Source organism: Oncorhynchus mykiss, chromosome 5, assembly GCF_057628025.1.
Source record: "Oncorhynchus mykiss isolate SJ-2025 chromosome 5, ASM5762802v1, whole genome shotgun sequence".
NCBI classification, from domain to species: Eukaryota; Metazoa; Chordata; class Actinopteri; order Salmoniformes; family Salmonidae; genus Oncorhynchus; species Oncorhynchus mykiss.
In genome coordinates this window covers 64,701,659-64,843,834 of record NC_143026.1, presented here as the reverse complement: position 1 = coordinate 64,843,834, position 142,176 = coordinate 64,701,659, and the positions used below count along the sequence as shown (strand labels likewise).

At 44.1% G+C, this 142,176-nt stretch overlaps 8 protein-coding genes and 1 non-coding gene across 18 annotated transcripts in view; 5 read left to right on the top strand and 4 right to left on the bottom strand.

The window, feature by feature from the left end:
- Positions 1-5,081, top strand: part of LOC149983548 (cytochrome b-c1 complex subunit 10-like) — an 8,996-nt gene extending 3,915 nt beyond the window's left edge. Inside the window, exon 3 of the mRNA XM_090235494.1 lies at positions 4,921-5,081. The gene's annotated coding sequence lies outside the window, so the exon portion shown is untranslated. The remainder of the gene's footprint in view (positions 1-4,920) is intronic.
- Positions 5,082-5,534: 453 nt separating this feature from the next.
- On the top strand, positions 5,535-12,558 carry LOC110524293 (methyl-CpG-binding domain protein 3). 3 transcript variants are annotated; one of them, XM_036978051.2, is made up of 7 exons: positions 5,535-5,826; positions 8,745-8,904; positions 9,154-9,291; positions 9,433-9,523; positions 9,781-9,958; positions 10,196-10,339; positions 10,876-12,558. In XM_036978051.2, the coding sequence occupies exons 1-6, from the start codon at positions 5,813-5,815 to the stop codon at positions 10,332-10,334; spliced, it is 720 nt and encodes a 239-aa protein (XP_036833946.1). In that variant the 5' UTR covers positions 5,535-5,812; the 3' UTR covers positions 10,335-10,339; positions 10,876-12,558. The 3 variants fall into 3 exon arrangements, with proteins under 3 accessions (XP_036833946.1, XP_021459489.1, XP_021459491.1); XM_021603814.3 differs by lacking the exon at positions 5,535-5,826 and adding an exon at positions 6,543-6,868; XM_021603816.3 differs by lacking the exon at positions 5,535-5,826 and adding an exon at positions 6,614-6,772.
- A 238-nt stretch (positions 12,559-12,796) lies between these two features.
- Positions 12,797-31,998, top strand: si:dkey-110c1.10 (unconventional myosin-Va). Its single transcript, XM_036978049.2, has 34 exons — positions 12,797-13,020; positions 13,788-13,898; positions 14,006-14,174; positions 15,229-15,373; positions 15,637-15,793; positions 15,988-16,213; positions 16,343-16,456; positions 16,556-16,668; positions 16,754-17,022; positions 17,152-17,233; positions 17,359-17,499; positions 17,853-17,984; positions 18,097-18,180; positions 18,487-18,636; positions 18,831-18,928; positions 19,201-19,287; positions 19,519-19,845; positions 19,980-20,136; positions 20,878-21,117; positions 23,040-23,264; positions 23,358-23,451; positions 23,537-23,685; positions 23,846-24,067; positions 24,201-24,301; positions 24,406-24,520; positions 24,635-24,743; positions 24,858-24,980; positions 25,052-25,203; positions 25,491-25,577; positions 27,734-27,857; positions 27,998-28,304; positions 28,676-28,850; positions 29,069-29,149; positions 30,579-31,998. Exons 1-34 carry the CDS (start codon positions 12,991-12,993, stop codon positions 30,738-30,740), a joined length of 5,058 nt encoding a protein of 1,685 aa, XP_036833944.2. The 5' UTR covers positions 12,797-12,990; the 3' UTR covers positions 30,741-31,998.
- A 3,066-nt stretch (positions 31,999-35,064) lies between these two features.
- unc13a (unc-13 homolog A (C. elegans)) lies at positions 35,065-87,917 on the bottom strand. Of its 3 annotated transcripts, XM_036978039.2 has the most exons (45): positions 87,860-87,917; positions 83,141-83,170; positions 82,952-83,051; positions 79,241-79,358; positions 78,721-78,844; positions 78,563-78,633; positions 78,277-78,331; positions 77,392-77,421; positions 76,995-77,202; positions 75,663-75,782; positions 71,911-72,732; positions 71,571-71,661; positions 69,930-69,976; positions 69,563-69,647; positions 67,906-67,911; positions 67,215-67,289; positions 66,858-67,077; positions 65,376-65,603; positions 64,674-64,815; positions 64,310-64,479; positions 63,719-63,834; positions 62,675-62,838; positions 62,321-62,474; positions 62,099-62,167; positions 58,832-58,921; positions 58,450-58,584; positions 57,708-57,841; positions 57,508-57,593; positions 57,080-57,206; positions 56,723-56,819; positions 55,853-55,996; positions 55,650-55,727; positions 55,443-55,520; positions 55,064-55,152; positions 54,310-54,459; positions 53,936-54,059; positions 52,369-52,374; positions 47,641-47,670; positions 45,801-45,857; positions 45,622-45,702; positions 43,364-43,511; positions 42,385-42,441; positions 36,852-36,944; positions 36,564-36,723; positions 35,065-36,234 (listed from the first exon to the last, which is right to left on the bottom strand). In XM_036978039.2, exons 1-45 carry the CDS (start codon positions 87,879-87,881, stop codon positions 35,946-35,948), a joined length of 5,520 nt encoding a protein of 1,839 aa, XP_036833934.2. In that variant the 5' UTR covers positions 87,882-87,917; the 3' UTR covers positions 35,065-35,945. The 3 variants fall into 3 exon arrangements, with proteins under 3 accessions (XP_036833934.2, XP_090091618.1, XP_090091619.1); XM_090235492.1 differs by lacking the exons at positions 47,641-47,670; positions 52,369-52,374; positions 69,930-69,976; ... (10 more) ...; positions 83,141-83,170; positions 87,860-87,917 and having other exon boundaries at positions 67,215-69,647; XM_090235493.1 differs by lacking the exons at positions 42,385-42,441; positions 47,641-47,670; positions 52,369-52,374; ... (11 more) ...; positions 83,141-83,170; positions 87,860-87,917 and having other exon boundaries at positions 67,215-69,647.
- A 1,192-nt stretch (positions 87,918-89,109) lies between these two features.
- Positions 89,110-96,364, bottom strand: LOC110524287 (SWI/SNF-related matrix-associated actin-dependent regulator of chromatin subfamily E member 1-related). 5 transcript variants are annotated; one of them, XM_021603795.3, is made up of 9 exons: positions 95,919-96,364; positions 95,302-95,385; positions 94,824-95,027; positions 93,904-94,024; positions 93,681-93,736; positions 92,991-93,060; positions 92,678-92,893; positions 92,143-92,275; positions 89,110-91,164 (listed from the first exon to the last, which is right to left on the bottom strand). In XM_021603795.3, exons 2-9 carry the CDS (start codon positions 95,377-95,379, stop codon positions 91,152-91,154), a joined length of 891 nt encoding a protein of 296 aa, XP_021459470.1. In that variant the 5' UTR covers positions 95,380-95,385; positions 95,919-96,364; the 3' UTR covers positions 89,110-91,151. The 5 variants fall into 5 exon arrangements, with proteins under 5 accessions (XP_021459470.1, XP_021459468.1, XP_021459466.3 ...); XM_021603793.3 differs by having other exon boundaries at positions 94,824-95,051; positions 95,919-96,327; XM_021603791.3 differs by having other exon boundaries at positions 94,824-95,051; positions 95,782-95,921.
- On the top strand, positions 96,356-107,198 carry btbd2a (BTB domain containing 2a). The gene is made up of 9 exons (XM_021603790.3): positions 96,356-97,912; positions 98,293-98,412; positions 98,681-98,837; positions 103,997-104,102; positions 104,238-104,435; positions 104,689-104,881; positions 105,165-105,252; positions 105,403-105,549; positions 105,710-107,198. The coding sequence occupies exons 1-9, from the start codon at positions 97,323-97,325 to the stop codon at positions 105,869-105,871; spliced, it is 1,761 nt and encodes a 586-aa protein (XP_021459465.3). The 5' UTR covers positions 96,356-97,322; the 3' UTR covers positions 105,872-107,198.
- A 271-nt stretch (positions 107,199-107,469) lies between these two features.
- LOC110524284 (elongation factor 2b) lies at positions 107,470-113,441 on the bottom strand. Of its 2 annotated transcripts, XM_090235490.1 has the most exons (14): positions 113,375-113,441; positions 111,919-112,133; positions 111,632-111,813; positions 111,468-111,517; positions 111,153-111,364; positions 110,755-110,933; positions 110,521-110,626; positions 110,008-110,260; positions 109,721-109,916; positions 109,180-109,546; positions 108,736-109,089; positions 108,360-108,542; positions 107,954-108,086; positions 107,470-107,810 (listed from the first exon to the last, which is right to left on the bottom strand). In XM_090235490.1, exons 5-14 carry the CDS (start codon positions 111,297-111,299, stop codon positions 107,617-107,619), a joined length of 2,112 nt encoding a protein of 703 aa, XP_090091616.1. In that variant the 5' UTR covers positions 111,300-111,364; positions 111,468-111,517; positions 111,632-111,813; positions 111,919-112,133; positions 113,375-113,441; the 3' UTR covers positions 107,470-107,616. The 2 variants fall into 2 exon arrangements, with proteins under 2 accessions (XP_090091616.1, XP_021459463.2); XM_021603788.3 differs by lacking the exon at positions 111,468-111,517.
- Positions 110,353-110,420, bottom strand: LOC118964772 (small nucleolar RNA SNORD37). Its single transcript, XR_005051965.1, has one exon. It is a non-coding gene; the product is annotated as a small nucleolar RNA SNORD37 (small nucleolar RNA).
- A 9,293-nt stretch (positions 113,442-122,734) lies between the features above and the next one.
- LOC110524283 (cyclic AMP-responsive element-binding protein 3-like protein 3-B) lies at positions 122,735-130,879 on the top strand. Its single transcript, XM_021603787.3, has 10 exons — positions 122,735-123,046; positions 123,481-123,594; positions 123,794-124,031; positions 124,310-124,443; positions 124,838-124,948; positions 125,061-125,167; positions 126,661-126,729; positions 126,826-126,910; positions 128,829-128,925; positions 130,132-130,879. The coding sequence occupies exons 1-10, from the start codon at positions 123,023-123,025 to the stop codon at positions 130,455-130,457; spliced, it is 1,305 nt and encodes a 434-aa protein (XP_021459462.2). The 5' UTR covers positions 122,735-123,022; the 3' UTR covers positions 130,458-130,879.
- The last annotated feature ends 11,297 nt before the right edge of the window (positions 130,880-142,176 follow it).

The following is a 142,176-nucleotide window of genomic DNA, read 5'->3' as shown; positions in this document are numbered from 1 at the left end:
TGTGTGGTTCCCACTGTAAAGCATGCAGGAGGAGATGGTGTGGGGGTGCTTTGCTGGTGACACGGTCTGATTTATTTATTTTGAATTCAAGGCATACTAAATTAACCAACATGGCTACCACAGCAATATGCCATCCCTTCTGGTTTGTGCTTAGTGGGACTATCATTTGTTTTTCAACAGGACAATGACCAAACACAACTACAGGCTGTGTAAGGGCTATTTTACCAAGCAGGAGAGTGATGGAGTGCTGCATCAGATGACCTGGCCACAATCATACTACCGCAACCCAATTGAGATGGTTTGGGATGAGTTGGACCGCAGAGTGGAGGAAAATCAGCCATTAAGTACTCGGCATATGTGGGAACTCCTTCAAGACTGTTGGAAAAGCATTCCAGGTGAAGCTGGTTGAGAGAAGGTCGAGTGTACAAAGCTGTCATTAAGGCAAAGGGTGGCTGCTTTGAATAATGTTAAATACATTTTGATTCAGTTTTTTTTGGTTACTAGATGATTCCATATGTGTTATCCAAATGCATTCAATATGTACAGTGACTTCAGAAAGTATTCACACCCCTTGACTTTTTCCACATTTTGTTATTACAGCCTGAATTTAAAATTTAGTTAACTTTTTTTTTTTTTACTGGCCTCCGCACAATACCCCATACTGTCAAAGTGGATTCATGTTTTTAGACATTTTGACAAAATTAAAAGCTGAAATGTCTTAAGTCAGTAAGTATTCAACCCCTTTGTTATGGCAAGCCGGTGCATCCTGTTACCATTGATCATCCTTGAGCTGTTTCTACAACTTGATTTGAGTCAACGTGTGGTACATTTTAAATTGATTGGACATCATTTGGAAAGACACACACCTGTCTACAGTGCATTCGGAAAGTATTTAGACCCCTTGACATTTTCCACATTACAGGTCCCACAGTTGACCAGTACAGGAATTGTCCGTAGAGCTCCGAAACAGGATTGTGTCAAGTGACAGATCTGGGGAAGGGTACCAAAACATTTCTGCAGCATTGAAAGTCCCAAAGAACATAGTGGCCTCCATCAATCAACTGTATTTATAAAGCCCTTTTTACATCAGCCGATGTCGCAGTGCTATACAGAAACCCAGCCTAAAACCCCAAACAGCAAGCAATGCAGATGCACAGTGGCTAGAAAACAATCCCTAGAAAGGCAGGAACCTAGAAATAAATATAGAGAGGAACCAGGCTCTGGGGGGTGGCCAGTCTTCTTCTGGCTGTATATGGCCATTAAGGCCAGATTGTTCTTCAAGACATTCAAACTTTTATAGGTGACCAGCAGGGTTGTAGAGGGTGCATCTGGTCAGTACCTCAAGAGTAAATGTCATTTGGCTTTTTATAGCCGAGCATTCAGAGGTCAAGACAGCAGGTGCGGTAGAGAGTCGAAAACAGCAGGTCCGGGACAAGGTAGCACGTCCGGTGAACATATAGGGGTTCCATAGGCAGAACAGTTGAAACTAGAGCAGCAGCACGACAAGGTGTCCTGGGGACAGCCAGGAGTCCTCAGGCCAGGTAGTTGTGAGGCATGGGGCTCAGAGGGTGAGAGGGAAGAAGTTTGGAACCACCAAGACTCTTCCTAGAGCTGGCCGCCTGGGCCAAACTGAGCAATCGGGGGAGAAGGGCCTTGGTCAGGGAGGTAACCAAGAACCCGATGGTCACTCTGACAGAGCTCCAGAGTTCCTCTGTGGCGATGGGAGAAGATTCAGGAAAGACAACCATCTCTGCAGCACTCCACCAATCAGGGCTTTATGGTAGAGGGGCCAGATGGAAGCCACTCCTCTTTAAAAGCCACATGACAGCCCACTTGGAGTTTGGAAAAAAGGCACCTAAAGACTCTCAGACCATGAGAAAAAAAGATTCTCTGGTCTCATGAAACCAAGATTGAACTCTTTGGCCTGAATGCCAAGTGTCACATCTGGAGGAAACCTTGCAGAATCCCTACGGTGAAGCATGGTGGTGGCAGCATCATGCTGTGGGGATGTTTACCAGCGACAGGGACTTGGAGACTAGTCAGGATCGAGGGAAAGATGAATGGAGCAAAGTACAGAGAGAGCCCTGATGAAAACCTGCTCCAGCCAAGACAACGCAGGAGTGGCTTCGGGACAAGTCTTTGAATGTCCTTGAGTGGCCCAACCAGAGCCCGGACTTGAACCCGATCGAACATCTCTGGAGAGACCTGAAAATGGCTGTGCAGCGATGTTCCCCATTCAACCTTACAGAGCTTAAGAGGATCTGCAGAGAAGAATGGAAGAAACTCCCCAAATACAACTGTGCCAAGCTTGTAGTGTCATACCCAAGAATGCTCAAGGCTGTAATCGCTGCCAAAGGTGCTTCAACAAAGTACTGAGTAAAGGGTCTGAATACTTGTGATATTTCAGGTATTTTTTAGTTTTTTTATACATTTAGCAAAAAATAAAATAGTTTTAGCTTTGTCATTATGGGGTATTGTGTGTAGATTGTTTGGGGGGTGGGGGTTATTTAATCAATTTTAGATTAAGGCTGTAATGTAATTTTTTTAAGTCAAAGGGTCAGAATACTTTCCGAATGCAAAGTAAATCTACTTGAAAATCTATGGCAAGACCCGAAAATGGTTTACCTGCAATTGTAAACAACCAATTTGACAGAGCTTGAAGAATTTTGGAAACAACACTGGGCAAATGTTGTACAGTCCTAGTGTGGAAAATTCTTAGAGACTTACCCTGAAAAGTCACAGTTGTAATCACTGCCAAATAATATTTCTACAAAGTATTGACTCACGGGTGTCGTTTTCTAAAAATATGTTTTCACTTTGTCATTATAGGGTATTGTGTGTAAATGGGTGAGGGGGGAAATATATCATTCATCCATAAAAATATTTAATCCATTTTGAATTCAGGTTGCAACACAACAAAATGTGGAATATACAGTGCCTTGCGAAAGTATTCGGCCCCCTTGAACTTTGCGACCTTTTGCCACATTTCAGGCTTCAAACATAAAGATATAAAACTGTATTTTTTGTGAAGAATCAACAACAAGTGGGGCACAATCATGAAGTGGAACGACATTTATTGGATATTTCAAACTTTTTTAACAAATCAAAAACTGAAAAATTGGGCGTGCAAAATTATTCAGCCCCCTTAAGTTAATACTTTGTAGCGCCACCTTTTGCTGCGATTACAGCTGTAAGTCGCTTGGGGTATGTCTCTATCAGTTTTGCACATTGAGAGACTGAAATTTTTTCCCATTCCTCCTTGCAAAACAGCTCGAGCTCAGTGAGGTTGGATGGAGAGCATTTGTGAGCAGTTTTCAGTTCTTTCCACAGATTCTCGATTGGATTCAAGTCTGGACTTTGACTTGGCCATTCTAACACCTGGATATGTTTATTTTTGAACCATTCCATTGTAGATTTTGCTTTATGTTTTGGATCATTGTCTTGTTGGAAGACAAATCTCCGTCCCAGTCTCAGGTCTTTTGCAGACTCCATCAGGTTTTCTTCCAGAATGGTCCTGTATTTGGCTCCATCCATCTTCCCATCAATTTTAACCATCATCCCTGTCCCTGCTGAAGAAAAGCAGGCCCAAACCATGATGCTGCCACCACCATGTTTGACAGTGGGGATGGTGTGTTCAGCTGTGTTGCTTTTACGCCAAACATAACGTTTTGCATTGTTGCCAAAAAGTTCAATTTTGGTTTCATCTGACCAGAGCACCTTCTTCCACATGTTTGGTGTGTCTCCCAGGTGGCTTGTGGCAAACTTTAAACGACACTTTTTATGGATATCTTTAAGAAATGGCTTTCTTCTTGCCACTCTTCCATAAAGGCCAGATTTGTGCAATACACGACTGATTGTTGTCCTATGGACAGAGTCTCCCACCTCAGCTGTAGATCTCTGCAGTTCATCCAGAGTGATCATGGGCCTCTTGGCTGCATCTCTGATCAGTCTTCTCCTTGTATGAGCTGAAAGTTTAGAGGGACGGCCAGGTCTTGGTAGATTTGCAGTGGTCTGATACTCCTTCCATTTCAATATTATCGCTTGCACAGTGCTCCTTGGGATGTTTAAAGCTTGGGAAATCTTTGTGTATCCAAATCCGGCTTTAAACTTCTTCACAACAGTATCTCGGACCTGCCTGGTGTGTTCCTTGTTCTTCATGATGCTCTCTGCGCTTTTAACGGACCTCTGACACTATCACAGTGCAGGTGCATTTATACGGAGACTTGATTACACACAGGTGGATTGTATTTATCGTCATTAGTCATTTAGGTCAACATTGGATCATTCAGAGATCCTCACTGAACTTCTGGAGAGAGTTTGCTGCACTGAAAGTAAAGGGGCTGAATAATTTTGCACGCCCAATTTTTCAGTTTTTGATTTGTTAAAAAAGTTTGAAATATCCAATAAATGTCGTTCCACTTCATGATTGTGTCCCACTTGTTGTTGATTCTTCACAAAAAAATACAATTTTATATCTTTATGTTTGAAGCCTGAAATGTGGCAAAAGGTCGCAAAGTTCAAGGGGGCCGAATACTTTCGCAAGGCACTGTAACAATGGGTAGGCTCACTTGCTGAATGCACTTTATATACACCGGATGGATTTACACAAGATGTACTAGGAATGGTATGTACAGCGGTATATAAATAAATATACGTTGTGTGTATATAAAGTGTAACTAAAGTACAGAAGTATAAATATTAGAATGAGCTGTTTGTAATAGTATTGAAATACACAGTATAAAACCCCAGTAACAAGGCCCATGTGGCAACAGTAGCGCAGTTTCTGCTGTGGATTCCAACTTTAAAAACAATTTACAATTTTCATTCGTCCCCTAAGGATATGCTAGCGAATGAATTAATAAAGAATTATATTTGTGTAATATTACTGCTAATGACTGGAGTGTTTGTGTCTATCTGCAGGACTATGACTTGGAGATGGGCATGGGTGGAGTGCTTGCTCTTTCTGCGTTGGCTAAAGTGGAATGACGCGACACAGAGCTTGTAGGGGTTTGCACAAAAGGATGTCATGTTAGCTTGAATGCTGTTTTGTTATTTAATGTCAATAAATGTCATTTAATTACTGTCTTTGTCATTATTCTACACAATGCAGCGTTTGGGTGGCAAACTCGTTGATACGATTGTGTGAAAGTTATTTTGAGAAGTTCCCAAAAATATTTATTAATGCGTGAAGTATTTTACCAATAAATTCAATTGGTTTAAAAATGCTTGTAAATATGTTTTATTTCGTTTAACATTCCTGGAGTGAAGTTAACGTTCACACCGCATCAAATAAGAGAAGGCAGCATATCCTCCAAGTAAGGACATGCTGCAACCATTTGAATGGAATTGCAAATAATTGGTTAGTCAGTCACTGAGAGAAACTGGTTATTTGTCAAATATTGTCTGTAAAAATGTATTTGACACTCGATACTTTGTCCAACTGAAATACAAAGTGGTATTAGCAACCACTGTTACAGTTTAATGACTCGTTTTACGCTTCCTTGCTAAATAGTACACATGTGGGCTGCTCTGAAGATTCAGAAAGATGGTTACATGTCACATTCCAGTTACTATCATAAAGGATACATTGTCTTGTGTTTCTTGTTGGATACATTGACTATTTGAAACACACAGGGCAACTTTGTTTCAAACCCCCATTGATATCCATTATTAACAATCAGGTTTAATCTGGGGGCGATTCTGTTTTTGCGCGGATGTCTTTCATTTCTCTCGTTGAAGGGGGAGGGGAGTGAAAGGAGGGGAGAAGGGATTTAACACAGACCGAAAGGGAGAAACCTTGATATTATGCGAGATGGACAAAAACGAGTAAGTACCCTACACAAAGTAATACCCATCTATATTTCTTATATTGCTATCTTTGACATTAAATGTGTTGTTTTAGGAATGCATTGTTGCAAAATACTATTTTGTCATCGATGAAAGGTTCTCGTGTGGGAGGCGTTTCGGTGGTCTCGAGTGTATCCGCAAACCATTGAACTGTAGGTAGTGTTCAGGGATTCCAAATTTAGTTACACACTTATTGGTGTTGCAGTTGTAACTTTTCTTAATAGCAATCCATTTTTTTTCTAAATATGACGAGTAATTCGTTTGGTAAGGAATTCGTGAGATGACTAATTACTACTCTAGCTCTAAATAGATAATTGTTTTATACCGAATATTTCAAAGTATTGTAATTCATGTAGCCATCTCAACCTATGAAGCTCCTGCCTACTTTGTCCATTCATTAAAAAAGCATTATGTAAACGACTGAATGACAAGTGAGTTTTGTCGTGGTCAAAATGACTCGAATTTTACCTATGTGAAACTTTGCCTGAATAATCTCCTTTGTTGATGTTGTGAAATCATATTGGAAATCTATCCATATTTTGGGGATAGGCTATATTATAATGCTCTATTATAATGCTCTACTTTTGGAGCGTTCGCGTAGGCTACCGCGCTCGTCAAATCAATGATTTATCGGTTCAGGATTCAATAATGCAATGTTGGCGACGGTCCAATGTATTGCGGATGTAGCCCTCATTGCCCTCTCGAGGCAGGCAGTGATATGGCTAAAGGTTACGGCGGAGTGATATGCTGTAGTCTTCTACAAAGAGCTGCGATAAATCGGGAGGGAGATCCCATGAATAGTGTTTGAGCCCTATGTCACTAATGGACGGAGTCATTGTATAAAACACGAAATGTAACCCCAAATATAAACACGCTAGCAAAGAGAATCACTGAACACTTCACAGGAGAACATGGAGAAGAAAAGGTGGGCATGCTTGGCTCTCCCCAAGGGCTGGCAGATCGAAGAAGTGACCAGAAAGTCGGGTTTGTCTGCGGGAAAAAGAGATGTCTATTATTTTAGGTAACGTTACTGAGAAAGAGGAGGGTGTTCTCATGCAAATGTAGTCTACGGGCGGTATTACAAGGGGGTTGGGGCTCTGGGTTTACTTGGAGGGGGGTGACCTGGAGACAGAAATTCGGGGAGGGGAGTAGCCGATATTACTGTTCTATTTGTGGCATCAGGGTAACTAGGCCACCTCTCATAGCGTAGTTCTACATAATTGTTGGATAAGGATCTCGGTAACTAATGTTTAGCCTATGTAGGCCTAAGAACCTGTCAACCTAGTGTTAGGTTATGTGAATGATTGCATCACAAATAGCCTAGCCTGATTTAAAGTCCTTACAATAGCTTTATCATTTTTATTTGACCAGAGGAACTAACTATTAAATAGTCGACTGGCCGATTGTTTAATAGCCACAGAGGAAAAAACATGAAACCACAAGTTATTTTTTAGGTTAGGTGAGGAGGAGCTGGGGAGGCGGGTCGATTGTATAGTTTGTGGTAGGCTACTTTATACCGCATTTTGATTCTGTGGTGTGATGCACGCACCTTATTTTCAAGTGAATTGTCTCAATTTATGATATGGAAAGCAAGTGCAAGATTTTTTGCATTAATTATCAGCAAGCACGGATGTTTCCATAGTTTGGTCAACAGTTTTAAATGTTTTAGAAAATCGTAATGCATCAAAAATAAACAGTGCGTCAATAGGCTACGTATTTGAGATATAAATTGTTATTATAGCAGAATATGCATTTCTATTGCTGATTTATCAACGCCTTTGTCCACGGATTAAGATCTAGATGAAATACCTGCTGACAACTAACTAACTAACTAACTAGGCAGTAGAAGGCGACCGGTCTACACAATTAATGTGAAACAATGTTTCCAATCAAACGTTCGAAATGTTGCAACATTTATCGCTCTCGATTGCCCAGTTACATTGTATCCCAATAGTTTATAGGTCATTTATCTGAAACTATTATACATTTAATAGCGAATTGGTCATACATTTGGGAATATACATTAACATGTATCCTATTGCTTAAATAGTTTATTATACAATTACACATAAAATTGGTCAATTGTTTTGTTAAATAAATGCTCATGCAGACTCACTGTTTCCATATGAATAATCTGTGAATAGTAAATCCTTGGCTGTCTTGGTTCTTGCATGATATCTTGTTTTACATCTACTCTTCATGTCTCCAGTTTGTTTTTGTTCAGCTTAAAACTTGTTTGTTGCAGAGTCTGTCTGTTTGCAGCTTTCCTGATCTACAGGTAACTGCCAAAATAAAGGAAACCGGAACATAAATTGTCTTCATAGGGCCACCATGATCCAGAACCACTTCAATGCACTATGGAATATATTCTATGTGCCTGGACCTCTATTGGAGCGACGCGATACCATTCTTCCACAATAAATAGCACATTTGGTGTTTTGTTGACGATCGTGGAAAATGCTGTCTCGGGCGTTGCTCTAGAATCTCCCATAAGTGTTCAATTGGGTTCAGTTCTGGTGACTGAGACTGCCATGGCATATGGCTTAAATCGTTTTTATGCTCATCAAACCATTGATTGACCACTCGTGCCCCGTGGATGGGCACTGTCATCCTATGGGGGCATATCCATGGTAGCCAAAATAATGGCCTGTCCAACCATTTTATACATGACCCTAAGCATTATGGGATGTTAATTGCTTAATTAACTCAGGAACCACACCTGTGTGGAAGCACTCGCTTTCAATATACTTTGTATCCCTCATTTACTCAAGTATTTCCATTATTTTGTCAGTTACCTGTATCCATCTCTCTACTTTTCCCCTCTTGCTATCCCCTGGTCAGTTGTCCATATCCTCACACTGTGTTCTGTTGTGTCCCCCCCACACACACACACCTAGTCCAACCGGGAAGAAGTTTCGGAGCAAGCCTCAGCTGGCTCGTTACCTTGGCAACCAGATGGACCTCAGCTCCTTCGACTTCCGCACAGGGAAGATGCTCATGAGTAAACTGAACAAGAACAGGCAGAGACTGCGCTATGACAACAACAATCAGACCAAGGTGAGAGGGTTGTCTTCTGAAGTAATATTTCTAGACACTTTGGACAAACTTCTCAATGACTGCACCCTTATTCGCTGTCACCCAGCCGTTAGAGGAAAAAAGAAGGCAGAATAACGTGTTTCAAGACTTTTCTCCCAGGTGCTAAGGATAACCCACATGTTTAATATTATCTAGTATTTCAGGAACAGCACTGTGGCAATATCGTGTTGGTTGTCACTGTTGGCTAATGTTTCTTTGTGTGTCTTCAAGGGCAAGCCAGACCTGAACACATCACTCCCCGTCAGACAGACTGCTTCCATCTTTAAGCAACCTGTCACCAAGGTTACCAACCACCCCAGCAACAAAGTCAAGACAGATCCACAGAAAGCCGTCGACCAGCCGAGACAGGTAAACAGCCATTAGCCTGTCTGCTGTTTAATGTAACCTACAGTTACATTGAGTTATATGCTTTTATTCCTGAAGATAATTTTGACTAATGAGACCAAATCTAAATCCATTTGTATTTTTATTTTATTTTTAAATTTACAGCTTTTCTGGGAGAAGAAGCTTGGTGGTCTCGATGCCTTTGACATCGCAGAGGAGCTAGTGAAGACAATGGACCTGCCTAAAGGTCTTCAAGGTAAGAGTCCTGAGTGGCTATGCTCTACCAACTGGAGACCTGTGTAGCTCAGTTGGTAGAGCAAAGCGCTTGCAATCCCAGGGTTGTGGGTTTGATTCCCACAGGGGACCAGTACGGGGAAAATGTATGCACTTAAGTCGGATAAGAGTGTCTGCTGAATGAAATGTAAGAGAGTGGGCCAAGTATGATCCCCATTTCCTGTTATTTTTTTAATGACTTCTCGCTACTGGGATTGTGAACACCTGTCTGTCCTACAGGAGTTGGACCTGGATGTACAGACAAGACTCTACTGTCAGCGATAGCCAGCGCCCTGCACACTAGTGCAGCCCCCATCACCGGTCAGCTGTCTGCAGCCGTGGAGAAGAACCCAGGGGTGTGGCTCAACACATCGCAGCCCCTGTGCAAGGCCTTCATTGTCACTGACGAGGACATCAGGTAGGCTACACACAGGACTGTACACTCTATCCATGGAGTCCTATCAGTGCCGAAAGTAATGGCATCTGTGAATTTATGAAGTCATTTAATAAATGTATAAATTGAATAACTGAATACATTAATGGAATTGTATTTGAACATTATGACACAATGCTGATTTTTCACTTGCTATTTTCATCTCAGTCCATATCTCTAAATGTTTTGGTGTGTTGTGTTATCTGCTCATGGTGAGTGCAGGAAGCAGGAGGAGCTGGTGTACAGTGTGAGGAAGAAGCTGGAGGAGGCTCTAATGGCGGACATGTTGGCTCATGTGGAGGAAGCAGCCAGCGAGGGCGACTCACTCGAGGAAGACAATGACGACATGGAGACTGTATAGCAGAGGTAGGCTACTGTTCAAAGGTGTCAGTATTGGTGGAAGAGATGGAGACCCGTACACTGTCAAAAGAGGAATAAATCCAAAACAGAGGCTTCAATATAGATGTTTGACACTGATGTCTTGATGCCGAAACGTTTTAAATTCCGCACTTTTCTGCACAATGAAAAATCATGATGCCCAATAAAACCTCTATTTGTGTATTTAAGCCTCAGTTTTGATTGTATTCCTCTTATTTTATTTTACTGTGTGTGTGTCTATCGCTTCCAGTATTCTCATTTTGATACCTACTCACCTGGAACAGACATTATTTGGTTTAAAGGACCTTTAAGGTTAGCTGACGGCCTCCTTTTGTTGAAAATACATTGTGAGGGTTGTTCAGGCTTGTACAAAATTGATGGTTTCCCACAGTTTCTCAATAGATGTCAGTATTTTAATTTAAGAGCTGCAAAGCATGCCACCCAAGGGATGACACGTTTCTAATATAATTTACTGTCTATTTGTTTTGCCGTTTCAACAAATCTCTTCCTCTCCTCTCTTACAGGGTGATGGGGAGAGTAGTTTGGATGGGTCTTTCAACACCTTATCACAGGACCATGAAACCTGTACCAATCCAACCAAAAGAACTGCCCATGTTCCACCTACTACCCCTCTGAAGCTTTACCTACCCACTGCCCACCTCGCCCGCTGGTTGGGCTCTTCTGGCTCCAGTGCTAAGAAAGGACTTGGACCAAGCCATTCTGAATCAAATAATTGAGCTAATAATCTTTCATTTGAAAAAGAGATCATCCAATAACTTTTTGACAGTGCAGAGTGAGAGGAGAGCGATTTACATACAGTATGACAAATTCAGTGTTCAATGATGTAGTTTTATTTTTTACAAGACATTGTATGGATTTTCTGAATGTGAGATGTATGTTGTGACAATCATATCAACCCCCCCCCCCCACACACACACACACACACACAAAACAAACAAAAAACTACTTTTTAAATGTATTTGGAGATTTTCAATTAGTAGCGAATGCTGTTTTTCTTTCTGGGTTTCTAATGCACTCCATGGGGCTCGATGGACCATAGTGTAGGGGTACTTTGGTTCAGTTTACAGGGCTATGGGAGAGAGGCTTTGATGAGAGGGAACAATATATTTGCCCAAATGATGCACTCTAAAGCATGAGTTATAGTCACAGGACAGAGAATTAGTGAAAAATGATTGAATGGTGTTCTCAAGGAAGTATTCTTGTCATTGTAATGTAGTCCATTCAAACCCCTTACCAAGTATTGACCAAAGATGGTTCCTGTGATTTTTTTTTTTGGAAAGTCTTGCAGTATTCTACTGTAGTTATTTTGTTATAGCATCATATCCAGCTTTTCAATAGCTAGTGGTGTTTCCACATGACACCGAGTTATGAGTGAAGTCATACTGTACATGGTTAAAATGGGTAGTAGAAGTGACTTGGACCCTTCTCTCCTGCATTGTGTGGATTTTATTCATTTTAACACTCATTGCTCACTGAAGTTGTTGGTTTAACGTTGCTGTTTCTAGCCAATGCATGTTTGTCCCCATGGCCATGCTTTTTAAAATGTTTCCAGTTATGGGTCAAAGCCATCACAACACTTGCTGCCTCCATTATCTTGTGCACTGGGTGCCAGACAGAGTAAACTAAGCCGATTTTGTTTGACTAAAGATTAAGGGCTGGACTCAATCTGTATCGTGGAAGATCGGCGTTAAATTTAAAGGCCATTTTTTGACATTCCGTTGACATATGCAGCGTTTGATGTGAATGCAGTCTTTGAAATGCCTTTTTGGGGTGGCAGGTAGCCTAGTGGTTAGAGCGTTGGGCCAGTAACAGAAAGGTTGCTGGATCGAATCCCCGAGCTGACATGGTAAAAATCTGTCGTTCTGCCCCTGGAGGGGGCCCACCTACCCCCAGTCGGCCTTCATTGTAAATTAAGAGTTTGTTATTAACTGACTTGCCTAGTTAAATAAAGATTCGATTTGTTTAAAATTTGTAAGAAAAAAAAATTGAGTTATAGTGTGGATTTTCCACGATGTAGATTAAATCCAGCCCAAAGATTCTGTGTTGAGAAAAATAATTGCGCTTTGTACATATACCCACATTTCTCAAAGTTTGTATGTTTCAATTGTCAAGCTCAATGAGATCCCTATCCAACATCAGCAGGCTGAACTGAATTTTTTGTTACTGAGTAAAATGTATCAACAGAATACAGAATACGGTTTCATTTTTCCATGGTCAGTTTTTGTCTCTATTTTGATGAGCCATACTTGGCACTGCCTTGTCTTGTATCTTCTGAATACTACATGTGTTTAACAGTGCTGAGAAGGCCACCACAGCTTGAGGCTAACTGCTGCTGTGAATGAGACCGTAGAAGAGAAGTGCTTGTAAATCCTTCCATCTCAATCACCTCCTTGAGATTAACAGTTAACCTGACTGCTGCCTCTCAGGGGTTTTCATGTCAGTGTCAAACAGAACAAAGTGCAAAGGGACAGAGCGGTGCTTGAACACACTCACAGGGGAGGAGGACACCCAACTATCTCGGAGAGGATACCCTTGTTGCCTTTTTGAGTGATTTAGGAGACCCCTTCTGAAATTGGTCAGGGTTTTTGCAGGTAGAGGGTTCATATCTGGAAAAGATTATGATTGGAACTATGGAGTTGTACGCCAAGGTAAGTGTTTACGCCTGTATGTCTGAATAGCGGAGTAGACTTCTTTTTTGACAGTTTATTTTCAACGAAGTCATAGTTTATCCAGAGGGTTAAGTACCTTGCCCAAAGGTAGGCACATTGACAGATGTTTCTAGTTGGACCTGGGATTTGTTTTCTTCTAGTTGGCTCTGGGATTCAAACAGCAACCTTTCAGTTAGTGGCCTAACGCTCTGAACCACTAGGCTACCTGCTGGCTACCTTATGTATGTATCACGACGGCATAATCTAGTAATAGAGATGTAATAACTGGAAATGCTTTAAATGCCCATGCTCAGGGAACTAGACTCTTCTAGCAATGACACACACAATATCATATTGCACAGGAAGTGTTGTGTGTTGGCATAGATCTGCGAGAACATAATGAGTAATCCAAGATGAGACAGAGAGGGATGATGGACGTTAATTCTTAACGACATTTAGGGTGTTTTATGCTGATGGACGACAAATGTCTTGCTTGGGTGGGACCTGGCAGTGTAACAGTAAAAGGCACACAGAGTAATGACAGACTGTAGAGCAGTAGAACAGATAGTGTCCCGTGTGATGTAATACTATCCTCTACAGCTGTGTTTTTGGGCAACTGGCAGTTGGGCCTGTCCACCTGGTGTGAAAGTGATACAGCCAAGGGTGTTGGTCATTAGTACAGGAAATCCCCCTCAATGCATGCTTACTTTTTCACTGGGTTTCTTCAAGGAGCTCAACGTTTGTGATAACGTTTATTTCTATAACAGGGTGCCAGTGTGTGGGTACCTGACCCAGAGGCAGTGTGGGTGTCAGCCAAGCTCCTCAAGGACTACAACCTTGGAGATGAGAATGTGGTGCTGCAGATCAGCGATGGCAGGGTGACACACTCACACACAGTCAACAGCTGGCATACTGTAGATGTATTGTTAGTCGTTCTTGGATAAGCATTTGATAATGACAAATATTTAATGTGCCACCCCTCTAGGAGGTGCAGTACCCAGTGGCGCCACCCTCTGGCCTCCCCCCTCTGGCAAACCCTGATATTCTGGAGGGGGAGAATGACCTCACTGCTCTCAGCTTCCTGCACGAGCCTGCTGTTCTACACAACCTGAGAGTCCGATTCCTGGACTACAGCAGCATCTACACCTACTGTGGTAAGGAACAGAGAGAGGGGGAGAGAGGAAATATGATGGAGAGACAGAGAGAGGAATAGGTTGAGAGAGATGAGAGAGAGATAGAAAGAGATCAAGGGTGGAGGTCTTTCTTCAGATGCTGTTTTGCCAGTGGACATATATGCCGCTCCTGTGTGCTCCTGCTTTTATGATTATGGCCTCATGGCCACATAATCTTTACTAGGTGTAAAGTTCACAGGGACATGGCCTCCTCTCTTTGGCTTCATACAAATTGGTTCTCCATAAGATGCTAAATAAACATTAACCTGAGAACATATGCATCTTATGTGATTGCTGTGATATGTTGCAGACATAAACAGTAATCAAAGTCGTTTTGATATATAAAAAGTCACAGGAAAAATAATAATATCTTGTATTCTTACAGATTCCTTTTATTCGATTAATAACACTGTCATTTACAGTGGTGGAAAAAGTACCCAATTGTCATACTTGAGTAAAAGTAAAGATACCTTAATAGAAAAGGACTCAAGTGAAAGTCACCCAGTAAAATACTACTTGAGTGAAAGTCTAAAAGTATTTGGTTATAAATATACTTAAGAATCAAAAGTAAATGTAATTGCAAAAATATGCTTAAATATCAAAAGTAAAAGTTTAAATAATTTCAAATTCCTAATATTAAGCAAACCAAACAGCCCGATCTTGGTTTTTTAATTTACGGACATCCAGGAGCACACTCCTACACTCAGACATAATTTACAAACAAAGCATGTGTGTTTAGTGAGTCCGCCAGATCAGAGGCAGTACGGGTGACCAGGGATGTTCTCTTGATACATGTCTGAATTGGACCATTTTCCAGTCCTTCTAAGCATTCAAAATGTAACTAGTACTTTTGGTTGTCATGGAAATGTCTGGAGTAAAAAGTACATTATACAATGTAGTGGACTAAATGTAAAAGTTGTCAAGAATATAGGTAGTAAAGTACAGATATCCCGAAAAACTACTTAAATAATACTTTAATGTATTTTTACTCAAGTACTTTAAACCATTGGTCATTCACACCAACTGCTCATTCCAGGGATTGTGTTGGTGGCCCTCAACCCATATGACCAGCTGCCCATCTATGGAGAGGAAGTGATCGATGCCTACAGTGGGCAGGACATGGCTGACATGGAGCCTCACATCTTCTCTGTGGCAGAAGAGGCCTACCGCACCATGACCAGGTCAGGGGTTAAAGGTCAAGGGCCAGGGGTCACCCTAGTCTTTGGTCTCCATTTTATATGCCCTTTGTTACCTCAAAACACTGTCATTTTGCCTGCTCTTTGGGGGGGTTGAGCCAGGGTTGCTGTTCTTTGTAAAGAGCTCTATACAGACAAAATAGCAGTGACACGAGAGAGCCTTTGATCGGATCTCTTTAGTTGCCCTGTGTGACAAATAGCTCTGTACATGACAAGATTATTAAGAGGGTAGTTGTCTATGTGTGCAGGGAGGAGAAGAACCAGTCCATTATAATCAGTGGGGAATCTGGAGCAGGGAAAACAGTCTCTGCTAAGTTCACCATGCGCTACTTTGCTGTGGTGGGGGGAGCAGCCCAGCAGACCAGTGTGGAGGAGAGAGTACTGGCCTCCAACCCCATCATGGAGGTACTGACATGTGGGTGAATGAGTTCTCTTAACCTGCAATGCGGTTCACTCACACATTTTTTTTGAAGAGTGTGATTTTGGAAAAAGCATGTATTCTGCATATAGAAAATGAGTACTGTATTATATCAGTATTCAGTTGTAAAGGTAAAACAGTGTAATGTATCGTATTTGTAATTCTTTCCTTTACTCTTTAGTCCATTGGGAATGCTAAGACTACACGCAATGACAACAGTAGCCGGTTTGGGAAGTACATTGAGATCGGCTTCGGACGGAAGGGGGACATCATTGGGGCCAACATGAGGACGTACCTGCTGGAGAAGTCTCGAGTCGTCTTCCAGGCGTCACAGGAGAGAAACTACCACATCTTCTACCAGCTGTGTGCTTCTAGAGACCTGCCAGAGATGAGAGTCCTCAAACTGGGTGAGACTGGACCACTATGTATTCAGGAACTTATTACAACGTCAACAGCAGGGAAGAAATGAACGTCAATGGGTCTAGCCATGTATTTCAGAATGTGTTCATTACGTGTTTTGATGTGTGTTTCTGTAGGTGGTGCGGAAACGTTCCGCTACACGAACCAAGGAGGGGAAGACTCCATGCAGATCCCAGGCACTGATGATGTAGTAGATCTGGAGCGCACTCGCAATGCTTTCACCATTCTAGGTATACAGCTTCTACATTAAACACGTCTATGCTAACATGTTTACTCTGACTGTAGTGGTATGCAGTTTGAACATGCCGGTGTTGTGTGTACTCCTCCAGGTGTGCCTCCGGACCAGCAGATGGAGCTCTTCAGGATCCTTGCAGCTGTTCTGCACCTGGGCAATGTCAACATCCAGGCCAGTGGGAGAGGTGGTGATCGAAGTTACATTGATGTAAGATTTTTAGTTTTTTCTTACATTTTTTGTTCATTATTTCCCTAAAACTCTCACATAATTCGTTAAAATATTCCATAACCAGGGGGAGGAGCGTTCCCTGTCGGTGTTCTCCAAGCTGCTGGGGGTGGAGAGGACCCAGATGGCCCACTGGCTGTGCCACCGCAGGCTGACAGTAGGGGGAGAGATGCTGGTCAAGCCCATGCCTGGTCAGCAGTCCCTAGAGGCCCGGGATGCCCTGGCCAAGCATGTGTACGGTCAGCTGTTCACCTGGACAGTGACCCGGCTCAACTCAGCCCTTCGAGCCCAGAGCGAGAAGCCCAAGTCATTTATTGGGGTGCTGGACATCTATGGGTGACTAGAAAGGGCAGGGGGTCACACCTTAGATGAAGTTGTTGTTATACCTGTAATTACTGTAATGACTGTAGTAACAACACATTATTAACATGTTGATTTCCCTTTTTGTCCATTTCTCTTTGGCAGGTTTGAGACGTTTGAAAGGAACAGTTTTGAACAGTTCTGTATAAATTACGCCAATGAGAAATTGCAGCAGCAATTCAACAGGGTGAGTCACCAAGTGTGTGTGGGGGATTGGACATCAATATGAATGTGAGTCTATGTCCATGAACTTGTTATCCTCATGTCCCCTCGGTAACCCTTGGTCTCCCTCTCCTCCCCTCACCCATGCAGCACGTGTTCCAGTTGGAGCAGGAGGAGTATGTCCGTGAGGAGCTGCCGTGGAACAGGATAGAGTTTAGTGATAACCAGCCGTGCATCGCTCTCATCGAGGGACAGCTGGGCCTGCTCGACCTGCTGGATGAGGAGTGCAGGGTCAGTCAGTCACAGTCCTGGTTTCTATCAAGACCACATTGTGTTGTGTCTGGTTTGTGTTCATGTGTCCAAATCGGTTTGAAATACAATAAGTACATGTACTCAGGATATGCTGTGCATCTAAATCATTACTGAGTGCACTGACAAGCCATGAACGCCTTGTGACGGATTTGATCCCCAACAATTAAAACAAATATATATGTATATAGAAAACAAAAGCAAGTCCTGCCAGAAATGTTTTTCTCCTGCTAAAAGTCAAACTTCAAAGTATTTATATAAAAAACAGAAGATTTATCAAATGTACATTGATCCAGAAAAACCTTACCTCCCATGGTGTCTGTTTCCTTGATCAGATGCCCAAAGGTTCAGAGGAGAGCTGGGCTAGGAAGCTGTATGATCAGCATCAGAGTAACAACCCCAGTCCACACTTCCGCAAACCTCGAATGTCCAACACTGCCTTCATCATCCTGCACTTTGCTGACATGGTGAGCTAGTTATATTAGCCAGAGTATATTAGATGCCTCAGTTTGACCTGTTTGCAGAATGTGCTGGTTGCTGTAAAGTATTTGACTTAAACTTTTTTATTTTGTTTGTTAGGTCCAATATGAATGTGATGGGTTTTTAGACAAGAACCGGGATACAGTTTTTGAGGAACCCATCAACATCCTAAGAGCCAGTCAGGTATCACCTGTCAATGTCTTAAATTACAACGCTGATGATCTGCATTCACACAGTGAGGATCTGCAGCTTCCCCTGTCAGAAGTCTTGGCTCACTTTTCTTACCTCCCTGTCAGTTTTGAGTGCATCTGAAGAGTAGAGGAATTTGAGGGAGGCTCTCTGAGGAACCAGATTTCAGCTGTCCACTTTTGTCGGACTGGGGTGAAATCTAGGCTGAGATCAAGATCCTAGGGTGAAATGGAGGACAGTAGAGGGAGAGATGAAGCCTTATTAACATACTGTAACCCTGTCTGTCTGTCTCTCCGTCAGTCTGAGCTGGTGTCTGAGCTGTTCCAGCAGAAGCCAGTAGGGGGCAGTCTGTCCCTCTCAGAGGGGAAGTCCTCTCTGCCCAATGGCAGTCTGCGCTCTGGCCCTGGGATGAGAGCTCAGCGGGAACACAAACTCACTGTGGGCTTCCAGGTACTGTATGCCTCACCCTGCTGTGGCCAAGCAACCCCATTCGTGTCCAGCTTTTAACAGTTGACAGAATGTATTGGTTTGAAGTAATAATGTCTCTATGACTGCATCCATGGCTCGTTGCATGTTGTTGTATGTTCTATGGACTGTAGGACAGGAGTGTGAGTTTGTGTGTTCCTCCATGTTTCTTCAAACAGTTCCGTCAGTCTCTGCAGCTGCTGATGGACACTCTGAACAGCACCACCCCCCACTACATCCGCTGTATTAAGCCCAATGACCTCAAAGAGCCTTTTATGTGAGTCAGACCCCTGTGCTCCTGCCATGTGTGTGTGTTTGTGGTGGGGGAGGCATGTGTGTGCGGTGTGTTAAACAGTGTGTATAATGTGTGTATTATGTGGAGAGAGGTGTGTGTGTAGTATGATAAACAGTATGTTATCTGTGTTTGTTGGGTGTGCAGTGTGTATTATGTGTTGCGTTGTGTGTATAATATCAATATTGTCAGTAGGGGGTTGTGTGTGTTTGTGTGTGTGTGTGTGTGCAGCGTGTTAAGCAGATTTCCCCTCTCAGGTTTGACCCTAAAAGGGCCGTCCAGCAGCTGCGAGCCTGTGGGGTGCTAGAGACCATACGCATCAGTGCTGCAGGCTACCCATCCAGGTACACAGCACATTTAACACCAGCTTCACCTCTGGAATATTCACAGATAAACCCATCACATGCACAGAAAACGAATACATAGTAGCATAGTTATTTCACCTATACAGTAACACTGTATCTGTCCTGTAGCCACCAACATTTATGAAAAACGCACAATTAAAGATCTCAAGAGTATTTGTACTCACTCTGTGAAAATGTGTCCCTCTCTTCCTTCCACCATCTTGGTTCCAGGTGGACCTATGCAGAGTTCTTCAGCCGGTACCGGGTTCTGCTGCGCGGGGGTGGGGTTCAGACTCAGGAACAGATCCAGGCGTCGTGCCAGAGGGCCCTGCCGGAGCTCATTCCAGACCCGGAGCAGTATTGCTTTGGGAAGACCAAGGTGTTCTTCCGTGCTGGGCAGGTGGCTCTGCTGGAGAGACTGAGGGCAGAGAGACTGAGGGCAGCCGGGGTGATCATCCAGAGCTGGGTCAGAGGCTGGCTGGGCCGCAGGCGATACATCAAGACACGCTGGGCAACACTCACCATCCAGAGATACACAAGAGGAGCCCTGGCTAGACGGTGAGAGCAGAATGACTGACTACACGTCAATCTGCTTTACACTTCATACTGTCATATAGTACAGTGTGTCTCAGCAGTAGGCTACCTACATTTGTCCAACTATTTAAGCGACTGTTCTGTTCTGTGTGATCTAGGCTGGCAGACCTTCTGCGCTACACCAAGGCAGCGCTGATCATCCAGAAGACATACCGTATGGTGGCGATAAGACAGATGTTTCTGATGATCCGTGAGGCCACCGTCACCATCCAGGCTTTCACCAGGGGCTCGCTGGCACGACGCCAATACAGACGGGTGAGGAAACACTGGCACGAAGGCCTCAGAATCTTTTTTATCAGAGCATCTAATGTTTTTATTTACAGCTTAAATATAAAATGCATTTCATACATGTGATAACTTGTACCTCCAGAGATAAGTCAAGGCAGGGCTCCAGCCCCAGGAACTATTCCTCAGTAATATCAGATCCAGATTCTAGACTATCCTGATACACTGAGTGTACAGGAACACCTTCCTAATATTGAGTTGCGTCCCCTTTTGCCCTCAGAGCAGCCTCAATACATTGTGGCATGGACTCTCTCTCATTCCACAGGGATGCTGACCCGTGTTGACTCCAGTGCGTCCAACAGTTGTGTTAAATTAACTGGATGTCCTTTGGGTGGTGGACCATTCTTGATACACACGGGAAACTGTTGAGCGTGAAATACCCATCAGCTTTGCAGTCCTTGACACTACCTACTACTTGACTGGCACCTACTACCGTACCCTCTGAATGGCACACACACACACAATCCTTGCCTCAAGGCTTAAAAATCCTTATTTAACCTGTCTCCTCCCCTTCATCTACACTGATTGAAGTGTATTTAACAGATGACATCAATAAGGGATCATACCTTTCACCTGGATTCATCTGTCAGTCTATGTCATGGAAAGAGGAGGTGTTCCTAATGTTTTGTACACTCAGTGTCCTTAATCATAACTGTAATCATAACTGTGTGCAATAATATAATGTGTCCCTTCTATCCTCTCCCTCCCCAGGTGGTGGCAGAGCGGGCTGCGGTGTTGCTCCAGTCTGCAGTGCGTGGCTGGCTGGCCCGCCTTGCTTACAGGAGGGTGAGGGCCGCCATAGTGTTGATGCAGTGTTGTGTGAGGCGGCGGGCTGCCAGGAGGGAGCTGCTGAAGCTGAAGGCAGAGGCTCGCTCGGTGGAGAAGTTCAGAGAACTCAACAAGGGCATGGAGGTCAAACTGATGCAGCTGCAGCTCAGGGCCGACCAGAAGGTGAGATGCGTGATGCTTTATGTGTGTGCTTATGTGGGTTTATGTGAATGTATATGTGTGTGTGGGTATGTGTGTGTTTGTGTGTGTTTTATGTGTGTATTTGTGTGTGTGTTTGTGTGTGTATGTGTGTGTGTGTGTGTGTGTGTGTGTGTGTGTGTGTGGGTTTATGTGTGTGTTTATGTGTGTGTTTATGTGTGTGTATGTGTGTGTGTGTGTGTTTATGTGTGTTTATGTATGTGTTTATGTGTGTGTGTGTATGTGTGTTTGTGTGGGTTTATGTGTGTGTTTATGTGTGTGTGTTTATGTGCGTGTATGTGTGTGTTCATGTGTGTGTTCATGTGTGTGTTTATGTGTGTGTTTGTGTGTGTTTATGTGTGTGTGTTTGTGTGTGTGTGAGTATGTGTATGTGTGGGTTTATGTGTGTGTTCATGTGTGTGTTTATGTGTGTATTTGTATGTGTGTGTGTTTGTGTGGGTTTATGTGTGTGTGTATGGGTGTGTATGTGTGTGTGTGTATGTGTGTGTTCATGTGTGGGTTTATGTGTGTATTTGTGTGTTTGTGTGTGTGTGTGTGTGTGTGTGTGTGTTTGTGTGGGTTTATGTGTGTGTGTATGTGGGTGTTTGTGTGGGTTTATGTGTGTGTTAATGTGTGTGTATGTGTGTGTGTTTATGTGTGTGTGTTTATGTGTGGGTTTATGTGTGGGTTTATGTGTGGGTGGATGTGTGTGTGTATGTGTGTGTGTGTGTTTATGTGTGTGTTTATGTGTGTGTGTTTATGTGTGTGTGTATGTGTGTATGTGTGTGTGTGTGTATGTGTGTGATTATGTGTGTGTGTATGTGTGTGTTTACTTGTGTGTATGTGTGTGTGTGTATGTGTGTGTGTTTATGTTTGTGTGTGTTTATGTTTGTGTGTGTTTATGTGTGTGTGTATGTGTGTGTACATGTGTGTTTACGTGTGTGTTTGTGTATGCGTGTATGTGTGTGTTTATGTGTGTGTGTATGTATGTGTGTGTTTATGTATGTGTGTGTGTGTTTACGTGTGTGTTTGTGTATGCGTGTATGTGTGTGTTTATGTGTGTGTGTATGTATGTGTGTGTTTATGTATGTATGTGTGTGTGTGTGTTTGTGTGTGTTTATTTGTTGGTTTGTCTGTGTGTGTATGTGTTTGTGTGTGTTTATGTGTGTGTGTTTGTGAGTGTATATGTGTGTGTTTATGTGTGTGTTTAGGTGTGTGTATGTGTGTGTGTGTGTGTGTGTGTGTATGTATGTGTGTGTTTATGTGTGTGTTTACGTGTGTTTGTGTGTATGTGTGTGTGTATGTGTGGGTTTATGTATGTGTTTATGTGCATGTGTTTGTGTGTGTGTGTTTATGTGTGTGTTTGTGTGTGTTTATGTGTGTGTGTATGTGTGTGTTTGTGTGTGTATGTGTGTGTTTGTGTTTGTATGTGTGTATTTGTGTGTGTGTTTATGTGTGTGTGTATGTGTGTGTTTATGTATGTGTGTGTGTGTGTGTGTGTGTGTGTGTGTGTGTGTGTGTGTGTGTGTGTGTGTGTGTGTGTGTGTGTGTGTGTATGTGTTTGTATGTATGTGTGTGTTTATGTGTGTGTATGTGTGTGTTTAGGTGTGTGTTTAGGTTTGTATGTATGTGTGTGTTTGTGTGTGTGTATGTGTGTTTATGTATGTGTGTGTTTATGTGTGTGTTTATGTATGTGTGTATGTGTGTGTTTATGTATGTGCGTGTTTATGTGTGTGTGTATGTATGTGTGTGTGTGTGTGTTTGTGTGTGTGTATGTGTGTTTATGTATGTGTGTGTTTATGTGTGTGGGTATGTGTGTGTTTATGTATGTGCGTGTTTATGTGTGTGTTTATGTATGTGCGTGTTTATGTGTGTGTTTATGTGTGTGTTTATGTGTGTGTGTCCAGGCCAGGGAGAGCGGTGCTCTGAGAGAGACCCTCCAGGCGGAGCGTAAGGCCCACAACACTGAGCTGGACACCCTGCGGGGGGCGCTAGTTAAGCTGGAGTACCAGTTAGAGACCCAGCTCCAGACTCAGCAGTCTCAGCCCAGCACCGCCATCACAGAGGAGGAGACTGAGGAGAGGAGGAGGGCAGAGGAGAAAGCAGCCCAGGAGATCCTACGACTCACACTGGTAGGTCTTGTTGGTCCTAATGGATCCGAAACAGCTCTTATGTTTTCTGCAGAATAGTGGTATTTAAGATCTCTCCTCTTTCTCTGTTTACAGGAGGTGCAGGCCCTGCGGGTTGAGAGGGACTGTTTGGGGAAAGAGAAGGAGGATCTGACCACTCGCTTACTGGAGCAGGAGACAGCTCAGGAGGGTAGGTCTATTCATAACAGGTATCTGTTTTCAGTGCGTCTCTCTTAATTTACTTTGAATCCTATGTTTTATGTCTGTGCACCCAGAGAGTGTAGTACAGGCTGTAGCCCAGGAAGGTAAAGCTCTGACAGCAGAGCTGGATGAGGAGAGGAGGAAGTACCAGGGTCTGCTCAGAGAGTTCACCAGGCTGGAGCAGAGATACGAAAACCTACGGGAAATGAGCATGCTCACTGAGGTACTCACACATTATATTCAACTCCATATTCCCCTAGCCTTGGTGCCGGCCTTTCTGTTTTGCCTATGTGACGTATCAATGTAGCATTGTTGAGAGATACCCAGGTTATAATATTCAACCTCGCTGAAAAATATGATATTTCTCTGTGTTACCGATGCAGCACTCTAAGGGCTACAGACGGACAGATTCAAACCAAAGCCTGATCATGGAGCCCCCATCTCCTTCCCCGATGTCGTCGCCCTTTTCTGGGCCCCCTACCTTCCCAGCCACACCTTCCTTCTTCGGCCTCCCTCCCTTCCCCTCTCCGGAGGAGGTGAGGAGGGTTAGTGTGACGTCCCCCACCGCAGAGAGGAAGGCCTGGCTTAGCTCTGACACACTCATGGTGAGATGCCCTCCCTCCCTCCATCTGGATGGCTCCCTAATGGGGAATCAGTAGGAGATGTGTGGTTCAGTTCTACTTGTCAATCAATCAATATGGCTCCTGTGGCTGAGACTGTGCTCTGTTCTTTACCCAGGACACTTTGATGGAGAATATGGGTGTGGCTAAAGACTCAGCCGGGAAGATGACTGGAGAAGACCTGTGGCACGCCTATGATGCTGTACGAGTGGCCAACAAGTCAGTCCCTATTCCCTGATCAATACGTTCACAGCAATATCGTTATATTTTATCATTTAAAGAATGCAGATATATTCTACCCCCTGTCTGTGTGTAACTGTCAGGTTCCTGGAGAACCAGCTGCGTAGCCAGCGCTCTCAGGAGGAGGCGGAGCTGGAGGCTCTGCGGCTGCAGGCTAAACGGACGTGCTCTGATCCCTCCCCCTCTGCAGACCAGCAGGTAGGGTCTCGTATGAGCGGTCTCGTCAGGTGGACTACAGTGCAGATTCTGTTACTTTGAGCATCACTGCTGTAAACGTGTCATAATGGCCCTGCATCTGTGCTCAATGTTCAGTACCTGGTGGAACTGGTGGAAGCCAGGGAGCAGGAGGTCTTCAGACTGAGGAGAGAACTGAAGGAGCTGAGACACACAGTCACACTCAGAAGACTACTGGCACAGACAGGTCTGGACAACACATTACTACATACTTGAAAAATGTCTTGACCGAAATGTCTACAAAATAAATGTGTGGAGGGACACATCGATATCGATCATACTTGTTTGCTCGTCCCCCTAGGCCCAGTGCTTTCCCAGTCCACAGAGGATTCCTCTGCCCCCCATGCCAAAGCTGGGACTGTCACAGGGCTGCTGGAGTGTAGGAAGAGGGATGAGGCCAAGCTCATGAAGACCCTCATCACAGGTAGGACCCCTAACCCTAGCTCCATCTGTATAATTAGTGAATGTGCCCTCAAACCTCTGTGTTTGTTCCAGACGTGAGGGTGGACAGTGCCCTCTCCCTGCCCCCTGGCCTGGCTGCTAGTGTGCTGTTCCTGTGTGTACGCCAGGCAGACTGTAGCGGAGACGAAATCCGCGCCCGCTCTCTCTGCACTGCTGCTGTCACTGCCATGAAGGGGGCTCTGAAAGTACGCACACACGCACGCACGCACACGCACGCACACCCGCACACACGCACGTGCACGCACGCACACACGCACGCACACGCACGTACACGCACGTGCACGCACGCACGCACACGCACGCACGCTGGCATGCACACACGCACACGCGCACGCGCACGCACGCACGCACACACACACACACACACACACACACACACATACACACACACACACACTGCTTTTCAATCATGGCTCTCTTACAGGTCTGTTTCTTATTAACTTGTTGTGTCTTTGTTTTCCCCTCCTATCAGAAACACTGTAATGATGTGGACATGACAGCACTGTGGCTGAAAAATGCCTGCCTTCTCAATGACCTACTGACCCAGCACTCCAAACAGGTAAGGCATCGACACCTCTCATCAAAATGTTACCAATGTCATGTTATGCTCACTAAATAATGTCAGGAGTTATTATCACTAAATAATGTCAGGAGTTATTACCACTAAATAACGTCAGGAGTTATTATCACTAAATAACGTCAGGAGTTATTATCACTAAATAACGTCAGGAGTTATTATCACTAAATAACGTCAGGAGTTATTATCACTAAATAATGTCAGGAGTTATTATCACTAAATAATGTTAGGAGTTATTCATGGCCATGTAAGCTGACCGGGGAAATACACCCCTAGTTATTGAGTTAATGGTTATTTACACCCCTAGTTATTGAGTTAATGGTTATTTACACCCCTAGTTATTGAGTTAATGGTTATTTACACCCCTAGTTATTGAGTTAATGGTTATTTACACCCCTAGTTATTGAGTTAATGGTTATTTACACCCCTAGTTATTGAGTTAATGGTTATTTACACCCCTAGTTATTGAGTTAATGGTTATTTACACCCCTAGTTATTGAGTTAATGGTTATTGAGTTAATGGTTATTTACACCCCTAGTTATTGAGTTAATGGTTATTTACACCCCTAGTTATTGAGTTAATGGTTATTTACACCCCTAGTTATTGAGTTAATGGTTATTTACACCCCTAGTTATTGAGTTAATGGTTATTTACACCCCTAGTTATTGAGTTAATGGTTATTTACACCCCTAGTTATTGAGTTAATGGTTATTGAGTTAATGGTTATTTACACCCCTAGTTATTGAGTTAATGGTTATTTACACCCCTAGTTATTGAGTTAATGGTTATTTACACCCCTAGTTATTGAGTTAATGGTTATTTACACCCCTAGTTATTGAGTTAATGGTTATTTACACCCCTAGTTATTGAGTTAATGGTTATTTACACCCCTAGTTATTGAGTTAATGGTTATTTACACCCCTAGTTATTGAGTTAATGGTTATTTACACCCCTAGTTATTGAGTTAATGGTTATTTACACCCCTAGTTATTGAGTTAATGGTTATTTACACCCCTAGTTATTGAGTTAATGGTTATTTACACCCCTAGTTATTGAGTTAATGGTTATTTACACCCCTAGTTATTGAGTTAATGGTTATTTACACCCCTAGTTATTGAGTTAATGGTTATTTACACCCCTAGTTATTGAGTTAATGGTTATTTACACCCCTAGTTATTGAGTTAATGGTTATTGAGTTAATGGTTATTTACACCCCTAGTTATTGAGTTAATGGTTATTTACACCCCTAGTTATTGAGTTAATGGTTATTGAGTTAATGGTTATTTACACCCCTAGTTATTGAGTTAATGGTTATTTACACCCCTAGTTATTGAGTTAATGGTTATTTACACCCCTAGTTATTGAGTTAATGGTTATTTACACCCCTAGTTATTGAGTTAATGGTTATTGAGTTAATGGTTATTTACACCCCTAGTTATTGAGTTAATGGTTATTTACACCCCTAGTTATTGAGTTAATGGTTATTTACACCCCTAGTTATTGAGTTAATGGTTATTTACACCCCTAGTTATTGAGTTAATGGTTATTTACACCCCTAGTTATTGAGTTAATGGTTATTTACACCCCTAGTTATTGAGTTAATGGTTATTTACACCCCTAGTTATTGAGTTAATGGTTATTTACACCCCTAGTTATTGAGTTAATGGTTATTTACACCCCTAGTTATTGAGTTAATGGTTATTTACACCCCTAGTTATTGAGTTAATGGTTATTTACACCCCTAGTTATTGAGTTAATGGTTATTTACACCCCTAGTTATTGAGTTAATGGTTATTTACACCCCTAGTTATTGAGTTAATGGTTATTTACACCCCTAGTTATTGAGTTAATGGTTATTTACACCCCTAGTTATTGAGTTAATGGTTATTTACACCCCTAGTTATTGAGTTAATGGTTATTTACACCCCTAGTCATTGAGTTAATGGTTATTTACACCCCTAGTTATTGAGTTAATGGTTATTTACACCCCTAGTTATTGAGTTAATGGTTATTTACACCCCTAGTTATTGAGTTAATGGTTATTTACACCCCTAGTTATTGAGTTAATGGCAACAACAGCCATTACATACATACTTCAACATGTGATTGACAGACAGTATTTGTGCTTGGTCTCTAGGATGAGGATTTGGTTCCATTGACCTCTGACCTGAGTGAGTTAAACCGTGCTCTGAGTGCCCTCTGTATCCAGGCCTATCAGCAGCTCCTGTCCATCTCAGAAACCCGCCTGCAGCCCATCATTGGTAGGACTGACCAACTCCAGAACAATATCAAAACCAACCCAACCAGTCGACTAAATGTTTTATCATAGTTTGCTTTCATTCCACTATGTAACCCTTCAACAGTAGCTCCTGTTTCCCTGACCCACTCAATCCCTCCACAGTTCCTGCCATGCTGGAGAGTGAGATGATCCCAGGACTGTCTGGGTCGGGGGTGAAGCTGGGGAACTTTAGGAAGCGTGCGGGGTCTGATCCCAGGGCCGTAGAGAGGAATGCAGGGGAGACCCCTAGTATGGCTGCAGTGCTGAGGGAGCTGAGTGCCCTCCACACGGCCATGTCCCGCCAGGCCCTACCCCCCACCCTGATGGAGCAGGCCTTCCGTCAGCTCACCCACCTCCTTTCTGCCTCTGCCCTCAACAGCCTGCTGCTACGCAAGGACATGTGTAGCTGGAGCCGCGGCTTGCAGATACGGTCAGAGGACAGAAACACATACACACACACAGGGCCTGAGCAGGAACAAGTTTCAGTAAAAGATATCCAGCCAGATGTCTAATATAAAGCTAGGGCTCTATTCAATCTGTATTGTGGAAGTTCGGCGCTTAAGCCCAATTGAAATTTAAAGGCAATGTTCTCGCCCTGCGTTGGCTTAGACTGCATTCACAGTAAACGCTGTATGTTATACCAAGCGTAAATTACCTTTATATTTCTATCGTGCAATCTGTAACGCTTCAGCATTGAATAGAGCCACTAGAGTTGGTTTCCTAAGGGGACAGTTTGCATGTAGAGTACCAGGTGACTGTTGGACCTGACTCCATTCTTTTTTTTCTGCTGGGTTCTGCCAGGTATAATGTGAGTCTGCTGGAGGAGTGGCTGCGGACCCGTGGGCTGCAGGCAGGGGGAGCTGTGGCCCTGTTGGAGCCTCTCATCCAGGCCGCTCAGCTCCTGCAAGTGGGCAAGAAGACAGAGGCTGACGCACAGGCCCTCGTTCACACCTGCACTGCCCTGTCTACCCAGCAGGTGGCGCCCTTATCACTATTACTATACTATTGCAATGGGTGGTTTTTAAACTGGTATTGGCAGGGTGAAATGTTCAAAGTGTTGTAGATATTATTTAAATAGAATAAAACCAATATGATTCTGTGAACATTATTCCCTTCACTAGAGAACCATGTTATTTTTATACAGTATATGTCTATGTACACATCCTTGCAGGGCTAACTGTTTCTCTGTTCCAGATTGTAAAGATTCTGACCCTGTACACCCCTCACAGTGACCTAGAGGAGAGGGTGACACTCAATTTTATCCGCACAGTGCAGGTACAGTACCGTAATACACACAACAGTAATGTAAACTTCTCATAACATGGCATATTGAATTTTCAACTGAATTAATGACATTTTATTTTTGTGAAATCACCAGTTGGCAACCCATCCCTTATGGGATTAATTGACACATAAACCAGTAGTGTGGTTGTGTTACTAGTAGTGTGGTCTGGTTACCAGTAGTGTGGTTGTGTTACTAGTAGTGTGGTCTGGTTACCAGTAGTGTGGTTGTGTTACCAGTAGTGTGGTCTGGTTACCAGTAGTGTGGTCTGGTTACCAGTAGTGTGGTCTGGTTACCAGTAGTGTGGTCTGGTTACCAGTAGTGTGGTCTGGTTACCAGTAGTGTGGTTGTGTTACCAGTAGTGTGGTTGTGTTACCAGTAGTGTGGTTGTGTTACCAGTAGTGTGGTCTGGTTACCAGTAGTGTGGTCTGGTTACCAGTAGTGTGGTTGTGTTACCAGTAGTGTGGTCTGGTTACCAGTAGTGTGGTCTGGTTACCAGTAGTGTGGTTGTGTTACCAGTAGTGTGGTCTGGTTACCAGTAGTGTGGTCTGGTTACCAGTAGTGTGGTCCGGTTACCAGTAGTGTGGTCTGGTTACCAGTAGTGTGGTCTGGTTACCAGTAGTGTGGTCTGGTTACCAGTAGTGTGGTTGTGTTACCAGTAGTGTGGTCTGGTTACCAGTAGTGCAGTTGTGTTACCAGTAGTGTGGTCTGGTTACCAGTAGTGCGGTTGTGTTACCAGTAGTGTGGTCTGGTTACCAGTAGTGTGGTCTGGTTACCAGTAGTGTGGTTGTGTTACCAGTAGTGTGGTCTGGTTACCAGTAGTGTGGTTGTGTTACCAGTAGTGTGGTTGTGTTACCAGTAGTGTGGTCTGGTTACCAGTATTGCGGTTGTATTACCAGTAGTGTGGTCTGGTTACCAGTAGTGGGGTCTGGTTACCAGTAGTGTGGTTGTGTTACCAGTAGTGCGGTCTGGTTACCAGTAGCATGGTCTGGTTACCAGTAGTGTGACCTGGTTACCAGTAGTGTGGTTGTGTTACCAGTAGTGTGGTCTGGTTACCAGTAGTGTGGTCTGCTTACCAGTAGTGCGGTTGTGTTACCAGTAGTGTGGTCTGGTTACCAGTAGTGTGGTTGTGTTACCAGTAGTGTGGTCTGGTTACCATTAGTGTGGTTGTGTTACCAGTAGTGTGGTTGTGTTACCAGTAGTGTGGTCTGGTTACCAGTAGTGTGGTTGTGTTACCAGTAGTGTGGTTGAGTTACCAGTAGTGTTGTCTGGTTACCAGTAGTGTCGTCTTGTTACCAGTATTGCGGTTGTGTTACCAGTAGTGTGGTTGTATTACCAGTAGTGTGGTCTGGTTACCAGTAGTGTGGTCTGGTTACCAGTAGTGTGGTTGTGTTACGGTCATCATTTCCTCTCATCCATCAGGGTCTGCTGAAGGAGCGTTCAGGCGGTCAGCCTCCACAGCTGCTGATGGATGTACGGCGTGTGTTCCCCGTCACCTTCCCCTACCTGCTGCCCCCGCCTGTCCGCGCTGACCAGCTGGATATCCCAGACTCCCTCAAAATCTCCTTCCTACGACGGCCTTAGAGGAAGCAGTAGTTATTCACTGTGGATTACACTCTTTTTTAAAGTTTTGGTATTGCTACCTCTGGTCTTTTTCCTGCAGGCTATACACTATATCAAAGTAATTCTAAGTGAATAATACATCAGTCATAAGTATTCTGTATCAGGCATTCTTTCAGTAGCACAAGTATAGGACTCTTACTGCTACTCTTCCTGAGAGGGTTATTGTGCTGTTAGAATGGCCATATGGATTCTTTCTCATCTGTTCCAGAGTTTGGATTTTGGACACATAGATTTCCTTATCTGTACTAAGATTACAGTATTGCCTGTCTGCTGATTGACATTTCCCTATTTGATGCATCCCACATACTTCAGTGCCTACCCATGTGTAGTTTTCCACTGGGGCATGTTGTATGTTGGAAGTGTGTGCTTAATATATTGTTTAATTGGTAATAAGTTCCAGATATCAGAATTTATAATTGTATAATGTAAACTTAACATGTTTTTCACTCTGATCAATCATTTGAACTTAATGTCTGACCCATAATGAAGACTATGAAAAAGAGTTCAGATTTTCTCTAACATTTTATTGGAATCAGAACCACAGCAACGCTGCAGTCCCCCACCTCAACCCTCAAGAAGAACAACCAGAATAAATAAAAAAATTAGAAACATCTTCAGTATAAAAAAATGATCTCATGCGAGTACTTTGTACCACTACACATCATCAGTAATACATATTTATATATTCACAAACCTCTGAAAAATAGAAAATAATACTAAAATATCAAAATAAATGAAGACAACAATTGGAAAATATAACGCCAAATAAACGCGTGCGGGCACAAGAAAGACGTTTTTTTCCCCCCATCATGCACTGCTTCCTATGTACAGGCTGGCATCACAGTGGGATCGTGTTCAAGATTGACTACATTGCAGTCGGTGACTGCAGACTGACTGATCTACAAATCGCCTCATCCTAATGAACTACTCATTATTACTTGTAGATCAATCGTTGCGCTTGAACACGGCCAATGTGTCTGCCTGTGTGGGCATGTCAGGGACAGTACATGCGTGCCTGTCTGGTTGTCATTGTGCTTCTTCTATATCTTTGTATCATGCCTCTGTGCCTGTCTGTACTACATACATGCCAACCTGAAAGGGTGAGATTTCCTTTTTGCCTCAAAGCACAGACACCGAACGTCTGTCTGAACGAAAATGGCCTCGGTGACCGAATGTACTCAGTATCATTGTCAACAGCAATAAATAAGATATTGTGCCATTTGCATTCCTTGCTACAGTTGCTATACCTGTACGTTAATGTAGTGACAACGCAATAGTCTGAGGCTGTGTATTCGTAGCCTATAGACTCCTATTCCATCTCCCATTGGAGTTCAAAGTTCAAATGGATGTCCATCCACTACCCAGCCACAGCAGGATTCAAGTTGACTAAGTAGCAGCAGCTTCACTTCATTCAGTGTATGTATTTCTATAGATATATAACCATATATGTTTGGTACAGAGGTACTATTTACAATGACAATATACAGAGTATGTTGTTGATCCTCTCTATGCTGAGTCTGTTGACACTGCTCTCCATGTTATTTAGCCACTACTAGCTGCCCCAGGCATCTGGCCCGTTTCAAAACAACATTTACACGACTCCACAAAAACACTTTGTGCTGATAACTCACAATGTAAACATTATAGGACTGCTCAAAACCGACTGATCTACTTAGAAACGGTACTGATTAGATGCATAGAGTCAAATTGTACACACGTTTAAATATGGGAGCCACATATAAAAATTGGTGATACTATATGCAGTGCTTTCTGGAGCTGTACCACCAGAGTAAGTTGTAATTGGCAAGTGCAACTACTTACACAGGTTCTGAGCAGAGTCACTGCCCTGTCTGATACCTGGGGCAGAACCCAGGGGAGGGGAGGCAGTGTAGTGGGCTGTAGAGGGGAGGCAGTGTAGTGGGCTGTAGAGGGGAGAGAGGAGAGGTAGTGTAGTGGGCTGTGGAGGGGAGAGAGGGGAGGCAGTGCAGTGGGCTGTGGAGGGGAGAGATGGGAGGCAGTGTAGTGGGCTGTGGATGGGAGAGAGGGAAGGCAGTGCAGTGGCCTCTGGAGGGGAGAGAGGGGAGGGAGTGGGGATGAGATGAGAGACCTGTCATTCCATTGACAGTCTTAATATAATCCAGTTTTGACATCACAGGAATACATACGATCCTATCCTGCAGGCTCAACCTCCAGGAACTTTAATCAATGATAAAAGGGTGAAAGTTGGGACCTTTGGTCCTGGAATGGCACTAGATACAGTATGGTTACAGTCTGGGTACCATGCATGCACTATGAGCTACAACACCACCAATACCTGTAGGTACCCTGTGCTTACTACCCTTCCCTGTGCTTACTACCCTTCCCTGTGCTTACTACCCTTCCCTGTGTTTACTACCCTTCCCTGTGCTTACTACCCTTCCCTGTGCTTACTACCCTTCCCTGTGCTTACTACCCTTCCCTGTGCTTACTACCCTTCCCTGTGCTTACTACCCTTCCCTGTGCTTACTACCCTTCCATGTGTTTACTACCCTTCCCTGTGCTTACTACCCTTCCCTGTGCTTACTACCCTTCCCTGTGCTTACTACCCTTCCCTGTGCTTACTACCCTTCCCTGTGCTTACTACCCTTCCCTGTGCTTACTACCCTTCCCTGTGCTTACTACCCTTCCCTGTGCTTACTACCCTTCCCTGTGCTTACTACCCTTCCCTGTGCTTACTACCCTTCCCTGTGCTTACTACCCTTCCCTGTGCTTACTACCCTTCCCTGTGCTTACTACCCTTCCCTGTGTTTACTACCCTTCCCTGTGCTTACTACCCTTCCCTGTGCTTACTACCCTTCCCTGTGCTTACTACCCTTCCATGTGCTTACTACCCTTCCCTGTGCTTACTACTCTTTGCATGCTTTCTATGTGCTTCTTCTAAATGTGAGAGCCATGGATGTTATGAGATTTCCCCCCACATAGCTATCTCAGTCACATATCTATGGCAAGTTTCACCATTGCAGAGGGCAGGCAGGAGCAGTTCTGTACTATAGCCCTTGTGGACAGACCCTGTGTGCTCAGAACCAGGACCAGACAGCCTGGCCATTCTAGGTAAAAGGTTATAGGTCATGTGTGCTTCCCCCAGCAGAGGGGAAGAAAGACAAAAAAAAGAGACCGTGGGGGTCACCCGTGGCCTGACATCTTCATTTGACAAGAGGTTGCTATGGCAACACAAGCGGTAAGAAATGTCTCAGTGTTTTGTCTCTAGCTGCTCTCTTCCACGCTGACACATGTTGATCAGAGAGGTTAAAGGAGAGGAGGTGGCTGTTTTCCAAGGCAAACTAATGGAGCTCTGTTTATACTCTGTACTGTACAGCCCACTAAATGTTTCTGATCAAACAAGCAATAAACCTTCAACCAAAAATGTTGACTTGCATTCCACCAAGTAAAAGACACTTAGGAAATTCTCAAAGAATCTAAATATACTATAGACTATGTGTTCTTCCACTATAATGTGTTCTATGTTCTTGATGGCTTTCTGTGATTTACACATTTACACAAACAGGCAACACTGGTGTCTACACAAGGTCAACATTGTAACAATATAACACACAAACAGTATACAGATGTAATATCTTAATTTGATCACTCTGTTGTCGCAGATTTTTTTTCCGGCGCTGCAGCAAATGCAAATTGTAATATATTCAAGGATTAAAAATGCTTCTAATGTTTGTCATTTCCACTTTAAAATGTCAGACTTGAATTATCCTAACTAAACATTTAGAAACCCCTACAAAAATGTCCATTAATTATAATCCACATAGTAATTCACATTTCCTGAGAAACTGTTCAAATTAAGATAGCACACCTGTATACACACTCATTCATCTCCTTCTCTTGAACATACACCCACACACGTGCTGATGAACCACAGAGCTCCGAGGCTTGTCTTCATCAGGTTGCTCTCACTATGTACTGAAGACAGACAACAGGTTTGACAGGACAAGGCATTAGAGGGTTTCAGGCAGCAGGCTCTGTAACAGGGTAGATAGATAGATAGATAGATAGATAGATAGATAGACAGACAGACAGACAGACAGACAGACAGACAGACAGACAGACAGACAGACAGACAGACAGACAGACAGACAGACAGACAGACAGACAGACAGACAGACAGACAGACAGACAGACAGACAGACAGACAGACAGACAGACAGACAGACAGACAGACAGACAGACAGACAGGACAGACAGGACAGACAGGACAGACAAGACAGACAAGACAGACAGACAGACACTCTTCCAAGTGCAACGTCTTCATATAGTCTTTAAATATACCATAAATTCACTGATAATATCTCAAATTAATACTTAGAAACATTTACATTTATAATTTGTCCAGCCTGCTCTCTATAGATACTCCATGTCGGAATGAGAGAAGATCCAGAATTCAGCCTATGGTGGACATCCCATGGAAATAGTATCATAAACCAGTAAACCAAACCTGACTCTTTGGAATGTGTGAGGCCTAAAAGCCTGATGGTCTGCTGTTCACAGTTGGTCCTGTTGACTTGTGCTTAGGGCTTGACTTGGCATAACATCATGGATTGATCCATTGGCATTAGTCTAGTCTAGACAAAGGAAGGGATCGTGGATTTAATGTAATAGAAGATACGTCAAGACTTTCAAGGCTACAAGAACTTCATCTCCCGGAGCTTTTAGATACCGCTGCATGAAACTAGTCGAGATTGGCAGATTCTAGTTCAAATGTGTGATTGGAGAGCACTAAGACATGGCCTATGCTATGGGAAATAGAGAGAGGGAGAGAACAAGGGTACTCTATATACTCTATGACTTAAACTCTCTGTGTGTGTGTGGATGTGTTGTAGAATGTTGGTCAGTGTTGTGGGGTTTGCTGTGTTTACGATTATATCTATGCATTTTTACAAGATAATTAATCATATTCATAATAAAGACATCGGTGCTTTCAAGACAATCAGGGCAGTGCCTGTAGATGGTATCACGTCTTCTTCAATGAGATGTATGTACAGTATTGTAGTAAAGAACTGTTTCTCTGTGCTTGTCCAACACTACAACATCAGGGCAGTGGTTTGGCTTGCAGTCAGTCTGCAGAAGGACTTCCTAGCCTGTAGGGGGTGCTGATCGAATAAAGACTTTGCCCTCTCAGCCTCGGCCTTCCTCGGGAGAACGCTGGTCTGACTTGAGCTTGACGAACTCCTTTGCCACGTCGTCGTTGTTGCGCTGGGACAGGATGCGGAGGACGGTGAGGCCCGTCTCGTCCATGTGGACCCTCTTCCCCAGGGGGAGCCAGCACGCCACGCTGCCCCTAGAGGACATGTCCTTCAACTGCATCACGGCCATGCCCACCGTACGGTCCTCCCGGGCGAAGCAGTAGTCCTTCACACACACCTGCAGCTCGTAACACTCTGTGCCCACCTCGTTACTGAGGGTGCTGCAGGGAGACGAGACAGAGACACACCATTCAAATCAATGCATCTACACTGATCCACCACTCGCATAAGGGAGGTGGTCCTCTTTAGTTCAGTTGGTAGAGCATCGCTCTGACAACGCCAGGAGAGTGGGTTTTATTTCCAGGACCACCCATACGCATAATAAAAGCATATAGGTGGTCTGCTAAATACAATATAATAATCATAATAACTGTAAATAGATGAAAAACTGACAAGATTCCCTATCCATATTCAACGTGACAACTTCCACTACGGCGCCACCACAATCGGCAGACGCTTTGTACCACTGAGGCCAGACTGTAGTACTCACTATGTGAACGTTTCGTTGTATTTGGGGGCGTAGCTGTTGTTCTTGGACTTGGTGGCGTACTTCCTCTTCTTGTCAGCCAGGTGAGGACCGATGATGTAGATCTCCACGAAGGGACGGAACACCCCCGTGGTCTGCCACCTCAGGTCATTGGCTGCCACCACTGAGACAGAGAGGGAAAAACAAAAGGGGGGGGGCATTTATTAACAATGTTTTAACACACCGTCCGTAGACATTTTCTGTGTCTGTGGACGGTGTGTTACAACCTCTATTTAGACAGTGAACACTGACCTTTAACGGTGACCTTGTGCTCTCCAGTGTTGGGGTGGGTGAAGATCTCCACGTGGATAGACACCTCTCCCACGGCGTCGTCCACTCCAGAGCCTGGCACAACAGGGGGGGGGCACAAGTCACTCCTCTTATCTCGTTTACTGCTACTGCAGATAGGCCAACACTATAGCCATAATACTTTCCCTTCAGCTCATACTCCCTCAATGAAAGTACAATACAGCCATTATAGGCTGTATGCTTAAGTACAGTGCCTTGCGAAAGTATTCGGCCCCCTTGAACTTTGCGACTTTTTGCCACATTTCAGGCTTCAAACATAAAGATATAAAACTGTATTTTTTGTGAAGAATCAACAACAAGTGGGACACAATCATGAAGTGGAACGACATTTATTGGATATTTCAAACTTTTTTAACAAATCAAAAACTGAAAAATTGGGCGTGCAAAATTATTCAGCCCCCTTAAGTTAATACTTTGTAGCGCCACCTTTTGCTGCGATTACAGCTGTAAGTCGCTTGGGGTATGTCTCTATCAGTTTTGCACATTGAGAGACTGACATTTTTTCCCATTCCTCCTTGCAAAACAGCTCGAGCTCAGTGAGGTTGGATGGAGAGCATTTGTGAACAGCAGTTTTCAGTTCTTTCCACAGATTCTCGATTGGATTCAGGTCTGGACTTTGACTTGGCCATTCTAACACCTGGATATGTTTATTTTTGAACCATTCCATTGTAGATTTTGCTTTATGTTTTGGATCATTGTCTTGTTTGAAGACAAATCTCCGTCCCAGTCTCAGGTCTTTTGCAGACTCCATCAGGTTTTCTTCCAGAATGGTCCTGTATTTGGCTCCATCGATCTTCCCATCAATTTTAACCATCTTCCCTGTCCCTGCTGAAGAAAAGCAGGCCCAAACCATGATGCTGCCACCACCATGTTTGACAGTGGGGATGGTGTGTTCAGCTGTGTTGCTTTTACGCCAAACATAACGTTTTGCATTGTTGCCAAAAAGTTCAATTTTGGTTTCATCTGACCAGAGCACCTTCTTCCACGTTTGGTGTTTCTCCCAGGTGGCTTGTGGCAAACTTTAAACGACACTTTTTATGGATATCTTTAAGAAATGGCTTTCTTCTTGCCACTCTTCCATAAAGGCCAGATTTGTGCAATATACGACTGATTGTTGTCCTATGGACAGAGTCTCCCACCTCAGCTGTAGATCTCTGCAGTTCATCCAGAGTGATCATGGGCCTCTTGGCTGCATCTCTGATCAGTCTTCTCCTTGTATGAGCTGAAAGTTTAGAGGGACGGCCAGGTCTTGGTAGATTTGCAGTGGTCTGATACTCCTTCCATTTCAATATTATCGCTTGCACAGTGCTCCTTGGGATGTTTAAAGCTTGGGAAATCTTTTTGTATCCAAATCCGGCTTTAAACTTCTTCACAACAGTATCTCGGACCTGCCTGGTGTGTTCCTTGTTCTTCATGATGCTCTCTGCGCTTTTAACGGACCTCTGAGACTATCACAGTGCAGGTGCATTTATACGGAGACTTGATTACACACAGGTGGATTGTATTTATCATCATTAGTCATTTAGGTCAACATTGGATCATTCAGAGATCCTCACTGAACTTCTGGAGAGAGTTTGCTGCCCTGAAAGTAAAGGGGCTGAATAATTTTACACGCCCAATTTTTCAGTTTTTGATTTGTTAAAAAAGTTTGAAATATCCAATAAATGTCGTTCCACTTCATGATTGTGTCCCACTTGTTGTTGATTCTTCACAAAAAAATACAGTTTTATATCTTTATGTTTGAAGCCTGAAATGTGGCAAAAGGTCGCAAAGTTCAAGGGGGCCGAATACCTTCGCAAGGCACTGTATGTCAGATGTAATTGTGTCTGAGAGTTGTAAAACAAACAACATACACTACATGACCAAAAGTATGTGGACATCGTCATTAATATGGAGTTGGTCCCTCCTTTGCTGCTATAACAGCCTCCACTCTTCTGGGAAGGCTTTCCACTATATGTTGGAACATTGCTGCGGGGACATGCTTCCATTCAGCCGCAAGAGCATTAGGGAGGTTGGGCACTGATGTTGTGCGATTAGCCTTGGTTTGCTGTCGGTGTTCAATTCATCCCAAAGGTGTTCAATGGGGATGAGGTCAGGGCTCTGTGCAGGCCAGTCAAGTTCCGATCTTGACAAACAATTTCTGTATGGACCTCGCTTTGTGCATGGGGGAATTGTCATGCTGAAACAGGAAAGGTCCTTTCCTAAACTGTTGCTGCAAATTTGGAAGCACAGAATCATCTATGCTATAGCGTTAACATTTCCCTTCACTGGAACTAAGGGGCCTAGCCCGAATCATGAAAAACAGCCCCAGACAATTATTCCTCCTCCACCAAACTTTACAAATGGCACTATGCATTGGGGCAGGTAGCGGTCTCCTGGCATCCGCCAAACCCAGATTCGTCCGTCAGACTACCAGATGGTGAAGTGTGATTTATCACTCCAGAGAATGCATTTCCACTGCTCCAGAGTCTAATGGCGGTGAGCTTTACACCACTTCAGCCAATGCATTGAGCATGGTGATCTTAAGATTGTGTGCGGCTGCTCGGCCATGGAAACCCATTTCATGAAGCTGCCGACGAACAGTTATTGTGCTGGCGTTGCTTCCCAAGACAGTTTGGAACTCGGTAATGAGTGTTGCAACCGAGGACAAACCATTTTTACGCGCTACGCACTTCAGCACTCGGCGGTCCCATTCTGTGAGCTTGTGTGGCCTACCACTTCGCGGCTGAGCCGTTCTTGCTCCTAGACTTTTCCACTTCACAATAACAGCACTTACAGTTGACAGGGGAAGCTCTAACAGGGCAGAAATTTGACGAACTGACTTGTTGGAAAGGTGGCATCCTATGACGGTGCCACGTTGAAAGTCACTGAGATCTTCAGTAAGACCATTCTACTGCCAATGTTTGTCTGTGGAGATTGTGTGTTCGATTTTATACACCTGTCAGAAACGGGTGCGGCTGAAATAGCCAAATCCACAAATTTGAAAGGGTGTCCACATACTTTTGTATATATAGTGTGTAGGAGGGTTTGAGAAATGCCTCTTGTGCTGAAGTGGGCCCGTATGAGACAGTCATGCAGCTAGGAGTGGTTTTGGGTTGTAAATGTCTTTTCACTCAAGAGTTCCAGGCAAAATAAATACGAGAACCATCTGATGATATTTCAAGATCTTAGGATGATCTTATGTAGCCACTCATAGCTGTCCTGTGACTCTGCCTGCCCGGGCCCGGGGGGTAGGAGCCTGTCAGTCAGGATGCAGGGGGGGTGACAGTGGGATAGAGGAGACTGGTGGTAAGAGAGGAGAGGGTTATCTTGGTCCTCCTCTACTGCTGCTGGGCAGAGCAGGCAAGTAACATGCTGAGATGGATCCAGTCAGACGGAGAGACCCATTCCTAGCTAAACCCTTTACCCAGAGCAAGCATGGCGACTAGAGGGACCTTGTGGTGAGAGCAGCCCATCGGCCCCAGCCCAGTCACAAGTTATCCTGAGGCAGGGTGCACACATGCCTATAGAGGGCTTGTTAACTTGTGACTTTTGGTGGGATTATGCCCAGAAAGCCAACAGGATTTGAGCTGCACACGACCATGGTATGTGTATATCCCGCCTCACAACACAGGATAACTCATCCTTGGGCCTGGGTTTGGGATCTTGGCCTAGGGGTCCTTCGATCCATGCTGCTAGGCCTGGGGGGGCGGGGGGGGTTAGGGACATACATGCAGGGCCCTGTAGAGGGCTCCCAGTCAGTTATGGACAGCTTGTCTGGGAGGGAAGAGGGGTGATGGGGAGTGGGTAGGTTGATTGACTTTCTTTGCCTAAAATGTGATCTCAGTTTGTAATGATTTACGTCTCTGTATGTTTTAATCAGTGGTGACTGAAAGCAGCCTGAGTGTCAGTGAGTGACAGGCTAGGGAAGCCAGTGTTCTATAGGAGGGAGGTAACAGAGTTCTGGCAGCTCTGTCTGTTTCTCTCCAGGGGCATGATGTGACTGTCAGTCCTCCAGTCACTCAGAGAATGCAGCACTCAGCCATCTGGCCTCCCTTTCTGTTGAGGCTCACAAAAACAGGCTAAAGATACACTCTTCTTTGTGGAATGAGAGCTAAACTGGCTATAATTAAAAGTCAGCACGATACAGCATGAATTAATACGTAATACAGTAGGTATGAAGCCTGGCACTTCATCAAGGCTAAAAGTTCCCCTTTTGGAAAACGTCCTGTATTATAATAAATTATAGAGGGCGAGCCGTGTGTGTGTGTGTGTGTGTGTGTGTGTGGAGAGACTCTTCCTTCCTCTTCTACTGCTGTAATCAACCTAATATCTCAAATCTCATTATTTGACCATAACGCACATCCTCCACTACTCAGCCTACATCTGGCAGCTGACAGGAACTAGTACATTAATGGCATATTACAGAGTATTTCAGTGAGCTTCTGACGTAGACATGTGAGTCACAGTGAGTGATTCGAAGTCATACTGGTGAAGAGAGCTTGAACAAGTGTGACTTCCTGTGAGATCAGCGGAAAACAAGAGGAGAGCAAATATTGTCTGTAGCCGAGGTTATGCTTTACATGTACCTGTGCCTCCTGGGCTCCCCGGTGTGTGTGTGTGTGTGTGTGTGTGTGTACAGTCAGTGGGGGGCTAAGTTTAGCAGTTTAGTGACTAAACCTCTGAAGAGGAGACGTGGAGTCAGCTCCCTCAGCTCTGATGCATACTGACAGAGAGCACATCACCTGACCCCAGGGACCACTGCTGATTGGACGATTTGGTGTTACGCCCAGAGGGAGGAGGGAACTTTCACCTCCTGTCACTGCTGGAGGGACCTGCCCTGGGGAGGGACGACTGGCCACTCTGTACCATTGAGGGACGGTGGAGTGTGTGTGTTTAGATAAGGGTATGGTATGGGAGGGTGCCAACAAGGACAGGGAGCCCTTCCAGACAAACTGAGCCACACTTCATCATCATCATCACTCCATCATTCAGGAAGGAAGAGAAAAATACATCTCCAACTCCAAGACCTTGCAGGAGACAGACTCTCAGACTCACTCTTTCTCTCTCTCTCTCTCTCTCTCTCTCTCTCTCTCTCTCTCTCTCTCTCTCTCTCTCTCTCTCTCTCTCTCTCTCTCTGTGTGTGTGTGTGAGCCATGGGTCTTCTCACATGACGCATGCTGATGACTGCCTCACAGTCATATAACGTGGTTCCCTTTGTATGATGGCTACCATGCCTTAGTAGTTTCTGGTCATACATACTGGGTATGTATATGTAGTACATACATCATATGTGTGTACTGTATGTCATCATATGCATGCATGTCCCTATGCACGTGTTAGGATGTTTGTGCATGCTATTGGGCTGTCAGTGTGTGTTTGTGTGTGGGGATGAGGTTAAGGTTGAGCAGGCAGGAGGGTAGTCTGATGAAGCGTATGTAAATGGAGGTCTGGGTTCTTGGCGGCCTGGTGTTTCAGGCCCTTAGTGTCCACATACCCTTCTCTGGGTACACATCCTCACTAGCCGTGAACCTCACCCCCTTCCCGCCGAAAACTAGCGGACAGAGGGGGACGAGGAGGAGGAAGAAGGTGAGAGGAAATAGAAGAGACATGGAGAATTATAAAGAGTGCAGAGATAGAGTCAGAGAGTCAAAAAGGGAAGTCAAATAGATTCAGACGTAGAACTGATGTTGTCCTTGATTAATATACTGTTATCAGTGACATCTACTGAAGTTACATCATTAACCATCCAACGTAACTCGATGCAGTCTATGGTGTTGCTCATTCAAGCCACACACACAGCTCCCTTCCCACAGTGTCGTCGCTATGACGTGTGGTTTAACAGTCTCCAAAAGCACCAAAGTTATTTCTTCTAATTACATTTCAAATGATCATTCATTAAGTGGGGTATCCAGCCAGGGGCGTTCAGAGACAAAGTGTGTCAGTGTTTCCACCGCGTAACACACCATCACTGTTATATCATGATTGAGGGATGAGGAAAAGGGAGAAGGACAGGAGAATCTCTCATTCATTTTTCATCTGAAAACGCCTGTCCGGTCACATTACGCGTTTCTCTTTCTGCCCCCGGAGAGCCTGACTGGAGACTTGACTGTGTCATACCGCCGAGAGAGAGGAAGCACTCCTCCAAAGTGTTTGGTTCTGCTCTAGAAAACCACGGACATATTGAACAGGAAATAAAAACAATGAGTGTCTGGGCAACCCTGGAGTAAACACAACACGGGGGATATGTTAGAGAATGTCTCTGGTGCATACCAGTACAAAAGGATACAGTTTCATGGCATCATACTACAATCAATAACTGGCCATATTACACACTTCAATGTCCATAAAGATAAACGGACTGTACAGAGGGAGGTAGAGGAGAGAGGGAGGAAGTAAAGAAAGGGAAGACTTGAGAGTGAGAAAAATAGAGCGAGAGAAACTGGGGGAAGAGATGGGGTGGAGAGGCACCCTACCTTGTGCGTTCTGAGATGAAACAAAGGTCTTGATGAGTTTGTCTGTGGCCTGGGTGTAGAGGGACAGGGCGTAGTGTAGAGACAACAGGTCAGGACTCTTCTCCAGGAAGGTCTTTTTCAGACCCACCCCTCCAGCATGGAAGTATTGCTACAGTACGGCAGAGAGAGGACAGAGTCAGACTATAGCTGTTTCCAAACTAGGCTGAAGTGTGTTGAGTATGCACACAAGACCCACACCCGTATGTCACTGAAATAAACTACATGCAGACCAGTGGGGGTCAGTGTCGTTTAGGATGAGGGAGGATTCTTTTTTTTCATGAGCATGGCCTTAGTTCTATTACCCCATGTTGGATGACTGTCATTCATATTCCATTCACCCAGTTCAATGTAACATAAATAGGCTACTACATGATACTCAAATTTTCCCTATTCCCATCATGAGGTTGCTACAACCAAGCCTATGAATGAACGTTTACAATGTAGGTGCACACAGGTCGATAGAAAATGTTTAGGTTACAGACAGTGACACATGGAAAGACAGTTACACATTCTATACTGCCTTGCACTCTTGCCTGCATCTAGCTGATCTAGGGTCTTGCAAACGAGAGTTTCTATTGGACAAATTCAGGTATTTCTATCCCCGTTTCGTTTGCTTCCGTTTAAGAAACGTTTTTCAACAGAATCGACGGAATGAATACACCCATGATCCCGCATAAACACAGTTCACTTTCATAGCAGCCACGTTGTATTCATTCTAGCCTCTATGCACTATCCTCTCACCTTTACTCTTGGTTTGTGGACTTCAGCTGTATGTGACCAGGTGAAAAAACCTTTCCAAGCCAAACCATTTCATAACCGCTACACAGCGCCTACATCATTGTCCCCATATTAGCTAAAGTAGCGTCCTAGTCAACATAGCAAATAGAATGAATGCATTAGTAAACCTGCTTCAATCATGCAGTAACGTTACAGTGTACAGTCAGTAAGAAGTTAGAATGGCGGACCCCGGTGGCAATAAATTAATAAAACCAAAAGTTTACCTTGACTTGGAAGAGTTCCAGTGTTGTGTTGGAAAGTCATAGCTAGCTAGCTAACATAGCATCCTTCTGTTTGAGCTGGGTTTTTGAGTTACTAAAAACTAGCCAGCTCCATTTGCTACCTTAATAAGTGAAACTGAAAGTGAAAAAAATGACAAAATCTCTAACTCTCTCTCTCTCCTTCATTTTTGAAGAAATTAATTTGTTGAAAACGGTCCAACTATTGTTTTTCTCGCTCTTTGAGCCAACTACTCACCACATTTTATGAATTGCAGTGCTAGCTAGCTGCACCTTATGTTTCAGTAGTAGATTAATTCTCTGATCCTTTGATTGGGTGGACAACATGTCAGTTCATGCTGCAAGAGCTCTGACAGGTTGAGGACGTCCTCTGGAAGTTGTCATAATTACTGTGTAAGTCAATGGAAGGGGGTGAGAACCATCAGCCTCCTAATTTTTGTATTGAAGTTATGTACCCAGAGGAGGACGGAAGCTAGCTGTCCTCCGACTACACCATGGTGATACCCTACAGACTGCTGTTGAGACTACTGCAGACCTTCAATGAAAAACAGTGTGTTTTAATCAATGATTTTGTAATGTGAATATATTTAGTATAGTTTTATTTAAAAAGGATAACTTTGTTTTCCAATTTTTATTTGTATCATATTCACCGAGGAGAATGGTCCTCCCCTTCCTCCTCTGAGGAGCCTACACTGATGCATACCCATTTCAGACATTATACAGACATTCCATTCGTACTTCTTAGTTTTTTTCTGGGATAATGACACATTGATGTTTCCTGAGGATGCACTACTCTGGTAACACACTGTGGTTTAGTATTCTACAGCTATAGCACTCTTGGCATGAGGAAGAGCATTAGTTGCCATTTGGCTCACTGACAAGTCCTTATTCAAATGACCATTTCAAATTAGCCTCATTTACCTCAGCTTAATCTGCCTTAAATCAAACGACACAGGCTACGGAGGAATTCCTCCTCACACTGTATCTTTAAAAGAGCCTTTCTAGATTAGGGTTGCTTAACTGCACTAGCCTGAGGCGTACACGTTTACTGACCTTCAACAGAAGGCCTAAAATGTGCTACTCTCTTGTTCATAATATAATGTGCATTTTAAACAGTGATCAAGTCAAAGTGTGAGTGTGTGTGTGTGTGTGGGCACGACTGTAGCTGAGGTCCTGGGGAGAGAGAGGGGTGTTGGGTTGTACCTTGATGGTGTCCAGAGCCAGTTCTATCACAGCACACTGCTTAGGGGACAGTGCCTTGGCCTCCTCACGACCCATGTGCTCCTGAGAAACACACACATACAGATTAACAACACAAACAAATAACTCATTATCTGAAATACAGACAGTGCCAACGTGGCACGAGATACGATGTGTGCTACCTTTATCTTGGAGAGCTGTCCCAGCTGTTTGGCAGCGTTGGAGATGAGCTGAGTGCCCTAGAGGCGAGCAGAGGTATAAACAGAGGGGGGGGAGAGGGAACAGAGAACGAGGGAAGAGGGCGTTATTATCGTCACGCCACAGGGTAGCTGTCACACAGACTAACGTCACATCACAAAGGACAGACACAGTTCTGAGTCATTCATATTCACATACACACTCCAAAACTCACTTAACACATCAAAGGACTGTCAGAAATATGATCATACTTGTCATTATCTCGCTCACGAACACGCACGCACAAAGCAAGACAATGCAGTACAGGAAGAGAAGACAGGAGCTCAGCTTATTGCAAAGACAGACAGACAGAGACAGACAGACAGACAGAGACAGACAGAGACAGACAGACAGACAGACAGAGACAGACAGACAGACAGAGACAGACAGACAGACAGAGACAGACAGAGACAGACAGACAGACAGACAGAGACAGACAGACAGACAGACAGACAGACAGACAGACAGACAGACAGACAGACAGACAGAGACAGACAGACAGACAGAGACAGACAGAGACAGACAGACAGACAGACAGAGACAGACAGACAGACAGAGACAGACAGACAGACAGACAGACAGACAGAGACAGACAGACAGACAGAGACAGACAGACAGACAGAGACAGACAGAGACAGACAGACAGACAGACAGAGACAGACAGAGACAGACAGACAGACAGACAGAGACAGACAGAGACAGACAGACAGACAGACAGAGACAGACAGACAGACAGACAGAAAGACAGACAGACAGACAGAGACAGACAGACAGACAGACAGAGACAGACAGACAGACAGACAGACAGACAGACAGACAGACAGACAGACAGACAGACAGACAGACAGACAGACAGAGACAGACAGACAGAGACAGACAGAGACAGATAGACAGACAGACAGACAGACAGACAGACAGACAGAGACAGACAGACAGACAGACAGACAGACAGACAGAGAGAGACAGACAGAGAGAGACAGACAGAGACAGACAGACAGACAGACAGAGACAGACAGAGACAGACAGACAGACAGACAGACAGACAGACAGACAGACAGACAGACAGACAGACAGACAGACATACAAATGCAGAGGTTCAACAAGCCAGAACCCTACAGCCTGCGCAGTAGCACTGTGGTGATATATCCCGTATCTATGACGACTCTGTGATACTCTGTTAGCAGAATATATCAATAAGTGCTCCACACAGTACCCATCACCATGGTTACACCTTATCTGTAAGATAACACTTCAAAAAGAGCAAAAACAACAGAAAAACAGACAAAACAAACAAAAAGACCTGTGCAAAGACAGAAGCATTATCATCCTACAAAAGGATTATAACAAGAAGGGTTCCACTCTCATCTCATAAATGTGGCTGATCAAATCATTTATGCCATTATGGACGCTCAATGCCAGTCTGTTGAACAACAGTAAGACTGCAGCAGGAACATGGTCATGCAGCGGGTCAACAACAGTCCGGCCCTAAAGGCTGTTTGTTAGTGTGCTAATGTTGTGTAATGTTAACCCTCCATGTGTCCAGCACTACTTGGGTTGTGTGGAGGCTGGGAGGCAGGTAGCTACAGATAGGTTTACAGGGGGTGGCCCACAACAGACAGGACGGTACGGTAATCCGGCAAAGAGGAACGCCGTTTTAAAAACAAAGGTGAGAAACGATCGCTTCCATCACTTTGTTTCGAACGGAGAGGCGAGAAAACACAGAGAAAGAGACATAGAGAGGAGAGAAGACAGGACACATTGAGCTAAAGTGATTTTAGTCCTTACATCACTGTGACAAGCAAGCTTCACCCTCCCCTGTAAAGAGAGGACATTGGTTAATACTTCAGGAAGGATCCTGTCCCCACAGTCTGATTGGCTGACTGACTAATTGCGTGGACATCTCAGTAATTGTCCATCTGATAGGCTAATTGATATGGATCAAAGCCAATCCATTCTAGCTCTCTTTTTATAAATGGGTCCGACAAGTAAACTCTACAGATCAACATAAGGTCTATTTCTGCCTTTATAATTGACCTTAAGAGTTGAGCCTACAGCTGGCCAGTCAGGTCTATATCAGTATGAGCAGTCGATCCAGCATGGTAATGAACCCATACTAGCTGCCTATAAGGGGACAGGCCACTGACGACCGACAATACAGTTGAAGTCGGAAGTTTACATACACCTTAGCCAAATACATTTAAACTCAGTTTTTCACAATTCCTGACATTTAATCCTAGTAAAAATTCCCTGTCTTAGGTCAGTTAGGATCACCACTTTATTTTAAGAATGTGAAATGTCAGAATAATAGTATAGAGAATGATTTATTTCAGCTTTTATTTCTTTCATCACATTCCCAGTGGGTCAGAAGTATACATACACTCAATTAGTATTTGGTAGCATTGCCTTTAAATTGTTTAACTTGGGTCAAACATTTCAGGTAGCCTTCCACAAGCTTCCCACAATAAGTTGGGTGACTTTTGGCCTATTCCTCCTGACAGAGCTGGTGTAACTAATTTTCCTCCCTCATGATGCCACCTATTTTGTGAAGTGCACCAGGCCCTCCTACAGCAAAGCACCCCCACAACATGATGCTGCCACCCCCGTGCTTCACGGTTGGGATGGTGTTCTTCGGCTTGCAAGCCTCCCCCTTTTTCCTCCAAACATAACGATGGTCATTATGGCCAAACAGTTCTATTTTGTTTCATCAGACCAGAGGACATTTCTCCAAAAATTACAATATTTGTCCCGATATGCAGTTGCAAACCTTAGTCTAGATTTTTTATGGCGGTTTTGGAGCAGTGGCTTCTTCCTTGCTGAGCGGCCTTTCAGGTTAGGTCGATGTAGTACTCGTTTGACTGGGGATATAGATACTTTTGTTCCTGTTTCCTCCAACATCTTCACAAGGTCCTTTGCTGTTGTTCTGGGATTTATTTGCACTCTTCGCACCAAAGTACGTTCATCTCTAGGAGATAGAAGGTGTTTCCTTCCTGAACGGTATGACAGCTGCGTGGTCTGAACTTGCGTACTATTGTTTGTACAGATGAACGTGATAACTTCAGGCTTTTGGAAATTGTTCACAAAGATGAACCAGACTTGTGGAGGTCTACCGTGGATTGATGGCAACATTCGCAAGAAACTGAAAGCGCGAACCACTGCTTTTTACCAGGGCAAGGTGACCGGAAACATGACCAAATACAAACAGTGTAGCTATTCCCTCCGCAAGGCAATCAAACAATCTAAGCATCAGTATAGAGACAAAGTAGAGTCGCAATTCAACGGCTCAGACACAAGAGGTATGTGGCAGGGTCTACAGTCAATCACGGATTACAAAAAGAAAACCAGCCTCGTCGCGGACCAGGATGTCTTGCTCACAGACAGACTAAATAACTTTTTTGCTCGCTTTGAGGACAATACAGTGCCACTGACACGGCCCGCTACCAAAACCTGCGGACTCCCCTTCACTGCAGCCGACGTGAGTAAAACATTTAAACGTGTTAACCCTCGCAAGGCTGCCCAGACGGCATCCCCGGCCGCGTCCTCAGAGCATACGCAGACCAGCTGGCTGGTGTGTTTACGGACATATTCAATCAATCCTTATCCCAGTCTGCTGTTCCCACATGCTTCAAGAGGGCCACCATTGTTCCTGTTCCCAAGAAAGCTAAGGTAACTGAGCTAAACGACTACCGCCCCGTAGCACTCACTTCCGTCATCATGAAGTGCTTTGAGAGACTAGTCAAGGACCATATCACCTCCACCCTACCTGACACCCAAGATCCACTCCAATTTGCTTACCGCCCCAATAGGTCCACAGACGACGCAATCGCAACCACACTGCCCTAACCCATCTGGACAAGAGGAATACCTATGTGAGAATGCTGTTCATCGACTACAGCTCAGCATTTAACACCATAGTACCCTCCAAACTCGTCTTCAAAGTTCGAGACCCTGGGTCTCAACCCCGCCCTGTGCAACTGGGTACTGGACTTCCTGACGGGCCACCCCCAGGTGGTGAGGGTAGGTAACAACATCTCCACCCCGCTGATCCTCAACACTGGGGCCCCACAAGGGTGCGTTCTGAGCCCTCTCCTGTACTCCCTGTTCACCCACAACTGCGTGGCCATGCACGCCTCCAACTCAATCATCAAGTTTGCGGACGACACTACAGTGGTAGGCTTGATTACCAACAACGACGAGACGGCCTACAGGGAGGAGGTGAGGGCCCTCGGAGTGTGGTGTCAGGAAAATAACCTTACACTCAACGTCAACAAAACAAAGGAGCTGAAGAAATTCGGCAAACTTCTACAGATGCACAATCGAGAGCATCCTGTCGGGCTGTATCACCGCCTGGTATGGCAACTGCTCCGCCCACAACCGTAAGGCTCTCCAGAGGATAGTGAGGTCTGCACAACGCATCACCGGGGGCAAACTACCTGCCCCCCAGGACACCTACACCACCCGATGTCGCAGGAAGGCCATAAAGATCATCAAGGACAACAACCACCCGAGCCACTGCCTCTTCACCCTCCTATCATCCAGAAGGCGAGGTCAGTACAGGTGCATCAAAGCAGGGACCGAGAGACTGAAAAACAGCTTATATCTCAAGGCCATCAGACTGTTAAACAGCCACCACTAACATTGAGTGGCTGCTGCCAACATACTGACTCAACTCCAACCACATTAATAATGGAAATTGATGGAAAAAATGTATCACTAGCCACAATGCCACTTAATATAATGTTTACATATCCTACATTACTAATCTCAGATGTATATGTATATACTGTACTCTATATCATCTACTGCATCTTTATGTAATACATGTATCACTAGCCACTTTAAACTATGCCACTTTGTTTACATACCCTACATTACTAATCTCATATGTATACTGTACTCGATACCATCTACTGCATTTTGCCTATGCCGTTCTGTACCATCACTCATTCATATATCTTTATGTACATATTCTTTATTCCTTTACACTTGTGTGTATAAGGTAGTAGTTGTGGAATTGTTAGGTTAGATTGCTCGTTGGTTATTACTGCATTGTCGGAACTAGAAGCACAAGCATTTCGCTACACTCGCATTAACATCTGCTAACCATGTGCATGTGACAAATACAATTTGATTTGATGCAAAGAGACACCGAGTTTGAAGGTAGGCCTTGACATACATCCACAGGTACACCTCCAATTGACTCAAATTATGTCAATTTGTGATACAGTGAATAATAAGTGAAATAATCTGTCTGTAAACAATTGTTGGAAAAACGACTTGTGTCATGCACAAAGTAGATGTCCTAACCGACTTGCCAAAACAATAATTTGTTGACAAGAAATTTGTGGAGTGGTTGAAAAACAAGCTTTAGTTACTCCAACCTACGTGTATGTAAACTTCTGACTTTAACTGTACCTCCACCAGTCCGCAGAGTCCATTTACACATCTCACAATGAAAAGCTGTGTCTAACAGATATCTAACATTTCAAAATATAACATTTCTTTTTTTAAATATTAGGAAAATGAAAAATATTCTAGAAATATAAATAAATAAAAGTAAATCAACAGAAACCTTGATTTTCCATACCAGGTACGAAAACATTTAGGAAAAAGCTTAAAGGCAGAAAATAGCTTTTCTTTAGGCATTGAGAGTGTTTTTGTGCGGTAAAGCAGAAGTGTGTTCTTAGACATAATGTCTACTGCGTGTGTATGTCACCAATCCTGAACTCCATGAGCGTAGAATACTTGTTCTGGTATAGACCAGCCTTGTTGAAAGTATATACCTCAGAGTATCACTATGTTATTGTGATTATCATTCTACAACAACAGGACATGGAACCAAACCAGGACAGATCAACACAGCAGGCCTGCAGAGACATACTAGGAGACTTACTACAGTGGAGTTGGAGAAGATCAGACGCAAGCAACAGACCCACATAGGGCAGGGTGACACACTTCAAACAGGGAACACGTGGGGGGAGTGGGAGAGATAGTGGAGAGGGGGGCTGAGAAGAGAGGGTGGGCACCAGATATTAAACCATCACAACGCCAGTCACCCATAGAAGGAGTAGAGTCCTGGAACACGATGCAAGAAGAACAAGGCAACAGCTAGAGAAGTGTCACTTCCTAAGGACAGGAGAGTGTGAAGGAGAGCGAGAGAGAGAGCACAGAGAGGGGGCAGGGCAGGGGGCAGTGGGAGGCAGGGGGTTGCCCGATTGGAGGGTTCGTAGGGGGGAGGGCGGCGCCCTCTCTGAGTCAGTCAGGAATGCACCATGCTGCTGTCACCTCAGAGAGAAAAGGACAGAGGTGGACAGGAGAAGAGAGGAGGACAGAGAGAGGAGGAGAGGAACAACAGAGCAGGTAGAAGACAGAGAGACAAATAGGAGGAGTGAGGATGTGTTGGGGGGGGGGGGGGGGGGGATAGTTTGCAGCCACATATAGCAGAGGACCGACCACCTTGCACTAACGGACTGTGGGACAGACAGACACACTGACACACAGGAGTGCCGTACTTACAATCATCTGTGGAGGAAGAGCAGTGGGAGCAGGATGTAATAACCAGAAAGAAGGGTCAGTGACGCTGTAAAGAGCCCCAGATCAAGCCTCCAAGCAGCAGCAACACGCATATCAGATGGATGGGCAGAGGGCCAGAGGGACCTACAGTACTGACTGAGACTAGGGCTGTGACGATACCATGTTCCATGGCAAAAATGAAAACACAAAGCAGCCCAAACTCTTTGGTTCTTTAAAAACCTGCTGTATGTAACATATTGTGTGCTATATCTTGGAAAATAACTAAATGTGACTCTGGATGACAACATAATGATGTTTGTTTCCAACATTAGGGCTTTTTTCCTAAAGAAGTTAAATCCGCTTTGTGTTTTGCTTCCTTGCCACGATACTAACAAGTATAGTGATACTGGTATCGTCCTGGCCCTAGCTGAGACTGGTACTGTAACACCCCCTCTGGACCCTGTCTCTGCACCCGTGGGAGAGTAGAGAGAGTGGCCGGGGACTAACCCACCATACACTACTATAGAATGATGTGAGGCTCTTTTGTTACCAAATAAAAATGAGAACAGATATATCAAAAACAAAATAAATACCGGCTGCTTTCCAACATGAAAGGCTCAGAACTGAGGGCAAATCCTGGGTCCAAATTGCACTTTTTTTGTGTGTCTATTTTACATTTGAGTTTGAAGTAGTTTAGATGTTAGTTTGTGTCTAGGAGCACTATCCTGGAGAGCAGCCATGAGCTGGGGTTAGAATGATATGATGCACTCCATCCCACTTTTGGGTTTCACCTAAATCCATCGAGTGAATGGAAGAGTTGGGGTCTTTTTGTATGTGGGCGTGGGGGCTGGGGAGAGGGGCGTATCAGGCTAACCTTAATCACTAATCTGATCTATTTATCCTTACAGTGTAAGCAGAGGAGCCATTTTATAATGTAGACAAAATGCCTGCCATCTCAACCCTACTCCTCATCCTGTCTAATAGCTGTCCTGGCTGCTCACTGTGGGAGAGTCTTCACTGTACCAAATGTTGAAGTCCTCCTCAGAACAGATCAAATATTCACATACCACATATCAGAGCAGAGTGCCTTGACTAAAAATAACTCTGATCTGTCTTGGTTCCCATCCCATACTGAGAGGTGGCTTGTGCCTGTGTAGCAGTTGGCATTGTGGGTAGTGTTGGCAGTGTGGGCTGTGTGTGTGCATTGAAGTATGTGAGATGATGTGCATGTCAGTGTGTGTATGTGTGAGTGTGTGCATGTTAGTGTGTGTGTGTGTGTGTGTGTGTGCATGTCGGTGTGTTTGTGTGTGTGTGTGAGTGTATGCATGTTAGTGTGTGTGTGAGTGTGTGCATGTTAGTGTGTGTGTGGGTGTGTGCATGTTAGTGTGTGTGTGTGTGTGTGTGTGTGCATGTTAGTGTGTGTGTGTGTGTGTGTGTGTGTATGCATGCATGTTAGTGTGTGTGAGTGTGTGCATGTCAGTGTGTGTGAGTGTGTGCATGTTAGTGTGTGTGTGAGCGTGAGCATGTAGTGCATAAGTACGTGTGTGCTCAGAGGGGTGGGTGTTCGTACCGTCTGGTCGGTAAGAGGGGGTAGGACGATAGTCTTCTCCATGGTGTTCATCACCAGTTTCCACAGCTCCTTCAGAACACGTTTCAGCACCGTCTTCTCACAGATCTTAGCAAACAGCGTCAGGCTGACGAGAGAGAGAGAGAGAGAGAGAGAGAGAGAGAGAGAGAGAGAGAGAGAGAGAGAGAGAGAGAGAGAGAAAGAGAGAAAAAGAGAGAAAAAGAGAGAACAAGAGAGAACAAGAGAGAACAAGAGAGAACAAGAGAGAACAAGATGTTAGATGAGTTGCAAGAGAGAGCGACAGACATAGGAAGAGAGAAAATGGCAGAAAGAGACACTGCTGCCAAAAAGTGATTAGCAACATCTCTGTCACTCACTTGCTGTCCAGGAAGTCCATGATGGGCTGCAGCACATTGTCAGCGTCCTGGGCCACGCTACTGCAGTTGTTAGCCCCCACGTTGGTCCCCTTCACCTGGCCAAGGATGTCTCCCATCTGTTTCACGTTGTCCTCAATCTGCGGCTGGAAACTACACACAAACAGACACATAGGAGACGTAACGTGATTAAAATGTAACCATTTTGACATATTCAGATGAGACCAAACATTTTACCAGGAGAGAAAGGCACTGTGATATTAATGAAAGACATATTGGAGTAGGCATGTATGGGTAGTTTGCATGGCTGACTGTTGCCTGGCAGTGCCCACCAGTGTGCCCAGCAGTGTGCCCAGCAGTGTACCCAGCAGTGTGCTCACCAGTGTGCCCACCAGCGTGCCCACCAGCGTACCCAGCAGTGTGCCCACCAGTGTGCCCAGCAGTGTGCCCACCAGTGTGCCCACCAGTGTGCCCAGCAGTGTACCCAGCAGTGTGCCCAGCAGTGTGCCCAGCAGTGTGCCCACCAGTGTACCCAGCAGCGTACCCAGCAGTGTGCCCACCAGCGTACCCAGCAGTGTGCCCACCAGTGTACCCAGCAGTGTGCCCAGCAGTGTACCCACCAGTGTGCCCACCAGCGTGCCCACCAGCGTACCCAGCAGCGTGCCCACCAGTGTGCCCAGCAGTGTGCCCAGCAGTGTGCCCAGCAGTGTGCCCACCAGTGTGCCCAACAGTGTGCCCAGCAGTGTGCCCAGCTCACCTGACAGAAAAGATCCTGCTGAGATCATCCATCACAGTATTCAGCTTCACCTGCAGGTCTTTCAGGAAGTCACTGGCCTCTTTGCACAGCTGAAACACACATAGACACACACACAGACACACACACAGGGAGAGGGAAAAAGTAACAGTGAGACTGGCAGAGCACCGGGGCTCTCACACAGAGCTCTCAGCGGGCACACGGAAACATTCCCCAACAAACAGACGGTCTCGGAGAATAGATGCCCTGAGCAGAGAAACCTGGTCAGTGAGACAGGCTAACACACAGAGACACACACACACACACACAGAGACACTCTCAACACATACACAGTCAGATACAGCCTGGGCTGGGGGAAAACAGGGAAAAGAGAGCCACTCACGTCCTTTCCTCCCATGGCCTCAAACATCCTCTCCAGTTGAACTCTGAGCTGCTGGATGTTGTTGATCAGGATGCATGGCTGCAAACAACACAAAGGCATTATCAACTACACTATCCAAATATCGCACATTTTCACTGAAATGCACAAGCACTGTACTGTAGTGCATCCCCATACAACATGTGTCATGTCGAGTCATTGGCCACTCACCACTTTCTCCATGTTGACGTAGTTAGCAAAGCACTTGGAGATGATGTCAGCGTAGGACAGGAGAACGTTACCGATGGTCTGAGGAGAGAGAAGGCGATAGGAGTATGCCAACCACTGTCTCTGTGACTGGGCATGCTGGCTCAGCTTATCACCATGCAGCCATTAAGGAAGTGGATATTAGTGTGTAGAATACTGTAGTGTACCTTGGCAAATCGTTTCATATAGTTGCCTACGATCTGGGGGTCGGGACACTCCAGCTTGCGGATGATCTCGAAGCTCTGGTTGAGCTGAGAGAAGACGTCCACCACGGAGCAGGAGAACAGAGCATGTTCCGACGTTACCTGGAACTGGAGGGGAAGAGAGGAGAGGAGAGAGGGCATTAAGAGACTGGGGAGGGAGGAGAGAGAGACTGGGGAGGGAGGGGAAGGAAGAGAGGAAGAGAAGAGAGTGAAGAGAAGGGGAGAAAAGTAGGGAGACATTTTTGACTGAGGGACAGAGGCCACAGATTGTTAACATCAGGGGAGAGAGCGGGAGAGAGAGAGAGGGGGGGGGGTGGAATAAAGGGAGAGGTTTGAGAGATGGAGTATATGAAAGAGGGAGGGGAAGAGAGATGTTGTGAGGGCTGCAGGACCACTGAGCTCTGAGAGCATAAATAAACATGATTGTTGTGGTCTGGTTCGAGGATTTCTAGGGTTGTTTGAAGCCGGACAGCAGACCAGACAGGGTAGACGGCCGGTCTGTGGCGGTTCCCAGAGGTTGCTGGGTAATGAGAACATGACTCATTAATCCACAGGTTGGTACAGTCAAGCTCTAACTCCCTACATGAGAGCAGTCTGAGCAAATCTCTTTATAGTCTCTCTCAACACTTTCTCAACTTTTTGTGCTTTGGATTCCATTGTCTCAGGGAAGTCTTTAATGAGTGCAGGAAAGGGAGAGGATGAGAAGTCTGCCTGATAACTAGGATGGTAAAATGAGGAAGCGACAAAGGAAGGGAGTACTTTAATTCTGCCACAACCAATGTGACTCAGCACTTGCATTTTGAGGAGCTGAGGAGGAGAAGTGGAAAAGTTTACCCCGTCTTTTTTGTCCCTCTCCAGCGCACCGTGCAGGAAGTCTCGAGACACTTCCTCATTCTCGTCCAACCACTGGATGACAAACGGCTCAAACCACCTAGGAGACATCACACGGGGGTGGTTTGATATGAGTCGACCCCACTGGAAGTTTTCATTTCAAACAACTTCTGTGGCTGTAGAGTCCATCTGGTCTTGCTTATGGGCTGTGCTGTACAGTACCAGACGGGAAGTGTTTTGTGTGTGTGTGTGTATGTGTGTGTGTGAGAGTGTGTGCCTGCTTATGTATGCCTGCATGCATGCATACGTGTGTGTTAATGTGAGTGTGTGTGTGTCCTCATGGCACAGGGTGGCACTTACGCCGGGTACTCGGGCACACGACTCTTGAAGAAGGGCAGGTCTTTGCAGTACTCGTTGTAAAGCCACTTGACTTTAAAATGCAGGTTCATGTAATCCGCACTCTTACACAGCCGGTTCTTTTCATGCTCTGAGAGAGAGAAGAACGAGAGAGGGGAGAGAGAAAATGAGAGAAAGAGAGAGAGAGGAAAGACAAAGCTCTTAATTAAAGAGCAAATGAGCCCAGAGGGGTGATCTATTCTCCGCCATGTAGCGCTAACAGGCTAATCGAGAAAAGCCCTTATGCTCTGGCAAACCGCCTCAGTGCCAATAGTGTCATATCTGCTTGTAAACGCACACTGACAGCCCCATAAAAACAGAAGAAGAGACTAAGACTGTTAGGACAGAGCTAAACCACTGGTGAGGATGGTGCGACTTCATTCAGTGCTCACCCTCCATGGCATACTTCATATCCTGAGCAAACAGGTTCCACATCACCTCGGCACTGATTTTACCCACGTTGAGCTCCTGAGGAAACCTACACGTTGTAGACGGTAAGAAACACAGAGTTATGTATTGATGTAGAGGAGAGAGACAAAGAGAGCGAGACAGCGAGACAAAGAGACTCAGAGAAAGAGAGGGACAGACTCACTGGTTGAGGCAGGGTGTGTAGGAGTTCTTGTCCTCTTCTATGATGGACACGATGAGGGTGATGAGTTTGGACCAGAAGTCCAGGTTCTTGATGCTGGGACCCTGCTCTTCTGGGTGATCCACTCCTGGCTTGGCCTGGACAAAACAAAACACACTGAGTCACTGGGATACTTTCACATTGGCTACTATCGTAGCTTAACATGCAGACATAACTCAAGAGTTTCAAGTTAATCAAGAGTTTGAATTGTGCAGATATCAAGTCAGGATTCAACCCCATTCTGACTCTCCTCTATTTTGCTCAATAGTTTGTCCATTATCTCTCTCATCGCTACCGCTCAACTCTAATGAGCTGATGAACCCATCAAACCACATGTACATGGTTTAGTCCTTTGGAAAGAGCTGACAGTCAGAAAAAAGTATTCCTACCACCGCAGGGGTTCAAACTGAAGAATTATGTAGCAAAGAATTCAACAAAATATGGGCCCCTCAGGATGGAAGGTTTTATTCGAAAGGAAAAATTTGCTTTTGAAATTCATGAAGGGAGTCCGAATGAATCGTGCCACTTTAATGAGGCAAAACCAAGGCTTGTAAATCCCTATCTAAATCCTGTACAGGCTTGATGGAGACCAGCCTGAGGTGTTAATGACACGGACAGAGACACACACACACCTTCACAGAGCGCACACACACACACACACACACGCACGCGCACACACACACGCACGCACACGCACACAGCCTACCGGATCTGTCTGGTACTCCCGGCTGTAGAGCTCGTGACAGTTATTGAAGATGTATTCATAGGTGGAGTTGAGACAGGCCTTGACACAGTCCTTCACCACCTGACTGGCTCTGGGGGGACTCTGTAGCTCCTGGACCTGAGGACAGTCACAGACAGAGAGAGGATCCTCAGACTAGGAAAGCCCCATACAACCACACTCAGTCAAAGGAACTCAATGAAGATGGATGTCTGATAAGAGCACGTAGTGTAGCGATACTGTACAGTGCAAACAAGAATAGAGACATGTGGCACCAACAGAGTAAAGAATACGAGTAGAGGAACATGTATTGACCAGAGCAAAGCAGAGGCGATCCAAGCTGAGGAAGATGTAAAGAGAGAGTTACCTTCATCCTGAAGAAGGTGATGCTGGTGAGCAGGTCCACAGTAGACTTGAGGTCCTGCAGCCTCTCAGAACTGCTGGCTGGGAAGTTATTCTGATACACACAGAGAATAGAGCAAATCAAATCAAAAATCACATTTTATTAGTCACATGCGCCGAATACAACAACCTTACAGTGAGATGCTTATTTACGAGCCCCTAACCAACAATGCAGTTTAAAAAATACGGATAAGAAATAAAAGTAATAAGTAATTAAAGAGCAGCAGTAAAATAACAATAGCGAGACTATATACAGGGGGGTACCAGTACAGAGTCAATGTGCGGGGGCACCAGTTACTTGAGGTAATATGTACATGAAGGTAGGGTTATTAAAGTGACTATGCATAGATGATAACAGAGAGTAGCAGCGGTGTAAAAGAGGGGGTCAATGCAAGTAGTCTGGGTAGACATTTGATTAGCTATTCAGGAGTCTTATGGCTTGGGAGTAGAAGCTGTTTAGAAGCCTCATGGACCTAGACTTGGGGCTCCAGTACCGCTTGCCGTGCGGTAGCAGAGAGAACAGTTTATGACTAGCGTGGCTGGAGTCTTTGACAATTCTTAGGGCCTTTCTCTGACACCATCTGGTATAGAGATCCTGGATGGCAGGAAGTTTGGCCCCAGTGATGTACTGGGCAGTTCGCACTACCCTCTGTAATGCCTTGCGGTCGGAGGCCGAGCAGTTGATGGTGCAGCTGTAGAACCTTTTGAGGATCTGAAGACCCATGCCAAATCTTTTCAGTCTCCTGAGGGGGAATAGGTTTTGTGCTGCCCTCTTCACGACTGTCATGGTGTGCTGGGACCATGTTAGTTTGTTGATGATGTGGACACCAAGGAACTTGAAGCTCTCAACCTGCTCAACTGCAGCCCTGTCGATGAGAATGGGGGTGTGCTCGGTCCTCTTTTTCCTGTAGTCCACAAACATATCCTTTGTCTTGATCACATTGAGGGAGAGGTTGTGGTCCTGGCACCACACTGCCAGGTCTCTGACCTCCTCCCTATAGACTGTTTCATCGTTGTCGGTGATCAGGCGCAGGCGCAGGCGTTGTGCCTGGTCGTGCAGTCATGAGTGAACAGGGAGTACAGGAGGGGACTGAGCATGCACCCCTGAGGGGCCCCTGAGTTGATGATCAGAGTGGCGGATGTGTTGTTACCTACCCTTACCATGTGGGGGCGGCCCATTCGCACATAGGTGTTCCTTTTGTCCAGGTGGGAAAGGGCAGTGTGGAGTGCAATAGAGATTGCATCATCTGTGTATCTGTTTGGGCGGTATGCAAATTGAAGTGGGTCTAGGGTTTCTGGGATAATGGTGTTGATGTGAGCCATGACCAGCCTTTCAAAGCACTTCATGGCTACAGACAGAAGTTACCATACACCATCGCCAAATACATTTAAACTCAGTTTATCACAATTCCTGACATTTAATCCTAGTAAAAAATCCCTGTCTTAGGATCACCACTTTATTTTAAGAATGTGACATGTCAGAATAATAGTAGAGAGAATGATTTATTTCAGCTTTTATTCCCTTCATCACATTCCCAGTGGGTCAGAAGTATACATACACTCAATTAGTATTTGGTAGCATTAGCTTTAAATTGCTTAACGTTTCGGGTAGCCTTCCACAAGCTTCCCACAATAAGTTGTGGGAATTTTAGCCCATTCCTCCTGACAGAGCTGGTGTAACTGAGTCAGGTTTGTAGGCCTCCTTGCTCGCACACGCTTTTTCAGTTCTGCCCACAAACTTTCTATGTGATTGAGGTCAGGGCTTTGTGATGGCCACTCCAATTCCTTGACTTTGTTGTCCTTAAGCCATTTTGACACAAATTTGGAAGTATGCTTGAGGTCATTGTCCATTTGGAAGACCCATTTGCGACCAAGCTTTAACTTCCTGACTGATGTCTTGAGATGTTGCTTCAATATATCTACATAATTTTCCTCCCTCATTATGCCATCTATTTTGTGAAGTGCACCAGTCCCTCCTACAGCAAAGCACCCCCACAACATGATGCAGCCACCACCGTGCTTCACGGTTGGGATGGTGTTCTTTGGCTCAAAGCCTCCCCATTTTTCCTCCAAACATAACAATGGTCATTATGGCCAGACAGTTCTATTTTTGTTTCATCAGACCAGAGGACATTTCTTTAAAAAGTACGATCTTTGTCCTCGTGTGCAGTTGCAAACCGTAGTCTGGCTTTTTATGGCGGTTTTGGAGCAGTGGCTTTTTCCTTGCTGAGGAGCCTTTCAGGTTATGTCGATATAGGACTCGTTTGACTGTGGATATAGATACTTTTGTTCCTGTTTCCTCCAGCATCTTCAGAAGGTCCTTTGCTGTTGTTCTGGGAATGATTTTCACTTTTGCACCAAAGTACGGTCATCTCTAGGAGACAGAAGGTGTCTCCTTCCTGAGCGGTAGCTCAGCTTCTAAAGCTTCTAAAGCCATGACACCATTTTCTGGAATTTTCAAAGCTGTTTAAAGGCACAGTCAACTTAGTGTATGTAAACTTCTGACCCACTGGAATTGTGATACAGTGAATTATATGTGAAATAATCTGTCTGTAAATAATTGATGGAAAAATTACTTGTGTCATGCACAAAGTAGATGTCCTAACTGTTAACAAGAAATTTGTGGAGTGGTTGAAAAACGAGTTTTAATGACTCCAAAATAAGTGCATATAAACTTCCGACTCAACTGTAGATCCACAGTGAGGTGTGTGTGTGATGTGTGTGTATGTGTGTGTGTGTGTGCAGACTATGTTGTATAAACTGGCCAATGCGGTAGTGCAGAAGCAGCAGTCTCAGTCTCTTCCACTGACTCCAGACTAAATTAAAACCCTCAGCTCTTCACCTCACTGACCCTGTGTGTATGAGGAGTTGCCAGCCCAATTAACACATCAGCCTCCTTTCTCACATCACACACAGAGAAAGAGAGAGAGAGAGAGAGAAAGAGAGAAAGAGAGAAAGAGAGAGAGAGAGAGAGAGAGAGAGAGAGAGAGAGAGAGAGAGAGAGAGAAAGACAGAGAGAGAAAGAGAGAGAGAAAGAGAGAGAGAGAGAAAGAGAGAAAGAGAGAGAGAGAAAGAGAAAGAGAGAGAGAGAAAGAGAGAGAGAAAGAGAAAGAGAGAGAGAAAGAGAGATAGAGAGAGAGAGAAAGAGAGAAAGAGGTAAATAAGGGTAGGTAAGGACACAGATAGAAAAGCAAACAGAGACAAATAGAAGAGTGAAGGTCAACAGTAGTACCCGGTACATGGACAGATCAATCCTCAGAGAATTGTGGAGTTGGTCCAAGAGCTTCACAAATCGTTCTTTCTGTAAAAAAAAGGGGGGGGGGGGGTTTAAAACACACCACAACACATTAGCCTAACAGCTAGCATATCCATTGGCTCACCTTTAACACTGGGTTGAGGCATTGCATTATATTTTCTGTCTCCATCCACCCCTCATTAATTTGGGGCGACTCACCCCGAAGTTGGATGCGGCGAAGCGGTCGGAGGCCGACACGTTGTTGGTGGCCTGGGTGGTGTGGGCGTAGTAGGCATTGATGTTGGCCAGCAGGGTACTCATTACCGCGGGAACCCCCGGGCACATGTACTTAGACGACAGGCAGGCAAAGTGACTGTGGGAGAACACACACGGCATAAACATGATCACTGTGGTATATATGAAGCGGACTCCTATAAAGGCCCGTGTATTTCCCTTGTGATGTTATACCCCAATATCGTCCTAAACACAACCGTACACCATGTGTCCTCTCAACACATTACAATCGGGCAATGTGTATGCTATTGCTAAGTGACAGGGTACATTGGAGCTCACGTCATAGCCTGGTAGATGGATTCCACTCCGTAGCGCATGGCAAACTCATCCACTATCTCCTGAGGAGTCTCATCAAAGTACACCTTCCATGCATCATCCCCTTTAGCGTCAGGAATCTTCACAACGCCAGAGCTCTGCACATCTGTGACAAAGTGGAAGAGGTTCTGGGGAGAGAGAGGGAGGGAGAGAAATGCATGGGTTATTCAATCCAGACTATGATTTCAATGAGTTGAAGTGGCTAAAGTGGCTGAATACAGGGAGATGTCATTACGATCTCAGTGTGAGTATGTCTGAGCAGGAGAGCAGAGCAGAGCACGTCACACTCTATAACTGACTGACTGCTCGGTGATCAGAGGGTTGTTCATTTGAATTATTCATTCAGGCCTGGGCCGCCATTCATCACACGACTTTCATTAGAAATGGATCAAGTTGATTTCATGTTCAAATTCTTCATGCAAATTGAAACAAATGAAAAAGACCTAGTCAACTGCTGCCTTTAAAAATTGCAGTTCATTTGCAAAATTGTGTTTGTCTATTTGGGCTTAGAGAGTACAGAAGGATCAGAATCACGCAGTGTGACGACTCACCATTAATTAAGAGAATTTGCTACAGATCATCTATTTACAGTGTTTATTTTAGTATTTTATGTCCAACAATAGAATACAAATAAAATTAAGGGGAAAAAACTAAAAAACTATTGGGCTCACAGAACTTGGAGAACTCTGATATAGGGCAATGCTCATTTAGAATAACTATGGTAGATCATTCCATATTTGAAGAAGGTCAGAGGGAGAACTAATATCTGTGGTATTTCATATCTGATGTGGTCTTAATGTTGATTGAGCAATGCAGACGGTGTCACTTTTATGGGATATTAACTTCTGATTCATCTGTAACGGCCACTTCAATGAACGACTGCTACATCAGTCAGCTAAATGAAACAAGATGACTGGGCTCATTAATCTCACTTGCCACCTGAAGGCATGCACACACACACACACACACACACACACACACACACACACACACACACAGAGAGCTTACCTCGTGCAGACAGGTGTATTGGACATGATATGGAGCGACTGTTTCCTCTCCTTTGATCTCTACATTGATGTGCATCCTGATGGCACCAGACACAGCTGACTTGTCTGTACGCTTGTCTGCAGAGAGGGACAAAAGACAAGAGTCTCAGTCAACACATATTAGAGTCATAAATAACAATAACTATCTTTATTAAAGACCTCAACCTTTCACCCAAATTAGTTCACCAAATGTGCCTCATCTAATGGATACCTAGAAAGTCATTTTATGGACTCAATGATTTGGTTTTAATTAATGACATTTTATTTTCATGTTAAATCGCCAGTTTGCAACCAATCCCTTATGGGATTAATTGACACATAGTATTAGAATTACAAGTAGAACATCAACAAAATGAATGTTTCCCCAGGTCTTTCCCCTACTGACCCAGGTCTTTCCCCTACTGACCCAGGTCTTTCCCCTAATGACCCAGGTCTTTCCCCTAATGACCCAGGTCTTTCCCCTACTAACCCAGGTCTTTCCCCAAATGACCCAGGTCTTTCCCCAAATGACCCAGGTCTTTCCCCAAATGACCCAGGTCTTTCCCCTACTGACCCAGGTTGTACCAGACGTCCATCTCTCCGCTCAGCGTGCGGACCTCAATGATGGTCTGACCCAGGAAGTCATCTGACTCCCTCTTGAACTTCTGTTTCACCCGAGACTTGATGTCATCATCCTCGTCCCACACCCGTACCTTGATCCGGTCCGAGGAGTTGTGGCACTCACTACAGGGAGAAAGAGAGAGAGAAACAGGAAGACGCCACTATGTCGTTTCCTGCTTGAGGGACCCACCAATCCCATCTATTCACATGGGTTCAGAGTTGGACATATGCATTAATTGTGACCCATTCATAACCTGTGAATACACAACCTTCAATGTCATTTCAGTCTAGTACTTTCTCTCTCTTATAGTACTCACAAGTGGAAGTTCTCCTCCCAGACAGGGTTGAGGTTGCCGTAGATAGTCTTGGTCCTCTTCTTGGTCTTGCCCACCTGGACCGTGACATAAGGGTCACTCGTGCCAGTTTTATCCTTGGCCTGAAGGCCCTGAGCACACAGCACTGTGGAGGGGACAGGGGGAGGGGACAGGCGACAGCATCAGGTGGTCAGTCTGGCTGGAGCATAGCTTGTTTAAACAGACGTCTAGTTTAAGAGGCTAAGTGGAGAGAGTTCGCCCTCCCACATACTCCCATTGACCTATTCAGAATATTTGCCTTTCCTACCTACAGACGGATATCTCTAATCCCTCCTCATATGGCCGTTCAAGGGATTTATCTAATCTGTCTCCTTTGTGTCAGACAGTGGCTCAACGGTCTACAGCACAGTATGACCTTTACAACAAACAGAACTGGAACGCAAACAAACAAGAGGAGACAGAGGGGGATGATGTGTGTCGTGACTCGTGATGGAGTCAGACACCCAATGGCATCTGCCAGAGCTTTACAAATGAATGGTTCTGGACTCATACAATTCACAAAGCGTCTCAGAATAGGACTCTGCTTGTTTATCTTTTTACATCATAATGAATAAGATTCTTTTTGTGATTCTGATAGCGCAGACCTGGTCCTAGATCAGCACTCCAACTCTGAAGCCCTGGTATCTTCCCCCCTCTCTCTCTCACCTGTGATGCTGATCTTGGCCGACCACTTGGAGGTGCCGTCCAGTACACTCTGTTTGATCTGCTTCATGTAGGTGACGTGAGTGGCTTTGACCATGGCAAACACCTCCTGGATCAGCTCAAAGATCTCCGGCTTGTTCCTCTCCCGGATCTTCATCCTGTCCTTCAGTACCATGATGATGTTCTGGGTTCGGTCCTCCGCCCCATGCTTAGAACTCTTCTCCGCTGCCCCTGAGGTAGACAAGAGCGATGAAGGTCAGATTTTATTTATTGAGTTACATTAGAAATTAGAAGGTTTTTGTGATGCTGCATGGAGGTCATGAACAGTTTTCATTGGGTTGAATGGGATAAATATTGGATGAACGTATACGAAGGATGCATAACATAAACCATGGCATCTATAAACACAGATTTTACTGTTATCTTTGTTTTATTGTTCTTTTATTCATCTCTTTTATTGCCTTCTGTTGTTTTTTAAAACTTCTTATCCTGCATTTTTAAAATTGTTTTGCTGTAAAGTACGTTGCAATTTTAAATGCAGTTCAAATAAATCTTGATTTGATCTATAAGAGCAAATGTGCCCCATCATCAGAACACTGTGAGACAGAGTATGCAGTATGATTTATGGATGAGTACTCTGGCAGTATCTGCAGACCTGTGAAACGCCCATGAAGAGTTGGAAAGGTGGAGAGGATGTCAAGGAAAGACAAATGGCTTTTCATTTCCTTTCCAGAAAAACCAAACAAGATAGAGAGTGTCTGAGACAGCAGAGTGGGATGAGAGAATAAGAGGGAGGAGGACAAGCAGAGTGGGATGAGAGAATAAGAGGGAGGAGGACAAGCAGAGTGGGATGAGAGAATAAGAGGGAGGAGGACAAGCAGAGTGGGATGAGAGAATAAGAGGGAGGAGGACAAGCAGAGTGGGATGAGAGAATAAGAGGGAGGAGGACAAGCAGAGTGGGATGAGAGAATAAGAGGGAGGAGGACAAGCAGAGTGGGATGAGAGAATAAGAGGGAGGAGGACAAGCAGAGTGGGATGAGAGAATAAGAGGGAGGAGGACAAGCAGAGTGGGATGAGAGAATGAGAGGGAGGAGGACAAGCAGAGTGGGATGAGAGAATAAGAGGGAGGAGGACAAGCAGAGTGGGATGAGAGAATAAGAGGGAGGAGGACAAGCAGAGTGGGATGAGAGAATAAGAGGGAGGAGGACAAGCAGAGTGGGATGAGAGATGTAGGAGAATGGAGGGCAGAGTCTGAAGTACAACAGTCAAAGGAGCCTTTTAGTTAATAACCCTCTTATCCAAAGCAGCGGTCGGTAAGGTCCATTACAGAAGTAACCTCACACGTTTGGTGTTGCTAGTTACTACAAACCTCAAAACTATTTTTTCCCAACTTTATTTTTCATGTCTCACCGCTATATTATGTTTTAGCACCAACTGAAGAAAACTTTACAAGTCACTGAGCAACATCAACATGGCGCTACTTACTTTGCAGGCAGTCAGCGTTGAGCAGGTCCTGGCACTTATCGTGACATTTGACCCCACACTCGGTGCATCTCATGCCCTGGCGGGCGATACCCCACAGCAGCCCCTCACACTCATAGCAGTAGGTGGGCGTGGTGGCCGTCCACACCTCAAAGTTATGGGGCGTGGTGCAGGAGATGGGGTAGATCAGAGCCTGTAGAGTCTTCTTGTACACATGGCTCTTCTACAAGAGAAGGAAACAGAAGAAGAGAGAGGAGTTATAGAGTTACAGAGACTTAGTGGAATCTATGAGTACATGGAGAGAGAGAAAAACTAGCTGCATATAGTGTGAATAGAGAAAAGAAAGAGCCAGAAACGCACCAGTTCCTCGTTATTGAGAGTGCTGGACGCCATGGCTGATGTAATCCCTGCCTTCCTGGAGTTCTGAGCCAGGGACTGAGGTAGGCCAGGAAGGGGAGTAAAATAAAGGATGGAGTGGATGACAATGAAAGAAGAGATACGTTTGAAATATAGTAGTTCGGTGCATACTGTGATTGAAATACATTCAATAAGGGCTTTTAAAACAAAGTAACAACTTCGATTTTACTCAAAGAGGGAAGTATACTTCTGTTGATACATACTTTAACATCTTTCAACATAGTTTGGATCAGAATACATCTCAGTATGCATCTAAACCAATAGGGCATAATGCAGTCTAAACCAATAGGGCATAATGCAGTCTAAACCAATAGGGCATAATGCAGTCTAAGCCAATAGGGCATAATGCAGTCTAAACCAATAGGGCATAATGCAGTCTAAACCAATAGGGCATAATGCAGTCTAAACCAATAGGGCATAATGCAGTCTAAGCCAATAGGGCATAATGCAGTCTAAACCAATAGGGCATAATGCAGTCTAAGCCAATAGGGCATAATGCAGTCTAAGCCAATAGGGCATAATGCAGTCCAGCTGTATTCTCCCCAAGTGTTGATATAAGAAACAAGGGGTCGTGGGTATCTGAAATGAAAGTGCTCCAACATTCCCTTTTCATTTGGAACCCAGTGATACTCACCATAGCCTGTGACCGTGCATGTGAAGGAAGGAGGAAGCAGAACGAGAAACAAGTGTTAAAAGGGGCATGTCAAAACAACTTTATAGCTACAGTCACAAACATGGCCACAGTGGCATAGGGGTGATTTCAAAACAGATACAGGGTGGCGGTGATAAATTAGCCAAGGGAAAGGATAAATAACTCTATGATTTTGTTGATGAAACACTGGGTTTCATCCAGTGTCTAGACCTATAAATCACACAAGATGAAAACGAGGCATGTAAACAACTTTGTACACGGCTAGGACAAAGGCCCTTAGGGACAGAGTGGGAAATGAATGTACTTCCTTAGCAATGTTGAAGGATAGACACCATTAAAACACAGAGAGTTAGGACACTGTCTGAGAGAGAGAGAGGTAGTCAGCATTAGGAGAGAGAGCCATTGTCCTGCACATACTTCTGTGTCTGAGAACACTGGCTGAATATTAGTCTGGCTTTGTTGCACATTCAGATTCAGTTCCACTCAGCACATTACCTGGTCTGGATGAATCAGACTCAGGCAGTTAGTGTGTGTGTATGCGTGCGTGTGTGTGTGTGTGGGGGGGGGGGGGGGTGTACAGTGTGACAGTAAGCTGGATTCATAGAAACAAAGTGCTGAGCTATTTTGTCCGGAATGGTAATTCTTCATTACAGCTCACGTTGGAGCCGAGCCACCTGAGCGCTGAGCTGGCAGTATAGTCTGGCAGGCCTTCAGCTTATCAGAGCTATTCAACTCAAAACTTGGAAATCAGATCAATTGGCAAGGATGGATAGAACAAGGACAAGGCCATCTATTTGGTGTGAGTTTAATAGCCTAGTAAGCACCTGCTTTGACAGCTACTTAAACACTCTGCTCTGCCATTACTCCAGCTGGAGCCCAACAATGGTACTATTCCTCTGTATACTTCTCCAATGAAAATAATCTACTCTATTCAATCTTTAACGGGACAGATAAAGACAGCTATACTCTTAGAAAAAAAGGTGCTATCTAGAACCTAAAATGGTTATTTGGCAGTTCCATAAGATAACCCTTCGAAGAACCCTTTTTGGCTCCAGGTAGAACCCTTTAAGTTCCAGGTTGAACCCTTCTGGGTTCCATGTATAACCCTTTCCACAGAGGGTTCTACATAGAACCCTAAAGGGTTCTACCCGGAACCAAAAAGGGTTATACTTGAAACCAAAATTGGTTCTACCTGGAACCAAAAAGGATTCTACTTGGAACCAAAAAGGGTTCTCCTAGGGGACAGCCAAAGAACACTTTTTTTCTATGAGTATATGAGTGTTCACGTACAGTACAGCAGGATATAACTATCCAGGATTATTTTCTCCACTCTCATCTAGCATCCCATTGGTTAACATACCACACCCCCAGGGTGAGCAGTCAGAGAGAGGAGAGGACAGAGTGACGCTCCCTGGGAGGTGTGGAGGGCTAGAGTCTGACAGCCTCTCCAAGGCAGGCCTCAGTGGCCATCTGAGACCCCTGACTCTGGGTTCTTCAAGTAGAGACAGAAGGGCAGGGTCGTCCCCCTCAGGGCACAACAAGGAAAGAAGGGGGGAAGAAAGAAAGAAAGAGAGTAGAGAGAGAGAGAGAGAAGGGGTGAATGTCGAGTGACTATATTTAGTAAGTGGTCAGGACTTACACTGACCAGGTCCCTGACCAGAGGCATGGCTTTCCTCTTGCGGAGGTCCGGCATGCTGTCGATGCTATACAACGCCCCACCCACCCTGCATGGGGAGAAACCCCACAAACACAACACTCTTATTATCACAACATCCCCTTACACCACTAACACATAAACACACTGTAAATTACAGGAACAAACCTGGTCCCAGATCTGTTTGTGCTATATAGCCATGTTTGTATGACAATGGCCATTTGCAACACAAACAGATCTGGGACAAACTACACTCCAATTATTTACTCAAAATGTCATGCAGTTTTGTTCTTATTTCATGTTGTGAAGCTTTATTAGCATACTTGTGGGTGTGATCGTGACAGACACTTACCCTGCTGATAGCAACAGGGAGCAAATCCCAACCGACTCCCCTCGAGCCTGTGGAGAGACGGGTGAGACAGGGTGAGACAGGGTGAGACAGGGTGAGGAGTGATTGGCACATAGTATGCCTTGAAATGGTTTTATTAGGTCGTAGTACATCACATATCTGCCCCTGTCTGTCCCGCCACAATAACAAAGATTGAGTCTCCCACAGTTTATTAATATAAAATCAAGAAGGATGTGTTTAATTGGGCAGAAAACAGTCCTTAATGTCAGCCATAAAACATGGAAGAGAGACAAGAGGGCGTTGCCTCGGGTGATTTCACTGTCCATTGACGTCAGTGGGGAGGCCTTTGTGTTTGAAGGCCATGGTTGAAAGTGGATTTGTGACAGATCCTTATCTGCAGTAACATTCCAGTAATTCTATCTGTGCTCTAACAGGAAGACGTGCTCCTTATCTCTCTGTGTGTTCAGAGCACGACACAACAACACTGACATTCACGTTATTGTCACCAGCAGCGCTCACAAGCAACCACGGACACACCCACCTGGCAGTCGTTTCCAGCCCTGGCCCATCAGAACGGACAACATGCATATCGCTATGGGGTGGCAAAAACAAAACTGAAAAGAAAACAAATAAAATGGCACACAAACAGGGGTAAACAAATACAAATTATCTTGACAAAATAAAGACAGGCTAAAACAACCACTGGATCACAACTTAAAAGGGTCATATAAACTGGAATTAATGATTAAGAAGTGAATGAAACTAAACTGAAGGGGCACAGATGTCAGAAGATACATTTCAGGGCAGGGACATATGAAGGAGTGACAGCATTATGGTGAGAAACATAGCAGGCAGCCACATAGAAGGTCCATCCATACACACCCACCTGCACCAGCCTGGTCTCATAGACTAGACATAACATAGTAAATGGAAATCTGGGGAACTAAAATTTGAATGATATGTTACATTTGGTCACATAAGAAAGAAGGTTAAAATGAAAGGAAGGCTGTTGGTCGGGGAGGATGGGTGAGCGCATTAACGCAAATGTCTAGCAACCCAAAGGTTGCGTGTTTGAATCACATCACGGACAACTTTAGTATTTTGGCTAATTAGCAACATTGCAACTATTTACTACGTTTTAGCTACTTTGCAACTACTTAGCGTGTTAGCTAACCCTTCTCCTAACCTTAACCCTTAGCCTAGCTAACGTTAGCCACCTAGCCAATTTTAACCACAATAAAGTGGAATTTGTAACATATTATACAAAATATAATTCATAACATGTCATATAAAATATAATTCATAACATATCATACAAAATGGATGATGGACATTCACAAATTAATATTATATGAAACGTAACATCCTACTAAATGGAGGGAGAAAGATTTCCGTTTACTGTTACTTACATCTAACTCTGAGTCCATGTCGCACGTACACACACACAAACACACACACACACACACAAACACACACAAACTCCCCACGTACACACACACACACACCCCACGTACACACACCCCACGTACACACACACACACACACACACACACACACACACAAACTCCCCACGTACACACACACACACACCCCACGTACACACACCCCACGTACACACACACACACACACACACACAGTCTCACCTGCTGTAGCTGTAGTCGGACCTTGCTGCAGAGCCGTTGCCAGTTGGCCCTGGCCCGGTCTGGTCCAGGCTCCATGATGGGCCTTTGATAGCTGGGAGGGAAATGTACAGGGGATTTCAGACTGGTGCTCATTAATTGTGAAGATACTTAGATGGTAGAAAATGATCGAACTTCGCTCTGTTTTAAAGGCAGTAGTGGATAGTAATAAAAGTCTATTGTAGTACAACGTAATGTGTAGAGGGGAAAGTTGTAGTAAATAGTTGTGGTAATAGCGTAGCAGACAATGGTGTTCAGGCCAGCATTACTATATAACTACAGACGTGGATGGTTGAGGGTTCACCTGACAAGAGGAGTCTCACTCTTCTCTGCTGGGACTTCTGCTGGGGGACTCTCCACCACAGGGACCTCCTGCTCTAAAGACAGAGGCTCTTCCTCTTGAAGGTCTAGGAGGATATCATCCAGGGCATCAGACACTGGAGGCTGGGTCTCTGGAGCAGGGGGCTGGGTGGTGGGCACCGGGGGCTGGGCAGTGGGCACCGGGGGCTGGGTGAGGGATGGATGGATCATGGGAGTAAATGGAGGCTTGGTGGAGGCTGTGGTGACAGGGGGCTGGACAGGGGGCATGGTCTGGGCCTGGGTGGTGGGGGCCAGGGTGGGGGGCTCGGGCTGCTGCTCTCTCAGAGAGGCTTGTTTCTCCAGAGGGGGCCTGGTGATGGAGGCCTCGGGGGCCAGCGTGGGGGCTGTGCTGGTGGGGGTGGGGGTGTAGGGTGGCTCCTGGTCCTCGCTGAGCGTGCCGTCCAGAGGGTAGAGATCTTCATCTTCGTAAATGATCTCCTCCTCTCCCTCATAGTTGTACTCCCCCTCTCCCTGCTCGGGCTGGTAGAGCTCGCCCTCCTCATCGTAAATAGCCCCCTCCTCTCCTCCATCTTTGACATAGCCCCCTTCGTCACTGTACACCACCTCGGGCTCATCGGGGTCCCAGCCAGCCGATTCCTTGTCGTAGCTGACAGAGGAGTGGCAGGAGTGGTAAGAGTCGTTCTCATCGTAGAGCTCCACAGAGCCTCTCAGACTCCCCTCGTTCTCAGGGCCAAACTCCTCACTGAGCTGGGAGCTGCCTCGGCTCAGCTCCCCAGAGGAGGCATAGCGACTGCTGCCTGTAGGACTGTAGACAGACAGACAAATGGACCACAGTCAGAAACACAGACACATAGAGCAGACTGGGGACGAAAAAACAAAGAAATGAACAACCAAATGGGCCCAGAGTGCATGTTAAGGAGACGTATTTGGGACTAAAGTGAGGGAGAACAGTTAACCTAGGATAAAAAGGAGAGGAACAAACCCAGGCATCCTGGACCAAGGGATAGGCTAGTGTGTGTTCAGATGCATGAGTGTGGGGGTTATGTGGTGTAGTAACAGGGAAGTCTTCGTTTTTAGTATAGAGAGAGAGATATTATTGGTGGATGCTCTGATCACACGCCAAATACAAATCTGCATATTCAACAGAGCAGAGATTCACAAACACCCAGAGCCAACACAATAAACAGCGAAACAAGACGCGAGGTAAACAGCCTTGACAAGAAATGGCACCCACTCAGGTGAGGTGATGAGAGAGGGAGAGAGTGTGTGAGTGTAATATTTACTGTTCACTTTTTATTGTTCATTTCACATTTTGAGAGAGAAATCAGAGGGACAGGGGTGGAGAAAGAAAGTACAAGTGGAAAGAGAGAGGCAGGGGCCTACACTGGGCTGAAACAGACTCTTTTTAGCAGACAAATAAAATAGCGGAACATTTATCGACTTTGATGAATGAGGCTATTAGTGAGAAGAGAAAGAGAATGAGACACCTCATGAGTCAGAGAGAGAGAGAGAGCAGACTGGAACAACACACATCCCAACACACAGACAAGTCCACTCGTTTACACACAATCGATTAAAGCAGTGAAGGTTCAATAATGCATGAGGCGGTACAGGGGGAGTAAAGAAAGAAGGAAGAGTTAAACAGCCCTGGACTGTGTGTGTCTGTGTGAGAGAGACAGGGACCTGGACTGTGTGTGTCTGTGTGAGAGAGACAGGGACCTGGACTGTGTGTGTCTGTGTGAGAGAGACAGGGACCTGGACTGAGTGTGTCTGTTTGAGAGCTAGGAGACAGGGACCTGGGCTGAGTGTGTCTGTTTGAGAGCTAGGAGACAGGGACCTGGACTGTGTGTGTCTGTTTGAGAGCTAAGAGACAGGAACCTGGACTGTGTGTGTCTGTGTGAGAGAGACAGGGACCTGGGCTGAGTGTGTCTGTTTGAGAGCTAGGAGACAGGAACCTGGACTGTGTGTGTCTGTTTGAGAGCTAAGAGACAGGAACCTGGACTGTGTGTGTCTGTGTGAGAGAGACAGTGACCTGGACTGTGTGTGTCTGTGTGAGAGAGACAGGGACCTGGGCTGTGTGTGTCTGTTTGAGAGAGACAGGAACCTGGACTGAGTGTGTCTGTTTGAGAGCTAGGAGACAGGAACCTGGACTGAGTGTGTCTGTTTGAGAGCTAGGAGACAGGGACCTGGACTGTGTGTGTCTGTGTGAGAGCTAGGAGACAGGGACCTGGGCTGTGTGTGTCTGTGTGAGAGCTAGGAGACAGGGACCTGGACTGTGTGTGTCTGTGTGAGAGCTAGGAGACAGGGACCTGGACTGTTGTCTGTGTGAGAGCTGAGTCAGGAACCTGGGTTGTATATGTCTGTGTGAGAGCTAGGAGACAGGAACCTGGGCTGTTGTCTGTGTGAGAGCTAGGAGACAGGAACCTGGGCTGAATGTGTCTGTTTGAGAGCTAGGAGACAGGAACCTGGGCTGTGTGTGTCTGTGTGAGAGCTAGGAGACAGGGACCTGGACTGTTGTCTGTGTGAGAGCTAGGAGTCAGGAACCTGGGTTGTATATGTCTGTGTGAGAGCTAGGAGACAGGAACCTGGGCTGTTGTCTGTGTGAGAGCTAGGAGACAGGAACCTGGGCTGAATGTGTCTGTTTGAGAGCTAGGAGACAGGGACCTGGGCTGTTGTCTGTGTGAGAGCTAGGAGACAGGAACCTGGGCTGTGTGTGTCTGTGTGAGAGCTAGGAGACAGGAACCTGGGCTGAATGTGCCTGTTTGAGAGTTAGGAGACAGGAACCTGGGCTGAATGTGCCTGTTTGAGAGCTAGGAGACAGGAACCTGGGCTGAGTGTGTCTGTGTGAGAGCTAGGAGACAGGAACCTGGGCTGAATGCAAACAGGAAAACAGAACACCTGATGAAACCAACACACACATAGAAATACACACACGGCATACGCACAAAACCACATCCAGAATCCTGCTACTCAATCAAGAAGCGCACACGCATGCAAACTCTCTCTCTCTCTTTAGTACACCCACATGGACACACACAGCTCTTTCACTGAGCTGTCTGACAGAAACCTGCATTTTCCTTCTCAAACACCAAACACAGCAGGAGAGAGAGGTACAGTGGCACATACAGGAGGACATGTGTCTTCCCCGCTCTGATAGGCTACTATTTAATACTGAACAGGCATGCCTCCTGCCACCCAAGAGCCGGGGCCGGGGTCCTCGGCCAACAGTATGGCTGGCTCTGGCTGGGGGAAGCCTGAGCTGCATAGTTAATCACAGAGAGGACTTGTCACTGAGGCACCGTAGGAGGAGATAATAACAGGCTGCCAAATGAGAGACAGAGGAGGCAGAGGAACCATACAGAACACACTAACACCTCATCACTGCAACTCACATCAACTTAGCCAAGCTTCTCCTCTATGCCTTCAACGTCTTACATAACAACACAAACACAACAGGGGAACTCATTCACATTTCACCACAGATGTACGACAGAGAGAGGGGAGATCATGTGTGTGTGATACCGGTGTGTATACAGTAGTTATTATCAGGTAGATACAGGATCGGAACGTAGATAAGAAGTAGAGAGAGGGAGTTGAACAGCACATGCATGCAAGCACAGCGAGCGAGGAGGACAGGACTATTCCACCACTGACGTCACAGCGAGATCACGGACGAAGTCACAGGCTGGAGCAGGAGGAAGAGGAAGAGGAGGAAGAGGAGGTGCAGAGACCCACCTATCGGAGAGCGAGTGCCTACTGTCTAGAGAGTACTGGCGGCTGGTGTGCCGGCTCGAACCTGAGGCTGAATCGAGATCGCTGCGCCCGTTGGTGGCCGAGTCTAAACTATCATAGCGTCTGGCAGGAAGGAGGGAGAGGCAGTAGAGGAGGAGCATCAGTACAGTCTAGCCTGGGGCTTTTCAAAGACACACAGCAACATCCACAACACCAAACTGCCTGGCAAACCTACAGCATAAAGACCACTGGCACTGACCAAGGAGCCAGACAGAGCCAGTCAGACAGAGAAGAGAGTGATTGGTTTTAGCTATAGAGGAACTTGCAGGTCCATATGGCTAAAAACAGAATCACTGTCAAGAGAAGGCTTTATGCAATAACGTGGCTGCCCCAAGCAAGGCATGAGTTTGAGTGAACTTGTGCCTTTGAACAATAGATGTAAAGACAAAAAACACACTTGATTTTGGGGGGGGGGGGGTTGCTAAGTGATCACAGGGGGCTGTATTTCAGCCACACACAGACGCATGCACACTCACACACGTACGCGCACACACACACACACACACACACACACACACACACACACACACACACACACACACACACACACACACACACACACACACACACACACACACACACACACACACACACACACACACACACACACACACACACACACACACACACACACACACACACACACACACACACACACACACACACACACACACACACACACACACACTGATGGTGCCAGTGAGGCTCTTCCCACACGGCCTGTGTACAAGGTGGGCATGACTGCTCCTTTGGGTTTGTATAGTGAGGCCGCACCGCAGTATGCTCTGGAGAGTGAAGTCACAGTGGGACAACAGGTTACCATGTAACAACAGTGTAAACCAAAACAAGCTCACGGGGCTCTGTGGGTTCTGTATTAGTCTGATTTACTCTGTGGTGAATAGAGTGTCGATCTCTAGAGGAGACAAAGTCAATATGGATCCCTTGACTAAGAAGAGGTGTTGCGAGTGAGATCCATGCTCTGTCAATAGTCTAATGTAGTTTCCTTTCCTTGTCTCCTTTCCTTCACCCACACATATCTCAAAGAGCTGGACAGGGAAAAGTGACGACGTCCACCTCCCCTGCATGTTTTTAGATTAGAACAACTGTAGGACAGCAGCGTGTAATAAAATAACTTAAAGGTAAGTTTCAAATGAAAGAGAGGAGACAATGAAAGGAAGCTTATTGGGACGAACCCCCCATTGAGACCCCGAGTGGTGAACCAGGTAATGAAGCAGGTAAGGATGACAGAACAGGACAGGAGAGAGGCTAGGTTACCTCATGGGTCTCTGGTTGTCGTAGTCCAGCTCTTGGATGGAGCCGTTGTAGGAGGTGTGCGAGGAGTAGCGCTGGTCTCTCTGGATGGGGTACTGGTGCATGGAGGCGTTGGGCTGAGACGTGGTGTAGAAGGGAGGGGGGATGCTGTTACTGGTCTCACTGCGGTAGTCGCTGTCTCTGTCGTCCACCGCACTGTCTGGGTCTTCGTCTACACAGGAAATGGTTGAAATGTGATGATGATTATCATGATGTGAGGCTGGGTTCATCTGTACTCATTATGCTAGTATGTGCTTGGTGACATAATTAAACCTAGCAATATAGGCCTGCAGTACAAGGTTCCATTTGAGTCCGTATACATTGTTCGTTAAACTGTGTGAAAAAAACTAGAAAGACTTACTTTGCTGGTCTCCCCAAAGACTCCAGTTACCTACAAGGACAGAGGGTAAGTAGGTAATAAGTTACCACAGAATTTTTTTATTTGGGCCTGAGCCATAAACTCCCATGCTAAATAATGTGCACAGAGCAGTGGGTAGTCAGCCATAACTGACTACCCAGCATCCCATCACTCAAAGCGCATTCGCAGACTCCATCCGTAAACACTCACTGAAACACAGCATGCATGCGGACAAGCACTCACACACATACTGACCAACCTTTACGGCTGATCTCTCACAAATCGTCTCTCACAAATACCCACTGACAGACTGAAACACCCACCACAGCCCAGACTCATCCACAGTCGTTTCCACCCACCCACATGGGCCGTCATCATCAGACAGACAGGGCTGTGTCTGACAGGGCAGTGTAAGTATGCCAGCACACATCCATCACACAGCTAGCAGCCATAAATCACTGTGTGTGGGGCTGACTATGAGGCAGGCCTGCTGGCTCGATTCGTCATGTCAGCTTTTCTCTCTCCCTCCTTCCTTCCCTCCCTCCCTCCCTCCATCCGCCTGCCTGCCTTTCTGCCTGCTGCTTCCCCTCTAATCTGCATCCCAAAGACTCGGGAGGAGAGTGAAGAAGAAGGGGGGACGAGGAAGAAGAGGAGGAGGAGGAATGAAGTGAATATGAGGAGGAGGGAGGATAAGGGAGGATAGTAATGAGGGAGAGAAGGAGAGTGAAGAAGAGGAGGAGGAAGTGGAGACAGGGAGAGTGACAAGTAGGAAGTGGGGGGGGGGGGGGGGGGGGGGGCAGGAACAAAGTGAAAAGGAGGATGAAAGGGAGGAGGGTATTAAAGACGGTGTGAAGAGGCTACAGCCAGTATCAAGTGTCTACTACTCACAGCACTGTGTTGATGGCGCTTGCAGTGGTCTCTCCTCCTCCTCCTGGTATGTGTACTGCAACACACACACACACACAATAGATACAGCTGACTGACACTGTACATTGCACTGCAGCTAATCTAACATGGGGTAATCACCATCTAGGAGAGTTCTGGGTGTACCGAAAGGTCTACATCATATTTAATGCATAGAGTAAGTGATGACTTCTGTAATTACTGATGGCCCTGCCTTGTGGCGGGCGGGTAAGATGTAAACACAGAGGGAGGAGAGGAGGAGATGCCTTACGTCCTGGTCCCTCATGGCATTGAGTTGCTCCAGTTTCTTGGCCCAGTATCGAGCCTCATCCTCTGGAATGTCTGAAGCAGAAAGACCCATTCACTGGTCAGTCACTAAGGACACATTCATGCACGCACGCACGCACACACGCACACACACACACTAACCTAATGGCAGTTCAAAGCGGGTGTCCAGCAGCACGCGGTGGAAGGTGGGGTCTTTGGTGCCGGTGATCTCATTCTCAGCCATGATGACCTGGGAGTCCAGGGTCAGCCACTGCCCCGGCCCGTCCTAGCACGAGCACACACACACACACACACACACACGTACTGTTACTGTACAGGGTAACACTTTCCCTCTTACAGTCAAACAATTGGGAGGATGCTAAAAAGAGTCCTAGTTACAGTGTTTCAAAGCAGAGGAATTCACTCCCTGTAGGTTATCCATCTTTACCATCCAAGAACACTCCCCTTAAACTCCTTTCATCCCTGATATGAAGTGTATTCCACCTTAAACACTTTGATGTAGCTTGACAACAAACAGTATGAGTCTATTGTTGTGATGAACTAGCGTTTGAGCCTCGGATGTGCTGCTGGTAAACCGCCTTGTGCTCTCAGGAGGGTGGAGTGTGGTGGGGAAGGAGAGGGGGCATCGGGGGGGGGGGGGGGGGGGGGGGGCGTACCGTACCTCATTAGACTGGCGGATGTTTTGCAGGGGGATCCACAAGGTCCCCACCATGGTGTCCCAGATTAACCCTTTGTTCCACACCTCCACCGTCAGCCCCAGGTCCAGCCTGTTGATCTCACTGCACAGGGAGAGAGAGAGAAGGGGGGGTAAGAAGGTGTAGAGAAAAAGAGGGAGACAAGAAGATGAGGAGGGAGAGAGAGAGAGAAGTGATGAGATGAGGAAATAAACTAAACAGACTGGGAGACCGAAATGACAAAACCCTGATTGAGCAACAGGGCCTGGAAATATAGAACCCATCTTATATAGAAGTGAAATATATATACCATAAGATACCAAGCGCTAATCTAATAGAACAAAGAGCCAATGTGGTTCACCCTGTGGTGGATGTGAGTCACTGAGCCACAGAGAGCTGTCTGAGGGGGAGAGGCGAGGTCAATAAGGCAGAGTGAAGGAGACCAGTATTATTTCCATCAGGGAAAACAGGAGTTACTTCTAGCAGGAAAAAAGCATATAGAGCTGACTGTCCAGGACTGATTTGGTCAATAACATATATACACTGGGCACCTCCATTATCTCAAGTATCCACACAGCTATTCTCAGATTGCATCCCCATGGTACCTGACCCCTGGTCAAAAGTAGTTCTGTATAGGGACAGCCAGGAATCCCCTTGTGACAGGGGGAGTGGAAGATTGTTGTGTGCAGGCTTCACAAATGTGTTTAACTTGTTCAGACATTTCTACCCTGTCTATCTATGGGTAACAGGGTTGATGTGTTATTCTAGTCTGTCTATCTATGGGTAACAGGGTTGACGTGTTATTCTAGCCTGTCTATCTATGGGTAACAGGGTTGATGTGTTATTCTACCCTGTCTATCTATGGGTAACAGGGTTGACGTGTTATTCTAGCCTGTCTATCTATGGGTAACAGGGTTGACGTGTTATTCTAGTCTGTCTATCTATGGGTAACAGGGTTGATGTGTTATTCTAGCCTGTCTATCTATGGGTAACAGGGTTGACGTGTTATTCTAGCCTATCTATCTATGAACAGGGTTGATGTGTTATTCTAGCCTGTCTATCTATGGGTAACAGGGTTGATATGTTATTCTACCCTGTCTATCTATGGGTAACAGGGTTGACGTGTTATTCTAGCCTGTCTATCTATGGGTAACAGGGTTGATGTGTTATTCTAGTCTGTCTATCTATGGGTAACAGGGTTGACGTGTTATTCTAGCCTGTCTATCTATGGGTAACAGGGTTGACGTGTTATTCTACCCTGTCTATCTATGGGTAACAGGGTTGACGTGTTATTCTAGCCTGTCTATCTATGGGTAACAGGGTTGATGTGTTATTCTAGTCTGTCTATCTATGGGTAACAGGGTTGACGTGTTATTCTAGCCTGTCTATCTATGGGTAACAGGGTTGACGTGTTATTCTACCCTGTCTATCTATGGGTAACAGGGTTGACGTGTTATTCTAGCCTGTCTATCTATGGGTAACAGGGTTGATGTGTTATTCTAGCCTGTCTATCTATGGGTAACAGGGTTGATATGTTATTCTAGCCTGTCTATCTATGGGTAACAGGGTTGACGTGTTATTCTACCCTGTCTATCTATGGGTAACAGGGTTGATGTGTTATTCTAGCCTGTCTATCTATGGGTAACAGGGTTGATATGTTATTCTAGCCTGTCTATCTATGGGTAACAGGGTTGACGTGTTATTCTACCCTGTCTATCTATGGGTAACAGGGTTGATGTGTTATTCTAGCCTGTCTATCTATGGGTAACAGGGTTGACGTGTTATTCTAGCCTGTCTATCTATGGGTAACAGGGTTGATGTGTTATTCTACCCTGTCTATCTATGGGTAACAGGGTTGATGTGTTATTCTAGTCTGTCTATCTATGGGTAACAGGGTTGACGTGTTATTCTAGCCTGTCTATCTATGGGTAACAGGGTTGATGTGTTATTCTAGCCTGTCTATCTATGGGTAACAGGGTTGATGTGTTATTCTAGTCTGTCTATCTATGGGTAACAGGGTTGATGTGTTATTCTAGTCTGTCTATCTATGGGTAACAGGGTTGATGTGTTATTCTAGCCTGTCTATCTATGGGTAACAGGGTTGACGTGTTATTCTAGCCTGTCTATCTATGGGTAACAGGGTTGATATGTTATTCTAGTCTGTCTATCTATGGGTAACAGGGTTGATGTGTTATTCTAGCCTGTCTATCTATGGGTAACAGGGTTGACGTGTTATGCTCGACCCGCTCAGTTTTGGACCACAAAACACCAGAAAATGGCCAAAAAGTGTAGAACCAGATCACCTGCTTGTACACTATGATTTGACTATTAGATGTTCAATGTCTCTCTTGAAAAAAATATTTAAATAATAATAATTTCACCAAATTAAAATGAGATCTCAGTTCACGTAACAGGTCCGCCCCCCTTAAAATGAATCACTAATAACATGAAATAAATAATAATCTTCAGAAATGACTGTGTCAAAGCAACAAAATAGCGAGGGCTTTACAGTGAAGGTGAAAACTTGGAGAAGTGTTGGGTTTAAGTGGGTTAAACTGAAGCTGAATTTTGAATGTGGTCTATATTAAAAGTGCACTTCATTTAATATAACAGGCTTTTAAAATGCAATATTTGTGCACAATTTCTACTGAAAATAAGAGGGGACGCAAAAGGTACTCATTTCGTGGCAACTTCCTGTTCCTGTTATCAGTACTAAAAACATTTTGGCCTCCCGGGTGGCGCAGTGGTTAAGGGTGCTATACTGCAGCGCCAGCTGTGCCATCAGAGTCCCTGGGTTCGCGTCCAGGCTCTGTTGTAACCGGCCGCGACCGGGAGGTCCGTGGGGCGACGCACAATTGACCTAGCGTCGCCCGGGTTAGGGAGGGCTTGGTCGGTAGGGGTGTCCTTGTCTCATCGCGCACCAGCTACTCCTGTGGCGGGCTGGGCGCAGTGTTTGCTAACCAAGGTGGCCAGGTGCACGGTGTTTCCTCCGGCGCATTGGTGCGGCTGGCTTCCGGGTTGGATGTGCGCTGTGTTAAGAAGCAGTGCGGCTTGGTTGGGTTGTGTATCGGAGGACGCATGACTTTCAACCTTCGTCTCTCCCGAGCCCGTACGGGAGTTGTAGCGATGAGACAAGATAGTAGCTACTACAACAATTGGATACCACGAAATTGGGGAGAAAAAGGGGTAATTTTTTTTTTTACAAATATATATATAAAAAAAAAACAGTTAGACTCTGTGACAAGTGCCCTATCCAAGGCTTCATCTGAACTCCTGCCCAGTGACTGTGGCACTCCAAACAATGAGAGTGTTGCTGGGCACCTTAAACGTCACTACTTAAAACATTTATTCAGGAGTCCCTGCAGTCCGTGTTACACAACATGTGTGCACTCTGGTGTTAACACATTAGTGTCACTGCCTGCCCCGGCTGCATGGACGGCTGGCTGGCTGGCTGGCTGGCTGGCTGGCTGGCTCAACAGTTGCATATCTCGTATCTGAGATCAGGCATCCAGAGCCTTGTGGTCTCATCACTGACAGAGCACTTAGGACCCAGGGCAGCTCAACGTGTGGAGAGAGAAACTAGTAAGTCTTTCCTATAGAGGGAGAGGTGGAGGAGGAGGAAGAAGAAGAAGAGTGGGATGGGAGAGAGGAAGAGGCGAACAAATGAGGGAGAGGAGGAGAGGGGGAAGAAGTCTTACAACATGAAGTCCTGCTCCCAGCATGGCTGGCCGCCCCGCACAGCAATGGTGGTGCTCTTGACATTCTGCACCTTCAGCGTTACGTAGGTGTTAAATTTCTCTGTGGAACAACGAGGAATATCAGTGTTACTAGCAAACAAACCGGTGTTTAAGACTTTTTAAGACGAAGTCAAACGTGTCTCAACTCACCTTGGGGTCCATCGAGTTTGGCTTTCTTCACTGCAAAACAGACAGAAAAAAAAAACAACAACAAAAAGAGTGAGCCATCCTGTAATGGATTAAACCAAATGGGGTCAATCAACCTAGAGATTCAGGTTTCTAACAACAAAGCTATTAACAACCCACACCTTCCTGAGCTGAACAGGTTTGCTGCATAAGACAGCGTCAAAACATATGTTCATTTTGCAATTTAGATCAGAAATCTTAGATATTCTTCTCATATTCCAATATGCATATCAGCCCATGCGGGGATCGTGGGTGATGACAAGACCCTGGCATTTCGTAGGAGGAGGAGGAAGGAAGGACCTAATTCAGTCAGCCTGGGCACACTTCCTCTGATGGCAGAATGCCTGGGTCTTAACATCAAAGCCTGTATTCACTAACAGATGTCAAGAGCTCTATTTGAGTGGAAGGCTCTCAGCGGTATGCTCAGGTGAGAGGGGTTCAGAGAGAAGAGGAGCACACAGGATTCAGTGTGTGTGTGTGTGTGTCTGTACACACGTAGTCTCACATATGATGACCAGTAAGGGTGACACAATGAAAGCAGGTCTGTTAAGGTAAAGGTACCACTGTCACCTTCTATAAATTGGGGATCACTTTAGGTAAGCAATCATTTTTTTCGGACCCATTCATTATTCATTAACCCCGCGCCCACCCGCCCGCCCTGCCGATGCCAAGTAACCCCATGTTCAGGGCTTTAATATTCAAAGCCTTCCTTCTAATCCACAGTGAATGCCTCCCCTCACTTCATCTCTAAGAGCTGCAGTTAAGAAAAGGGACTTAGGGGAAAAAGGCCCATTTGGAATCACAGAGTTGGCTAAAATAACCTCCAATGCTTTTCTCTGAGGACACAGTGCTGCCACTCAGATGCCCGCATGGCTGGCATGGCCAGTCCTAATGACCTACTGACACGTTCTCTATCATTATGGGTCCAGCTGGAGCACTCCCACCTGTATGAATAATCCATATCATAACAGCCATCACAAGAATGGCTTTTTTTATGAAGCCACACAAGAGTTCAGCTAAAGGAAAATAAAAATGAAAGAAAATAAAATTGTGTCTCCTGCTGTCTGACTTGACATGATAAGGTTAATATGTCAGAGTCAGTTAATGATGAAGCAGCGTGACAATAGTGGATGTATTTGTTTTCCTAAAATAGCTCATCCCAACAGACCCTGAAGAGGATGTTTGTTTTATCTGAATATCAATATGATTTTGCTAGTCTGCAGGGCAGGAGGAGGAGTTAGAGGATGCACTTAACCAACTTCAGAGCTAAGCCTTTCATGATTCACCATTACTCAATATAACAGACTACTTTATCCCCTGTAGGGTGATTCCATGGAACACTGCAAAATACAAAGAACAAAAGAGATGTCCAGCTCCATTACCATCGCCTCCCTTTGCAGAGCTGAAGCTAACAGGATTCTACCCAATCATTCAGCCAGCCTCTTCAGCTGTCTATTCCTCAGCACCTCCGCCATGTCTCTCTCACTTACCATCCGTTCACCCACCCCCCCCTTCCAACGCAGTGCTTTCCCCATCATCAACCTCTCAATCCACTGTCTGGATTCTCGCTCTCTCTTCCTCTTGTTCTCTCTCTCTCTCTCTCTCTCTCTCTCTCTCTCTCTCTCTCTCTCTCTCTCTCTCTCTCTCTCTCTCTCTCTCTCTCTCTCTCTCTCTCTCTCTCTCTCTCTCTCTCTCTCTCTCTCTCTCTCTCTCTCTCTCTCTCTCTCTCTCTCTCTCTCTCTCTCTCTCTCTCTCTCTCTCTCTCTCTCTCTCTCTCTCTCTCTCTCTCTCTCTCTCTCTCTCTCTCTCTCTCTCTCTTCCCCTCATTCTCTCTCGTTCCCTCTCACTCTTCCTCTCGTTCTCTCTCTTCCTGCCATGTGGCGTGTGCTCCCTCTCTATCTCTTTGGCTCGTGCTCCATTAATCTCTCTGTTCATCCAAGTGCAGGCAGAGCAGAACCCCCACTACTAAAAATAACCACTTCAGCGGGACAGTAGTGGATAGGGGGTTGGGGGTGAAGGGTAGAGGGGGACTCACACAGCTCAAATGCACAATACTAAACCGGTTTAGCTATGATGTTAGGAGGGTTACAAAAAAAGGCCCACTTTTTTAAAAAGCACACAAGCTAGTGTCTCTTCGCAGGAAATATAGTCACTCTCGCCCTGCGGAAGAGCTCCAGGGTTTTATTGCCTGAGATTTTCCAGTCGAAAGCTTACAAGCACCTCATACTTCAGATCAGTTGTACTTGTACAAAGAGCAAGAAACAGCAATATAATTCAAACATGTAGCCTGCAGGAATTCTATAATGTCGGAGTTCTCAGTTATGAAGAAACAGAGAAAGAAGATACAGAATGAAACTCTCTGATTGGCAGGAATGAGACGACATAATTGCTTTCTTCTGTCATATTGTCTTATTCAATCTAATAGAGGGGGAATTAAGTTACTCACACACAGTGAAATTAAGCTTTATTATCATTTGAATAATAAACTATATCATGGAGGTCAATTATATTTTATTTTAAAGGATCCATTGTAATGTGCCCTAATGAAGAACAAAACTGTCTCCATTAAAAAAAACAATGAATCCACAGAATATGAAACACAAAAATTAAATTAAAGCCAAGGGCTCGCTCTCTTTCAGGGAGCAGCCTGTCGAGATACAGCCAGGCATCATGTATTCTGAACCTGAACAGAACATGAGATATTGTTATATAGCGTCTGATTACATGGAGCTGAACGGCCCTCGGCTGGCGCAAGCTAATTATCCTTCCGTTGGATTACAACATTATTCATGCTTGCTAGCTGAGCCACTGAACGCATGACATGCTGGGGAATACGGAGAGCTTCAGTGGACATTCATGTGGGAAGAAGAAATGACTGGGGATTTGACAACTAAAAACAAGCCCGGTCATTGCTGCACTGAAGTGTGTGTGTACTCGTTGATATTGTAATGTGACGCTAGAAAGCTGCTCTCTCGCTGAACACTGGGCACCACACTGGGCACTCACTAATGATCTGAAGATATGCAAATAGACCCGTAGTTAGAATCATGCGTTTATAAGAAATGGTAACAGTGGGGACATTTCTTCTCCACTGGGTTCAATGCCATGTTCTCTCTGCCATTTCTACATGAAGGTCTAACAAAAATCACTCATATCCCCATTCTTCCTCCAGTCTCTCGATAGTGGGTGAAAATAGTGCCACTTGTAAGAAAAGTCTCAGTCTCTCAATCTCACCTTGGCTACGGGATTTTATATGACCACTAATTTAGCTGTACACTCATTACTAATGGGAAATTAAAGGAAAAGTCCCAAATGCCAGGGAGAGGGTTGCTATGCCAACAAAATGTGAAGATATCGCGGGTACATCTGGCAGTCTGTCTCAATCCTGACATCTGTGCAATCAGCTTGTTTATCCAAGTACTGTGCCAAGAAAATATCCTGTCTCCACAAACACTTTAGGGTTGCTGGCATTCCACTCTACCACTTTCATAGAAAAATCGTGACAGGCCAACGTTTTAGGGAAGTGACTGTGGGTGTGAATCGATGTGACAATAGCGTAAACCCGAAAGCAGTCCACTGTATGCCTAAATAATCTAGAACAAGCAGGCAGCTAACAAATTAACTGGAAAACAAGTTACTGAGGGGGAAAAAAATAGGTCAACACAGCTAATGTTCAAACAACCCGATCAAAAACGGGATTATTTTGCTGTTTTGATTTGAGGGCTACAAGACATCTGCTATTAGGTGTTTTTGTTGGGAGAGTAAATTGACTGAAGGACTCGCGCCAATGCCCCATTGCCCAGGGTAAAATCTATTGGACTAACTGTTCTTATCCTTGGAGAAAATGCATTTCACACAAACAATCATTCTAGAAGGGGTATGGTCAACAACACCGATTCAACATATAGCAGGCTAGCGCTGGAGGCAATCTACTGTAGTCACCGCATAGAAAGGTTGCATTCAGGATATTTCCTCGGAAACGTCACGATTTCTTAAGCGAAAGGCTGTCATAAGGAATGCAATCATCGTTATGATAGACAACCAAAAGCAATAGTACACAAACTAAATGAACAATATTTGCTGTGCGAACCACCCCTCCATATTTAAAAATCTGAATAGAAACCAAAAATAACATTTACAGTACACGCCTTTTTAGTGAGCTACTACACACGGGGACATAATCCAACCCTGGACTCAGTTTTGGACAATCATATTCCAGATACTCATATTTACTCTGTGTAGCCTGCTTTATGATAATATTCAAACATATTTTGAGCATGATTTGTTGCGGTTAATAGACTACAATAACGACAGTTCAGCGACCATTTTATCAACAATCAAAGTGTTTATGATGACTGACAGTGTTCATTCCGCTTCTCCATCATTAGAAGACAGTCATATAATAAAACAAGAAGTAGACTAATTTAAAAAATGATGTAGGCTGTCTGGCCACCTAAAGAATACAACGAGTTTTCTAGTCAAAGGAATTTGACTACAGCCAATTTAAAACAAATGTAGTATTCAGCGCGTCGTTTAGGCCTATACGCCAACAATTAAGACATTTTAGAGCAGAATCAGCTGCAAATGAGATGAATTGAAGAAAACCGCCCGCGGAGCAACTGGTTACCCGTGTAAATAAGAGCATTTCTCTCGACAGCCAACAGTAGTCTGTTTGTCACTTACCGCCAACGCACAGCAATGACATCTCTTAGCTCTGGCTATGATCGCTCCCAGATGTCTTCCACCGGCACCGATATTTCAATTCGGAGTAATGTCCGTCTCTATAGCCTGTATAAATAGGTGGATGGAGTCAGCTCCGTTTCTACTAGAAACTATTATACGTCACTGTTTTGCGACAGTAAAAAAAAATCTGATCTTTCGAGTCTTTCGTCGTGCGCTTTCCCTTTCGTGTATGGATCAATTTAGGGGGTTATATTTCAACCTCAGCTCTCCGCTCCCCGACGCACAGCCATCTTGTTCAGCACCACCACTGTAAGGACAGTTCCCGAGACTTACGTCACGGTAGTGATGACGGGATGACCCAAGGATGCTCGCAACACCTGACTGTCATGCCTCCCTGAACGTTTCGTGGTCCCGCTGAAAATCCAAAATATAGTCTACAGCATCTTCTAACCTCAGATTAGATAACTGGACCTAAGAGAGAGCATTAAACTTGTCTTCAAGTCCACTACCAAGAATGACAACGAGCAAGTAGGCCCAAGTACTACAAGCAGTAAGCTAGTGTAATGTGTAAAAAAGAACAAGAATACATTCAAGTATAATTTAGGAATCCATAGATTTATAGAATAAATTCATTCAATAGTTTACATGACATCGGAACCTTGAATGACGGTTATGTTCTGTGCCTAGAATTAAACGGCCTATCCTTGTTCTGATCCCAAAGCTTTCAGAAACACCAACTTTTTTTCTTTCTTTTTTAAATAGGCAAGTCAGTAAAGAACAAATTCTTATTTACAATGACGGTCTACTCTGGGCAAACCCGGACGACGCTGGGCCAATCGTGGGCCGACCTATGGGCTACTAGGCATAATTTCAGGAGGCATGTTTGTTTGATCTTAATCAAGTCTAACCACAGCAAAAAAAAATACACTGGGAAAGGCCTCCAGCGAATAAAGTGGATCTAAACCACATAAATCTGTCAATTCAGACATCTAGTATAATGTAAAGAAACTGAGAACCCTTCAAGCTAACCACTGACAACGTTTGTAAGTAGAGCTTTACCACCATCTGGTGGTGGTGGGGGGGGATCTAGAAACTAAAGGTCAGACAAGTCGTTTGTTCCGTACTTCTGTCCAGTATAAAGTGAGGGCAGCAGGTGCAATCAATAGCTATTGAGTCATCAAGCCATTTCAGACAACATCATCCATGTGTCACCACCATATGCTCTATGTGCGTCACGCTCATCCAGGAAATTACACACATTTACTTTTATTGGAAATTGAAATAATGATTACAAAAGGAGACAACTTCAATTTCAAATTCATTCAACAAAAAAAAACATTACAAAAAAAACCTTCATCCAAAACTTCCCACCCTTAATGTCAATAGCATTACAAAAAACTATTCTGAAAATGTTGCTATGATCTTTTCCAGTTCATTTGGTCTCTCATTTGACACAAGTACACTTCTTCTATCAAGTGAAGACATATGGGAAAAGGGCATGTAAACTGCTTTTCCCATGATTTTTTCCCATAAACCATAGTAACTATAAATGGAACAAGGTAAGGCAGTTGACATAATGACTGTTCACAACAAGCCTGAAAGGCTGACATTTGCCTCCAAAGCTGAACAAGACCGTACACATGCAGATACAGTGCCTTCAGAAAATATTCAGACCCCTTGACTTTTCCACATTTTGTTAGGTTACAGACTTATTCTAAAATGTATTAAATTGTCCACCCCTCTCAATATACACAAAATACCCCATAAAGATAATGCAAAAATAGGCTTTCAGACATTTTAGCTAATTTAAAAATAAACATCACATTTACATAGGTATTCAGACCTTTTACTCAGTACTTTGTTGAAGCACCTTTGACAGTGATTACAGCCTCAAGTCTTATTGGGTATGATGCTACAAGCTTGGCCAACCAGTATTTGGGGAGTTTCTCCCATTCTTCTTCGCAGCAGATCCTCTCAAGCTCTGTGGATGGGGAGCATTGCTGCACAGCTATTTTCAGGTCTCTCCAGAGATGTTGGATCGGGTTCAAGTCCGAGCTCTGGCCGGGCCACTCAAGGACATTCAGAAACTTGTCCTGAAGCCACTCTTGCATTGTCTTGTCTGTGTGCTTAGGGCCGTTGTCCTGTTGGAAGGTGAACCTTCGCCCCAGTCTGAGGTCCTGAGTGCTCGCTTTGGAGCAGGTTTTCATCAAGGATCTCTCTGTACTTTGCTCCGATCATCTTTCCCTCGATCCTGACTAGTCTCCCAGTCCCTGCCACTGAAAAACATCCCCACAGCATGATGCTGCCAACACCATGCTTCACCATAGGGATGGTGCCAGGTTTCCTCCAGATGTGACACTAGGCATTCAGGCCAAAGAGTTCAATATTGTCTTTAGGCAAACTCCAAGCAGGCTGTCATGTGCCTTTTACTGAGGAGTCTGGCCACTACCATAAAGGCCTGATTGGTGGAGTGCTGCAGAGATGGTTGTCCTTCTGGAAGCTTCTCCCATCTCCAACGAGGAACTCTAGAGCTCTGTCAGAGTGACCATCGGGGTCTTGGTCACCTCCCTGACCAAGGCCTTTCTTTCCCGATTGCTCAGTTTGGCCGGGCGGCCAGCTCGAGGAAGAGTCTTGGTGGTTCCAAACTTCTTCCATTTAAAAATGATGGAGGCCACTGTGTTCTTGGGGACCTTCAATGCTGCAGAAATGTTTTGGTACCCTTCCCTAGATCTGTGCCTCGACACAATCCTGTCACGGAGCTCTACAATTCCTTTGACCTCATGGCTTAGTTTTTGCTCTGACATGCACTGTCAACTGTGTGACCTTATATAGACAGGTGTGTGCCTTTCCAAATCATGTGCAATCAATTGAATTTACCACAGGTGGACTCCAATCAAGTTTTAGAAACATTTAAAAGGATGATCAATTGAAACAGGAAAAACCGGAGCTCAATTTCAAGTCTCATAGCAAAGGGTCTGAATACATATGTAAATAAGGTATCTTTTTTTTTTTTTTTTTTACATTTGCAAAAAATTCTAGGAACTCACCTTGCAATTAGGGGGTGTGGGGATTGCTGAGGAATTTTCTTTATTTAATCAATTTATATATATTACTCTGTATACCACAGAGTAATGCTATATAGACTGAGCCTTGTGTTTTATCAGTTTGTAATTTGTCTGTTACATCAGAAAGACATCCTATCTATCCCATGACTACACTGAAGGGCACCGATATGACCTGTTGTTATACCATCCAGGATCCACATCAAGTCAGAATGGGTGTGGAGGTCCCATCATAGCTTCTCACTGAAAATAAGGGAGGAGACAGAACAGTGTGATCATTCATAAACAACAAGGTTAAGTTGTACTGTACGCATGCAGATCTAGCAAGTGTTTGAATTTGACAACGTTATATGAATGGTAATGCACAAGACTGTAGGTAATGTACACTCAGAGGCATAAATATCACCCCCCCCAAAAAAATGCTAACCTCCTGTAATTTGTAATGGTGAGATTAGCACGTCTTGGGTGTATGATCTTTGTGCCTCTAACTAACCATTATTCACAATTCATTCATGATTATCCGTAATCATGGTAGCATCCACATTCACGTAGAAATGTTTGGAAAGATGTTCTATTCACAATAAAAGTGACTCCAAAAGGACCATACATTATTTACGATTCACTTCTATTGGGCACAACATAATCTGAAACAACCAAAGCAAACTGCAAATATATATCCAACAAGTTTGTAGAGTTTAGTGTTTCCCCTATATACATTTAGCAGTGGTGGGCCTAATTTCCAGGATGGTAAAACATTTTCAGTGTAAAATTAAACAAAGTTGAAATAAAATCATTGAGAACTAACAACTACAAGAATAAAAACTAGACAGTCAGGGATAATCTAATATTCCAAAAATGTCATGGCGCACTCGTTGATTTTGTTGTAATGTTTGCGTCACTCAGATAACATAAGAACACAGCTAATTTGTCCAAATACTTCAAAATGGGGATAGCTTCAATATCAGGGGACTAGATACATCAAGTGCTTTAATTTCTGAACGGTAAAACAGCTATGTATGAAAATACCCTCAAATAAAAGGTGACGTTCTATACTGTCGTCTGATATGAAACATTTAATCTTAAATTCAAAATACTTGAGTATAGAGACAAATGAAACATTTCAGCTTCACTGTCCAAATAAATACATAGGAGAGTGTCTGTTCCCTGACATAACTCAATACCTCTACATCAAGGTGTTAGATACATTCACAGGTGTGTTACCTGTCCAGGTGAGAAAGGACATCGCGAAGCTGAGTCAGCAAGGCACGGTGCTCATGAGGGTTGCTCTCCAGAGTACCACTCAGGCGACTCAGGTAAGAGTCCAGGGTACCAAGAGAGGGGGTCTCACCTGTGCCTGCAAAGAAAACACAGTCAACTAGGGTGGACTCCAATCAAGTTGTAGAAACATCTCAAGGATGATCAATGGAAACAGGATGCACCGGAGCTCAATTTCAAGTCTCAAAGCAAAGGGTCTGAATACTTATGTAAATAAAGATATGTTTTTATTTGTAATAAATTTGCTAACATTTCTAAAAAAACATTTCATTATGGGGTATATTGTGTAGATTGATAAGGAAAATGGTTTATTTGGTCCATTTTAGAATAAGGTTGTAACGTAGCAAAAATGGGGAAAAGGGAAGGGGTCTGAATACTTTCTGAATGCACTAGAAGTAATTGCAGCCAAGTCGTACAAAGAGATTAGGCTGAGTATCAGGGTCAGAGATGGATGGAAGGGCCCCAGTGACAAGGTGCTGACCTGGCAGGGCCACGGTGGACAGACTGCTGACGAGGGTGTGTTTGATGGCCAGCAGGTGCCTGTGTAAGGCCTGCGTCCGGAGCTCATCCTGCCCCAGTTCAGCTTCCAGCCTCTCTTTGGCGCTGTACATGTCTGCTATGTGCTTCTGCAGCACGGCGTTCTGCTCCTCAAACTCAACGTTGGCTTTGCGTAGACGCCGCAGCTCTGCTTCCCGGGCTGGGAGCAGAGAAACAATCATTAGTAAGGAAACAGTTAGTACTTTCTTCACTGAAACAGTGTTTGTCCCAGAGACCCTCCTCTGCCCGTCTCTTACCCTTGTTCTGGTCCAGGAACTCCTCTGTAAATATTGGAACATCAAATCTGTTGGACAGGTAGTCTGAACCCTAGAGGACATAGTTCAAAACAAAGCAACCCTTTAACACACGGAACAAAAGCAGTCTTTTTAAAAATGACTGGAACGAACTACAAAAATCTCTAAAACTGGAAACACTTATCTTCCTCACTAGCTTTAAGCACCAGCTATCAGAGCAGCTCACAGATTACTGCACCTGTACATAGCCTATCTATAATTTAGCCTAAACAACTACCTCTTCCCCTACTGTATTTATTTTGCTCCTTTGCACCCCATTATTTCTACTTTGTACATTATTCCACTGCAAATCTACCATTCTAGTGTTTTACTTGCTATATTGTATTTACTTTGCCACCATGGCCTTTTTTTTGCCTTTACCTCCCTTATCTCACCTCATTTGCTCCCATTGTATATAGACTTATTTTTCTACTGTATTATTTATTGACTGTATGTTTGTTTTACTCCATGTGTAACTCTGTGTTGTTGTGTGTCGAACTGCTTTGCTTTATCTTGGCCAGGTCGCAATTGTAAATGAGAACTTGTTCTCAACTTGCCTACCTGCTTAAATAAAGATGAAATAAATAAAATAAAATTTGACATAACACATTCAGAAACACAACATAAGCAAATAATGTAAGGCAAAGAGCGTACCTTCAGAGCAGCCGATCCAGAACTGTTGGCATTGATAATGACAGATGGAGACTCCTCTGAAAAATAACACCAAGAAAACATTATATACAATGCTCAAAGAAAACAAATGAACGAAAGACAGATTAACATTTTTTTTGAAAGTTTTTACCACCCTGTCAAATGGATAAAATAGGAGCTGTGTGTGCAACAACCCTCAGTTAATACAATGTGTCACAACTCTCACCTCTCTTGACCTTCTTGTCCTGGATCTTGGCACTGGTGATCTGATAGGCCTCACTCTGTTGGTATTCTCTCAGCTCCCGGGCATACTGCAGCTTTTCTCGCTCCGCCTCATCCAGGAAGCGCTGTCAGGTCAGCACACAAAAAAACTTCAGTCCACTCCAGATGTAACAGTATTATTTCTGTCCCTCTCCTTGCCCCAACCTGGACTTGAACCAGACATCCTCTGCACACGTCGACAACAGTCACCCATGAAGAATCATTACAAGAGGAACAACTACTTCTAAGTCTCAGAGTGAGCAACGTCATTGACTGAACGCTACTAGCGTGCACCGCTAACTGCACCGCTAACTTGCTAGCCAGTTCACATCGGTTACACTCGCCCCCTTTGACCTCCCTCCTCCGCCGCAACCCCAGCAGCTGGACAGAGCACAACTGAGTGACCCGGATCAACAGCATCAATGTAACCATGTGCGCTACTCACAGTATATCTTCCTCCACATAACAGGCTCGAAACAGTTATGCTCGGCTTACAGACACACGTGACTGCCATTCTTGACAACAGTTTGAGCTGTACAAAAGTTACAAATTGGATAGCTCCATTGGCAACATTTTAAACTCGCTGTGGAGTGAGCTTACAGTACATTCTTAACTCCATTAGACACACACAGAAGAGATCTCAATACACTGCGATGGTAGCTTCCAATCCCAGGCTTCTCCTCAAGAAACATGATAGCCTGTAGTTTTTAAATGAGGCCTACCTGGGCTTATCAAACAGACCATATCCTGGCACGCCTATACCTATTTATATAACTACAACTACGCATAAATCTACTGAATGCACTGCCACTAAATACAAACCTGGGGAAAATAATTGGTAATTGTTCATACATTCTACATTTCCCTAGCCAAGCCTGCAGGTACCTGTTTGTCATTAGGTGCTAAGCAGCTCCACTCTGCGCCCAACCTCTTGGTAATTTCTGGAAAGGGCAGGTCAGGGTACTTGGCACGGATCTGCTCTCGTCGTTCATTCAGAAAGCGCACATATCCAGTCACTGGTGCCTTGGGACCGTTGGGCAAAACCTTCTTTCTCTTCTTACCCTTTGGCCAACCCCTCTTCTTCACAGGCTGTACAGAAAGAGAACGGATATGCTATCCAGGATGAAAAGATAAAACGATAACCATGTCAAAGTGTGCATCAAGAGTGCGGGAAACATAGCATAACATCGTCATAACAATGCTCTTGTTCCATTTAAGCTAGATCCGTTTATAGAATGGTAGCAACATGTTGGAAAGGATTGGATAACCAAACCGTGGGTAGTCTGTGTATACACAGCCAGTAATTGTACAGAATTTAGTGCTATTCATGTCAGTATGTACAGGTCCTTTCCCCTTCTCTTGCCTCTTCGTGTGCTGCATCAGAGGACGGCATGCCTCTTGGTGGTGGTCCATCATTCTGCTCCTGCTTCACACCTCCCATGATATCCTTATCCCAGTGAAGTATATGCAAGTGGGATACATAGGATTAGAAAGACACTAGTACTTTATACTCAACCATTTTCATCTGACACGCTCAATGAGTATGAGAGACAGGGACTATCACATATGTTTGTCATTATAAATATTTGCTAGCTAGTTAGCTAGCTAACGTTACAAGACAGAGAGTAGTATGTAAAAGCGAAAACTGTCGGCTGCAATCCTCTTTCCAACTGTTCGGGCGTGATCATGACACGTTTCTGATAAACTGACGTTAGTGTTCGCTCTGATAAAGCGAACTAATGTAAGGTTAACTAGCTAGCTAAATAAATAGTTGGCTAGCAAACATCGATGGGACGGACAACGGGAAAACGGTCAGTACAGTAGGGGCTAGTAATAAACTTACTGAACATGACGTAAAATGCGTCAGAAATGTGATTAAATATGCCAAAATGAACATTTATCTGACAATAATACTAATTGTAATATAGCTACATTTTAATGTCATTCTCTAACTAGCCTAGCTAATATTGTATTACTTACCCCAAAGGTGTTCTATTATATTGACAAGACAGTCGAGTGACCGCTCTAACAATGGAAATACATGTCCTCAAAGATGGAAGGCAGGCGGGAGGAGGCGAAATCAGTTGGAACATTCTAGCCAATAAGAGGGCAGATACGCGTGTGATCAACATGCACAACCCCTCAGTCGGCGCAACTCCGATAAAAGTAGTTTTTTCCCCAAAAGTTGCCGATATGCCACGCTCGTTCACTTATATCAGTGCATTCATAACAAACTAACCATTGCTAAACTTCAATTCGATCAAATAAGTCTCACGTCGCAAATTAGCAATTACATTTTTGGTTGACCAAATTCGACACTCTCGTTGACCTCCATACAAAAACTCCTCACTTTGTAGGCTTATTGTCGTGGACAGATTTTGGGCGGAGTAAACCGTCTTGCTTTGCCTCTTCCTCTCTGCTTACCCCGTATTTTGGGCCAATGACTGTATTGGGCCTCTCAGTCTAAGGTCAGGAAGAGCGCCTTCTCATAGCTGATTGGCTGACACAATAACTAGTTAATTCTAACTTTGTAATGAGGTTTTAGATGGTTACTGTAACATTATTTTTTACACTTCAGTAAAGTGTATCGGATTGGTTCATATTTGCTGAGTGAATCATATTTCTGCTCTCATTTTGGCATGTGTTTTGATAATGTACTCTCGGATCTAAAGTGATATTACAACAATACTATTCGGCGTATCCCTGGGAGATTGTTTTTCTTCGAGGCTAATCGTCATCAGTTATAAGTAATTGGACATAAGATCTCTGATTAGTTTTACTTTGTCCCAAATAGACATCAATAGCCTATCCCATCTCATTATATTGGGTAAGTAAAATCATATATCCTATACTGTTTAGAACAGTAGTTCAAACGTGCACATTTGGAAACTTAGATATAGACCGTCTCTATGAAGAATGTAAGATTGATGGTATGTATTTGTAGGAGGTGAGAACAGGTAGGCTAATACAAAACACATCTTAAAATGTCTGAATTCAGAAAGAAAATGTATTGACTAGGCCTCATCAATGGAGAGGCGAATAATTTGAACTGAATACATATTTATCTGCTAGGTCTAAGTAACACGAATAATGTATGTAGGCCTACATTATTTCATATTTGCATACCCGTGCATCAAAAAAGTAAGCCTGCAGTTTTGAATTAATAAATACTAGCTCCATGGTTGGGGAATATAATAGCTCATCATAAGCTCATTGATGTTCATTTGTCTAATAAACTATAGCAAATTAATATGATGACACCATGATACATATGCAGCCTTTGGTATTATTGGCTGCTATTGAGTGTCCAGACAATTTAGGCCACCTTCGTCCTCAGTCTCCAGCCTCATGTGAGGTTCACTCATTCCGCCTGTGTTTCTGGGTATGCGCTGTTGTGCTTGTTTATCTCAGCAGCAAACCCTGCAGTGTTCTCCATCCAAAATGGCTGCGGAGGAGGAGAGCAATAGCAGAGCTCCATGTCTCAATTTTTCCAGTCCCGGACCGCTGGGTAATGCTCAGCCGAGCAACAACGCCCATTCCTCGCCTGCTACAAATGAGGGGTCAGCGGGTGCAACTGGAGGGGCACCACGGACAGCGGGACACTCAAACCCTCAACCAGGCCCTGACCGTGGCGGTGGCACCGATGTCAGAGTAGAGCATTCCCCGAATAGGCAACACACTACGCCACAGTCAGCGGGTCAGAGTGCCACGGCTGCCCGGGCACCGACAGTCGCAGGAGGAGCTGCGACAAACATGACAGCATCCTCCGTGGAGTCCCCGAACATTTCATCCTCACTTCCCAGTAGCCCTGCATCTGCGGCCGTATTGGTTTATCGGGAGCCAGTGTACAACTGGCAGGCCACAAAAAACACAGTGAAAGAAAGGTTTGCGTTTTTGTTCAACAACGAGGTGCTGAGTGACGTGCATTTTCTGGTGGGGAAGGGAATGGGAGTGCAGCGGATACCAGCACACAGGTAAGCGAAGCATGATTGTTAAAATATGCCTATTTCATATTTGCTTGTTTACAAATCATTAAATCTTTGCCTATTCATGCTTATGTATTCGAATCACCGCAAGTAGAATACATGCCCCAATATAAATGTTCTGCAGTGCCGATGATGACCGTTGCGTTATATTGGGTGAGGTCGAGTGTAGGCTAGGCTTCGTCTGTTTCTAGTGATATATCCATGATATGCGCATGACCATTGTATGTTGGCAAATCATTGTGGTGGGTACGTACATGAATGCACCTCCTGGGTTAACAACTGACCAGGAATACTACAGTTATAAACACAAAGTATCCAATACATTGATATATCCCTCCTAATAATCACGACCCCCTTTTTCTCGGCAGATTTGCCCTTGCCGTAGGAAGTGCAGTATTCGATGCCATGTTCAATGGCGGTATGGCCACCACCTCTACTGAGATCGAGCTGCCTGACGTGGAGCCGGCTGCATTCCTTGCCCTGCTCAAGTAAGATTATAGAGAAGACCTGTCTGGCACACCAATTTGACTGTAAAGTAGCAACTACCCAGTTGAATCATTTTGATGTCTTTAAGAATGAGCCAATTTAGGGGGGCAGTTTGTATCTTCAAGGTTAAATTCTGAATGTAGTGAAAATGCCTTTTTAAATTAACATGTATCAAATGGCATTGATATTTTAATGTCTTCAGATTGATACTGTAACTACACTACGAGGTATGTATGGGTTGTCTGACTGTCCAAACTGTTGCAAATCCAGGTTCCTGTACTCAGATGAGGTGCAGATAGGACCCGAGACTGTGATGACCACACTGTACACAGCCAAGAAGTATGCAGTGCCGGCCCTAGAGGCCCACTGTGTGGAGTTCCTCAAGAAGAATCTACGTGCTGACAATGCCTTCATGTTGCTCACTCAGGTAGCTAACTAGCTCACTGTTGCACTTCTGCTTGTAATGTATGGCCAAATCTCAAATTAATATCTCGATTTCCCTATACAGTGACATGGGAAATAGGTTGTCATTGAGCGATTCCATGCCAGCATGGCCCAATAATATTTGTTGTGTATTAGATTGTTCAGGCAATTCTCACATATGAACTTAATTGGGAGGAAGAATGTTTAATATGCTTTTTACATTTGTAACACAACCATTATTTTTTTTTGAAAATCATGATGAAAGTGGCAATTTTAGGCACTTTTTGGACACACCTACTCATTGCAGGATTTTTCTTTATTTTAAACTATTTTCTACATTGTAGAATAATGGTGAAGACATCAAAACTATGGAATCATGTAGTAACCCCCCCAAAAATTCAAAATATATTTTAGATTTGAGATTCTTCAAAGTAGCAACCCTTAGGCCTTTAAAAAAAAATGATAGGGGTGATCAGCTTAATATTGCGGAAAGATTGTTGCTTCCATCAATGTAATTGTCTGCATCATTTCCAATCCCCCATATATTTTTTGGTATATACAGTGGGGCAAAAAAGTATTTAGTCAGCCACCAATTGTGCAAGTTCTCCCACTTAAAAAGATGATAGAGGCCTGTAATTTTCATCATAGGTACACTTCAACTATGACGGACAAAATGAGAAAAAGAAAAAAAAAGAAATCCAGGAACTCACATTGTAGGATTTTTAATGAATTTATTTGCAAATTATAGTGGAAAATAAGTATTTGGTCACCTACAAACAAGCAAGATTTCTGGCTCTCACAGACCTGTAACTTCTTCTTTAAGAGGCTCCTCTGTCCTCCACTTGTTACCTGTATTAATGGCACCTGTTTGAACTTGTTATCAGTATAAAAGACACCTGCCACAACCTCAAACAGTCACACTCCAAACTTCACTATGGCCAAGACCAAAGAGCTGTCAAAGGACACCAGAAACAAAATTGTAGACCTGCACCAGGCTGGGAAGACTGAATCTGCAACAGGTAAGCAGCTTGGTTTGAAGAAATCAACTGCGGGAGCAATTATTAGGAAATGGAAGACATACAAGACCATTGATAATCTCCCTCGATCTGGGGCTCCACGCAAGATCTCACCCCGTGGGGTCAAAATGATCACAAGAACGGTGAGCAAAAATCCCAGAACCACATGTGGGGGGACCTAGTGAATGACCTGCAGAGAGCTGGGACCAAAGTAACAAAGCCTACCATCAGTAACACACTACGCCACCAGGGACTCAAATCCTGCAGTGCCAGACGTGTCCCCTTGCTTAAGCCAGTACATGTCCAGGCCCGTCTGAAGTTTGCTAGAGAGCATTTGGATGATCCAGAAGAAGATTGGGAGAATGTCATATGGTCAGATGAAACCAAAATATAACTTTTTGGTAAAAACTCAACTCGTTGTGTTTGGAGGACAAAGAAAGCTGAGTTGTATCCAAAGAACACCATACCTACTGTGAAGCATGGGGGTGAAAACATCATGCTTTGGGGCTGTTTTTCGGCAAAGGGACCAGGGCGGCTGATCCGTTTAAAGGAAAGAATGAATGGGGCCATGTATCGTGAGATTTTGAGTGAAAACCTCCTTCCATCAGCAAGGGCATTGAAGATGAAACTTGGCTGGGTCTTTCAGCATGACAATGATCCCAAACACACCGCCTGGGCAACGAAGGAGTGGCTTCGTAAGAAGCATTTCCAGGTCCTGGAGTGGCCTAGCCAGTCTCCAGATCTCAAGCCCATAGAAAATCTTTGGAGGGAGTTGAAAGTCTGTGTTGCCCAGCAACAGTCCCAAAACATCACTGCTCTAGAGGAGATCTGCATGGAGGAATGGGCCAAAATACCAGCAACAGTGTGTGAAAACCTTGTGAAGACTTACAGAAAACATTTGACCTCTGTCATTGACAACAAAGGGTATATAACAAAGTATTGAGATAAACTTTTGTTATTGACCAAATACTTATTTTCCACCATAATTTGCAAACAAATTTATTAAAAATCCTACAATGTGAGTTCCTGGATTTTTCTTTCTTATTTTGTCTGTCATAGTTGAAGTGTGATGAAAATTACTATGATGAAAATTACAGGCCTCTCATCTTTTTAAGTGGGAGAACTTGCATAATCGGTGGCTGACTAAATACTTTTTTTGCCCCACTGTATACACAGATACCTATATAGACATACATACTTTTTTTTAGAATATACCTTTATTATTCCCCGCAAACCCTACCACCCTTCCCCCAATTGGAATAAACTAATAAACAATAACACTTAGGCTTCTACCTTCAGTTTATACATCTTATACACATTTTACAGACACCCATCTATTTTACAATAGTTATATTTTGTTTGTTTTTAGTCCTTCCTCTATTTCTGATCCAGTTTGATTTCTATTTGTAACTTTGCTATTTCACAACATTTCTGAACCTATATACATTTTACACACCCCATATGTTTTACATTGGTTATCTTGTTATTAGTCCCACCCTTCAGCTCCATTCAACCCCTCCCATCTATCTCTTAACACCATACATTTTGGATTTCTATTTGCCATATATTTTTCAACTGTGCTGTGATGCTTCACAAAAGTACTGAACTTTTCTATTTTCATAGCTTCTACAGATTGTAAATTAAAAGATAAACATTTATATTATTGATTGATTGACTATGGCTTTTCAAATCGCCCGCTATTGCTATCTGCAGCATTAGTTCTAGGCAAAAGTTGCAATCTTCAGCCATTCCTGGACCTGTGACCAATGCTGCAATTAGTTGGTTGTAATTTGGGGCAGAGCAGACATTTCACTAAAATAATACCTTTTAAAATTATTATTATTTTTTTGACAATTGTCCAAAAAAAAATTTTTTTTTAATAAAAAAAAAAAAAAAAAAGTATATTTGAGTTAACCATAATATTTGTTGTATTATTTGTTCTCTTTTCAGGTGGATTAAACTGAAATTGCAACCAACTATCTAAGGCTCGTTTAAAAAATGACTATATTTTGGGGATTATTTCCTTTTCAAACAACCGAAAGTGAGCAGTTGTAATCTGAATAAAGGGAAAAAGGCCATTCTTGAACATGGGTTGAGACATTCCTACCAATTTACTAGAGAACCAGTTTGGATTTCAGTATAACTTTTGTATGACTGATGCCTTTAGTGAGAGGTCTAATGCTTTAATATTTACTAATTTCTGTTCTCCGAATTCATATTCGTTATATAAATAGGCCCTTTTAATTTAGTCTGGCTTGCCGTTCCAAATAAAATGGAATTTTTTTTTGTTCATATAATTTAAAAAGCAGGTCACTAGGTGTAGGCAAAACCATGAGCAAATAGGTAAATTGTGATATGACTAAAGAGTTAATCGAGGGGATTTTTTTTCTCACAAATAGACAGGTATTTTCCTTTTCATGGTAGCAAGATCTTGTCTATTTTTGATAACATTCTATAAAAATGTATTGGAGTGAGATCATTTCTTTCTTTTGGGATTTGTATACCGAGCCACCCTTTGCCTTGACATTTTTGCACACTCTTGGCATTCTCTTAACCAGCTTCATGAGGTAGTCACCTGGAATGTATTTCATTTAACAGGTGTGCCTTGTTAATTTGTGTAATTTCTTTCATTCTTAAGCCAATCCATTGTGCTGTTACAAGGTAGGGGTGGTATACAGAAGATAGCCCTGTTTGGTTAAATACCAAGTCCATATTATGGCAAGAACAGCTCAAATAAGCAAAGAGAACAACAGTCCATCATTACTTTAAGACAGGAAGGTCAGTCTATCGAGCAAATTTCAAGAAATTTTGCAGTCGCAAAAACCATCAGGCACTATGATGAAACTGGCTCTCATGAGGACCGCCATAGGAATGGAAGACCCAGAGTTACCTCTGCTGCAGAGGATAAGTTCATTAGAGTTACCAGCCTCAGAAATTGCAGCCCAAATAAATGCTTCAGAGTTCAAGTAACAGACACATCTCAACATCATCTATTCAGAGACTTTGTGAATTAGGCCTTCATGGTCAAATTGCTGCAAAGAAACCACTACTAAAGGACAATAAGATAATGAAACTTGCTTTGGCCAAGAAACACGAGCAATGGACATTAGACCAGTGGAATGTTCTGTCCTTTGGTCTGATGAGTCCAAATTTGAGATTTTTGGTTCCAACCGCCATGTCTTTGTGAGACGCAGAGTAGGTGAACGGATGATCTCCGCATGGGTGGTTCCCACCGTGAAGCATGGAGATGGTATGGGGGTGCTTTGCTGGTGACACTGTCTGTGATTTATTTAGAATTCAAGGCACACTTAACCAGCATGGCTACCATAGAATTCTGCAGCGATACGCCATCCCATCTGGTTTGCGCTTAGTGGGACGATAATTAGTTTTTCAACAGGACAATGACCCAAAACACACCTCCAGACTGTGTAAGGGCTATTTTACCAAGAAGGAGAGTGATGGAGTGCTGCATTAGATGACCTGGCCTCCACAATCACCTGACCTCAACCCATGAGTTGGACCGCAGAGTGAAGGAAAAGCAGCCATCAAGTGCTTAGCATATATGGGAACCCCTTCAAGATTGTTGGAAAAGCATTCCAAGTGAAGCTGGTTGAGAAAATGCCGAGAGTATGCAAAGCTGTCATCAAGGCAGCTCAAGTCATCAAGGTGACTACTTTAAATAACCTCAAATAAAACCTATTTTGATATAACTTTCTTTTGGTATCTACATGATTTCATAGTTTTGATGTCTTCACTATTATTCTACAATGTAGAAAATAGTACAAATAAAGAACCCTTGAATGAGTAGGTGTCCAACCTTTTTACTGGTTCTGTACATGTCCCCTGTAAGACTCAATGATCAATGAACCTTACATGATACAGACAACACCTTGGTGTCATTATAAGGCTAATATAGTGTGCTCTAAAATAGGGTGGTATGCGTTCATGGAATCGCCCCATAGGCTAGGATGTGATTTTGGGTGTCATTGGAAATGCAGACGATGTAATAACATGGTTATTACAAATGATAAGACTGAAAACCCAGTATTTCTAGCTTGTCGCGAGGTATGGATATTAGAATAGAGCAAGCGGTTGATCACAGTATGATCGCTGCCAGCTGTTTGCTAACACGGGTTGTTTGTTTCAGGCGCGGCTCTTTGACGAACCTCAGCTGGCCAGCCTCTGTCTGGAGAACATCGACAAGAACACTGTGGATGCACTCGCTGCTGAGGGCTTCACTGATATTGATCTAGGTAAAGTAAATTATGCTGCCTCTGTCTGTCTGTCTGTCTGTCTGTCTGTCACACACAATAAGGAAAGGGGCATAGGGGATTGTCTTCAGACAAAGGACACGTTCTGAGCATGATGTGAGATCTTGTCTCCTGTAGACACGCTGGTGGCGGTGCTGGAGAGGGACACTCTGGGGGTGCGGGAGGTACGTCTGTTTGGGGCTGCGGTGCGCTGGGCGGAGGCAGAAACCCAGAGGCAGCAGTACCAGCCCACTCCGGAGAACAAGCGCAAAGTGCTGGGCAAAGCCCTGGTCCTTATCCGCTTCCCTCTCATGACCATCGAGGAATTTGCTGCAGGTAGCTCACACCACTGTGGTTATGTTATGTCTTACGTCCTGACACCATCTGTCTATTGACAACAAAGTTACACGCTATGAAAGGCACTAACCATTCAGTAGCCACATACTTGGCAACCAGACCCAGTGGAGACGAGCTAAACCGAACCGGGAAATGTAGTCCCTTTTCCATATTGGGATTTGAGTATTTTGTGTGTGTGTATATATGTGTGTATATATATATATATATATGCACCTGCATTTCTACTTGATAGGTCCAGCCCAGTCTGGTATTCTTAGTGACCAGGAGGTGGTGAGCCTGTTCCTTCACTTCACGGTGAACCCCAAGCCTCACGTGGAGTTCATCGACCGGCCTCGCTGCTGCCTGCGGGGGAAGGAGTGCAGCATCACACGCTTCGGACAGGTGGAGAGCCGCTGGGGCTACAGCGGGACCAGTGACTGTATCCGGTTAGTACACATACACCAATGACTACATACAGACAGTGGCTGACTTGGGCAGGAGCTCATTGGAGCTGAGTACCGGTACCTCAAATGTTCTACTGTTTGAGCTTCTGTTCCTCTTGTTCGAATATTAGCTCAAAAGTATTGTGGAGCTCCTGCACCTAAATAAAAACAGTACCAACACCCAAATTGAGTACCGGCCTCTATTTCAGACCAAGTCGAGCACTGCATACAAAGTATCTCAATTCAGTAAAGGTTTACCTTCTATATCCTTTTCTGCCTTCGCTAGGTTTTCAGTGAATCGGAGGATATTTGTGGTTGGATTTGGCCTCTATGGTTCGATACATGGTCCTACAGACTACCAAGTCAATATACAGGTAAAGAGGAATAACATATACTAGTTACAGTGGGTGCTGCGTGGAAAACATACTTGGGTAGTTCATGTTACTGTAAAAGATACTTTGTTATGATTTACCTGGGTATATAAAGGTAAAAGTGAAGACTGACCGTTGGTCTCCCTCTTCAAGGTCATTCACACAGACAGCAACACTGTCCTGGGTCAGAACGACACAGGCTTCAGCTGCGACGGTTCCTCCAACACATTCCGGGTCATGTTTAAGGAACCAGTGGAGATCCTGCCCAGTGTCAACTACATCGCGTGTGCCACCCTCAAGGTACAGCAGAAGATGATCATTTCATCTACCACCACCATTTACATAACTGTATTTTTTTTTGGACAAAAAATGCTGTACATTGTAACCGCTCAGTTTTGAAGTACATATTGAATACAATAAGTAAGCATACAGCTACACCACAATTATCCATGTCTTTCAGGGACCAGACTCGCACTATGGCACCAAAGGAATGCGTAAAGTGACCCACGAAGCCCCTGCCACCGGCACCAAGACCTGCTTCACCTTCTGCTATGCTGCAGGAAACAACAACGGCACTTCAGTAGAGGACGGACAGATCCCTGAGGTCATCTTCTACACATAATGAATCTCCTCTGACCTCCCAACCAAGGACTGGCTATATGTGTGTCCCAAATGACACCTTATTGCCCATATAGTGCAAAGTAATACTTCAGGCAATAGTACAGCGCCTCTATTCCTCATTAGTCTTTACTACTACTACACTTCATCAAAGGGTTGTCCTCTAAAGCTGGTTACACAGGAAGACTAATTCAATTTTTTCCACTAATTGGTCTTTTGACCAATCAGATCATCGTGATTGTTCAAAAGAGCAAGTAGTGGAAAATATCAGAATTGTGTAAAATCAGCCTATGAATGGTAAGCTGACATGGTAAATCTAACCAGGACCTGGTTGTTACAAACTTCTGATATTCATGTTGGATCTTTGTGCATACAGTATTGAATGGGTAATTGTTTAGTTCAGTGTTTCCACCAATAAGCACACTTTTGTAGCCCTGGATAAGCACACCTGATTCAACTTGTCAACTAATCAAGCCCCTGAGTTGAGGTGAGATTTTGTCGAGGGCTACAACAAAAGTGTTAGGGATACCCAAGGACTGGAGTTGGGAAATGCTGCTTTAGTGGTTGTGTTCATCTTTCCTGTCTAGACTGTGACGGAAATAAGTAATATCAGGTAATTAACAGATGCGAAATCTGGGAAAAAAAGTCTACCCATACCTCAGTGAAAGAAAGTCCCCAAATGGTTGCTAGGTTTAATCTTAACCGCTTCCAATGGCTGTGTAGAATTGTGAAAGCGCAGAAATTGAATTACTTTTTCAATTGATAAAATGATTTAGTTGCACTGATGCACTTTGACAGGAAACTGACAATTAAACCCTGCCTGTAAGTTCACTATATTATAAAATTGAGTAATCCCTGAAATAAATTGAAATGCAATACATTTCTGTAACTGTTGGCCTACCTGGTGAATCAAACATGTTACTCTACCAGTATAGTGAACTAAAATTGGTATAGATGAAAATGAACAATTGTCATTTAATGTATGGTGAATTGAAATTCAAATGTCGAGTTCACCACTGCTTTACAGTTTGCTTAGATCTGTAAATAGTAAAATAAGCAAGGGTCTTGTTTTGGGTGCCATTCTGTGGAGCCGTAGTGCCAGGAAGGCATGTTTGCTGTCTCATTTTTCATGCAAGTTCGAGAGAAATTTGTACATACTCAATTGCATGCTTGCGAAATGCAACAAATTGATTAACTTTTGTCTAGGTATACCGCCTGCGTGGCAGGAGGCAATTGCCTAAGATGCCCATAACAATGGTACCAAACAATGCAATCTCAAATTAAACATGAGTCTGGCTAATGTACATTGTAAATAAAATGTTCAGATTAAACGAGTCTGTCACAATACAATGGGTTTGCCAAAGCATGCATGTTAAGGATGTCCGGTCCACTAACAGGCTTTAAAGATGGACTAAGCTGTGTTAGGCATTTTCAGAACCACTTCAATTTGAAATGAGGGACAGGGCATGTTGTATGAACAAAGTCCAATAAAATGAGCAAACTAGTATATGAAACATTAATATTGATCCAGCTGCTTCACTGGCGTGTTACCGGTAAGGACAAACTTCCCCCACCCTTTCCCAATGAAAGCCCAACCACAAGTTTTTATTTTCCATTTTTAATATGGTTTACAATTCATAAATTCTTGACAAGGTCTTGACTTTTCTTTTGGCAAATGTTAGTGCTCATGGTGATCTGTACAGTCCTGTTCCTCAGTATTGGAAGGGGGGGAAATGAGGCGGTAGCCTTTTACAATTTGTCCAGGTAGTTGTCCAATGCAGGAATGCCCTCCTTGAGCCCCTTACGTTTACGGGTGTCAGCCACAATCTGAGAGATTTTGGCGGTAGAGTCCTGTGGATCTCCCTGGAGGATCTGCCAGTGGTCAAACACACACTGGGGGAAGGCTTGGCCACCAGTGTTGGAACGCAGGTCAGCTGTGAAACCTGGAGCAAGAACACAGGTATTAGCATACAAGGTTTTACACATACAGAAGGGCTACATATTTCCTACAACAGGGAATCATATAGCCCTGGTAAATGCATATGGGAAGAAGGTCAAAGTGGACAGCAGTTGGAGAGTTGCTCACCGAAAGACTCGTTGACAGGTAGGTAAGCCTTGACGATGAACATGGGGGTCCCCATGACCTGGGACTCCTCGAACACGTGACCGCGCTTCCGGTTCAACACACCGTAGATGCCTCCTACCACCTGCTCAGGACACTGCAGGGAAAAACAAGGTTAACATTGAAAACTATGGTTAATGCCAACAGGTATGCATGCAAAAGCTGTGCAGTTAAAGGTTCTAGAATTGTAGCATTTTCTAGTCAACTTCCATTAGCCTCTAGTTGCAAGCTCATTTGTACATTCAGGTCTCAGATATTGTGGTTTATGGGTTTATCCATCACTTGTTCAGCGTGGTGCATGATTTCTCATCATAGACCTTTTCCTTATTGAAATTAAATATTCAACAGGCATTGTGAATTGTAAGCCTACCTGAATCTCCACCAGGTAGACAGGCTCCATGAGTCTTGGCTGGGCTGTAAGTTGGCAGGCATACAGCACTCTGCGGGCTGTGGGAATGATCTGACCACCACCACGGTGGATAGCATCTGTGTGGAGGGTCACGTCATGGACATCAAAGCGGACAGCACGCATGTTCTCTTCACACAGGGCACCCTGGAAACAAAATATTTAAGGTATTGAATCAAGTACTTTAGGTTGCGTGACAAATCAACATCCTCACTTTGAAAACTACGCTTTTTGTTTTCCTCAACACAATGCTGCATCTTTGAAAATTGGTATGCTGTTTTAAAGTCACGACAGGGCAGGTGGATCCTAAGGAAAAACTACATCCATAAATCTTGCGCACCTCCTTAACGGCCCATTGGAAGCCGGCCACCACGCTGTCCTTGATCTCGTTCAGGTACTGGACTCCCTTGGTCACGTCCATCAGCAGGTTGGGGCCAGTACCATCAGGGCCGAAGCACCAGATCTTACGGGCCTCAGACACATCCCACTCGTACTTGTCGGCCAGGAAACGGGCACGGATCTTCAGCTCTTGTCTGGCGCTGACGTCGCCCTTCTCGATGTCCTCAGCCAGGCCGTCAGGGAAGGGACGGGCCTTCATGTACAGACGGTTGTGTTTGTTTGGGGACTTGGATAGGCACATCTGGTCAGACTCCTCAGACACAGTCTCCCTGTAGGAAACCACCGGGTCTGATTTCTGAGGGGGAGAGGGATGTTTATTAAATACTGCCTGTACTGCGACACCATTGTAGAAGGGATCATGTACAGGCATGGAGGACTAGTGTACCTTCAGTGGAATGCAGGCATGGTCCTCCTCCAGATCCTTCAGGCAGATCTCCAGATGCAGCTCGCCAGCTCCAGCGATGATGTGCTCTCCAGACTCCTCAATGATACACTGCACCATGGGGTCAGACTTGGCCAGACGCTTCAGGCCCTCCACCAGCTTGGGCAGATCAGCAGGGTTCTTGGCCTCGACAGCCACTCTCACCACAGGGCTGACGCTGAACTTCATCACCCTCATGTTATGGGCCTGCTCAAAGGTAGTGATGGTACCGGTCTTCACCAGGTACTGGTCCACTCCAACCAGCCCAACAATGTTCCCGCATGGCACGTCCTCGATAGGTTCAATGTAACGTCCCATCATCAGAATGGTCCTAATGAGGAAAGGGAAAGTCAGTCAATAGATCAATACTGGGCAAGAGTTTATACAGCATCTACAATGTTAGTCTTGAATGCGCCTTGGGCTCACTGCATGGTCACAAATGACTTACATGTCCTTCATAGATTGTCTTGCGCAAAGAAAGTATGCTCATTTGAAGTGTACCAACCTCTGAATTGGTTTGAGGTAGAGGTCCTCCTTCTTTCCAGGGGTGAAGTTTGGTCCCATAATGCGCACCTTCTGGCCAGAGGACACGCAGCCGGAGAAGACACGGCCAAAGGCATAGAAGCGACCCTTGTCGGTGGTGGGCACCATCTTGGAGATGTACATCATCAAAGGAGCCTTGGGGTCACAGTTCTTGATACCTAAGGTGAAACTGTTGGGTTAACATAGACCGGTATACAGTACCTTTCATTTCTCCAGATGAAGGAAACGAGACAGAGGCAGTAGTCTTACCCATGGCAGCTTCATCATCACCAGGTCCTTCATAAAGCAGCTCACAGCGGTACTTCTGGGCGGTGACAGGGGAGGGCAGGTGGATGGTGATCATCTGGAGCAGGGCCTCTCCAGCTGGCAGCCAGCGGCGCATCACAGCCTTCAGCAGGGGCTTCCCCTCCTTCTCCTTGTCCTCATTGTCCAGCTTGATGTCCAGCTTCTCAATCAGCTTGGCCGTTTCCTCTTTCTTGAAGTTCATGATGGCATCGAAAACCTATAACAGAAACAGCAGTAAAACTTAATGGGTGGACAACAAAATACAGATGAGATCATATGGGGAGAGTTAACTATAACCTTCACCATGCATGTCAGACTGAAGCTTATCATCACTGGACAATCAGGTCAAAGTGAAGAATGTTTATGTCATCACTTATATGCATAAAGCTCTAAACAGCTTTCCTGGTCAGATACATTTCTGGTGTGTATCTTTCATCTGACCAAACTGAAAACATTGAAAGTCGTGTCCCCACTCACCTTGAAGATGGGGTCCAGCACAAGCTGAGAAAACGTACGCGGGAGCTTCTTTCCATCAGGTCCGGTGGCCGACTTGCTGAACTTGCCAGTGGCAGGGTCAAAAAACCTGCAGGGGAAGAAAGTCTCACCATTTAACTACACGGCAAACGTGACATGTACCAGACAATCTTAATCAGTAGCCAGTTCTGGGAAATGTGGCAGCTGACTACAAGGTGGACAGTAAGTGGTCCTCACCTTTCACCCCACAGCTTCTTCATCATGTCCTCCACCTTCTTGCAGCGCTCTGCTGGTCCTAGTTGGGCATCACCCTTGGCAGCAAACTTCATCACGTACATCTCAGCAAACTGCTTCAGGGTGAAGGCCCATCCGTGAAGTCCGGACCCAAAGCCAACAGTTCCAATGACTGGGTCAATCTGTGAAACAAGTCATTAGTTTGACTGCACCTTTGTTCACTACGTGGGGTGGGTTGATACCAAGCAGCTAGTATTCTATTTACAGAGAAATGCTTTCAATATTCATGCAAACTGCAGTGTTGCCATTGGGTGCAAAACAAAACTGGAATAATGACAACTTCATAAGTGATATTAAACCATTTCTGGCAATGCACTACACAGACAAAATAAGTTGCTTACCATGATGGCGCCCATGGGACCACCCTCATCCTCTCCGTAGGTGGCAATGATGACGTTCACATTCTCCACGATGCGCTGGAAGGTCTGGAACAGATCCTCTGGCTCCAGCTGCAACTCCAGCAGGGCTCGGTCCATCTTATTCATCATCAGCACAGGCTTGATACGCTCTGCAATGGCCTGCCTGAGCACAGTCTCGGTCTGCACACACACACCTGGGCATGGAAGGACAAGAGCAGATAGTGAGTTCGGAAAATGTTGAAAACAAATGGATTGGTTTGTTTGGTTGACTGGCTCCTTCTCCTTTTTGTAATATACCTCATAATCACGGAACCTAGCATCAATATGACATCCTGTATGACAGATGTCTGAAAATAAAGAAATACTTGTTCACAAATTATAGAACACGCCATGTTTTTCTATTACAGAAATCAAAGCATAATTGTGTCAGATATAACTAGGGCGCTAGTCCGCTTTCTTACCTGACACGCAGTCCACAACAACCAGGGCCCCGTCAGTGACACGGAGAGCGGCTGTGACCTCAGAGGAGAAGTCAACGTGGCCTGGAGAGTCAATCAGATTGATGAGAAACCCAACACCATCTTTGCACTGCTTGATGAAGGCCATGTCGTTCTCCGAGAGCTCGTAGTACATTGAGATGGCGCTGCAGGGAAGGACATTGTGTTCTTAGTCTACAATAGTAGGAAGCATCACTCCTACTTCTGGCCAGTCAGGGAAAATGTGCACAAGTACCCTAGTGGACACTCACGTTGACTTGATGGTAATGCAGCGCTCCTGCTCGTCTTTTCGTGTGTCGGTGAAGCGGGTCTCTCCGGCGCGGGAACCTGCGATGATACCAGCCTTCGACACCAGCGAGTCTGTCAGGGTGGACTTACCATGGTCGACGTGCGCAATCACAGACATGTTACGGATGTTGGACTTCTTGTCCATGATGGCACGGATTTGGTCTACGGTAAAGTTCACCTATGGGAAAATGGTTTATTAGTCTAGTCTCCCTTGTCCTTCCACATTGTTAAAAAGGTATAAGTCCCAAATATTGAGTAGTATAACCAGCCTCGAGTTTCACTATAGTACTTTCCCCCCCTTCCACATGACCATAAGGACATCAAACTCTTCTAGATTTGGGAACTTAATATATTATACTGTAATAATGTAGCTAGGAGGTGTAAAAGGTATAATTGCTAATTCTCGTTATAAACTGTGGAATGCACAACACAGTACCATTATGGCAGATGTGAGGCACTGAAAGCTGATGCAATTGAATTGCCAATGCGGACCTGGCAGGCAAACAATCATGAGCATGCTCGCCCGTTAGCCGACAGGACTTTATTAGCTGGCGTCATGCTTCTAGTATTTCAATGCCAGGCAATCAAAAACTGCCAAACTGAGGTAAATCATGATGCATACAGGATGGCATTGAGCCCAAGGTCGGACATTTGACTAGAAAACGCTATGCAACCTGACAAAAGTACAGTAGCTAGCAACGTTAGGCCTCGATGCAGTTAACATAAATATATAAAAAGTCAGCTAGCTAACTACACCTGCATTTAATAGCACAAAGTAGGTAGTGCACTAACTAGATAACGTTCAAACATCAGCTGTTCCTTCACTGCAAACAGCAGACTTCAATTCGATCACAACCATCATGATCAAGACAAGCGCTCAGACAGCGCAGCCTGGCCGAATAGGCCACGTGTACAGCTAGTTACGACCGTCGGTCAACATAACCAGTCAACATAACGTTAGCCGGTTAACTAATGAGTTAACACCGACACCGTTTACGTATGGGACAAATAACTAAAACTAACTAAACGTAACTAAAAGGTAGTTAGGACAATTCGACGTGGCCAATATTGCAATGTAAGCTACATGACAATCGACCGCCAAGAGAACAATTACGAGACTGACCGGTATGGCATCGACACTTAGTTAGATGCTAGAACCTAACTGGAAGGGCATGGCAGGTACAGGTGGTCTCTTTGACATGGGATGATTCTAATTTTGGTTTCGGCACTGCTGTGCGGGAAGAGGTTTGTTCACCAATTTTTTTGTAAAAAAAAAAATGGGTGCCATATTGTTCCAAACCCAAGTCACCGCATACGATCATCCTAGTTTCAACAATCTATATACTTAAAAGTCTTACACTGAAGAAGCAGATACCACGATCACACTATTCCCCAAAATAAACTAACTAGCTAACTCACCATTTTGACGGATGGTTGTGGATTCGCTTAGTGGAAACGAAGACACACGATATGACACTGCCCACCTCACGAGGGCATAGGCAGGGAAGAGACTGGGTTACGTCAACAGGAACGGTTTTATACTGCTGGCGTGCTTCGTGACGACGTACCGTGACACGCTCTGTACAAAGCGGGGTACTTTGGCTTTTTGAGACAACTTCTCTGCTTTTAACATTTGTAGCTAGCATTTTACGCTGGTGGGCCTACAAGCTTTGACGAAATATTTATACTGATACGAAATTAGGCCGAATCAACATCCAGACATCAAGCAAAGAGTCATCGCTTGTGCGCCACACCTAGGTGCAAAAATAGACTGCTGACTGTTGTACACATCCGCTTTTCTTCTTCGATGAGGTTTGACGGTGGTTGGCATCCAATAAATGTTGCATTACCTCCACCTACTAGACTGGAGTATATAACTCCCTTATACTTTGCTTGAAAAAAATAAGTGAACAAATATCCTACCATCTAACACTCACTAACAAATAAAATAAAAATAGAGTAGGGTGGTGTTTTATTTATCTTTCACATTTATTTAGTCCTATTTCAGGCCAACAGCCTGAAAGGACAGGACACCACCACCCATAAGCTTGACACCTGTAACAATGTAAGTTATTCGGCATAAAAGCTTGTACAGGATAACTTATATATCCTAACATCACTTTGGGCCCCCGAGTGGCGCACTGGTCTAAGGCACTGCATCTCGGTGCATAGAGGCATCACTGCAGTCCCTGGTTTGAATCCAGGCTGCATCACATCCGGCCGTGATTGGCCGTGATTGGCCGGGGTAGGCCATCATTGTAAATAAGAATTTGTTCTTAACTGACTTGCCTAGTTAAATGTTTTTTTATTTTTATGTATCACACTCTGTAACTCTTCTGTAACTACTCTTCTGCCACCAGCACAAATTTCTGCAACTTACATTCTATACCTGCAGTACAGTTCATAACCATTGCTATAAATGCTAAAAAACATATTGACTTATCCCTCTGTATTGGTACAGATCTACTACTCACACCACTCCTCTCAGGATCCCCCACCCTTGAACCATCTTCCTCTACTTTCTTCGCTGCCTCAGCATACGACACCTTCTGCACTACTCTAACCCTGGAAACCTCAACTTGCCTCTCTCGCTCTGACATTTCTGATCCTCAGCCCCATGGGCACCCCTACAAGTAACACATACCACTACTTTCCCGAATGCTACACATTCCTTTGTCTCATGCCTTTCTGTGCACTTCTCACACTTAGAAACCTCCCTCCTACACACTGCTGCTACATCCCCATAGGCTTGACACCTGTAACAACATAATGTATTCGGCATAAAAGCTTGTACAGGATAATTTATAGATCCTAACATCACTTTGTTGGGCAAGACTCAACATCAAAACAACGACTCTTCTGTTTCACCACTCTCAATCACCCTGTCTGCGTCGCACCAAACGACAGCATCACAAACACCGGGAATCTTCTCCTTCAGTTGGTCAACTTCACATTTACCCCTACCCCAGTAATCACTCCTTTCAATGGCACCCTTTTCTTGAGAGCAAAACAATTCATATCTCTTGCCCCCATTCGTTTAACGCGGAGCGCCTGCTCCTTCTGACCAGCAAAAACACAAACAATTATCACTAGACCACTTCTGGTTACCCTCACCGATTCCACAGCACCCTACTCTGTTTTCACCCACCCTGAAACCACACATGGATCAGCCACAGACTCATCTTCATCCTGACCTTCATTGCAAGCTTCGGGCTCCAAGAACTTCAACACACCTACCAGCTCCGATAATTCACCTTCATTCACTTCCATTTCTCCTCCTGTCTTCAACTCACTCTGCTTACACTTTCTACCATTCTTCTTTAATTAACAAACCATCTCCCTTTTTCCCGCCATTTTTAACCGACTCAAGCCCACCCTCTTCCTCCCTCTCTCTCTCTCTTAGACCTCCTCTGCCTCTCTTTTTCCCTCCATTCCTCCTCCGTGTTCCAAATATATGTCTCCTTATGATAATACTGCACTTCTCCTGACATACTTGTTTTTGCCTTCTCAAGGGACGCCATTTCACCGGTTGCCACAATCTCTGTACAATCAGCATGATCCCCTTGGGATGTAGTGCTCAACAGTGCATCCCACTTGTAAAGCAGCTGCTTCATCTTGATGTTCTTTATCTGGTGTCCTTGGGACATTCCGGGTGTCCACATCCGCTCTTACCCGACCTGACCTGACTTGGTAGGCCAGATATTACATTCTTCTTCTTCTTCTTCTTTAAAGTTTTATGACCGACTACACCTATTGGTGTATTGCCGCCACCTACTGTACGGTGAACTGAAACAAAAAATATTCCATTGCGGGAAGGGAGGGGCAACATAATACAAAATACAAAAATCAAACAACCATCCCACTCCTTCAGTCACATTCAACCCCAGGCTCTGGTGCCTATGAGGAGGGAGCATTTATCGACAGGATTCCTTGTAATGCAAAAAAATCCCTGAGTCCCCAAAAACGCTTAGCCGCACTGACAATAATGCCTATTTTCTCCTATTTCCTCTCCTTTTGCGTTGATAACCAAAGTAAGAAACGCTACAAAGCCCACATTCTTAACATGCAACATGTCAGGATCCCTCTGTTGACAATTAATATAATTTTGTGCCTCTACTCCTACTACCACAACTTCTTAAACTTCACACCTTTCTTCCACTGTTCTCAACGCCTCTGGATAGGAGACATTCTGGACAGCCATTATTCTTGCCACCTCTGTCTCCTTCACTGGAACAGGACACTTCAGAAATTTGGCTGCATGTTCACCACCACAATGGCAGCATTTAGGCTCAGCCGGCATATAATACCCCTCCCATCTAAATACACTTGACACATGACCAAATCATTTACATTTATCACACTGTATGGGTTTGGGCACAAAGGCTCTCCCAGGGAATCTCATGTAACCCAAATACATGTGAGAAGGAAGAGACTCTTCATCAAAAAAACAATAGAATGGATGGAGTGGGCTTCCTTTGCATTTGCTTCTAGCGCCACCCCAAAGATAACACCCTTGGTATGCGCCCTGCTTCGAAGAGCCACACGACGCATTCTATTCTGACATCGTCTTGAGACACAGAGACACACAAAAACCAAAACAAGCCCACTTCTCGTTATTGATGGATGACGCCACCTCATCCAACACATCCACAATTTTAATAGAGACTTCAAACAGATCTCCCACGTAACAACATCGATCGAAAACCCTTACGATTTTGTTGTGGATTCAGTGTATTCACTCAAATTCGCATACCACCCCAACAGGTCCACAGAGGACGCAATCTCAATTACACTTCATACTTCCCTCTCCCACCTCCAAAAGGGGAAATAACTGTGATAATTCTGTTCATAGACTACAGCTCAGTGTTCAACACCATAGTCTCTTCCAAACTCATTACCAAGCTGGGGAACCTGGGACTGAACTCCTCCCTCTATAACTGGACTTCCTAACGGGACTGCCCCAGGTGGTGAGGGTAGGCAACAACACCTCCACCACGCTGACCCTCAATAGGGGGGCCCCTCAATGGTGGGTGCTTAGTCCCCTCTTGTACTCCCTATTCACCCACAACTGCGTGATCACGCACAACTCCAACACCATCATCAAGTTTGTTGACAACATGAAGGTGGTAGGCCTGATCACCGACGGCGATGAAACAGCCTACAGGGAGGAGGTGAGAGACTTGACAGTGTGGTGCCATGACAACAACCTCTCGTTCAACATCAGTAAGACCAAGGAGCTGATCGTGGACGACAGGAGAAAAAGGGGAGAGCACACCCCCATCCACATCAACAGGGCTGAAGTGGAGTGGGTTGAGAGCTTCAAGTTCCTTGGCGTCCACACCGCTAAGGACTGAACAGGGTCCACACACACCAGCACAGTTGTGAAGAGGGCATGACAGCACCTCCTCCCCCTCAGGAGGCTGAAAAGATTTGGTGTGGGCCCTCGGATCCTCAAGTTCTACAGCTACGCCATCGAGAGAGTCTTGACTGGCTGCATCACTGCTTGGTATGGCAAATGCACTACCCTGGACTGCAAAACGCTACATTGGGTGGTGCGGACAGCCCAGTATATCAATGTGGCTGAGCTCCCTGACTCTATGCACTCACAAAACTATATATACTGTACACACACACTCACACACTGACACTCTCACACAATTCAGTCCCATTCAAAATCCTATTTTTCCTAACCCCTAAACCTAACCCTAACCCGTACTCTTACCCTAACCCTAACCCGTACTCTTACTCTTACCCTAACCTTAACCCTAACCTTAACCTAAAAACCTAACCCTAACCCTAAATCTAACCCTAGCCCTAAAACTAACCCTAGCTCCTAACCCTTAACATAATTCTAACCTTAACCCCAGTTTGTCAACAAAAAATAAATATGGTCCCCACAAGAATAGATAAACACACACACACACACACACACACACACACACACACACACACACACACACACACACACACACACACACACACACACACACACACACACAGGGGAAAAAACATCACAACATTCACTGAGAATAGATTACATACACTAAGTACACAAAATATTAAGAACATGACAAGGACCGATCAGGTGAATCCAGGTGAAAGCTATGATCCCTTATTGATGTCTCTTGTTAAATCCACTTCAATCAGTGTAGATGAAGGGGAGAAGATTTGTAATCCTTTAGACAATTGAGACATGGATTGTGTATGTGTGCCATTCAGAGGGTGAATGGGCAAGACAATAGATTTAAGTGCCTTTGAACAGGGTATGGTAGTAGGTGCCAGGTTCACCGGTTTGTATCAAGAACTGCAATGCTGCTGGATTTTTCACGCTCAACAGTTTCCTCTGTGTCTCAAGAATGGTCCACCACCCAAAGGACATCCAGCCAACTTGACACAACTGTGGGAAGCTTTGGAGTCAACATGGGCCAGCATCCCTGTGGAATGCTTCCGACACCTAATAGAGTCCTTGCACAGACTAACTGAGGCTGTTCTGAGGGCAGTTCCATACTACTTGTCAGACATAGAGAACTGATACTATATACTCATTGTTGGGTTTAGATGGGTGTGGGGTGTCCGTGGGTGGGTTTTGACAATTTCTTTGGGTTCCTCATGTCTCCCTCATTGTTAGAAAAAAGTTTGGTCCAAATCGGATGTTAGGTACTATAATTACTGAATATTATCGTATGAATTAAAATGGCCAATTTGGGTGCAATCAATTAGCTTAATGTCTCAGAGATCAAATTATATTTCAACAAAAGAATGTTGCCGGAATGCTTATCTTATCTGTTTCAAACTACAGAAACGATTTCAGACAATCTGAGATGGTGGGGGTCATGGCCTGTTGAAACGACATGGAACAACCCACTCATCATATGCTGCTGCTACTCAGTTCTTTTATTTTACTCTTATTATGATCTATCCTGATGCCTAGTCACTTTACCCTGCCTTCATTTACATATCTACCTCAGATACCTTATTATGATCTATCCTGATGCCTAGTCACTTTACCCTGCCTTCATTTACATATCTACCTCAGATACCTTATTATGATCTATCCTGATGCCTAGTCACTTTACCCTGCCTTCATGTACATATCTACCTCAGATACCTTATTATGATCTATCCTGATGCCTAGTCACTTTACCCTGCCTTCATGTACATTATACATTTTTGCAGCTCTGCATCTTTGGGAAGGGCTCGTAAGCAAGCATTTCACTGTTAAGTCTACACTAGTTGTATTCGGCGCATGCGACAAAGGCAATTTCTTTTGAGTGTTCCTTTTAGAAGTATAACTTATACTCATAGAAAATACACTTTTACGGGTACATTTACACAGTCAGCCCAATTCTTATCTTTGTATTTCTCACTAATTAATCTGTTGACAAATCACAGCAGCTCTTTTTCAGAGCCGATCTGATTGGTCGACTGACAAATTAGTGAAAAAAAGATCAGAATTGGGCTACCTGTGTAAACACAACCTATTTTAGGCTAGATGGGACAGTTCACCTCAAGTAAAAGTTGGACTGCAAAAAACAAAAAACATGTTGTGCATATCTTTCCCATTAATTCTGGATTGAGACCAGCATATCAGGGTAGCTGTAATGCAGTGGTTAAGGGCTTGTAAGTAAGCATTTCACTGTAAGGTTTACACCTGTTGTATTCGGGAGCATGTGACAAATATAATTAGATTTGATTTGGAAAAGGGAAGCGATAGATTAGAATACACAATTTGAATTTGGTGATTTATCCCATGTAAAGTGAAAGCTATGGAACATTTGATTTCCAACCATTCATTGTTATTATTGCATGACTGCCAGTTGCCACGTCACTTTGTCAAGTCTTCCAGCAGGTGGTGCCTCTGCCAAGAGTTCAGACCTCTTTCTGCATCATTATAGTGTTTCCACGCATTCTAACTCTCTGTCTCTGAAGTGCCATACAACCTCTCTACCGGTCTGTGCTGTTACGTAAGGTATTATCTAATGATAGTACTTTAAGACATGGATTTATATAACAGAATGTCCTGTTCCATACCCACAAGCCCATTACAGAGAAACGTGTCATATTTCATATTGTTAGAGCTGTTTTTAGCAGCATGACATAGTTTTAAATAACTTTTACGACTCCTTAGACTTCTAGATTTGAATCAATAGGACTAAAGTCAGACAAACGTTTGAATATTTCTAGATTTACTTTCACTGAGATAAAGACATCTGGTCAATATGAAGGAACGTGCTTTATGCTGCTATTCAAAACATTGAATGTGATTGAAATCCCACAATGTGTATTGGACTCCCACTGACTGAGCGAGGAGTTGAACGCAGACTGATTATGATTGTGCAAAGACCATTCAAAGCCATTTAAGCCCAAGATTACACCCAGAAATCTACTCTTACTCAGTCTGCTAAGTGCTTTACTTTCATTCAAGTATTATTCAGACCAAACACACGCTCAAGGTTATTTTTCACGATCTCTATTTAGGCTCCATTCACATTGTCATTCAGTCCTTCACATCCAGCCAATTGAACACCCACTTGCTTTTGACTCACACTCACAGTTGCTTTTGACTCACACTCACAGTTGCTTTTGACTCACACTCACAGTTGCTTTTGACTCACACTCACAGTTGCTTTTGACTCACACTCACAGTTGCTTTTGACTCACACTCGCAGATGCTTCTGACTCACACTCGCAGATGCTTCTGACTCACAGTTATTTGTGTCAACATTTTAAGATGTCTATATATTTTTTTATAAAATAATATTTGCACAGACCGTATTGTACCCATTGGATGTATGCTTTAAACAGACAACATGTCAACGTTTGCTTGTAGGAGCAATGACTGGATACATCAGGCCATATCCATAAGGGTAATCCCAAAGCCACAGAGCCTGAGAGTAGTGATATATTGTTTTTTTCATTCTGTTGTAACAATGTACAAGCGCAACTTGCAGGCTAAGAACAGGGTTTTACCCTTTGGACCCATTCCCCATCAGATAGAGGAGCAATAATGATAACGTAATCCTGCCACAACATAAAGAGCATCATGGTTATTGGCAGTCAACCTGTTGCAAACTGAACTGAAGACACAGCTAGCAGGACAGAGACAGACGAAAGGAAAGAGTAACAGATATTTGAAAAGATACAGTGAGCTAGGAGATTAGGGAGAGAGAAAAAGGGTCAGGCTTTTTGGACATAATAGAACTGTTAGAAGTTGACAACTGAGAAGTTCACTACTCATAATTCCATGTATAACTGTCTATGAGAAAAATGAATAAATGGTGGATAGTTTCACTGCTGTGTGTGCTTTATGACCATATTCAGAGCCTTCAGAAGTATTCACACCCCTTGACTTTTTCCACATTTTGTTGTGTTACAAAGTGGGATAAAAATGTATTTAATTGTAATATTTCTGCCCCATTCCGTTTATTTTTTATCCTGAAAAACTCCCCAAAATTTTATGATTACAAGCATACCCACAACATATGAAAACAGGAAGAGTGGTACTCAGTAATGTGTTGTATTGGATTTGCCCCAAACATAACACTTTGTATTAAGGACAAAAAGTTCATTGCTTTGTCACATTTTTTGCAGTATTACTTTGCCTTGCTGCAAAAAGGATGCATGTTTTGGAAAATTTTTATTCTATACAGGCTTCTTTCTTTTCACTCTGTCAATTAGGTTAGTATTGTGGAATAACTACAATGTTGTTGATTCATCTTCAGTTTTCTCCTATCACAGCCATTAAACACTATAACATTTTTAATGTCGCCATTGGCCTCATGGTGAAATCTTTGAGCAGTTTCCTTCCTCTCCCGCAACTAAGTTAGGAAGGACGCCTGTATTTTTGGAGTGACTGGGTGTATTGATACACTATCCAAAGTGTAATTAATAACTTCACCTGAAAGGGACATTTGTACCCATCTACCAATAGGTGTGGCATGTGTCATAATTGCAGCTAAAATGGGAACAAGTTTGAACATACTTTAGAAAAGAGCAAACATAATCATGTTCCCATGTTCTGTTTTGTTTAATTTATATCTGTGCTGCAATTCTAGGCATTAGTCATAAGCACAACAGAATCACAGTAATAACAACAGCTGGTGTCTTATAAATATTGTCAATGGTGTATTCGAGGTGAAGTCAAGCGCAGGAGAGCAGAGTATAATGAAGAGGCGCACTTTTATAAAAGTTCCAAAAACGAGAGCACTACATAAATCAAACGCGCTCAAAAAACTGAACATAAAAATAAAGCGCGTAAACTAACACCACATAACATGAAACAATTACACACAAAACATGATGGGAAAAAGAGGGTTGAATACAAGTAGATTGATTGGGGAAATGAAAACCAGGTGTGTATGGAGACAAGACAAGACAAATGGATATGTGATGGCTAGAAAGCCAGTGACGTCGATCGCCGAACGCCGCCAGAACTAGGTGAGGAGCCGACTTCGGCGGAAGTCGTGACAAACGAATGCAGAAACTTCCAGGAGATCTACATCAAAATATTTTATGAATTGTGAGAGGATATAAGGGCATGCTTTTTTCTGTTCAGACTTGAAAGAATTGGTTGATTTAAATTGATAAAATAAAGATTTAATTATAAAAGCATTCTTTCATTTTTATGGGGATTGTTTGAAATGGATAAACGGCATCATAGTGTGTTGGTTACTTTTAGGAATTAACAAACAACACAGAAACCATGTCAAAGGTTAACCCTCATTCCTCCGGTCAATCTGCTATCAAACACAACAAGAGGAAAGGAAAGTATTTTCATCCATCCAAGTTCTTTCTTTTCTAGACAGTCAAACTTGCCTCAGTTGTCAGTCTTTCCCTGCCAATCAAATCTCCTCTTTACATGCTGGCCAATGGGGTGACAGACCTGGGGTTGATGACTGGATGTGCTTTGTTGGAGTTTAAACCTTGGACCTCAGAACACGAGCAGTGAGATACAGTAGAGACACACGGTCATCTAGAACAGAGCCCCTTCACAACAAAAGAAACTGACCATTTTACTGGATTTATCTTGTTTTGGGGAGTTCCTCCCTGTTCCACCCTAGTTCTGAAATGATGGACCACTACTCAGACCAGGTAACACAGCCTATGTGTTCGTTTCTGTGTTTTACTATGTCCTGGACAAGTAGGTTAGCAGTTTATGTTATTAGGGCAGCCAAGGTTATATGTGCCATCTAACAAAGTTCCTAAGACGCAGTAGATCTACCTGCCAGTGAGTGTGTGAGTGTGTAGGTGTGGGTGTTTTGTGTGGTCTACATAGACTGACAATCTTTTAAAGTACAAACTAGATCAATTTAATTGATTTTAACTCAAGTCTACTGTGTTGAATGGCATGGTAAAACTGATTAAAAAGTCAGATAAGAGTGACATGAGATAATGGCAATAAAAAGCATTACTAGTCCTCGGTATGATTGCTTTTACAGTCTTCCTGTAAGGATCTTTGTATGTTATCTCTCATTTGTAAACATAGAGTAACATGATGTGTCATTGAGTGGCCTGTTGTGTTCCAGGGTTGCGACGGGATTGAGCTGCTTGATTTGCTGTTTGATCAGAACGATGGCATCCTCCGTCACGAGGAGATGGGGCACCATGGGAACCATGCCTGGCCTATTCACAAGCCAAACGTGAGTGGAGTGAAAGCATTCACTCTTTGATGTTGCCCTACCGTGATTTGACATTTTCACCTTGGCTGTGTCTACCACGTGTCTACCACGTGTCTACCACGTGTCCACCACGCCATCCTCATATCTAGCCTGCTTCTCTCAACCACTCTCTCCAGTACGGCTGTACAGTAATTAGAACATTTGGTGTGTTATTTGGCAGATGCTGCGTCCAACAAAGCTACAGGGCGAGGACTTCTTGAACACCCTCCTGAGTGACTCGGTTTCGGGGTCACCCCTATGGTCTCCCTCTCCCAGTGACAGTGGAATCAGTGAGGACCCCCACTCCGATCAGATGGACAGCCCCAAGCGCCCTGAGAGTCCTCCCACAGAGCCCCATTTCCTCCCCCCTCAGCCACACACCAGGGCCGCCCTGGACACAGACTTCTCCATTAATATCAGTAGGACATATATGGCACACATTAGTACAGAAAGTATACAAATATATAGAGCATTTCATGTTATTTATGACATAAGTGACACAGAGAAAATGTGTTACGTTATGTTAGATGTGTGATTAATATTGCTTATGTCAACATTATAAGCTCCTCCTTTGAAAGCAACACAGTTTTCGTTTGTATCTTTAGGCTAATCCTGCCTTTGTCTCAGTATCAACACAAACACAGGCAAATGATGGCCCTTACGTCTGGCCACATCCTGTCTCTCTGTATGGTTACAGATGGCTGGGACTCAGGCTTCTACCCAGGAAGGACTGATGGGACAAAGTGTTCCTCTGATGTACACAAAACCCAGCTGACCTCTAGCTTTCCCCTCACTGTCAAGGAGCTACTGCTCTCTGGTACATCTGAGCTGGTGAGTGATGATAAAAGGTATGCGTGTCTGTGTGCATGTGCGCTAGCATGCGAGTAAGTGTGTGTGAGTGCTTGGATGAGTGCGTCTCTAATGGCTTGTTCGTATGTTGGCGAGTGTGTTGGAGTGGAGAGGAATAGGGAAGATGGATAAAGTCATTATAAAACGTTCCGAGGAGAACATGAAGAAACAGGTTAACTTAAAAGAGACAGCAGGGCATGAGTTCAGCACGGTAATGTAACTGGTGTGAGGAAAACAGGAGATGAGAGGAAAGGGCTATGCTGCCTGCCTCTCTGCACTCCTTCCACTCACTCTGTAAAACACATTGCTGCTCAGGCCACTGGTTGTGATGCTTTACATATGATGTACTGTATTAACATTCCCGTCTCACTTCCAGCCCCCACAGCAGTCCCAGCAGTCCTTCCAAGAGTTGATTCTCAATGAGGACGAGAAAAAGCTGCTGGCCAAGGAGGGGGTGACTCTGCCTAGCCAACTACCCCTCACCAAGGTCAAACTTTTTTGCAGTCTTTTGCAGCTTCACAGAACAACTTAAGGTTCTTGAGGATTTCAAATGCGCGTAAACATGCTAAATATTTTGTTCCTTTGTCATTTTCCATTAGTATGAGGAGAGGATTCTGAAGAAAATTCGCAGAAAAATCCGGAACAAGCAGTCGGCCCAAGAGAGCAGGAAGAAGAAAAAGGAATATATTGATGGTCTGGAGAGCAGGTACTGACAATAGGCACTAAATAAATGGAAAAAATATTGACTTACAGGCCTAAAGTCAAAGTAGAAGTGTCCAACTCTGACTACAACTGACAAAAATGCATAAAGCACTTCTACAAACTAACAAGATATTTGGAACATGTCTCAGCTGTGCTCCTGTGCAGGCCGTGCAGAAGAAACATCAGCCCGTGCAGTGAAGCACGAGATTGAACGTCACTCAACTTTCTAGAGTTTTCCCTGTTAGTTAACACTATCAATGCTTCCCTTTACTGTGGGAATTGTGATTGAATCAATGCAATATTAGCCACTTCCAATGCAACGTCCTGAACAAAACGAACTATGCAAAACTTAGCATGCAAAACTAAAAATGCAAGAGATTTTGTTGTTGGCAGAACGAGTCGGAGTAGGATTCTACCCAGAACAGTGCGGCATAACCAATCAGAGCTGCAGTAGGCCTATATGCAAATAGACCGTTGCCATATATGGATCTGTGCCATTCACTTTGAACTGGACTGTGTTTACACCATGAGCGGTTGTGGTTAGATAAGCTTGTTTTGAGATCAAAGCGAGAGCTGCATGTACCCACCTCTGCAGATGTGTTCATATCCTTTGCTAGGCAGTGAGTTATTAGCCCAGTTATGGATAATTTGTAGTTAGCATTGGGGGAGTGATTGTTTCCTACAAGAGCACAAAACATGTACATTTCTAGACATCTTTGAAACGGAAGTCATGAAAATGGCTTTTTTTGTCTTAAAGGGGCAGTGTTATATTTTGAGATAGGCTTGAGTAAGCTAAGTAGCCAACAAGCAGAGAGTAGCATAATTTGTTTAATTCTCTGTAATAATAGTATTGAATTAATAATGCATTTTATTTTGTTAAGTGGTTTCTTGCATCAAACAACACAACAACATTTTTAATCACCTCCTTATCTAAAGGACAAGTGGATAAACAGGTTAATGTCAAGCTCTGCATGATTTTTTCAAACGTCTCATGAACACCACACATTGGCTGCTACTGAAGGCTGAACGATAGAACAGCTATTTCCATTAAAAAAATGTTAGCGAGTGTCATTCCATTGTTTAAGGCAAGTCACTCTGTTAGGCCTACGTTATGATCAAATAGCCACAGTAGCCTACTTGGCCACTGTTAAAACTGTAACTTAAGTGGGTACAGCTTCATTGTTCACAGAAAACGCACGTTGGAATTTTCACAATTTTCAAGTTTGCCCTCAGCAGACATGAAATTTGCCCAGTGCTGGTCTCAGGGTGCTGAGCACAAAACGTTTAAGAAACAGTGTGTGAGTTTTGTGGTGCAAAGAGACTGCATAGGGCCCATTGTGTGTCCTTGAGTGTCACAGTATGATTTGATTATACCAAAGTGTTTCTCGGGCATGCTGGTGAGTGATACTGTAGCAGGATGGTGTTTTTCTTGGACTGATCGAGCAGCAACAGCTTGTCAGTCTCATCTGGGAAATTCCCTTGTTGTTCCTCTTCCAGGATGACTGCCTGCAACACACACAACCAGGAGCTGCAGAGGAAGGTGTTCCAGTTGGAGAAATGCAACACGTGAGGAACCTCCACACTAATCTGCTCTCCCTGCTCTGTTTCTGCCTCCGTACACCCGGTGGCAAAGTTCTCTAATTGAGCCTCTGTGTCTCCCAGGTCTCTGATGGAGCAGCTGCGTAGGATGCAGACTCTGGTAATGAACGGCTCTAAAAAGGCCGCCCAGGCTGGGACCTGTGTTCTGGTAAGCAGAAGTGTCACTTTTTAGAAACAGTTTACTAGATCAGCTCATACACCATATGGGATTAGAGACAGACAGGTGGAAAGATGCAACCACCTCACTCTTTCCCATTTAACCAGGGGACACAGTTACTGTTAGGAGTTATACCATTAGAATTATCAACAGTGAGAATGAATGGTGCTAGTCAAGGAACAAGAGACCTGGACAAATATACCTGACTCTGAAAAGAACAATCTCGCTAAAGCCCCACACATACAAACCAATATATATACTGTATATATTTAGACTTTTGTCCTTTGCTTTCAGACCCACAGGGAAGGGGTGGTACTGGTGGGTTGGGAGGATGTGGGCGTTGGGTTGGGGCTATCTTTGTATGCGTTTATTTGATTGTTTTGTAGCTGTAACCCCCCCTCTGAAAAAAATGACAAAACGAAATAAAAAGGTATATGCCAGACATATAGAGTGAAACATACCCAGAGAGAAACACTCAAGAGAGACACACCATTGATTCACCTGTCTATAATATAATTGGACAGATCAACTAAAACCACATCAGTGCCAACAAAAATTAGACTTTGTAAATCCAAATATAAATATGAATGAGTTTGTGTCTCTTCTAATGCCTTGTACTTTAAAACTTCTTATGGCTTGGGGGCAGTATTTTGACGTCTGGATGAGAAGTGTGCCCAAAGTAAACTGCCTGTTACTCAGGCCCAGAAGCTAGGATATGCATATAATTGGTAGATTTGGATAGAAAACACTCTATAGTGTTTTAGAAAACAACACAGTTTCCAAAACTGCTGAAATAATGTCTGTGAGTATAACAGAACTGATATGGCTGGCGAAAACTTGAGGAAAATCCATCCAGGAAGTGGGATGTTTTTGATGTGGGTATTTTCAATTGAATGCCTATAGAGCATCTAATGGGTTAGGACCCAGATTGCAGTTCCTATGGCTTCCACTAGATGTCAACAGTCTTTAGACATTGTTTCAGGCTTGTTTTCTGAAAAATGAAGAAGAATGAGACCTTTCTGTCAGTGGACTGTAGAATCATGCAGTGCTGGTTTACACGCGTGACCGAGTGCGCGCCCTTCGTTGTTTTTCCTTTCTATTGAATACGTTATTGTCCAGTTGAAATACTATCGGTTATTTAGATAATAGACAACCTGAGGATTAATTATAAACATCGTTTGACATGTTTTGACAAATTTTACCGGTACTATTAGGATGTATTCCTCTGCATGTTTTGACCGCCTTTGAGCCAGTCGATTACTGAACAAAACGCGCCAAGAGAGTTTTTGGGATATAAAGAGGGACTTTATCGAACAAAACAAACATTTATTGTGTAGCTGGGACTCTTGTGACTGCAACCATATAAAGATCTTCAAAGGTAAGTGATTAATTTTATCGCTATTTCTAACTTTGTAATTCCTTTACTTGGTTGTAAAATGTTTGTATGCTTTTGTAAGCAGGGCGCTGTCATCAGATAATCGCATGGTATGCTTTCGCCGTAAAGCCTTTTTGAAATCTGACACATCGACTGGATTAATAAGAAGTTCATCTTTAAGCCAATGTATAACGCTTGTATTTTTTATGAATGTTTATTATGACTATTTCTGTATTTTGAATTTGGCGCTTTGCAATTTCACCGGATGTTGTTGAGCTGGGTCACTAGCGGAACGCCTGCGCCAGAAAGGTTAAGAAAATGCAGAAATGTAAATAATACGGATTGTGTGTTCACACCTGTTGACTTTGATGCACTGTACTGGGATTAGCTGAACAGCTTTGAACAACAGTCACTGAAGAGTGTGTCTTTAACTCTGGAGCTCTACTGGGGATTGTAAGCTCCCCTAAACCGTTAAACATTGTTGGCTGTGGCAAAGTACAAATGATCACTTTTTCACTTTTCCTTTTACCCCAGGTGCTGCTCCTGTCCTTCTCCCTCATCCTCTTCCCAAACCTGAAACCTTTCTCCGAGCCCAAGGTCAGCCAAGGAGGGGACTTCAGCCCAGTGAGAGGTGAGTCAGCCTCCTGTACTGCCCGGCCAAACCTCGCCTCGCCCCGCCACCCCGTACCTCCTGCCTCACATCACAGCTGGAGAGCTGATTAGACTAGAGCTCCTCTCATAGTGCCAGACGCTGCTACGGCACTGCTGCTATAACAACTCACCTGCAGAGCACGACGGTCCACCAGGACCCCACATTTCAAATCAAGAGCTGAGCTGGCAACCCTCAGCACAGAGAACATGCATTACTAATCCCTATTCTCGTCAGCTTGTCTGACTAACAGTCTCCTTTCAACAGTTGTACACTCTTAGAAAAAAAGGTGCTGGCCTCCCGAGTGGCGCAGCGGTCTAAGGCATTGCATTGCAGTGTTCGATTGTGTTCAATCTCAGGAGGCGGCACACAGACCCATGAGGTGGCACACAATTGGCCCAGCAATGTCCGGGTTAGGGGAAGGTTTGGCCGGCCTGGATTTCCTTATCCCATCGTACTCTAGCGACTCCTTGTGGCGGGCCAGGCGCCTGCAAGCTGACTCGGTCGCCAGCTGTACGGTGTTTTCTCTGACACATTGTTGCGGCTGGCTTCCGGGTTAAGCAAGCAGTGTGTCAAGAAGCAGTGCTTGGCAGGGTCGTGTTTCGGAGGACGCACGGCTTGAGACCTTCGCCTTTTCCGAGTCCGTACAGGAGTTGCAGCGATGGGACAAGACTGTAACTACCAATTGGATATCACAAAATTGGGTAGAAAAAGGGTAAAAAAGAAAAGAAAAAAACAACGGTGCGATCTAGAACCTTAAAGGGTTCTTCGGCTGTCCCCATAGGATAATCCTTTGAAGAACCCTTTTTGGAACCCAAAATGGAACCCAAAATTGTTCTGCCTGCAACCAAAAAGGGTTCTCCTAAGGGGACAGCTGAAGTCTTTTCTGAGTATAGGAATTGTTGGATACAATATGAAAGGGACTTCATGACTTAAATGTGTGAATGAATGACTTAAATGTAATTATTCATCTTAACTGATGCTCTGTGAGTGGAATCTATTTTTACAGTAGATGTCTTTGGTTAATTGTACAACCAAAAACCAGGGTACACGTTTTTTAAAAGTAGAGCAAAAAAGTTGGACTGGGGATGTAGTATGTGTGACATTAGTTCACCATTTAATGACTGGAATCAATATGTGTTGAGCTGCTTACTCACCTGTAACCTGTGTCCCTTCTTCCCCCTGCAGTACAGTCACGATCCCTGCACAACCTCCAGTCTTCCAGAGTGCTGCATGTCATTGACCAGCCGTATCATACTGCCGACGACGAGCCCAAGTCTCCGCACCACCATTTCCCAGGAGACCAGGGGGTAAATGAGATGACCTCTCTGCTGGGTAAGCTGGGCACCGGTGACGGCAGCCAGGGGCTGTCCAATCTCGACCCCATGTCTCCCAACAATAGCCTGGATGAGCAAGCCCATTTCCACGGGGACCCCATTACCGGCCACATAGCTACAGTGACCTTGAATCCACACCGCAGAGCCACACTACGCCCACATGCTGATGACATGTGATTGGATAGAGTTTTCCCAGCAGGATTCTGCTCTGCTCCCATCTCCACACAATTCACATGATGAAACATAGAGTAGCACACACCTAAGCCTCTTTTTTACACTGTTAGGGTAATAAGAAATAAATCATTCCTGCTTTTGCCTCTTATATTTTATGTATATGCTTTTTTCTTGTTTGTTACACTGTTTTGTATTGTTTTCAAGATGAATTGAGCATCTCTTGCCCCTCCATGACTGTTTTAACATTGACAGTGTAGATTTGTGTATTTTGAGAAAGGTAATAATTCTTGTTTTTCATAACTGTGATGGTGTGTACAATTTTGAGCTTTTACAAACCATTTTGAGATTAATTTTGCATGTACACTACGAAGCAATAACTTTATTGACAATCTTGCTACAAATTAATAAAACTGTCTCAAACTTTAGAATGTTTAAGTGCTGTCTGCATGTCTGAGTAGTTTCATTAGATTCAGTGACTCGTGCCTTTAGCATCTAAAAGGCTAAGCTTTTGGGGGCAGGGGAACTAAGCTAACATATGGAATTGTTTCAGATGGTCATACCATGGATCATTTAGCTATTTGATTTGGAATTTTAGGACCCCTTTAGGTATCAAAACCTGGTATTTTGAATTATTTCATCCAATATTGAATTTGGCCTTTACTACTATAGCCCATAGAATTGCATTCAATAACACATTCATAAATGGCAAAAAAGACAGTCAAAAAATAAATCATAAGGGTTTGTAGTGTTGGTCCTATTTCTAGGAGATATAAGAAAGCTCAGGATATATATATATATATATATATATATATATATATATATATATATATATATATATATATATTTAGTTTTTACACATATGTAAGCCCTTCTTTTTGAAATGATTTTAGAAAACTACCTCCATACCTCCATCTGTTTGTATGGGTTATCTTCAGACGAGTCCCATGACACTTGTGGTGGTCATAGAGCAAAATTGAGAACACAGTTGTGTTTGTGAGAGTTTGTTGGCCAAACCATTCGGACACTACAGACGTTTTCGTGAGAAGGACGATTTCCTGGATGTCTCATGGTCTGACAAACACAGCAGATACAGTGGATGGAGAAGAAGCCATGCAAAAACAAAAAAAAGATATCTCCAGCTTAAACTGACAGATTCTGATGGAGATTTGTATTAGTCTGTTACTTAGATTGATGCAAGGGTGCGTCAATAAACTCTCAAGGATTTATTATTTCAAAAGTGGCTCAAGAGAAAAAGTACAAGATTTCCCAAGATGGTGCCTGAAAAGCTGACACAATCTAAATATCTCAGTGACATATTTACAGTGGGTTTGTTGTCTGAAATGACACAGAAAGAATGAGACAAAGTTAACTAGGTCAAAGGTATTGCAGAGTTACGATAACCTTCCACTGACAAAATACACAAATCAATGCTCTTGCTCAATGCTCTATCAAACCATGACATCCCCACAGCCAGTTTGTTTACTTGTCTGTGAGTGTGACACTCCTAGTCCACCCCCGCCTCATTGGCTTGTCAATAGAACCTCAAAACCCCAATAGTACCCCGTCAGCTAGTGAGTGAATAAAAGTGTTCTCGCTCCAGTGCTTCTTGGTCCCCAATTTGATCTAACATTTCATATCAAATTCTGACAGTCTGGCTAGTCTGCCAATTTCTGACACACTCAACATCACAGGGTTTGGGGATAGACTGGAGAGGTGCAGGTGCTGTTCTGTTTCAAGTGTATTGTGTCTAGCTGACGAATAGCTAGTGAATCAGCATAAATACCAACCTTCATAACAATGGTGCTCATTTAACCGAGGTTGACATAAATGACAGGTGTCTGGAGACTCTGGACGTTGTCTGTGTGTATGAGTGTGCGTGCATATATGTGGTTATTTGGAAGGGAGTGTTATGAGGTACTGTAGGAGTTTGTGTGTTATGAGGTAAGAGTTTGTGTCTGTGTGTGTGTCTGTGTGTGTGTGTGTGTGTGTGTGTGTGTGTGTGTGTGTGTGTGTGTGTGTGTGTGTGTGTGTGTGTGTGTGTGTGTGTGCGTCTGCTTGTCTGTCTGTACGACTCTCTTTCTGTGTGGGAGGGGGTGTTATGAGGTTGGTTTATCCACAGTGGTCTTTCATCCCAACCCAGTGGGGAAGGTGGCTTTTTTTTGTGTCGATCCTTATCTGCCATTGTGCCTCTGGCCTCTCAGTCTTTAATCATGGGGAGAGTGGCTCAGCGACCAGCATCTTTGATCAGCTTCTCTGTGCCCCACTTTGATTGTCTCCCACTGGCCCTGAGTTCTCCACCCGCGGGTTGAATCCCACAAAGTCAGACCCTGAGAGAAGGACACGAAAAGATGAAGGACACAGTCAAAGAGTTGTCCTTGTTTTCACTTGTTTAAAGGGCCAATCCCGGGATTGGTACATTCATTTTTGGACTTTTAAATGAATAATACCATAGATTATTGAGGAATAAAATGTATAAATGCCTTATAAGTTTATTTCAACTGTCTTACCCCATCAGGACCCAAAATATAAGCTCCATCTTAACACTGTGTTGCTTGAAAACATGTGGCTTATCTCATGGATGGTCAGTCCTTGCATGAATACAGTAGCTCCTTATAGCTCTATCTATGAAAACAGCTGTTTAGCAAAACAACTGATTTAGATTGTTTTCAAATCCCGGATTGCTCCTTTAATCCTGTTTGTGGCGTTTCTGTTTTGAAGTGCAGCGCTGACCAGTTAAAGTGACCCAGATAAAGTGACCCAGATAAACTGACCCAGATAAACTCATGAAAAACTCTCACACAAACAAATTAAACCAAACCAACCATGATCAATATCTTATTGTCCGTTGGGTGAGTGGAGTAAATGTTCATTATTTCCATCAGCAAAAGGGACAGAACAGAAATAATGGTTCCATTTGTGATTGCATGCCATATTGTGGTTCTAGTATTTTCTATTTGAAGTGTATGATATGATCAACACAATGTACGTAAAATAGCTAATACCTGAAGGGGTGGACGGTTCGAGATATACAATAAAGAGATTAAACCAGTCTGCAGGTTTGTCCAACCTCACAGGTGAGTTAATCTACGTGTTTGTTAGGATTAACCTGTGCCTTAGTGTGTTGTTACAGCTGCACTATCCTTTGTCTACTGACACAATCTCTTACAAAATGTAAATGTCTGGTCATCTGTGCAATACTATAGGCTGTGCAATTGCCAACCACTTGATACCGGCTGTCTATTTCTAGAAGTTCCTACCTATTCGAGGGTAAGACATTTTCAATTTGGCTCTGACATGACTCATGATTAGCTTTTTACATGATAATTCAAACCAATTTAGTTTCATTCATTTGAATTTTTTTCATAATAGACAGCCGACTCATCGTAAATGACTGGCAATGCTGTGCTGTCTCTACCTTCTTGCCCTTTGTGTTGTTGTCTGTGCCCAATAATGTTTGTACCATGTTTTGTGCTGCTATCATGTTGTGTTGCTACCATGCTTTGTTGTCATGTCTTGCTGCCTTGCTCTGTTGTTGTCTTTGGTCTCTCTTTATGTGATGTTGTATTGTCTCTCTTGTCGTGACGTGTGTTTATTACTATATTGATATTTTATTTTTTATTTTTAATCCCAGCCCCTGTCCCCGCAGGAGGCCTTTGCCTTATCGTAGGCCTTCATTGTAAATAAAAATTAGTTCTTAACTGATTTACCTAGTTAAATAAAGGTTAAATAAATAACAAATAAAAATGTTATGAAGTAATGCACATGTTAACCTGTGAGCCTGAGAATGTGCTTATGCCCCCTATGCGTTCTACAGAATTTTAGACCCTCCCAAATCCGTTTCCACTTGATATGTCAGAATACTTCAAGAAACATTTCTTAAAGTATTTCTGGATATGTGCTGTTTGACTTTCGTTTGACTTCTGGCCCATCGCCATGCTTCATCATCCCAGGGAGGGAGGAGATGTCGCAAAATTGTTCAAATGACTAAATGACATTCACAGAATTTGAAAGCTACTGCAAGGCGTTGGTGAGAAATGGAGGAAAAAATCTAAACGGGTGTTTCCACATAGCATAACAGCTACAAAGCAGATGCTAGCTAGCCTATTTTTCATTAAATACCATGGCTGGTTAGCTAGCTAGCTATCATAGTCTGCTGATCATAGTCTGCTGCTGGAAAAAAATGTGTTATGGCTTTACATCCCCTGCTATAATGTGGATAAAGAGTTACTTGTCTAACAGAACACAGAAAGTGGAAGTGGACAATGGAAGCCTCTCAAACATAATGCAGGTAGAATCAGGAATTCCCCAGGGTAGCTCTTTAGGCCCCTTGCTCTTTTCAATCTCTTCTAACAACATGCCACTGACTTTGAGTAAATCCAGAGTGTCTATGTATGTGGATGAAGCATTTCTCTACAGCTGGCCATGCTTTCCACCTGGCTACTCCAGCCCCGGCCAACAGGTCTGCACCCCCCGCAGCAACTGGCCCAAGCCTCCCCCGCTTCTCCTTCACCCAAATCCAGACAGGTGATGTTCTGAAAGAACTGCACAATCTGGATCTTACAAATCAGCTGGGCTAGAAAATCTGGACCCTATCTTCCCAAAATTATCTGCCTCCAGTGTTGCAACTCCTATAACTAGTCTGTTCAACCTCTCTTTTGTATCATCTGAGATTCCTAAAGATTGGAAAGCGGCCGCGGTCATCCCCCTCTTCAAAGGGGAAGACACTCTAGACCAAAACTGTTACAAACCTATATCCATCCTGCCCTGCCTTTCTAAAGTCTGTCATTTATAAAATAGCCTCCAACACTCTACTCAGAAAATTGGATGCAGTCTATCACAGTGCCATCTGTTTTGTCACCAAAGCCCCATATACTACCCACGACCGTGACTTGTATTCTCTCATTGGCTGGTCCTCGCTACATATTTGTCGCCAAACCCACTGGCTCCAGGTCATATATAAGTCTTTGCTAGGTAAAGATCCGCCTTATCTCAACTCACTGGTCACCATAGCAACACCCGCCCATAGCACATGCTCCAGCAGGTATATTTCATTGGTCATCCCCAAACCCAACACCCCTTTTGGCCACCTTTCCTTCCAGTTCTCTGCTGCCAATGACTGGAACGAATTGCAAAAATCACTGAAGTTGGAGACTTATATCTCCCTCACTAACTTTAAGCATCAGCTGTCAGGGCAGCTTACCAATCGCTGCAGCTGTACACAGCCCATCTGTAAATAGCCCATCCAACCAACTACCTACCTCATCCCCATATTTGTTTTGTTTTTCTGCTCTTTTGCACACCAGTATTTATACTTGCACATCCTCATCTGCACATCCATCACTCCAGTGTTAATTGCTAAATTGTAATTACTTCACCACTATGGCCTATTTATTGCCTTACCTCCTTACTACATTTGCACACACTGTATACAGATGTTTCGATTGTGTTATTGACTGTACGTTTGTTAATCCCATGTGTAACTCTGTGTTTTTGTAGCACTGGTCACAATTGGTCACAATTGTAAATGAGAACTTGTTCTCAACTGGTCTACCTGGTTAAATAAAGGTGAAAAAAATCAATAAAAATGAATAAAAACTAATTAACACTAAACACGTCAGCTACTACAGCGACTGAAATAACTGAAACACTTAACAAATAGTTGCAGTTAGTTTCAGAGTGGATGGCAAGGAATATGTTAGCCCAAAATATTTCTATAACTAAAATAATTGTATTTGGGACAAATCATTCACTAAACCCTAAACCTCAATTAAATCTTGTAATAAACTGCTTGGTGTAACCCTGGATTGTAAACTGTCATGGTCCAAAAATATTGATACAACAGTAGCTATGATGTTCATAATAAAGCCCTGTTCTGCCTTCTTAACAATACCATCAACAAGGCAGGTCCTACAGGCCCTAGGTTGGCTGCACCTTAACTACTGTTCAGTCATGTGGTCAGGTGCCACAAAAAAAGGACTTTGGAAAATTGCAATTGATTGTAGCATGTCTGGCCCTTGGATGTACACAGAGCGCTAATATTAATAATATTCATGTCAATCTCTCCTGGCTCAAAGTAGAGGAGCAATTGACTTCATCACTACTTGTATTTATGAGAGGTATTGACATGAATGCACTGAGCTGTCTGTTTGAACTACTGGCACACAGCTGAGACACAAAAGGTCTCGTTACAATCCTCAAGTCCAGAACAAACTATGGGAGGCGCACAGTACCACATAGAGCCATAACTACATGGAACTCTATTCCACATCAAGTAACTGATGCAAGCAGTAAAATTTGATTTAAAAAACAGATTAAAAAACACCTTATGGAACAGCGGGGACTGTGAAGCAAAACAAACATAGGCACAGTATCATGTTTTAGGGAAGACCCAGATGCAGACAGTGTCAAAGTAACAACATTTTATTACAAAACAGGGTGCAGGCAAAATGGCAGGCCAATGGCAGGTCCAAAAGGTACAGAATGGCAGGCAGGCACAGGGTCAGGGCAGGCAGAATGGTCAAAACTGGAAAAACAGGAACTAGAAACAGACCGGCACAAGGGGAAAAATGCTGGTATGCTTGATGAAAAAAAATTGGCAACAGACAAACAGAGAACACAGGTATAAATACACAGGGGATAAGGAGGTGAGATGGGAGACACCTGGTGGGGGGTGGAGACAAGCACAAATGAATGAAATCTGTGAATGCATTGTAATGTTTTTTAAATTGTATAAACTGCCTTAATTTTGCTGGACCCCAGGAAGAGTACCTGCTGCCTTGTTGACATCGCATAAATCATGAACAAATGTGTAGGATTGCAGGAAATTAGCTGTAAAACTGCACATTTTTCTCTCTGCCCCATGGCAAAATTAGTAGAATTGCATGAAATGAGTTACAAAATTACAAAATCTGATTTTCGCCCTATGGCAAAATGTGGAGAATTGTAGCAAATTAAATAAAAAACTATCTTCCGTAAGTTCAGACTGTGGTCTCCCGAGTGGCTTGGCGGTTTAAGGCACTACATCACAGTGCTAGAGGTGTCACTACAGACCCAGGTTCAATCCCAGGCTATGTCACAAACAGCCATGACCAGGAGTCCCATAGGGTGGCACACAATTGTCCCAGCATTATCCGGGTTACGGGAGGGTTGTCAAGGAATCCAGTTTGGATGTGGCTTCACTCCAAACATATAGCATTGAGAGCATACATCATTGACAGAAACAACTTGAATTGTTGCATGTCTATGTGCTGTTGTGCTAGCGAATATGGGCCTTGCCTAAATTGAATTAAATGACCTTTTATTCTTGGCCAATGTTGTAGGGGAAGCCTGGTTTCCCTTGGCATCCATGAATACATGCAGAATAGCCACCACACACCTGAATAGTGTGTCAAAAGAACCATTGTAGAAAAGTCTGAAAGAACGCTCCGATTCTATTACCACGTGTGACTTAAGGCTATAACATGTTTATAACATGTTTATTTTAGTAATATATGTGTGCATGATCTGGGTGGTTTAGTAGCTGAAAAGGTCTGGCTACATCATTCAAGTGGGGAATGTAAAATCATCTTCCAGATTACTTTTATTGAGATTTGAATGTGTTGATTTAGGATTGTTCTGTATCCCCCAGGTTGGAATATTAATAATTTACAATTAATTTCTATTCTTAGAATGTGTTCTCAGTTGATGACCTCATTTATCACTGGGGAGCCTGCAAAAAAACCTGATGGAGTCTGCAAAAGGTCGCAAAGTTCAAGGGGGCCGAATACTTTCGCAAGGCACTGTATGTCACCACTTGATCATGTTTGGGAGGCCATGGATCGATGTGTACGACAGCGTGTTCCAGTTCCCGCCAATATCCATTAACTTTGTACAGCCACTGAAGAGGAGTGGGTCAACATTCCACAGGCCACAATTAACAGCCTTATCAACTCTATCCGAAGGAGATGTGGCAAATAGTGGTCAGACCAGATACTGACTGGTTTTCTGATCCAAGCTCCTACTTTTTTAAGGTATCTGTGACCAACAGATGTGTATTACTGTTCCCAGTCATGTGAAATCATAGAGTTCAAATTCATTCATTTCAGTTGACTGATTTCCTTACATGAACTGTAACTCAGTGAAATCTTTCAAATTGTTGCATGTTGCATTTTATTTTTGTTCAGTTCATGCCTTTCCAGATTCTGCAAAGATTATCACAGCAATTGTGAAGATCTCCACAGACCTGTGATGGCCCATGATTGCTATCTTGATCATGCATGCTTTATAGGATAACATTAGACATGTATTGCTACAGTAGCCTCAACATGTGGCCATGGATGTGTTACTCATTTTAAGGTTGAATGTTACATTAGTTTGTAAAATAGCCTTAACTTTAGCCTATTTACTGTATTACAAAAGTAATATGGAATTGTGTTTGGTTGACAATGCAACCAAATATCAACATTTCACATTAGATAGTTTGATTTTTGGTTTAGATGGAGACCTGAATCCAACACATCAATTATGAATTTGTAGACAAACTGGAATTAAAGCAAGACTAAGTCAGTAGTTAGGTTTCCATCCAATTGGTGACAGATTTTCATGCGAATATAAAACAATCTGCATTAAAACAATATGCAGATTTTCCCACCAGAGATTTTCCCATTAAATTGACTTGTTGCAGATAAAATGGTCTGCGTGATGACAGGGTAAACTATGTACCGAGTAACAAATACAAGTTAAATGGGTTTCCATCGCATTTTCAACTCTGCTGATAGGGATTGTGACAACACTGACCTTTGCACGTGCGCTCTAGCCAACAGCACAATCTGCACGCAGTTGGCTAGATCGCGCATAAAAGACCGAGATTATTTTTATTTGTAAAACGGCAGCCAAGCGCCGATTATCATGTCACCATTAGAAGACCCTCGATATTATTGGAAAGTAACATCAAGCTCATCACCTTGCACTTTCACCACCCTGTGAAGCTAAACATTTAAAACAAATCTGTAGCCTAATAAACTGCATGCTCTCCCGATGAGTCATAGTGGGAGGACCACACACTACAGTGCATTCGGGAAGGTATTCAGACTCCTTCCCTTTTTCCACATTTTGTTATGTTACAGCCTTATTCTAAAATTGATATAATTATTTTTCTCCCTCATCAATCTACAAACAATATACAATAATGACAAAGCGAAAACAGGTTTTTATACATTTTTGCAAATGTATAAATATAAAAAACAGAAATGCCTTATTTACAGAAGTATTCAGACCCTTTGCTATGAGTCTCGAAATTGAGCTCAGGTGCATACTGTTTCCATTGATCATCCTTGAGATGTTTCTAAACTTGATTGGAGTCCACCTGTGGTAAATTCAATTGTTTGGATATGATTTGGGAAGGCACACACCTGTCTATATAAGGTCCCACAGTGAACAGTGCATGTGTAACAGTACAAATTTAGACCGTCCCCTCGCCCATACCCGGGCGCGAACCAGGGACCTTCTGCACACATCAACAGTCACCCTCGAAGCATCGTTACCCATCGCTCCACAAAAGCCGCGGCCCTTGCAGAGCAAGGGGAACTACTACTTCAAGGTCTCAGAGCAAGTGACGTCACTGATTGAAACGCTATTTAGCGCCCACGCTAACTAAGCTAGCCGTTTCACATCCGTTACACTCACCCCCCTTTTGACCTTCCTCCTTTTTTTTTCGCAGCAACCAGTAATCCGGGTCACGGCACCAATGTAACAGTACAAATTTAGACCATCCCCTTGCCCATACCCGGGCGCGAACCAGGGACCTTCTGCACACATCAACAGTCACCCTCGAAGCATCGTTACCCATCGCTCCACAAAAGCCGCGGCCCTTGCAGAGCAAGGGGAACTACTACTTCAAGGTCTCAGAGCAAGTGACGTCACTGATTGAAACGCTATTTAGCGCCCACGCTAACTAAGCTAGCCGTTTCACATCCGTTACACATGTCAGAGCAAAAACCAAGCCATGAGGTTGAAGGAATTGTCCGTAGAGCTCGGAGACATGATTGTGTCGAGGCACAGAGGTCTCCATCATTCTTAAACGGAAGATGCTTGGAACTACCAAGACTCTTCATAGAGCTGTCTGCCTGGCCAAACTGAGCAATCAGGGGAGAAGGGCCTTGGTCAGGGAGGTGAGCAAGACCCAATGGTCACTCTGATAGATCTCCAGTGTTCCTCTGTGGAGATGGGAGAACCTTCCAGAAGGACAACCATCTCTGCAGCACTCCACCAATCAGGCCTTTGTGGTAGTGGCCACTCCTCAGTAAAAGCACATGACAGCCAACTTGGAGTTTGCCAAAGGCACCTAAAGGACTCAGACATGAGAAACAAGATTCTCTGGTCTGATAAATTCAAGATTGAACTCTTTGGCCTGAATGCCAAGCGTCATGTTCGGAGGAAACCTGGCACTATCCCAGGTGGTTGTAACGTTCGTCGTTAAGGGTAGACCAAGGTGCAGCGTGGTAGGTGTACAATTTCTTTTAATTTTAAATGTTCCACCAAAAACAATAAACAACTCAACGAACGTAAAGCTAGGAGTACAAAGACATGCAACAACCAAAGACAAGATCCCACAACAGAAGGTGGGAAAAAGGGCTGCCTAAGTATGATCCCCAATCAGAGACAACGATAGGCAGTTGCCTCTGATTGGGAACCATACTCGGCCAACAAAGTAATACAAACATAGATTTCCCACCCTAGTCACACCCTGACCTACCAAATAGAGAATTTAAAGGATCTCTAAGGTCAGGGCGTGACAATGGTGGTGGCAGCATCATGCTGTGGGGATGTTTTTCAGCGGCAGGGACTGGGAGACTAGTCAGGATCGAGGGAAAGATGAACGGAGCAAAGTACAGAGAGATCCTTGATGAAAACCTGCTCCAGAGTGCTCAGGACCTCAGACTGGGGCGATGGTTCACGTTCCAACAGGACAACAACCCTAAGCACATAGCCAAGACAACGCAGGTGTGGATTTGGGACAAGTCTCTGAGTGTCCTTGAGTGGTCCAGCCAGAGCGAGGACTTGAAGCATATCAAACATCTCTGGAGAGACATGAAAATAGCTTTGCAGCGACGCTCCCCATCCAACCTGACAGAGCTTGAGAGGATCTGCAGAGAAGAATGGGATAAACTCATACACGTGTGCCAAACTTGTATTGTTATACCCAATAAGACTTGAGGCTGTAATCGCTGCCAAAGGTGCTTCAACAAAGTACTGAGTAAATTGTGTGAATTCTAATGTAAATGTGGTATTTCAGTTTTTATTTAGCAAAAATGTCTAAACCTGTTTTTGTCATTATCAGGTATTGTGTGTAGATTGATGTGTGAAAAAAACGTTTTAATACATTTTAGAATAAGGCCATCACTGAACAAAATATGTAAAAAGTCAAGGGGTCTGAATACTTTCCGAAGGCCCTGTAGGTGTGATTCCTGAGTTAATTAAGCAATTAACATCCCATCATGCTTAGAATCATGTATGAACATGCTGTGCAAGCCATTATTTTGGCTACCATGGCTATGCCACCATAGGATTGAAACAATAGCTGTTGATGACTTTGCAAATGCTATACACTGGGTGTACAAAACATTAAAAACACCTGCTCTTCTATGACAGACTGACCAGCTGAATCCAGGTGAAAACTATGATCCCTTATTGATGTCACTTGTTAAATACACTTCAATTAGTGTAGATGAAGGGGAGGAGACAG

Coding starts and splice junctions, on each gene's coding strand:
- LOC110524293 (XM_021603814.3), top strand. CDS start 6,759: ATGGAGAAGAAAAGGTGGGCATGCTTGGCTCTCCCCAAGGGCTGGCAG. Junction 9,524..9,780: donor CCTGCCTAAAGGTCTTCAAG/GTAAGAGTCCTG, acceptor TCTGTCCTACAG/GAGTTGGACCTGGATGTACA. Junction 9,959..10,195: donor GTCACTGACGAGGACATCAG/GTAGGCTACACA, acceptor TGGTGAGTGCAG/GAAGCAGGAGGAGCTGGTGT.
- si:dkey-110c1.10 (XM_036978049.2), top strand. CDS start 12,991: ATGATTGGAACTATGGAGTTGTACGCCAAG. Junction 20,137..20,877: donor CACGACGCCAATACAGACGG/GTGAGGAAACAC, acceptor CTCCCTCCCCAG/GTGGTGGCAGAGCGGGCTGC. Junction 28,305..28,675: donor AGCCGCGGCTTGCAGATACG/GTCAGAGGACAG, acceptor GGGTTCTGCCAG/GTATAATGTGAGTCTGCTGG.
- unc13a (XM_036978039.2), bottom strand. CDS start 87,881: ATGTCATTGCTGTGCGTTGGCG. Junction 67,078..67,214: donor CTCTCAATAACGAGGAACTG/GTGCGTTTCTGG, acceptor CTTCTCTTGTAG/AAGAGCCATGTGTACAAGAA. Junction 45,858..47,640: donor AGCTTGCTTGTCACAGTGAT/GTAAGGACTAAA, acceptor GCTCGCCTCTAG/GGCACTCAGCTCATCTCCAA.
- LOC110524287 (XM_021603791.3), bottom strand. CDS start 95,835: ATGTTCATTTTGGCATATTTAATCACATTTCTGACGCATTTTACGTCA. Junction 95,386..95,781: donor CGCATTTTACGTCATGTTCA/GTAAGTTTATTA, acceptor CACTGGGATAAG/GATATCATGGGAGGTGTGAA. Junction 92,894..92,990: donor GTTCCTGGACCAGAACAAGG/GTAAGAGACGGG, acceptor CTCTGCTCCCAG/CCCGGGAAGCAGAGCTGCGG.
- btbd2a (XM_021603790.3), top strand. CDS start 97,323: ATGCGCTGTTGTGCTTGTTTATCTCAGCAGCAAACCCTGCAGTGTTCT. Junction 97,913..98,292: donor CAGCGGATACCAGCACACAG/GTAAGCGAAGCA, acceptor TTTTCTCGGCAG/ATTTGCCCTTGCCGTAGGAA. Junction 104,103..104,237: donor CTTCACTGATATTGATCTAG/GTAAAGTAAATT, acceptor TGTCTCCTGTAG/ACACGCTGGTGGCGGTGCTG.
- LOC110524284 (XM_021603788.3), bottom strand. Junction 110,261..110,520: donor TGCTGGACCCCATCTTCAAG/GTGAGTGGGGAC, acceptor TTTCTGTTATAG/GTTTTCGATGCCATCATGAA. Junction 109,917..110,007: donor TGATGATGAAGCTGCCATGG/GTAAGACTACTG, acceptor GTTTCACCTTAG/GTATCAAGAACTGTGACCCC.
- LOC110524283 (XM_021603787.3), top strand. CDS start 123,023: ATGATGGACCACTACTCAGACCAG. Junction 124,032..124,309: donor AGACTTCTCCATTAATATCA/GTAGGACATATA, acceptor GTATGGTTACAG/ATGGCTGGGACTCAGGCTTC. Junction 126,911..128,828: donor AGGCTGGGACCTGTGTTCTG/GTAAGCAGAAGT, acceptor CTTTTACCCCAG/GTGCTGCTCCTGTCCTTCTC.